We start from the raw sequence: 144,179 nt of genomic DNA on the forward strand, positions 1-144,179 counted from the left end.
CTTGGTCCTAAAGTGCCTTATATTACCAAATTCCTTTTCCCTGTTTTGGTCCAGAGACCTCTTGTCCATTCAGAAGCCTGAAGAATTACTAATTACTAATATGGACCCAGTTAGATTTTCTATCGATTTGGAGGTATCTGATATTGTGTGGCCTTGGGTCTCACAAAGAGAAGAATTTGATAGCTGGTCCTTTCTCTCCAATAACGATAATGATATTTTTTTGTATTTCAGTTTGAAAATTGCAAAACATTTTACAAACATCATTTCAAATTAATCTCATAGGAATTCTGAGTAGGTACTCAACCACAGGTTTTACTATCTACATTTTTAAAAAATAGATCAAAAGGAAGAAAAAACATGAGAAAGAATAAAATAAGTGAAAAAATATGTTTCTGTCTGCATTGAGTCCAATAATCCTTTATTTAGATATGGTCAGCATTTTCATTCTTAAGTCCTTCATACTTATTTTGGATCATTGTGTTGCTGAGAAGAGCTGAGTAATCCATAGTTGATCATCACACAATGCTACTCATGCTGTGTACAATATTTTTCTGGTTCTGCTCATTTCACTTTGTATCAGTTCATACAAGTCTTTCCAGGTTTTTCTGAAATCCGCCTGTCCATCATTTCTTATAATGCAATAGTATTTCATTACATTCATAAACCACAGCTTGTTCAGCCATTCCTTAACTGATGGACAACTTCTCAATTTTCAATATTTTGCCACCATGAAAAGGGCTACTATAAATATTTTTGCACATGTAGGTTCTTTTCTTTTTATAGTCTCTTTGAGATACAGACCTAGTAGTGTTATTGCTAGATCAAAGGGTATGCACAATTTTATAGCTTTTGGGGCATACTTCCAATTTCCTCTCCAGAAAGGCTTGATCAGTTCACAACTCCACCAACAGTGCATTAGTATCCCAATTTTCCCATATTCTCTCCAAGATTTATCATTTATCTTTTTTTGTCATATTAGGCAATTTAATAGATATGAGGTGGTATCTCAAAGTTGTTTTAATTTGCATTTCTCTAATCAAAAATAATTTAGAGCACTTCTTCATATACCTATAGATAACTTTAATTTCTTCATCTGAAAATTGACTATTCATATCCTTTGACTGTTTATCAATTGGAGAATGGCTTGTATTCTTATAAATTTGACTCAGTTCTCTCTATATTTGAGAAATGAGGTCTTTATTGGAGACACTTGCTATAAAGATTTTTTCTCAGCTTTTTGCTTTCATTCTAATCTTGGTTGCATTGCTTTTATTTATACAAAAGCTTTCTAATTTGATGTAATTAAAATTATCCATTTTACATTTTTAATGCTCTTTATCTCTTGTTTGATCATGAATTCTTCCCCTCCCCATTGATCTGACAAGCAGACTATTCCTTGTTCCTCTAGACTATTCCTTGTTTTTCTAATTTGTTCATGGTGTCATTTTTCATGTCTCAGTCATGCACCCATTTTGACCTTATCTTGGTACACAGTGTGAGATGTTGATCTATGCTTAATTTATGTCCTGTTTTTTTTTCAAGTTTTCCCAGCAGTTTTTGTCAAATAGTGAGTTCTTACTCAAAAAGGTGGGGTCTTTGGGTTTATCAAACACTAGGTTACTGTGGTCATTGACTATTGTGTCTTGTGTACCTAATCTATTCCACTGATCCACCACATTATTTCTTAGCCAGTGCCATTTAGTTTTGATTATTACTGCTTTATGATATAGTTTGAGATCTGGTATTGCTAGGCCACATTTCTTTGTATTTTTTTCCCCATTAATTCTCCTGATATTCTTGACCTCTTGTTCTTCCAGATGAATTTTCTTGTTGTTATTTTTATTCTACCTCCATGAAATTGTTTTTGGTAGTTTGATTTGTATGTCACTAAATAATCAAATTATTTTAGACGTTTTTGTTATATTGGCTTGGCCTACCCATGAAAGACTGATACTTTTCCTATTGTTTAGATCTGACATCATTTGTGTGAAAAGTGTTTTTGTAATTGTGTTCATATAGTTCCTAAGTTTGTGTTTGCAGGTAAACTTGTAAGTATTTTATATTGTTTACAGTTATTTTAAATGAAATTTCTCTTTCTATCTCTTGCTATTGGGTTCTATTTGTCATATAAAAAACTGAGGATGATTTATGTGAATTTATCTTATATCCTGCAACTTTGCTAAAGTTGATTATTTCAAGAAATATTTTAGTTGATGCTCTAGAGTTCTCTAAGTATACCATCATATCAATTGCAAGGAGTGATACTTTTGTTTCCTCCCTGCCTATTTTCATTGCTTCAATTTCTTTTGCTTCTCTTATTCCTATAGCTAACATTTACAGTACTACATTGAATAATATTGGCGTTTGATATTGGGCATCCCTGCTTCATATTTGATCTTATTGGGAAGGCTTCTAGCTTATCCCCATTACAGATAATTCTTGCTAATGGTTTTAGATAGATAATGCTTATCATTTTAAGAACCGTTTCTTTTATTCTCATGCTCTCTAACATTTTTAAATAGGCATGAGTGCTGAAATTTGACAAAAAGTTTTTCAGCATTTATTGAGAGAGTAATATGCTTTCTGTTGGTTTTGTTATTAATATCAATTATGTTGATAGTTTTTCTAATATTGAAATAAACCTGAATCCTTTGTATAAATCCTACCTGTTCATAGTGTATAATCTGTGATATGTTGCTGTAATCACCTTGCTGGTATTTAGCTTAAAATTTTTGCATCAGATTTCCATGATTTTGGTCAATTTGATTAAAAAAAAAGAAAGAAGAAAACCAAATTACCAATATCAAAAATAAAAAGGGTGAACTCATCTCCAATGAGGAGGAAATTAAACCAATAATTAGAAATTACTTTGCCCAACTGTATGCCCATAAATTTGACAATCTAAATGAGATGGATAAATATTTTTTAAAAATATAAATTGCCCAGATTAACGGAAGAGGAAGCTGAATACTTAAATAACCCCATCTCAGAAAAAGAAATTGAACAAGCCATCAATGAACTCCCTAGGAAAAAATCTCCAGGGTCAGATGTATTTACAAGTGAATTCTATCAAACATTTAAAGAACAGTTAATTACAAGACTGTATAGACTACATGAGAAAACTGGTGAAGGAGTCCTACCAAATTCTTTTTATGATACAAATATGGTTCTAAACCATGGAAGAAAGAAAACAAAGAAAGAAAATTATAGACCAATTTCTCTAATGAATATAGGTGCAAAAATTTTAAATAACATATTAGCAAAAAGAATAGAGCAACTTATCAAAAGAGCAATACATTATAATCAGGTAGGATTTATACCAGGAATGCAGGGCTAGTTCAATATTAGGAAAATTATCAGCATTATTAATCATCTCAAAAACAAAACTAACAGAATTCACATGATGCAGAAAAAGCTTTTGATAAAATACAACACCCATTCCTATTGAAAATAAAGGAATAAATGGAACTTTCCATAAAATAATAAGTAGTATCTACCTAAAACCATCAACAAGCATTATATGCAATGGGCATAAACTTCATGCATTTCCAAAAAGCTTAGGGATGAAACAAGGATGTCCATTATCACCCCTATTACTCAATATGGTACAAGAAATGTTAGCTTTAGCAGTAAGAGAAGAAAAAGAAATTGAAGAAATTAGAATAGGCAAAGAAGAAACTAATTTATCACTCTTTGCAGATGATATACTTAAAGAATCCCAGAGAATCAAGTAAAAAAACTACTTGAAATAATAAAGAATTTTGGCAAAGTTGCAGGTTACAAAATGACCCCAGATAAATCATCTGCATTTCTATACATTACTAAAGAAGCCCAACAGCAAGAGATAGAAAGAGAAATTCCATTTAAAGCTATGGTAGACACTAGAAAATTTCTGGGAGTCTACCTGCCAGAACAAACCCATGGACTATATGAACACAATTACAAAGCACTTTTCACATAAGTCAGATCTAAGTAAGTGGAAAAACAACAGTTCCTCGTGGGTAGGCCAAGCCAATAGAATAAAAATAACAATTCTACCTAAATTAATTTACTTATTCAGTGCCATACCAATCAAACTATCAGGTGATTATTTTCTAGAGCAAGAAAAAATAATATCAAAATTCAAATGGAAAAACTAAAGATCCAGAATATCAAGGAAATTAATGAAAAGAAATTCTAGGGAAGGTGGTATAGCCCTACCAGATCTCAAATTGTGTTATAAAGCAGCAATCATCAAAACCACTTGGTACTGGCTAAGAAATATAGGAGTAGACCAGTGGAATAGATTAGGTACTCAAGACACAGTAGTCAATGAATATAGCAATCTACTATCTGATAAATCCAAGGACCTCAGCTTCTGGGATAAGAACCCACTGTTTGACAAAAATTGCTGGGGATACTGGAAAACAGTGTGGCAGAAATTGGGTATAGAACAATGCCTGACATTGTACACAAGAATAAAATCCAAATGTGTGCATGATCTAGGTATGAAGACTGATACTATAAACAAATAGTGGAGCAAGGAATAGCATATATATCAGATTTATGGAGAATGGAAGAATTTTTGACTAAACAAGAGATAGAAAACATTATGAGGTGCAAAATGGATAATTTTGATTACATTAAATTGAAAAGTTTTTGTACAAACAAACCCAATGCAACCAAAATTAGGAGGGAAATAGAAAACTGGGAAAGAATTTTTGCAATTAGTGTCTGTGATAAAGGCCTCACTTCTAAAATATATAGAGAACTGAGTCTAATGTACAAGAATACAAGTCATTCCTCAATTGATAAGTGGTCAAAGGATATGAATAAGGAGTTTTTAGAGGAAGAAATTAAAGCTATCTATGTCATATAAAAAAATGCTCTAAATCACTATTGATAAGAGAGATGCAAATCAGAATAACTCTGAGGTACCACATCACACCTATCAGAATGGCTAACCTGACAAAACAGGAAGATGATAAATGTTGGAGAAGATGTGGGAGAGTTGGAACACTAACTCATTGTTGGTGAAGTTATGAACTGATCCAACCATTCTGGAGAGCAGTTTGGAACTATGCCCAAAATGTGCATACCCTTTGACCCAACAATATCCCTTATAGAACTGTATCCCAAAGAGATCACAAAAATGGGAAAGGGTCCCACATGTACAAAAATATTTGTAGCAGCTCTCTTTGTGGTGGACAAGAACTGGAAATCAAGGGGATGCCCATCAATTGGGGAATGACTGAACAAGTTGTGTTGTATAAATATAATGGAATACTGTTGTACTATAAGAAATGATGAACAGGAAAACTTCAGAGAGACCTGGAAAGACTTATTTGAACTTATGCTGAGTGAAAGGAGCAAAACCAGGAGAACTTTGTACACAGCAACAACCATGGTGTGCAAGGAATTTTTCTTGTAGACTTAGTCTTTCACAGCAATGCAGGGATCTAAAAAATTCCCAATGGACTCATGAAGCAAAATGCCTTCCACACCCAGGAGCTACGGAATTGCATTGCAGAATGAAGCAGACCACATTCTCTTGTGTTATGTTTTGTTTTGTTTTATGGTTTCGCCCATTCATTTTAATTCTTCTATGCAAAATGACTAAAGTGAAAATGTATTTAATAAGAATGTATGTGTAGAACCTATATAAGATTGCACTCCATCTCAGGGAGAGAGTGGGGAAGGAGGAGGGAAAGAGGGAAAAGGAGGGGAAAAATCTAAGATATATGGAAGTGATTGTATAAAACTGAAACAAATAAAATAATTTTAAAAAAGAAATGATGGACAGGAGGACTTCAGAAAAGCCTGGAAAGACTTACATGAACTGATGCTGAGTGAAATAAGCAGAACCAGGAGAACATTATACACAGTAATAGCCACAGTGTGAGAGGACTCTTTCTGATACACTTAGCCTTTCATAGCAAAGCAAGGACCTAAAACATCTCCAAAGGACTCTTGAGGCAAACTGCCATACACACAGAGAGAAAGAACTATGGAATTGGAATGCAGAATGAAGCAGACTATTTTCTCTTGTGTTTTGTTTTGGTTTGCTTTGTTTTTTCTCATGGTTTCTTCCATTTGTTTTAATTCTTCTATTCATCATGACTAATGTGAAAATGTGTTTAATAAGAATGTATGTGTAGAACCCACATAATATTGTATGCCATTTCAGGGAGGGAAGGAGTAAAGAGGGGAAGAAAACTTAAGACTTATAAAAATGATTGTTGAAAAGTGAAAACAAATAAATTAATTTTTAAATAAAAGAAAAGTATTCACTGTCAGATGAGTAACTTTTTACTTTCTCATGAAGTGGGAAGTACAAATGTCTGTAATGAAAAAACAAATCAACAAAAGTTGTAAAACTTTTTTAATAAAAAAGCAGAGGTAGCAATCCTGATCTCATACAAAGGAAAAGCAAAAATAGATTTAATTAAAAGAGATAAGGAAGGAAACTACATCCTACTAAATGGTACCATAGACAGTGAAGTAATATCAATACTAAACATATATGTACCAAGTGGTATACCATCCAAATTCTTAGAGGAGAAGTTAATGGAGTTACAGGAAGAAATAGACAGCAAAACTATACTAGTGGGGGACCTCATTCTCCCCCTCTCTGAACTAGATAAATCTAACCACAAAATAAACAAGAAAGAAGTTAAGGAAGTGAATAGAATTTTAGAAAAGTAAGATATGGTAGACTTCTATAGAAAACTGAATGGGAATAGAAAGGAATATACCTTCTCTTAGCAGTACATGGCACCATATACTAGGGATTAAAAAAACTCACAATCCAATGCAGAAAGTAGAAATATTAAGTTCATTCTTTTCAGATTATGATGCAATAAAAATTACATGTAATAAATGGCCACGAAAAGATAGACCAAAAATTAATTGGAAACTAAATAGTCTAATCCTAAAAGAATGAGAGGGCCAAACATCAAATCATGCAAACAATCAATAATTTCAACCAAAGAAATGACAATAATAAGACAACATAACAAAACTTATGTGATGCAGCCAAAGCAGCATTTAGGGGAAAATTTATATCTCTAAATGCTTACATAAATAAAAGAGAGAAAGAGCAGGTCAATTAATTACATGCAACTAAAGAAGCTAGAAAAAGAACAAATTAAAAATCTCCAATTAAATACCAAATTAGAAATTCTGAAATTCAAAGGACAGATTGGTAAAATTAAAATTAAGAAAACTAATAAATAAACTAAGAACTGGTTTTATGAAAAGAACAATAAAATTGATAAACCTTTGGTTAATATGATTTTAAAAAAAGAAAACCAAACTACCTGTAACAAAAATGAAAAGGGAGAATTCACCACCAGTAAAGAGGAAAGTGAAACAATAATGATGAATTATTTTGACCAATTGTATGCCCACACATTTGACAATCCTAGTGAAATGGATGAATATTTACAAAAAATATAAATTACCCAGATTAACAAAAGGGGAAATAAAATACTCAAATAGCCCCATTTCAGAAAAAGAGATTGAAAAAGTCATCAAAGAACCCCCTAGGAACAGGGCCAGATGAATTTACAAGAGAATTCTATCAAATACTTAAAGAAAAATTAGTTCAAATACCATATAAACTATTTGGGGAAATAAGTGAAGTAATCCCAGCAAATTCTTTTTATGATACAAATATAGTGTTGATACCTAAACCAGGAAGAACCAAAAGAGAGAAAGAAAATTCTAAACCAATTTCCCAAATGAATACTGATGAAAAAATTTTAAATAAAATATTAGCAACAGACTATAGCAACATATCATGAGAATAACACACTGTGATCAGGTAGGATTTATACCAGGAATGCAGGACTGGTTCAATATCAGGAAAACTGTCAGCATAATTAACCATATCAACAACAAAAGTAACAGAAATCATATGATTATCTCAATAGATTCAGACAAAGTTTATGACAAAATACCCATTCCTATTAAAAAACACTAAAGGACATAGGAATAAATGCAATCTTCCTTAAAGTGATAAGCAGCTTCTATCTAAAACCATCAGCAAGCATATATAATGGAGATAAGCTAGAAGCATTTCCAGTGAGATCTAAGGTGAAACAAGATGTCCATTATCACCAATGTTATTTGATATTGTACTAGAAATGTTAGCTTTAACAATAAGAGAAGAAAAAGAAGTCAAAATAGGCAATGAAGAAACAAAGCTATCCCTCTACAGATGATATGATGATACATTTAGAGAATCCTAGAATGTCAACTGAAAAACTACTTGAAATAATAAACAACTTTACCAAAATTGTAGGATATAAAATAAACCTACATAAATCAGCATTTCTATATCTTACTAACAAAACCTAGCAGGAATAGATAGAAAAATAAATCCCATTTAAATTAACTGTAGACAATATAAATATTTGGGAGTCTATCTGCCAAGACAAAATCAAGAACTATATGAACACAATTACAAAACATTTTTCACATAAATAAAGTCAGATCTAAGCAAGTGGAAAAACATCAGTTGTTTCTGGGTAGGCTAAGTTAATATAATTAAAATGACTATTCTACCCAAATTAATTAATTTATTTAGTACCATACTAATCAAACTACAGAACTACCAAAACTACCATTTAAAAAGCTAGAAAAAATAATTTGAAAAATTCATCTGGAAAGAAAAAAGGTCCAGAATATCAAGGGAATTAATGAAAAGAAATGCAAAGGAAGGTGGCCTAGCTGTTCCAGATCTTAAACTGCATTGTAAAGCAACAATCATCAAAACTATTTGGTATTATTTAAGAAATAGAGTGTTGGAGCAGTGGAATAAGTTAGGTGCACAAGAGATAGTAGACAATGACTACAGTAATCTATTTAATAAACACAAAGGTTCCAGATACCAGCATAAGAATTCACTACTTGATAAAAACTGCTGGGAAAACTGAAAAACAGTGTGGCAGAAACTAGGCACAGACCAATATCTTACACCCTATACCAAGACAAAGTAAAAATGATAACACAGTTTAGACATAAAAGTTGAAACTATAAGCAATTTAGGAGATCAAGGAATAGTTTACCTGTTAGATCTATAGAGAAGGGAGGCATTTATGACTAAATAAGATAGAGAACATTATGAAATACAAAATGGTCATTTTGAATACATTAAATTAAAAAGGTTTTACACAAATAAAGCCAATGCAACCAAGATTAAAAAGGAAGCAGAAAACTTCGAAACAATCTTTATAGTAAGTGTCTTTGATAAAGGCCTCATTTCTCAAATATATAAAGAACTGAGTCAAATCTATAAGAATATAAGTTATTTCCCAATTGATAAATTGTCAAAGGATATAAACAGAGAGTTTTCAGCTGAAGAAATTAAAGTTATCTATAGGCATATGAAAAAATGCTCTAAATTTCTATTGATTAGAGAAATATAGATTAAAATAACTCTGAGGTAGGACATCACACCTATGAGATTGGCTAACATGACGAAACAGGAAAATGATAAATGTTGGATAAGATATGGGACAATTAGAGCACTAATGTATTGTTGGTGAAGTTGTGAACTGATGTAATCATGCTAGAGAACAATTTGGAATCATGACCAAGGGGCCATAATGCTGTGCATACCCATTTATCCAGCTATACCACTACTACATCTATGTCCCCAAGAGATCATAAAAAAGGGGAAATGACCTATCTATACAAAAATATTTATAGCAGTTCTTTTCATGGCATCAAAGAATTATAAACTGAAGTGATACCTATCAATTGGGGAACAGCTAAACAAGTTGTGATATATGAATGTAATGGAATACTATTGTTCTATAAGTAATGATGAGCAGGCACACTTCAAAAAAACCTGGAAAGACTTTCATGAACTGATGCTGAGTAAAGTGAGCAGAATCTGGAGAAAACTGTACAGCAACATTGTGCAATGGCCAACTTTGTTAGACTTAGCTCTTCTGAGCAATGCACTGATCTAAGACAATTCCAAAAGACTCATGATAAAAAATGCTGTCCACATTCCGAAAAAGAACTATGAAGTCTGAATGCAGATTGAAGCATAATGTTTTCTCTTTCTTTTGCTATTTTTTTTCTTTTTTTCTTTCTCATGGTTTTTCCCTTTTGTTCTAATTCTTCTTTCACAACATGACTAATGTGGAAATAAATTTAATAGAATCATATATGTATAGCCTATATGCTATCTTGGAAAATGCAGGAGTGGAGGGAGGGAGAAAATTTTAGAACTTGAAATCTTATAAAAGTGAATGGGAACACTAAAAATAATAATTTTTTTAAAGAATAATGCCCTTTCTTTAGTAAAGGACATATCAATTGACTGCTCTATCAATAAATTCACCATCTTTGTCTCTCCTGACAAAAACTTCCCTCCTAAGTCATTACTCTATTAATAGGTAATTCCCTTGGAATTAGGAATTGTCTCATTTTTTAAAAAGTCTGTCTCAAGCATTTAGCAAAGAGTTTGGCACATAGTTAGCACTTGATAAATTATTTTTCACTCTCTCATCCATTAGATCATATGACCTGTTTACCTGGGGTTCTTCCATTGTTTCAAAGGCCCTGAAATTTACTCTCTGGGATTCTTCTTCATCCAAATACTATAGCCATAAATAGCTTTCAGGGAATCATAAAAGCACTTCGGATTGTTACTATCAGCATAAAACTAATTTCATCTGCTTTCTTACTGGGTCAGGAATCCTGCATCTCTCCAAGCTTTGCTTATATTTTACTTTTGATGGAATTAAATGCTGCCTTCTTAGAGATGGATGAACTATCCTGCCAGTAAATCCTGTGGAATTCTCATTTTTCATTTAGCAGCTTCTGAATTTCCCCATCATTTTCATCAAATCATTCTTGATGTTTGCGAGTGTTGTGACCCAGATAAGCAAATGCAGTGCTGTACAACAAATCCCTGAAAGCTGCCCACTCCTTTTCTGTTCCTCTGTTGTCAACTCTGTGCTGGTTCAACTTTCCTTCCAATTTTGTAACTGTTCACGCTTAGAGAAGAGCTCTAATTTGTTGACATTAATTCTTCTGGTAGTCATTTTGCCTTGGGGGTGGCACTTCTGATGAATGCAAATATTTAGCTTGGAAAGGATAAGTCTATGATTGGTCCAGCACTCTGCATCATACATTGCTTTCATCACTCTCACATCTTATCTGTCTCTTCTCCTTACAATCATATAGCCTATTAGATGCCAATGTTTGCTGCAAGAGTGCATCCATGAAGCTTTATAGCATTGAGGTAAATGGAGAACAGTGTTGGTGATGAGGTCATGTGATGTACAAGTCCTCAGCAGCAAACGACCATTGCTGTTGCTGTTTCCAACTCCATTCCTCTCTAGGACTGTCTGCCAAGTCTGGTAGTCTGAGCCTACTCTAGCATTAAAGTCACCCAGAATGATAAGCTTGTCCTCTTTTGGCACTTTGATAATAAGGATCTCTAGGTCTTCATAAAATTTTTCTTTGACCTCATCAGGGTTCATCATGGTGGCAGCATAGGCACTGATAATGGTGGCATGATGTTTTCCTGCAAGTAGCAATCATATTGTCATGAGCCTGTCATTCATTCCTTTTGGCAGGCATACCAGCTTGCTGACTAGATTAGTTTGATTGCAGAACCTATACAGCTTCATGGCACTCCCATTCACTGTGCCCACTCCAGAAAAAGGTGTATCCAGCTCCAACTACAGTAAGCTGGCCTTCATTTGCCAACCTTGCTTCACTCAGGGCTGCTATTTAGATGTGATACCTGTTGAGTTCTCTTGCAACAAGAGCAGTTCTTCTTTCACATCTACTGGATTTTGTGGGGTCTATAAGTGTGTACACATTTCATGTGCCAATGTTGAGTGGAATCATCTTTGCAGATGTTTTTGCACAATTTTGTGTTTCAACCATGTAGTAGGATTCCCCACCTGCCATGATCACCAGGCCAGAGTTGAATAAGCAGACAATTTTTAGGGCACCTTTTCTAGCCCCCTTCCTCACAACAGGAGGTAAGCAGTGCGATCCTTAAAAGGCTACTCAGATACCCAGGAGGCTGCTGAATCCCACTGCTGCTTCCAGTGAGAAACAACCCTATGGCCTGGACCACCTGTGTGCAGGATTGTAACTACAGCTTCCAGTGTATCCATACCTGCTGCTTCATCACTTGCCTGTTGCCACAGGACTTTGAGGCATAATAGTAAAATGGTATGGGTGATGTCTTTTGATTCATGTGTAAATTGGATTTAATTGAGGCAGAGTTGCATGAAGTCATCAGTCTCACTCTCTCCTCCAGAGTCATTGTAGTCCAGTGGCAGGACAGAAATAAGACAACTGGTAATGGCTCAGGATGCAGTGGATGAACTTGGTGTCTTTGATATCTAACCAAGCTTTAAGTGCTCTATATCACCTACTTTAGCTGCCTTAGTGGCCATTGGAACAAATTGCTCTCATTCACCCATTCCACCAGGGAAAGTCTTCACATGCTTAGAGTAGACACCCACTAACTCACCAAGGGGTTTGAGATCCAACCTGGTTTGGCCTGTCTGCTGAACCAATTTACTGAGGTGTGGCCACTGCACATGGTGCAGCTTCTTGGAGTCACAGGTGAGAGTTGTATGGAACATGTGGACACCAAAGGTGGAAAGTAGCCCTGAAAATGGCTTGGCAGCCATGACACCAAAGGTACTAGCCCTCCCTGAACACACCCAACACCCCACCTCTGACACTAAGTGTGAGATCAAGGGCAAACTTCTCTTAGGTTCTTCTAATTATATCACCTATAAAAGAGTGATAGTAATATCTGCCCTATCTGCCTCATAGAGCTCTTCTGAGGAGATACTGCATGAAAAATGTTCCATAAACATTAAAATTCTAGAGAAACACCAGCTATTTTAGCACTTAGGAATTTTTTACAATCTTGCAACTTTTGGGGGACAGGGACTAAGTCATGATAGATCCTTATATCACCAAGTTCCAGCACAGTACATTACATTTAGGATTAATAAACGGAGGTAGCGTGGAGCAATGGAGAGGATTGACAGGCTCAAATCTCAGCTCTGCCACTTATTGGCAGTCTCTGGGCAGCTGTCTGGGCCTCTATTCCTCATCTCTAAAATCAAGGGTTGACTTGAAGATCACTTTCAGCTCCAAATCTATGATCCTGTTCATAAACCTAGCCAGTTTGATTCTAAACTGAGGATGCTCCAAACTGCCATTAAAAACTTTCCCAAAAGACTAACCCCTCCCCCCATCCTCTGACTCAGTAGCACAACAGATCAGGTACTAATCAGGTATTTTAAATTCCACTCCTTGTTGAATTTTATGTGTTTAAAGACTCAGTGGATGGGATACGAAGACCAGCTTTACAATCACTAACTTACTAAGTAACCTCCTCAAGTTCCCATAATTCTTGCCTCAAGTAAAGACCAGGTCATGGGTTAAGATATTTAGGATTTAGAAGGGTCTGTAGAGCTCATTAAGCCCATCCCTAATTTTATAGGTGAGAAACTGAATGCAAAGTTAAGCAAATTTCCCAAAATCGCAAAGGTAGGAAGAAAAAAGGTTTGGGATGTGAACATTGGTTCTCTTACTCCAAATCTAGTGCTTGTTCCATTTGATCACATTGCCTACAACTTAAACTCCTAGAAGAAATGCTGCTAAGAATTTGTAAGGGGAATGTTTCTGAGCATTTAGAAAACAGAACCAGTGATCACTATTAACTAGAATGAGTTCATTCTAATCAAATTTTAGTAGACCAACCTTATTTCCTTTTTTTAAAAAACAGGATTACTAATCTGACAGATTAAGAGAATCCAGTGGGCATGATACACTTGTATTTCACCAAGACATTTAAAAAATATTATCATGATATCCTTGTGAATAAGGCAGAAAGTGTGAATTTGCTCAATGATAATACAATTGTGTAGATTTGGAACTGGTAAGGTGTCAGAATCAGATTCTTAAAATATCTGAGACAAGAATGATGGGCCAAATCTTATAAAATGAAATTTAATAGGGATAAATGTAAAGTCTGATACTTGGGTTCAAGGGGCAGTTTGATGGCACACTACATACAATGTCAGCTCATCTTCCTGAGTTCAAATGTGGCCTCAGATATTTACTAGCTCTGTGACTCTGGAAAAGTCACTTAAACCTATTTACCTCATTTTCCTCATCTGTAAAATGGTCTAGAGAAGGAAACTGCAAACTACTCCAGTGTTTTTGCTAAGAAACTGCCAAATAGGGTCCTGAAGAGTAAGACACAACTGAAAAGACATACTTGGGTCCAAGAAATCAACTTTAGAACCAAGACAACTATAAGAAAAGAATTCAGGGGGTTTTTTTTTGGTGGAATGAAAGCTCAATATGAGTCAATGACACCAGACAAATGCCAAAAAAGTTAATGTTGTCCTAGATTATACTTATGTAAGCATAGAGCCCACAATGAGGGATGAAACAACCTTGTTGTCCTCTGTTGCCATTTCTCATCTGTGTTACTACATTCAGCCCCAGGTGTCAACTTTTGGAAAGGACGCTGATAGATATTCATAAAAGTATGAGTATGATAGTGAGGGAATTTGAGAAGTAATATAAAGACGAGTTCAAAAAGTTCAGGCAGCAGGGTAAGAAAGAGGGAAAGGATAGTGGTCTTTAATTATTTGAAGATCTGTCATGTGTAAGAAGGATTAGATTTTTCCATTTTATTTAAGAAAACAAAACTAAAATCAAAAGTAGGAAGCAGCAAATATTTAGGATTGATATAAGTACAGTTTCCTAGCAAATAGGATGGTCCAAAAGCAGAATGTGTGTACCTCAAAAAATCATTAGTTTCCTACTACAGGAGAGCTCTTGTTATTTGTTCAACCAGATGTCTTTTAAGGTCTCTGCCAATTCTGAGAGTCTATGATCTGGTTTAACCACTAGACAAACCATGAATTTCATCTTCATCACAAGATTTCTCTCCAATATTACTCCTCTGATGTCAAATACAGCTGAAGAGCTGGATAAAGCCTCAAAACATTATATTCATGTATTTCCTCTCTATTTGTAAGTTCTTTCATATTTAATAAGAAGTGGTCTGAGGAAGAGCTATCCCATATTTATTTCATTTATAAGGTTTCTCCAGTTATATTTTCTCTGCCATTCAATAATAAGTGCTGTAGAAGAGCCAAAACAGAGAAACAAAATTATAGACCAATTTCTCTAACGAATATAGATGCAAATATTTTAAATAAGATTTTAGTAAAAAGAATACAGTAACTTATCATGAGAATAATACATTATGATCAGGTAGGATTTATACCAGGAATGCATGGCTGGTTTAATATTAAGAAAAATATTAGCATTATTGATCATATCAACAACAAAACTAACAGAAACCACAAAATTATCTCAATAGATGCAGAAAAAACTTTTGACAAAATACAACACCCACTTCTTTTGAAAACACTGGAGAGCATAGGAATAAATGGAACTTTCCATAAAATAATAAGCAGTATCTACCTAAAACCTTCAGCAAGCATTATATGCAGTGGGAGTAAGCTAGATGTATTTCCAATAAGATCAGGGGTGAAAGTACAATGTCCATTATCACCACTATTATTCAATATGGTACTAGAAATGTTAACTGTAGCAATAAAAGAAAAAGAAATTGAAGGAATTAGAATAGGCAAAGAAGAAACTAAGTTATCACTCTTTGCAGATGATATGATGATACATTTAGAGAATCCCAGAGAATCAAGTAAAAAACTGCTTGAAATAATAAACAACTTCGACAAAGTTGCAGGTTACAAAATAACAAAATCCAACAGCAAGAGATAAAAAAAGAAATCCCATTTAAAGCTAGGGTAGAAACTACAAAATATTTGGGAGTCTACCTTCCAAAACAAAACCATGGACTATATGAATACAATTACAAAACACTTTTCACACAAATAAAGTCACATCTAAGCAAATGGAAAAACATCAGTTCCTCATGAGTAGGCCAAACCAATAGAACAAAAATGACAATTCTACAAATGAATTTACTTATTCAGTGCCATATCAATCAAACTATCAGAGCTAAAAAAAAATATCAAAATCCATCTGGAAGAACAAAAGGTCCAAAATAACAAGGGAACAAATGAAAAGAAATGTTAGGGAAGGTGGCCTAGCTCTACCAGATCTCAAATTGTACTATAAAGTAGCAATTATCAAAACTACTTGGTACTAGCTAAAAAAACAGCATAATAGGTTAGGTACTCTAGACACAGTAGTCAAGGGATATAGCAATCAACTGTTTGATCAACCCAAGGACCCCAGCTTCTGGGATAAGAACCCACTGCTTGACAAAAATGACTGTGAAAACTGGACAACAATGTGATGGGAACTGGGCATAGACCAAAGCCTGACACCATATACAAGAATAAAGTCCAAATGCGTATATGATCTAGGCATAAAGACTGATACTATAAATAAATTAGTGGAGCAAGGAGTAGCATATTTATCAGATTTATGGAGAATGGAAGAATTTTGGACTAAACAAGAGATAGAAAGCATTATGAGGTACAAAATGGATAATTTTGATTACATTAAATTGAAAAGTTTTTGCAAAACAAACCCAATGCAACCAACATTAGGAAGTAGAAAATTGGGAAAGAATTTCTGCAACAAGAGTCTGTCTGTGATAAAGGCCTCATTTCTAAAATATATAGAGAACTGGGTCTAATGTACAAGAATACAAGTCATTCCTCAATTGATAAATGATCAAAGGATATGAACAGGCCCTTTTCAGAGGAAGAAATTAAAGCTATCTATAGTCATATAAAAAAATGCTCTAAATCACTATTGATTAGAGAGATGCAGATCAAAACAACTCTGAGATACCACATCATACCTATCAGATTGGCTAACCTGACAAAACAGGAAGATGATAAATGTTGGAGAAGATGTGGGATACTTGGAACACTAACTCTTTGCTGATGGAGCTCTGAGCTGATCCAACCATTCTGGAGAGCAATTTGGAACTATGCCCAAAAGGCTACAAAAATGTGCATACCCTTTGACCCAGTAATATCCCTTCTAGGACTGTATCCCCAAGAGATCATAAAAATGGGAAAGGGTCCCAAATGTACAAAAATATTTATAGCAGCTCTCTTTGTGGTGACCAAAAACTGGAAATCAAGGGGATACCCATCAATTGGGGAATGACTGAATAAGTTGTGGTATATGAATGTAATGGAATACTATTGTGCTATAAGAAATGATGAGCAGGCAGACTTCAGAGAGGCCTGGGAAGACTTATATGAACTGACGCTGAGTGAAAGGAGCATAACCAGGGGAACTTCATACACAGCAACAACCACAAAGTGTGAGGAATTTTTCTGGTAGACTTAGCAATTCATTGCAATGCAAGGACTTAAAAAATTCCCAATGGTCTCTTAAGGCAAAATGCCTTCCACATCCAGAGAAAGAAATATGGAATTTGATGGCATAATGAAGCAGACCATTTTCTTTTATATTATGTTTTGTTTTGCTTTATGATTTCTCCCATTCATTTTAATTCTTCTATGCAACATGACTAAGGTGAAAATGTATTTAATAGGAATGTATATGTAGAACCTATATAAAATTGTATGCCATCTCAGGGAGGGAGTAGAGAGATAGGGGGGAAGGAGAGGGAGGGGGGGAAAAAAAATCTAAGATATATGGAAGTGATTGTAGAACACTGAAAACAAAATAATTTTAAAAATAATAATAATAAATGCTGTGAGAATAAAGACTATGCCACATTCGTTAGGACTTCTCACCTGTATAAATGCTAATAGGAAATTAAATTTATACACTGGCTGAAGGTTTTTTCATATTCTTTATACTAGCTGGGTTTATCTTTAATATGAGTCTTATAACACTGAAGTTTGTGTGAGGACACAAAGAAGGCTTTTCCACAGTCAGTATAGTCATAGTATATTTCTCTACTAATTGCACTGTTTCAGAATGGTATAAAATTTCCTCAGTGAAATCTGCATCAATGAAATAATAAATTTATTTAATCATCTAAACCCCCAAAACAAAGTAGATTAAAAACACATATTGAACAGATTATGATATGCAGTGGGAGGGGCAAAGCATCAGATTAGTACAAATTCTCTCTCTCTCTCTCTCTCTCTCTCTCTCTCTCTCTCTCTCTCTCTCTCTCTCTCTCTCCCTTTCTCTCCACACAGGTAAAAATATATACATAATATATTTATGTGTGTGCATTTATCTTTAAGTAGCAGGAGGGCAATCTCACTGGATTTCAACACATTTGAGAAACTGCACATTGCTTTCAATGAACCCCAATTGCTTCCCATTGCAAAAATCCATCTCTTCCAAAACCAATATTCCAGATATTATGTGACTTCGAATTATGGAACACCATAATATAATTAGATTCCAAATCATAAGTGACTCACAAAGTAATGAACTCAGTAGCAGCATGTTGCCAACCATGATTTACAACAGAGAAGTAGTATAACCAATATTAATGAGTACATGTATGCCTGGAAATAGAGACAAATTGACCAAGTAGTGAGAAAGAGACACAAAGGAGAGGCACACTGAGTGGCATATTTGGTATGCTGAAAATAATAAAAGAAACAAAGGAAAACCCCCAGTACAATGCCTACTCTTTGGAGGATTTATATGTGTGTATATGTGCATGTATGCGTATATATTTATATGGAAGAACATAGATGAGAAGGTATGGAGGAATGTCAGTCTGCATGGGTGGAAGTAACCACAAATCTATGAATATGTATTGTCTAATGTTCAAGGACAGTTTGAACTTGAAAGCCTCCCAAAATTCACAACATTCATGATAATATTTCTCTCCAGTAGGAATTCTATGAATGTTGAACAAGAGAAGGTTTCTGACTGGAGATTTTAAAGCCTCTCACATTCACTACCCCCAAATGGTTCTCTCCATTCTGAATTGTTAAATGTGAGGAGATATGCAGATTTACTTAAGGATTTCCTACCATACAGGCATATATTGGGTTTCTCTCATACCCACAATGGATTTCTGTCCTATGAGAATTATTTTATGCCCAATAAGGTTGAAATTATATTGAAAGTTTTCCCATATTCCTTGATCAAAGGAATACACACCAGTGTGAATTCTATGATGTTGAATAAACAAATGTTTTTAAGTGTATACTATATTAATTTTCATAAGGTTTTTTATGTAAATTCTCTGATGGATGAGCAAAGGCTTTGCAATTCATGGGACTTCTCTCCAATATGAAGTTATTGGATATCAATAAGATCAGGCTTCAAGACTGGAAGCTTTTCAATATTAATTAACTCTTGTTTCTTATCAGTGTGGATTTTCTGGTGACTAATAAGGGTAGACTTCTTTTTATAGCCTTTCCTACATTCCCTACACTCTTAGGTTTCTCTGCTGTGTGAATTTTTTCACACTAAATAAAGAAAGCTCTTTTGATAAAGCATTTGCCATATTCACTATACACTCATAGGGTTCCCCCCACTGTGACATCTCTGATGATCAATAAGTGTAGACCTCTGACTTTCTTTTCCACATTCATTATGTTCTTGAGATTTTTCTTCAGTGTGAATTCTTTTATGTTGAGTAAGGGCAGATCTATAACTGAATGGTTTTCCACAATCAGCACACTGATAGAGTTTCTCTCTTGTGTGAATTCTCAGATGCTGAATGAAATTTAGGCTTTGGGTGAAGATTTTACCACATTTATTATATTCATAGGATCTCTCTCCAGTACAAAGTCTCTGGTGATCCACAAGAGCAGACTTCTTTCAACAGGCTTTTCTACATTTTTTCCACTTACAGGGCTTAATCTCCTGTATGTATTATCTGGTGTTCAATAAGCAAAGCCTTTCTGATATAGGGCTTACCACATTCACCTCATTCATAGGATTTTTCACCCGTGTGAAGTCTTTGATGATCAAGACAGGCAGACTTTTGACTGCAGGTTTTCCCACATTCAGTACATTCATATCGTTTCTCTCTTGTATGAATTTGCTGATATAAAATAAGTAGAGACTTTCTGATTAAACATTTATGACATTCACTATACTCATAGGGTTTTCTCCTGTCATTAAGAAAAGGCTTCTAGTTGTAGGTATTTTCACATTCACTACATTCATATGTTTTTGCTCCTACAAGAATTCCCTGATGTTGTATAACCAAAGACCTTTTGACAAAGTGTTTTCCATACTCATTGCACTCATAAGTTTCCTCTCTAGTGTAAATTTTTGGTGCCCAATAAGATTTGAGCTCTATCTAAATTGTTTCCAATATATAAAATTGTCACAGGGTTTCTCTTGTGCATAGTTTTTTTATATTTAATTAAATTGGTTTATTTCATTCCATTGCTGTAGTCTCTCTCCTGAAAGATCTCTGTGAAGTTGAGTAGGGTTAGAAGTTAGCCTGAAGTTTCTTCCAAATTTCTTACATTCTTGGCCTCTCACCCCTGATGGAGATAGCTGGTGGATCACTGGAACTGTCTTGAAACCTTCCTCATAAGAAAGGAGCTTCCTTACTATAGAGGATTGCCAGTTTTCCTTTGGTTTTCCATTATGTTCACAGACTTCTCCCCATTTGGATCTTTCAGAAACATTCTCTGGGAGTCTTTCTAATATTGCCTATTGTGGTTCCATCTCTTCAGAAATTTCCTGCTTTGGTGACAGCTCATTTATCCCAGTCCTCAATTCATAATCTAAAACAATAAAGACAAAAAAGTTATATTAAAGATCAACAAGGAAGAGACAAGGACTTGGGGTCTGTGGGACAGATAACCCAGAGAGTGATGAGAAAGTATGAATTTTATATGTTTATTTCATATGTTCTGCTCATAAAAGGTTTTACTGTCTTTTCAGATATGCTAAAAATGATTTATATGTGCTAATTAGATATCAATTGATCAACAAATATTAGTTGAATTGAAGTGTAGATAAATATTTCTCTTCATCTTTCCTCTTCCATTTTGATAGGAGAGAAAACAAAAATATCCCACTGTAGTTTGCTGGGCAACAGGTGGGACAAGTCACTGGGAAAGACTGGAGAAAAGAAAAAGAACTGATTATGAAGCAACCATAGCAAACAGGGAAGGGAAGTCATTAGAGAACACTCACTTTGCCTGAGAAACTGACAGCCTGGGTTACTCTGGAGCATACAGGATGATGCCACACAAAAAAATGAAAAAGCTCCTAGGCATTCTAACTGGAATTAAAAGGGAGTTTCTCTCCTTATTTAATTCACCACATGGTTTTTCAGACTTAGCAATTTTGGAAACCCTTCTATTGCACTAATGTCCTTTCTCATGTGACTACTAAGGCCACAGAGCTAGCAATGCATGAGTCAGTCAGTTCTCTGAGATATTTACTTGGCTTGCATATAGTATAAAGTCCTGCTCACTCCTGCCCCCAGATCCCATGTGTGAACAGAGAATGCACAGAGGCAATTAGTGCATCATCCCAGGACTCAGGAGAGTGGGAAGATGCTTTCTAATGGTTAGCAAATTCTTTCCTACTATTCAACTCATCACTGTGATTCAAACTAAATCAGCTAGAGCAAAAGTTACTTGCCCTGTTACTATTCTGTAGACTTTCATCCTCATCCAGCATAGTCCTAACTTCTTTCTACCATTCTCTATCCTCTCTTTCATCATGATCCCTAGAACCCTGACTCTATCACTAAACTCCCTTTCATCTTAAAACTCACAGTCTTCCCATAGAAACCTAGTTTTCTCTACAAACCAACCCCCCTCAGTAGTGCTATCTAGTTACTTTCTCATGTCCCCTGGTACACAGGAAGAAAAGCTGGCCTATTCCTCTTTCATCACTGCCACTTCCAGAATTTTTTGCAACCTTGACTCTGCAATTTCTCCTTCGAACTTCACTCTAGTTGTCTATATCACCCTATTCAGGATCCTTATTACTACCTTCCATTAGCCTCCAGGTCATCCTCCTTACCTAGAAGAAGTATAGTATTTAGCTCATTGTCTCCATGACAACTGCTCCCCTCATACAATATCTTATCCTCTCAGTTCTTTAATTTCCTGAACTTCCACAACCTGCATCTTTATTCCACCTTTGCCACCCAAAGGTGTCGTCAAACTTTAAACTCAATATCAACTCAGACCATGTCACTTCCATGACACTGAAATTCTCTTCTCTGACTACTCCTTCTTGTCTTTACATTTCTGCCTCACTCCTCCTAAACCTATTCTTCATCCACCCTGCAACCTCCAATCCCTCCCTCTCCATCTCTTGATCTGTTCACATTTTCCTTGCTTCAAAATCTTGATTCAATAGACAACCAGTTCAACCATATACATTATTTTACCTCAAATCCCATACCTCCTTGTCCTACTACCATTCATTTCCTGCTAATTCTCCATGCTGGTTCACCTTCATCATTTTTTTCTTTTATCCTACTTCCATGCTGCTGACTGTTACTAAAGGAAGTCATATAACCATGTAGTCATGCTAATTGGGTCCATTACAAATTTATTTTAACATAATCTCGGGGGCCCCTGAGGGCTGCACCACCATCCTTTTACTCTTCCATGATAAACTATCATTCCATGATTGCCTATTGTGATCCTTGAAGCACCTAATCCAAAGAAGAGAAAGTCTTTGCCTCTCTCCCCAAGCACCATATGCCACCTCCACCCTTCTTTCTTTATTAGCAGATGACTCCCTTAGTCAGAAAATTGAAACCATCTGATGTATGTCCTCATTTTCCCTAATCAGCACTTCAAAAGTTCTCCACAGCTTCATTCAATCCCTTCTTTTTGCTCCAACTTTGGTGAAAGGTGGTTCTCTTTACCCTTGATCACATTCCCTCTGATTTCCTCTCAGAGTTTCCAACATTTCTCCTTTCTTTCTCTCTTTTCACTTCTTCCCAACTACTAATTTCTTTTCCCATTGCCTACAAACATGGCCAGGTCTTCTCCATCCTGGAAAGACTTTCATTTGACCCTACCAGTCAGGCTACCATCTTAGATTTCTCCTTTCTTTTGTTGCCAAGCCCCTAGAAAGAATTATCCACTACTTGCTACCTGCACTTACTCACCTCCCCCACACTCCTCAACCCTTTACAGTCTAATCTGGGTTATAATTATACCCGATCACTTTATTGAAATGGCTCTTCCAAAGTTACTAATGATCTCTTACCTGCTAAATTTCAATGGCTTTCCTCAGTCATCAGCCCTCTTGATAGTTCTAGTTTTTGACACTGTTGACCAACACTTCCTCTTTGAATATTCTTTCCTTCTTTCATTTCTGGGATACTACTGTCTCTGTTTCTCTTATTACCTGTCACATGGTTCATTTTGAAGCTCCTTTGCTTGATCATCATCTACTTTCTACCCTCTAAGTACTGAGGTACCTCCAGGATGCATCATAGAACCTCTTTGCTATCCTCTCTTCCTAAATAACTTTACAAAAGGAGATAATATCCGTAAAGTACTTAGTGAAGTGCCTGCCACATATTAGGCACAATATACATACTAATTCCTGTCCCTCCTTATCTACTTTCATGGGTTCAAGTATAGTCTTTATATAAATGACTCCCCAAATATATAATCTAGTCCAAATCTTTCTAATTAACTTCATTCTTATATCATACTACCAGGTGAATGCTTCCACTTAGATACCTTCATTCCACTGGCATATCAAACCTACATCCAAACCAGAACTCATCTTTTCCCTCTAAACTAGTTCCCCTTCCAAATTTCCTCATTTCTGCTGACATCACCAGAAGCCTTTCATTCTCCTGGGTTAATAACCTCGGAGTCATCTTTCACTCTTCCCTATTCCCCATGTATCCAATCATTTGCCAAATCTTATCAACATCATCAATACCACTATACCCATCACATCTCTTTTGTTCCCTCCACTCATTTGGCCACTACTATAATTCAGGCCCTCATCACTTCTGTGCTGTTGTTGCTCATTCATTTTGCAGTCATGTCTGACTCCTTGTGATCCCATTTGGAGTTATTTTGGCAAAGATATTGGAATGGTTTGCCATTTCCTTCTCCAGCTCATTTGATAGATGAGAAAACTGAGGCAAACAGTGTTAAGTGACTTGCCCTGGATCATAAAGCAACTAAGTGTCTGAAGCCAAATTTAAACTCAGGAAGATATCTTCATCTGGGTCTCCAGGACCAGCACTGTATCCTCTGTGCCCTCTAGCTGTCACCTCTCAGCTAGACCATTGCACAACTGTAATAATACTAATTGGTATCTTTGATTCTATTCTCTTCCCTTTCCAGTCACTCACTCCCTTAGAAACCTGGAACAGGGATCCCCTCTATGACACAGAGGACAAATGGTCATTGAACTTATGCTTGAAGATCTCTGATAAGGGGTAGCTAGGCAGTGCAGAGGTTAGAATGCCAGATCTGGAGCAGGGAAGATCTGAGTTTAAATCTAGTCTCAGAAACTTACTAGCTATATAACCCTGTGCAAGACATTTGATCCTTATTTGCCTCAATTTCTTATCTGTAAAATGGGGACACAGTAGAGAAAGAAATTGCAAACTATTCCAGTATTTTTGCCTAGAAAACCCCATGGAATAATCAGACATGACTGAACAACCTTTCTGTTTATTGGCAGCTTCAACTGCTAGCAAGTTTTTCCTTGCATGAAACCTAAATTTGTTTCTTTGTAACTTCTTTTTTAAAAAAATGTTTATTTTTAGCATTCATTTAAAAAAATGTGAGTTCTAAATTCTCTCCCTCCAGTCCTTCTCCCACCCATTGAGAAGGCAAGCAATATGATACCTATTATAAATGTGAAATCATGCACAGCATTTCTATGTTAACCATGTGCAACTTATCTTTACCTCTAGTTCTACTCCTTGGGACCAAGCAGAACAAGTCTGCACCCTTTTAAAATATTGATAGACAAAGGGGAAAAGGGTGGACATATGCAAAAATTATTTATAGCAGCTCTTTTTGTGGTGGCCAAGAACTGGAAATTGAGGCAATGTCCATCAAATGGGGAATGGCTGAACAAGTTGTGGTATATGAATGTAATGGAATACTATTGTGCTATAAGAAATGATGAGCAGGAGGACTTCAGAAAAACCTAGAAAGACTTACATGAACTAATGCTGAGTGAAATGAGCAGAACCAGGAGGACATTATACACAGTAACAGCCACATTGTGTGATGACTAACTTTGATAAACTTATCTCTTGTTAGCAATGCAAGGATCTAAGGCAATTCCAAAGGACTCATGATGGAAAACACTGTCTACATCCAGAAAAAGAACTTTGGAGTCTAAATGCAAATTGGAAGCATATTATTTGTTTTCTTTCTGGTTTTTTTTGTCGTTCCTTCTTTCTTGTGGTGTCTCCCATTAGTTCTAATTCTTCTTTACAATATGACTAATGTGGAAATAGATTTAATATGAATGTATATGTACAGCCTAGATCAAATTGCATGTTATCTTGGGGTAGGGGAGGGAAGAGAGGGGGAGAAAATTTGAAACTCATAATCTGATGGAAGTGAGTGCTGAGAACTAAAAATAAATAAATAAAAATAAAATATTGACAGCTTATTGAATACTTAAAGACATCTATCATGTTCATCTGCAAGCATTTCAAAAGTGCAGTGGGGATAGAGACAGGGACTGGACCTACGATTTCATTAACAGAGAGAAGTGCTCAGTGAAGAAACTTTCTCTATCAATGCAGGTTGACATTGTTGCAAAAATCATCTAGACTAGAGCCCTGAGATTTAAATTGTTTTTTATTTTAATTTTTTTGTTACACTTCAGGTTCCAAATTGTCTCATTCCTTCTCAACCTCACATTAGATAAAGCCAACATTTGATGTAAATTCATATATATGTAGAACCATACAATGCATACTTCCATACATCAATTTTTTCTCTGGAGGTAGATAGCATTTTCCTTCACAAGTCCTTCACAGTTGACTTCAGTGATTCCAGCTATGTGTGAATTTGACTTCACATAAAGAATTCTAAAAGAAATCAGCATTCCAAAAAAAAAAAAAAAAACACTTGTTAGCTTTATTGTACATTCTCTCTCTCTCTCTCTCTCTCTCTCTCTCTCTCTCTCTCTCTCTCTCTTTCTCTCTGTCTCTCTCTCTCTTCCTCTCTGTCTCTCTCTCTCTCTCTCTCTCTCTCTCTCTCTCTGTCTCTCTCTCTCTCTCTCTGTCTGTCTCTCTCTCTCTCTCTCTCTCTCTCTCTCTCTCTCTCTCTCTCTCTCTCTGTCTCTCTCTCTCCTTCTTTCCCTCTCCCCCTCTGTCCCTCAGCTCAGCCCTCCCCCACTCCCCCCACAAACCACTCCCTGTCACTTTCAAGTGAAAGCAGAAGAATGGACTCCTGGAGAGACCGATATTGTGCAGGGAATGGGGCTTTGCTTGAAACCCCCAGTGCTGAGAGAGAAGGCCTTTTTATTGCTTTTCACCTCACCCATGTCCAGCCCCTTCTTGTCTGTCTTCCATCCATCCATGCTCAGACACCCTGTTTCTATCTCCATCCCCAGAGTGTTGTCTGTCTTCTCCTCTCTGTGTCAGTGTCTGTCCCTAAGTGTTCTTCCCTTTGGTTCTGGTCAACCCCCCATGTGGCTGGCCCTGTCCCCATGTTCTTCCTTCTGCTTTCATGTTACATAAAAATCACTTTACATAGAGGTCTGCTGAATGATATAATTACGTAAAGTGTGGCCTATCTGTATTACACTTCTATTATGTACTAAGTGGCACAGTAGATAAGAGTGTGGAACCTGGAGTTAGGAAGACTCATCTCCTTGAATTCAAATCTGGCCTCAGACATTTACTACCTATGTGACCCTGGGCAAGTCACTTAACCCTGTTTGCCTTAGTTTCCTCATCTGTTAAATGAACTGGACAATGAAATGGCAAACCACTCCTGTGTCTTTGCCAAGAAAATTCCAAATGGAGTCACAAAGTGTCAGACAGGACTGAAATTCTGTGTTTGTCCTTTGTTCTCAAAGAGGATCGTGACATCAAGAAGATGACATGACTTGCAGTTGACTTTGATTTAAGTGAGGGAGGGCTGTGCAATGTCACCAACCTCACCTTCTTCTCCTGAGCCATCTAGGTCCAATGGCATGATATTCATCAGGATGACTGGAGATGGCCCAGGATGCAATGTGAGACCCCAGCCCTCAAAGGCTTAGGTCTTATCCAGATCTTACTTTGAGTGAGATACACCCATTCAATTTACATTACTCAAGGGATGGCCCCTTTAATAAAAAAAAAATCAGACTGGGAGGGGAAGACCCTAAGGAGGGGAGGGGAGGGGAAGGGAGAGAAGGGGAGGAAAAGAATAGAAAACAAAACAAAACAAAGCAAAAGAAAACAGAAGAAAAGAAAAGAAAATGATTGGACAGGAGCATAAAATCTGAAAGAATCAAGAAAGGCCACTTGAAGGAGGTGTCTCTCAAATTGAGTATTAAAAAGAGCTAGTAGTTCCAAGAGGTGATGAGGAGGAGGGAGAGCATTCCAAAAATGGAAACTCTTCAGTGTAAAATCACAGGGGGAAAAGGAGAGGGGAAAAATGGAATATTATGTATGGGGAACAGTAAGTCAGTAGGTTGGTTGGAGCATAAAGTATATGAGGGGAAGTAACGTATAATCAACATGGAAAGTTAGGTTGGAACCACATTGTGGTGGGCTTAATTGCTTTTAAAAAAAAAAGGAGTTTGTAGTTAATCCTAATGAGATAAAATAGCATCTCTTTAATTGGGAATGCTGATCTATGTGGTCTATGTAATCTATGGGAGAAGCAATATGAGTCAATGAATGAAGCATTGAACTTGGAGTCAGGAAGATCTGTGTTTGAATTGTGCCCTAGATACTTACTAGCTCTGTGACCAAGGTTCTGCTGACAAATGTTTAACAACCAGCTCTCTGAAAACACAAGATAAGCTTTTTAGTTTACTCTATATTATTAACATTTTCTCCATGATTTCCTTAAGTCTAGATAAATAAAGTCCTGATTTGTAGCATTTGCCAATTCCTAAAGTATAAATGCTCACATTGAAAATTTAACAATCTACTCTCTTTACAAGCTGGCTCCAGCACACCTCCATGTGGAACTCTGAGCAACTCATTTAACCCTTTTTGAACCTAATTTCCTCATTTTTAAAATGAACCAGAAGACCCCTATGGTCCCTTCCAATTCTAAATCTATGATCTTCTCATCCTGTGGTCTTTGAACGAGTGCACTGAACCATGCAAACCCTGGAAAGGAGGGCTACTGACACCTATGACTTTAGGGTGAATGGTCAGAAGCAGGATTCAAATCCAGGTTTTCTTGATTCCAAGTCTGATGCTCTTTCCATCATATGTCAATTCTAGCAGGGGGCATTAAATCTGGGAATACAAATAAGAAAAAGAGAGTCCCTACCCTCAAGGAGCTTACAGTCTAATAAGTGAAGCACCAAACAAAAGAAAACTGGAAAAATTGGGATGAGGGTGACCAGGGAGGAGCTGACATCATGTTCCTTGGGTTTAAACCAAGCAGACATGCATATGTAAAGTGGAAGTTTAGCTTGAGAGTTCAGATCCAGCCCCCTGTAAAAGTTTTGGGAGGAGTTTAATACTCCAGTCCTCCAATCAGAGAGGAAAGGAGGCTGAGAAAATTAGGAAGGTATCCTGATTCTCCTCCCTATCCCCCCACACTCTCCTCTCTACTACTCTTTTGGTCTCTGCAGAGGATGGGTTCAGACTTCATAATGTTTCAAAGTACTATCAGTCCTAAGTTCTCATCTAATTGTAGCATCACTTACAGACAAGATCCTGCTTCTGCTGGGTTCCTGGTACTAAGGGTACTGGGTTCCAAAGGCTGTTTCTCACTTCTTGGAACATTAGTATTGAACTGGCTATAAAACTGGGTTTGGGCTGTACTCTTAGACCTCCATTCCTGATTTCTTTCACTTAAAATGAAAGAATAAATAGTAAGACAAAGAACTGTGGCCTATACTCATGGGTCATATGCTGGTCTCAGATTGGAAAAGCCAGAAGCCTCTACTCTTACACTATCACTTCTCTTCTCTCCTTGGAAGGCCACTGGGTAGGAAGAAGTCAAACGGAGAGAAGGGACAGGTTATGGTTAAACAGTACCTTTAAATGTACCCCATTTAGCTATTCAGGCAATCAAAGAGGCTCCTTTTCACCACGTGGTTATATACTCTACCCCATTAAGGGGCTGCTATTATATCTATATATGCTACAGATCAGAAAATTGTCCAATATTCAGAAGCACCCCTCCACCACCACCAAGGTTCCCTTTAGTTCAGTGTAGGGGTTAAAATATAAAATTATATAGAACATTATATTATGTATACATATATATATATATGCACACGTGAGTGTGTGTGTGTGTGTGTGTGTGTGTGTGTGTGTGTGTGTGTGTGAATTTAGAAAGTCCAAGGTCACCAACGGCATCCTGGCCATCACCAGTCATCTTGACCTTTGTCTTGGACTTTGATGACCCAGGAGGAGAGAGTGATGCTGACACCTTTGCTCAGCTCTGTCCCAATCATATCCAATTCATGCACAAGTCAAGACATCATCCTTGTGATGTCATTCATTGGTCCTCTGAAAACAGAAGACAAAAAAACAATTTATTCAAAATATTTTATAATTCTATCACATATTGTCCTATATTTGGGACTCCTACCCTGAACTCAAGAAAAATCTCCAAATATGGTTTGTGCTTCATTTCCCATTAAGGTTTTTATTCCTCGCAACATCACCCTGTGACAAATAGAAAACATGCTCACATTACAGTTCAGAATGTGTTTACTGCAAGAAATAATATTACATATCCAGCAAAGTTAAGCATAATCCTGAATTTAAAAAAAAGATTTTTAATGAATTGTTAGACTTTCTGAATTTTGTTTAAAAAATGAAATTAGTAGAAGGTTTGACATATAAAATCCAAGAGAAACATAAGACGCATATCAAAGTTAATTATAAGGGACTCAATAAGGACAGAACACTTACCTTTTATAAGAGGAAATGCAAAACATATGTCTAAGATTGTTATTAGTAACTGGGTAGTTTGTAAAAAAAAAAAGATTGGGGTAGATCTGAGTATGATAAGATTTAAAAAGTAAAATCATTTAGGAACAGATAAAAAGGGTATTTTAGACAAATGAGGCACAAGAGGAAAAACCAACACAGAGAAATTAGATAGGGGAGGAGGACTGGTAGTTCTAGAACCTCACTTTCATCAGAACTAGATATAAATCTAGAAGGTTATAAAATTTTGCAAATTCATAAAAAATAGGTTAAGGGATAGGGAGGGGGGAGAGGATAAGGGGGGGATTTTTAGAGAGGAAGGTGAGGAAATAGAATAAAGAGGGGTACAGAAAGATGTTTAAATTAATAGGAAAGGGAGGATAAGGGAGGGATACTTAGAGGTGGGGTAGGTTAAGTAATAGGAGTGCAACTCCAATGGGTGGGCCACATTGTTCAAATGTAAAATACACGCTTGCCAAAATGACTATTTTATGGAGAACTCACATGGGGCAGGCGATCACATGGTGATCAGAAGAAGCAATACAATAAGGTGTCTCTCAAGAATTTTGGATTTGACTGTGAAACATGGGAGACACTGGCACAGGACCACTCAGCATGGCATGCCCACATCAGAAAAGATGCTGTGCTCTGTGAGCAAAGCAGAATTGAGACAGCACAAAGTAAAGGTAGGCTGCGCAAATTTGAAGTATCCACCCCAAATACTCACATGGACTATCTGTACCCAACCTGCGACGCAGCATTCTGAACTTGTATTTGTCTGATCAGCCACAGCTGGACACACCAAAACTTAACTTTATCGTGGTGATGTCATTTTGGTCCTCTTCGAAAATGAAGGACAACAACCAAAATAGTAACTGTGTGGTGGTGGTGGTGGTGGTGGTGGTGGTGGTGGTGGTGGTGGTGGTGTGTGTGTGTGTGTGTGTGTGTGTGTGTGTGTGTGTGTGTATTTGTATGTATATGTGTGTGTGTGTGTGTGTGTGAGCGCATGCTGGGTCACTAGAAGCTGGGCAAAATGATGCTTCTTCTGCACTCCTCCCTTGCTATTTTCTTCTTCCTTAGTTTTCCCTTTTTTCTGTCTTTCCCTCTCAATCTTCCAACTTCCTTTCTTTTTCCCCTTGGCACTGGAAGTTAACACAAGAAGAAAGAAATGGGAAGAGATTCTCTCCTCCACATACGTAGGAGGTATCAGGTAAAGAAGAAGAAAGAATAAGACAAACCAGCATCTTACCTAGAACACACCCATCATGGAGTGATGTCTTGACTCACACATGAAATGGATTTAAATGAGGCAGAATCCTTTAGATCCTGGGTCACTTGAGAAGATCCTCTAGGTAATGCTGCTGAAATCTTCTAGTGACAAGACTTTGCATAATCTAGTAAATCATGACAATCAGATCAGATTGGCTTTCCAGTCATTAGTTCATGTGAGGAAAATCCATTCAGATCTTATGGAATTAGTCCTAATAACAACAGAGCTATAACATAACCAAATTAGGAACCCATAATTCACCTGAAAGTTCAGAGAATTTGTTTTTACATAGCACTTGCATCAATTTGGAACTATGTCCAAAGGGCTACAAAGATGTGCATACCCTTTGATCCAGCAATACTGGAGGACTGTATCCCCAAGAGATCATAAAAATGGGAAAAGGTCCCAAATGTACAAAAATATTTATAGCAGCTCTCTTCGTGGTGACCAAAAACTGGAAATCAAGGGGATGCCCATCAATTGGGGAATGGCTGAATAAATTGTGGTATATGAATGTAATGGAGTACTATTGTGCCATAAGAAATGATGAACAGGAAGACTTCAGAGAGGCCTGGAAAGACTTATATGATCTGATGCTCAGTGAAAGGAGCAGAACCAGGAGAACTTTGTACACAGCAATAACCATAGTGTGTGAGGATTTTTTCTGGTAGACTTAGAACTTCATTGCAATGCAAGGACTTTAAAAATTTCCAATGATCTTTTAAGGCAAAATGCCTTCCACATCTAGAGAAAAACTGTGGAAATCATTCGCAGAATGTAGCAGATCATTCTCTTGTGTATTACATTTTGGTTTGTTATATGATTGCTCCCATTCATTTTAATTCTTCTATACAACATGACTATGGTGAAAAATGTATTTAATAAGAATGTATATGTAGAACCTATATAAAACTGTATGCCATCTCAGGGAAGGAGAGGGAAGGGGTAGGAAGGAGGGGGAGGGGAAAAAAAATATAAGTTATATGGTAGTGATTGTAGAACACTAAAAATAAATAATAAATAAAGATATGTTCTCTCAAAAGTACTTAGGACTAATTTCTTGACTTCAGACCAGAACTACAACCTCCTTTTCCACACAGATTTAACCCCTTGTATTTGGTTACTCTTGGAAATGCGGTGCAACAAGCTGTTTACATTCTCAAAGTGGAAAAACACCTTTTTTTCTCCTCTGATTGGATAGACAGGCCTAATCAGGAGTGATCACATGAAACTAGGAGACAGAATTCAAAGTGTTGTCTCACCGGAAATCAGAATTCTCATACAATGTATAAAAAGTTGCAGAGACACAATTTCTGGATAATTAATCATTTTATTATGTCTAGCAAATAACAAATCAACGGTTATTTGTCCATCTCTCACAAGCCAAAGATGGATCATAGCAGTTTACTGATGTGGTGGTTTTGGAAGATCCTGTTTTCTCCACAGATAGCAATCAACTCTGATCAGAAAACAATTAAAGAGAAGAATGAATATTATAAGGAAAAGTGGACCTATTCTAATGAGGGACTAGATGAATGTGACTTTAATTCTATCACTCTTACTCTCAGGCTAACCCCAGCCCCCAGTGATCTAGACAAAAGATCTACCCTCCTCCATCCATGCCTGAGTAGAACATAATGGGCTGACCCAGTTGGGAGGGGTCTGAACAAGATTGAGGAGAAAGTTAAATCCAATCTCATTATCAGCCCTATATTTCAGGGGCTGATTTGACCTACTAGAAAATGAGGAAGTAGGAAGGAAAAAAATCCTGGATCTCTCCAATAGTAATTGATTATTACTATAAGAGAACAATAATCATTTCTCTTGCTTGGTTCATACATTGGCAGAATCACAAACAGCCTTGTAGAATTGTACTTTTTATTACATTAGTTCAACCTACCCAGGAGCAACTGATGTTTTTCCAATTATTTAGATCTCACTTCATTGGTGCAAAAAGTGTTTTATAATTGTGTTCATATAGTCCCTGTGTTTTGGCAGATAGACTCTCAAACATTTTATAATGTCTACAGTAACTTTAAAAGGGATTTCTCTTTCTATCTCTTGCTGTTTGGCTTTGTTAGTAATATATGGAAATGCAGGTGATTTATGTGGGTTTATTTTATATCCTGAAACTTTGCTAAAGTTGTTTACTATTTCAAGCAATTTTTTACTTGATTCTCTAGGATTCTCTAAATATATCATCATGTCATCTGCAAAGAGTGATAACTTAGTTTCTTCTTTGCCTATTCTAATTCCTTGAATTTCTTTTTCTTCTCATTGCTAAAGCTAAGTTTTCTAGTACCATATTGATAATGGACATCCTTTTTTCACTCCACCCTCCCATCTTATTGGAAATGGATCTAGTTTATCCCCATTACATATAATTCTTGCTGATGATTTTAGATAGATGCTACTTATAATTTTAAGGAAGGTTCCATTTGTTCCTATGCTCTAGAGTGTTTTCAATAGGAATAGGTGTTGTATTTTATCAGAAGCTTTTTCTGCTTCTTTTGAGATAATCATATGGTTTCTGTTGATTTTATTGTTGATATGAGCAATCATGCTGATAGTTTACTAAGCCAGCCCTGCATTTCTGGTACAAATCCTACCTGATGAAAGTGTTTTATTCTCATGATAAATTGCTATAACGTCTTTGCTAATATTTACATTTTTTACACGTATACTTCTTAGGGAAATTGGTCTAAAATTTCCTTTGTCTGCTTTGGCTTTTCCTGGTTTAGGTATCAGCACCATACTTGTATCACAGAAAGAATTTGGTAGGACTCTTTCTTCACCAGTTTTCCCAAATAGTCTATATAGTATTGTAATTAAATGCTCTTGAAATATTTGATAGAATTCATTTGTTAATCCATCTTGCCCTGGAGATTTCTTCCTAGGGAGTTCATCGATGGCTTTTTCAATTTCTTTTTCTAAGATGGGATTATTTAAGCATTTTGCTTCCTCTTCTGTTAACCTGGGCAATTTATAGTTTTGTAAATATTCATCCATTTCACTAAGATTGTCAAATTTATGAGCAAACAATTGGACAAAGTAATTTCTAATTATTGTTTTAATTTCCTCTTCAATGGAAGTGAATTCATCCTTTTCATTTTTGATACTGGTAATTTGGTTTTCTTCTTTCTTTTTTTAAATCATATTGACCAAAGGTTTATCAATTTTACTGGGTTTTTCTTAAAACCAACTTTTAATTTTATTTATTAGTTCAATAATTTTCTTAATTTCAATTTTACTAATCTCTCCTTTGGTTTTCAGTATTTCTAATTTGGTATTTAATTGGGAATTTTCAATTCATTCTTTTTCTAGCTTTTTCAGTTCCATGCCCAATTCACTGATCTCCTCTTCCTCTATTTTATTTATGTAAGCATTCAGAGATATAAAACTTCCCCTAAGAGCTGCTTCACTGCATCCCATAAGTTTTGGTATGTTATCTCATTATTGTCATTCTCTTGAATGAAGTTACTGATTGTTTATATGATTTGTTGTTTGACCTACTCAATTCTTTAGGATTAGATTATTTAGTTTCCAATTAATTTTTGGTCTATCTTTCCATGGCCCTTTATTACATATAATTTTTATTGTATCATGATCTAAAAACAATGCATTGACTACTTCTGCTTTTCTGCAATAAATTGTGAGGTTTTTAATGCCCTGGTACATAGTCAATTTTTGTGTATGTGAAATGTGCCTCTAAGATAAAGGTATATTCCATTCAATTTTCTCCAGAGGCCTATCATATCTATCTTTTCCAGAATTCTATTCACCCTCTTAACTTCTTTCTTGTTTATTATGAGGTTAGATTTATCAAGTTCAGGCAGGAAGAGGTTGAGGTCCCCCATTAGCATAGTTTTGTTGTCTATTTCTTCCTGTAACTCCCTGAACTTTTCCTCTAAGAATTTGCATGCTATACTACTTGGTGCATATATGTTTAGTAATGATATTACTTCATTGTCTATGGTACTTTTAGCAGGATATAGTTTCCCTCCTTATCTCTTTTGATTAGATCTATTTTTGCTTTTACTTTGTCTGAGATTAGCATTGCTACCTCTGCCTTTTTTTTTTTACTTCACCTGAAGCATAATATGTTCTACTCCAGTCTTTTACATTTATTCTGTGTGTATCCCCCTGTTTTATATGTGTTTGTAGTAAACAACATATTGTAGGATTATGGTTTTTCATACCTTTTATGTAAACCTTCTAGATCATAAGGACTCCAGACACTGTCTTCTCCAATTGTCTGAAGTCTTAAAAGTAGCAAAAAAAAAAAACCTGGCTCCATAAGGATTAGTGAAGACATGGAGAGAGAAAGAAGAGACAAAGAAAGGGAACCAAGAGAAGTTACGGGGAAAATTGTTAAGTAATAAGAAATTGAACAGCATGAAAGATCATAATCTTAATCATGAAAAGAACAGCTTTCTCTCTCAGCTTTCAGTGATTCTTCTACTCCATTCTTAATTAGACCCTGGTTGGGGGGAGGGGAGATAAAAAAGTAATGATACATCTGATCCCTCTCTGAGTAGGAGGACAGGGTTGGAAATCTCATGGGGGAAGTAGTTTAAAACTTCTCTGAGAATTCTGGGTTTTGGAATTTTGCTCATTTTCCTGCCCAGGGAAATATTGGGAACTAACAGAGGAAAATGATACAACCCCACAGATGGACTGAATGAGTATTGAGTCTTTGAGGAGTTTCAGGAAGGAAATAGAGAGGGATACACTGATTCTGGCAGATGGTATGGAGATAGTGTTCAGCAAGACACCAGGACAGCCAAGGTCTTCATCTACCCCAGGGAGATGGGGTGGCAGCACCAAAGTAGAAGATAAGCCTGATCATTACTGAATGCCCTCCATAATCCCAGACATGAATCCAGGTGAACAAAGAGGTGTCTTTTTTCTCCTCCTATTGTCTCTTCCTCTTTTCCCTTCCATTCTTTTGGGCAAAGACTTAAATCCAAAATTTCCTGTTCCATTTAAACTGTTCTTTAATGTTTAAACGTAGTTTTGTTAAGCTTGGTTTCTCTAGATCAAGCCTACACAACATATAGCCCTCTAGCCACTTGTGGCTGGCCAAAGTATTTGGATGACTTGCCAATGCCCCTCTGTTCTGTTTGTCACATGACCTGCAGCAGCCAACCATCATCAGTCTGTCTCTAGTTACCTTCACTTGGAAAGTGAGCCACTAAAAATCTATCTGTGGCCCTGAAGAAGTTTACCCTATATTAATTTTGGTCCATGCCCACTGTCAAGTTGTGTGGGTCTGCTTTAGATAAAAAAAAATCAATCTCTATTGTGCCCTTGGGTTTTGTACAACTTGAAGCTACCCAGTGGGGCAAGGGTATAAAGATGCCCTGGTCCTCAGATTGACAATTTGGAATTGGAAATGTGGGACTAGAGCTTTAGCCCAAGACTATTTCTTCTGGTGACAGGACTAGGGAAGAAAAAGCTGGGACCATGACCAGTGCTCCTCTGAATCTGAGGTACATGGAGATCAAGACTAGAATAGCTGGGCCTAAGAACTAATGAAAATCCCGTTAGCTACAGAAATGAAAGGGTAAAAGATAACTCTCTGCCACTGTGCTTTCCTAAGGTCCTAGACATGTCACTCTGGTTTTAAATCCTATTCACTACCTGTATGATTGGGGAGTAGAGGGCTCCATGTAGAAACATTTAATGCTTTTCTGTTCATTTTTGTTACGTGTAGTTAACTATATGATGATAGTAAGCTGAGTAAATGTGTCCTTTGAAAGTGAAAAGCAGATTTAATTGATAGAAGAGAGTTTAAGTGCAGGGCAGGGGTTCTAGAGATATCATGCCCAATTTGGGGTATTTTTACAAAGAGATCATAGCTGTGTGCCTACTGGTGGCCATTCCACAGATCTCCAGCCTGGTTTCCTACCTTTGGGAAGGGGAATAACTTCATTCTTACAGCTTCCAGTACCCTTTTCCTAATCTCTTTTAGAGTACTCCACCTGAAGGGACTCCAAACTCCTGTGTGAACAGAGGTACCTAAGTGGTGCAGTGGATAGTGTGCTGGACCTGAAGTCTTCCAAGAAAAAGGCCTTCCTGAGTTCCAGTCGCTTATTAGACTTAAGACACTTTATGAACCTGGGCAAGTCACTTAGCCTTTGTCTCAGTTCCCTCAACTGTAAAATGGACATGATAGCATTTATTCCTTGGGATGTTTCGAGGACCAAATGAGATATCTACAAAGTGCTCCACAGAATGTCTAACACAAAGTAGGTACTTAATAAATGCTAATTTCCTTCATTCCTATGGAAAATGAAAAATCTACCTAAACTCATTCCTCAATAATTAATAAATTCATCTCTAATCATAGCCCTCCTCCATACCAATGATTCTAAACCCTTGGTCATCATTCAAACCACATTCACTATCCCCCACTGCTTGATCCCTTATTTCCTGCCTTCATACTAGTGGATTTATATATTGATAGCTCCTCAGACACCCTAAACACCTAGTTTCTTAACTTATTCATTCCCCATGACCAGTTAGTCCTCCACCTCATTTAAGTCATCTACAAAAAAATGATCATATCCTTTATCTTGCCACTTCCACAGATGTACCACTTCTGTACTTGACCTTTGAAACTCCTTTATCTGATCATAATCTATTACTTCATCTTTACTCCCTCTCATACACACTATGATCCAACTACACTGGCCTAGTTAGGGTTCCTCACACATATTTTACCTCTTCAGACTCTGTGCCTTTGCACTGGCTGTCTCACATGCCTGGAATACTTTCCCTCCTTATCTCCACATCTCAGATTCCCTGAAGACTCAGCTCAAGTTCCACCTGTAGGAAACCTTTCCTGCTTTCCTCTGGTACTAGATTCTTTTGTCTGAGATTACCTTCCATTTACACTGTTCATATCTTGTATGTATATGGTTATAAGGCAGCTAGGTGGTGCAGTGGATAGCTCTGAACTTTACGGGGAGGGTTTCAGGAAATTCTGAGTTCAAATCCCACCTAGGACACAGCTATCTATGTGACTGACCAAGTCATTTAACCTCTCTGTGAGTGTTTCTTCATCTGTAATGTGGGAATAATAAATAGCACCTCCCTCCTAGAGTCGTGAGAAAATGAGATGTTTGTAAAGCACTTTGTGGACCTTCAAGGACCATACAAATACTATAACTTTTTGTATGTTGTTTCCTCTTTAGTATTTGAGCTCCTTTAAGGCAAGTGCTATGTGTTTGCTTTTATTTATAGCACTTAGCACAGTGCCTGGTACATAGAGAGCAATTAATAAATGCTTGTTGACTAAGAGTATTCAACTATATGATCTCTATGGTCCCTTCTAAATCTTATAAACCTATGATCTTATTAGAAAAAATGCCATGTGGAGATGATGAAAGGTAAATCATTTCCTAGGAAATAAATAGAGCTCCACAGGTGATAAATACTGACCTCCACCTAACAAACAAAACTTGCCATAAGGACTATTCAGTGAAAACAAATGAGATAGACCCATCAGGACAATCATCAGGAAAATCTTAGGGAGATGCCTAAAATTTGAACAAAATAATTACTAAGATTCCTTCTTAGTGGGTAACTATGTGACACAGTGAATAGAGTACCAGACCTGAAGTGGGAAAGACTCATCTTCCTTAGTTCAAATCTGGTCTCATAACCTTACAAGCTATGTGACCTTGGGCAAGTTACTTAACCCTGGTTTCCTTAGTTCTTCATCTGTAAAACGATCTGGAGAAGGAATGGTAAACCACTCCAGCACCTTTGCTAAGAAAACTCCAAATGGCATCATGAAGAATCAGACATGACTGAAAAATGACTGGTCAAGATTCTTTCTAGCTCTAAAAACCTATGAGTCATGGCAAGTGACTACTACATAGGACCAGAAAACTGGTAATCTGAGATAGACTAAGATAGGTCTCAAAAGGAAGCTGAGGCTTCTTCTACAAAATATCTGGCAATAATAACAGGGATGCAATTTTTTTTAAAAAATTCAATAAACATTTACTGAGTGCCTACTATGTTCCAGGCCCTGTGCTAAGGAACAATGTCATGCACAAAGGCATGAGGGCTGGAAAGTCCGTGACGATGCAATGAGGATTAGGTCAATGTTATTGGAATGAAGGGTTTAGGTGGGACGTAAACCTGTGAAGATAGGTACCACCAATTTGCTGAGGGCCCTGAATGCCAGTCTTAAGAATTTGTTTCTGAAATGTACTAGGACGTCATTGTAGGTTTCACATCTGAGAATACAAGAGCCATTTCAAGAATACTTTAACTACAAACCCAGGAAGCCTTGGGCAAGAGACTACAAGGCAGGAACTACTTTGGGCTCCCACAGTGACCTAAGGGGAAGGTCCCAGTCAGGCATCACTGCCTCGGCTGACCTCGGCTTAAATAAGATTCCTGAGGCCCTACCGCCTCAGCCCATCGACCAAAGGCTTTCGATACAGATAGCCCGGACGAACACACGGAAGTTGAATTCTGGATAGACGAGTAAATAGCTGAGTCGGGCCCCAAGAGTGGTCCTCCGCTGCCGAGGCCTGGAGGCAGCAACTCTGTGGCGGGGGAAAGACACAGAGACTGCCCTAATGCCCGTATCAGTCGAGGCGGTGAGACGCTTAGCGATCATAAGGCCCACTCGCACCCTCCCTACGTCAAAGACGGGAAATCGAGGAGGAAGGGAGAGAGTTCTCTGTTCCCCACCCTTCCTCCTCCTCCTCCTCCTCCTCTTCCTCCGCCCTGCCGGCGTGGCACCGCCCCTGGGAGGCAGGTCGATTATCCAATAGGAAGTTCCGCCCTTGGAGCCAGCTCCCTCCTGGAGTCACTCTAGACTGCCTGGATGACTGCTGTCTCGATGGTTCGGTCCAGGGTGGCCTCCTTTGTTGAAGGACCGGGAAGCAACTCGGAGGAATGGACCTGTGCTTCAGTCCTCTTCCTCCTCTACTCTCACTAGCTGTGTGACCCTGAATGAGGTGCTTTTTCCAGGACTGAGCTTTCTCTTCTGTAAAATGGGGACAGCAACAGTGGTGCAGAAAGATGAGGGCTCATTTTCTTCCTCTGCCTTGCTGCCCACGGTGCTTAGGGTTGTCTGTGCTCCCACGCCGCTAACCCCCACCCCCACCCGAGCCTGCCCTCCCTGTCCCAGCACGTGTCCACGGAGGCATTTGTTTGATCAACGATGCCTGGTTATTACAAGCGTTTTTTTCTTTTCTGTTAGGGAAGACAGGCGTAAGGGGTAGAGCTTAAAAAAAAATGAGAACAGAAGGAAGGCCAAAAGGAGTCGCAAACAAGTAGGACCACTTGTCCAATGTGTTACATAGTTAAAAAGAAAAAAGCAAGTTCTACATAATATCCAGTTTTATATACAATCCCCTCCTTCTGTTCTACTATGATGTATTAGAAACATTTCTTTGACATTTTATAAGTTCAGAATTTTTTAAAAATTAAATATAAGAACTTTCCTTTTTAAAATAGAAAAAGATACTACTCATTTTGTGCCGTTAGCATGATGTATATTTGAAACACTTTGAAGCTTTTTATTAACGTCTATGGAGAAAGTGTATTGTCAACACAAAGAAAGTGAGAAAAAATTGTCTTTGCATCCTAGGCAAATAGAGGAAAAGGTAAATGAACTTTTGATCTTTAAATCATCATGCCTCAAAGAAAGAGGACCATTTAAAGAGTCTGCTGATTAACCAGGTGCAAAAGTCAAGGTTAATGGAGCAGGGACAGTCTTCAGGAGGAAAGCATGCTCTCGGACCAAATAATCCAAGTAACCCAAAAGAAATTAGTGTGTGTCCTTAGTTGCCCAGGAAGACTATGCCATCAGAGAAATGATGACATGACTTGCACTTGACTTTGTTTTGAGTGGGGGAGGCCTGTGCAGGTCACCAGCTCACTTCTCCTCCAGAGCCATCTGAATCCAGTGACCAGATATTCATCAAGATGACTGGTGATGACCCAGGATAAGGCAATTGAGGTTAAGTGACTTGCCCAAAGTCACACAGCTAGTGAGTGTCAAGTGTCTGAGGTGAGATGTGAACTCAAGTCCTTCTGATTCCTGAACTGGTGCTCTGTCCACTGCACCACCTAGCTACCCCCAAAAGAAATTAGTATTATAAAACAGGAAGAGAAAAGAGGGTATTCACAAATGAGAATTAGAGTAGATGATAAAAGAACCTCAAGCTTTCCTTGTTACTTCTCAATCTCCACCCTACTACAATATTTCCAGAACTTCTAGGGGAAGTCAGAGGCTGGACAAGCATTCAAAGAATTTGGATGGCTGCAAGAGAAAATTGTCAGCCTATGAATTCTCAGAACAATATTTAGTAAGGGTGTGGTGTATTAGGGGTGATTAAGAGTATTTATCAGCTAGAAAACTATCTACCAGGATATTTTGCAGAAGATTCTCTCTTGTAAAATAATTTTAATCAGTTGGAGGCTCCAATTACATATGTCCCTTTTCAGACATATGAAAGTGGGAGTTCTCTTTATGGGACCCATAAAGATTCCAGTTCCCTGATAGAGGACAACTAGGAAGGAGGTAACAATTTTAAAGAGAAGAAATTGGTGGATTGGATTTAAGCCTATCTCCTATAAACCTTTACCACCAAACCACTACCCACACCTAAGCAGATCAGTTGTGCAATTTGAAATTTGAGGAGATTGGGGATACCTCCAGCAAATAGGGCTTTCCACACAAATAATCATCTAGGGATGGTGAAAGGAGTCATAGTTCCGGTCACCATGTTACCTGGGAAGAAGGTGATCACACTTTGTTCTGTAAGAAGCTCTGGTTTAAGTGGTTTTTTTTTTTATTCTAGAGCTAATTTCATAATGTATAAATCCTTATCTCCCATCCAAGGGCAGAAATCTATACTTTATCTAAAGTGTAGTTAATCCCATTAATTTGGAGCTATCTATAAAGGCAACTATACTATATAAGCACATTTAGTGATGTCTGGATATAAAATTTAAAAGGCTTTATCATTTTAGCTCCAATACCCAGGCAACACTACAAGTATAACATTGTAGACGAGTTATGATAGTTTGTATAGTAGTTTGGAACACTTTCAATGTCCCTTCAAAGCTACTTTTGTTTGTTTGTTTGTTTGTTTTAATGCAGGGCTACAGAGTAGATCTGCCATACTTTACATATATTCAGTTACCTATACAAATGTAGCTTTTCCTTTGATTTGTAGCACTCTGTGTTAGAACTATTGGTTCACATGCTTTCTTTTTAAAATGCATTTTTAGCTATGGGTTTGTACCCCTAACAGCCATTTTCGTACTACTGCTCATAACATTGTCCAGATACGATTGAATTTTTTTTAAAAAGAAGTTTTGGGTATACCTTTTAAAACATGATATGGATAAAAAGATAATCAATGGCTAGCCTATGGGAGTGTAATTGAATTTTATTGGGATATGTGAGACCAGGGTAGTAAGGGTCCTTCTGTCCCATCAAAGTTTACGGCATTCCTGAAAGCCCCTATTCCATTTGGTTGCTTCTCCACCCCCTATGGTATTTTCAAATCTTTGTACCCAGATTTGAGGAACTGTTAGAATTGTCTCCTTTAGACAGGTTCTTCTAGAGTGTGACAAAGAGGGAAATTATGGCATTTGGGGACCTGGAAATGCCTAGAATCTAGGCCCTACATCTTCCACAAACATCCCAGTAAAACTAAAAATGCACCTGTGGAATGATAAAAATCAAAGAGAAATGGCAATAAGCTCATCCATGTAATCCAAAAGCATATTGCCAGAAACCTGAGGAAGCCCTGAGCAGAGACAAGCCAGGAAGCAAAACAAGAAGACCCAGGGCACAAAAAGTACAGTCTCAGCACAGCAGACAGACAGCACCATGCCAGCACGTAGGCAGCACTGAGTCAGGCCAGTCTGAGTCACAAGCAAAGTAGTGCTCAGGAAGAGCTATGCCCAGGCCCAGGCAGACCCAAGCAGTGACACAACCAGGTTCAGCTAGCCTAGAAACCAGACAAACCAGCCCAAAGCACAACCTCCCCACTCCCCACCCCACCCCCAAAGTCCAACCCAAGGCACCATAGGAGACAGGATCTGGTAAGGACAGGGTTAGGGAACCTATAGCCTTGAGGCTACAGCTCACCCTCTAGATCCTTAAGTGTGACCTTTTGACTGAATCCAAATTTTACAGAACAAATTCTTTTATAAAGGATTTAGATGACTTATGGCCTCAAGGCCACAGGTTCCCCCACCCCTGTGTTACTGCCTCATTGTGGTACTCAGAGCCAATCAGAGCAGTAAGAAGACAGCACTGCAACCAGGCAACTCACTCCCAGGCCACAACAGGAGAAAGAGCCAGGACAGTATCTTGGAAACAAATCAATTATTTAAATATATAAGAAAAAAACTGAACAAGTCCTTAATGAACTCCCAAAGGAAAAAAAAATCCCACAACCAGATGGATCTTCAAATTAATTCATTAAAAGATTCAAAGAACAATTAATTCTTATATACACTACAAAAGTAGAAAAGGGATCCTTCAAACTTTCTATGATACAAAAATGGTCTTGACACCTAAACCAGAGAGAGACAAAGGCAACTGTAAACCAACTGTCTCTAATGAATACTGTTGCAAATTGTTAAATAAAATGATAGGAAAGTTGATACAATATTAAACATAAAAAAGATTATACATTATACCCAGGTTGGATATATATTAGGATTTCAGGGTTGCTGCAATAGAAGGCAAACAAACATAGCCCATATTAGTAACAAAAACTACAAAAACCACATGATTATGTCAATGGATGCTGAAAAAAATCTATAAAAAATTCAACACACCTACCTATTAAAAAAAACACTAAGAAGTATGGGAATTAACTTTTCCTTAAGATGGTAAATACAATCTCCCTAAATCCAAGAGCCAGCATTGTATGTAATGGGAACACACTAGAGGCCTTTCCAATAAGATCATCAGAGCAAAGAAGTCCATTATTATCATATTACTAAATTTACTTAGGAATGATAACTATAGCAACAAAATAAGAAAAAGAAACTAAAGGAATAAACATAGGCAAAGTGGAAATGATTGCTTTGTGTAGATCATATGATGAACCCTAAGGAGTAAACTAAAAATTAATTAAAACAATAACTTCAGCAAGTCTAAAGGACATAAAATAAATCCATACAAATCATCAGAATGTCTGAATAATAACTCCCCTCACCCCACCCCATTCCCCTGCAGGCAGGAAATGACAAAGAGACATTTCATTCAAAATAACTATAGAATATATGAAACAGAAATAGGCCATAATCAAGGTAAAGGAATAAGGTGGGATCCCTTTGTGTCTTCGGGATGGCCTGAAGACTAGAGAGTAAAGGGCCCTTCATCTGGGAACCAACTTAGCAAGAAGAGATTGCAGTGCTGTATCTGATCTCTGAGGCACATCCATACATAGGAGTGAATGACACTTCCCCCAGTTGGATTCATCATCTGAGAAGAGCAAGCAAGGAGGAATGGTTCATCTCGATGGCCATACCAATATGGAGGAGGTGAATATGGCCAGGGCTGAAGAAGAAAGGGACTTCTTTTCTGCTCTGGATGGATGACATGCAGGGAGTGGACCAGACTGCTGAGTGGGAAGCTTTTTTTCCCATTTCCCAACCCTTTCTTCTAAAAGGGATTATGTGACCTCTGAGCCACTTTCAACCCATAGGAGAGTTCCTAACATCTAGCAGGGGCTATCCACATATCCAGAACCACAGTGATTACCTGGTGGGCCCAAGAAACCAGGCAGGCTCTATCAGTAAGCTCCTGCAGAAAAAGAACACCTTCGTATCCATTGGGGGATTCAAGGAGAGATGTCAATAGGATGTAAGCTATGGAACTTCAAAAGGGGTCCCAAATTTCTCTCTCCAGGGGAAAAGGGGATCAAAGTCTACTAGAGATGGGGAAATAACACTTCTAGACCTCAAACTATAAGACAGTAGACATCAAAACTATTTGGCATTAGTTACAAAATTAAGAAATAGATAATGGAATAGAATTATAAGTCTCCTAAACTAAATTCTAATTCTCCTAAATATAGGAAAATTAGATGCAATGGAATTCAATAACCCATTGTTCAATAAACCAGAAAGCATTACAAAGGTGTTTCCAATTTGAACGGAAAAAAATCTGCCAGGAAAACTGGAAAGCAGTCTGGCAAAAATTAGGTTTAGACCAGCACCTTATGCCATTCCAAACAGACACAAGATTTTAATAATAAGACCATGGCATTAAAAAAAGTTGGAAGAGAAACAAATTAAACATCTCTGACAACTATGGGAAGGGGAGGCATTCTTAACTAAACAAAGGACAGGGCAATTACAAAAGACAAAAAAGATAACTGATTACATGAAATTGAAAAGCTTCTGCAAAAATAACATTAATGCAACCAGGATAAGAAGGGAAGTGGTGAATCAAACAGAAAAAAAATATTTGCATCAAATCTCTCTGATTAGTATTTGATGTCCAAGATATATAAACAAATAATAGGTAGACAGATAGACAGATGGATAAATAGATGAATGGATGGGTGGATAGATAAAGTGGTTAAAAGTTATGAAAACAATTCTCAAAAAAATTGCTAACTGTAAATAACTATATGAAAGAATGCTGCAAATCACTAACAGCAAGAGAAAAAGAAAAAAGGTGGGAATGATCACTAATGGAGAGACTGTGGGAAGACAGGAACATTGATGCATTGATGGTGAAGCTGTGAATTTGTAGAACAATTAGAAAGTAATTTGGAATGGTACAAATACAATGACTAAAATGTTTATACCCTTTAACATAAAGATTCCAAAACTAGGCTTGTATACCTAGGAGGCACTGATAAAGAGAAAGTATCCATATTCACCAAAATATTTGTTATAATACTGTAAGTGATAGCAAAGAATTAAAAACAAAGGAGATTCCCACTGATCAGGGATCAATTGTGGTACATGAATGTAACAAAATCTTATTGTGAAGTAAGAAAACATAAATGTAATATATACAGAGTATCATGGACAGATGAGCATGAACTGATGCAGGGTGAAGAGAGCAGAGAAAAGAAAACAATTTATATGATGGTTGCAACAGTGTAAACAGAATAAGCATAACCCCCCCTCATCAAAACTGAATGTTGAAAAAAAAGCATGACCACAAAAGAAGAAATATGAGAAGACACTCTTCCCAACCCAAGTCCCCAGGTGTTACACAGAGCATGTTTTTTTGTTTTCAGATTTTTTAAATGTACTGATCAGTTGTGATTTTTTTTCCTCTTTTTTTTCTGTCTTTAAAAATATATTATTTGTTAAGTGTGATGGCTCTCTGTAAGGGGTAACAGGGAATGATTCTATGGAAAACTATGGATGATGCAAAAAAACAAGAGACAACAATAAAAACTTGTTTTAAAGACATAAACAGAAACTATACAAATACAAAACACTCTTTACAGAAATAAAGACATACCTATATAATTGAAGAAATAATAATTCTCTTATGTGCCAACATAATAAAAATGAAAATAGTACCCAAATTAATTTATTCAGTGTTATACTTATCAAACTACCAAAAGATTACCTCAGAGAGCTAGAAAAAATAATGAAATTCATTTGGCTGATCAGTGAGAAAAATTAGGTATACAACATATAAAACCAAATAAATACAGTAGCATAATATATAATAAACCCAATCACCCCACAGGTAAATAATTCATTATTTAACAAAAATTGATGGGGAAACCAAAAGCAGTCTAGCAAAACCTAGATATAGAGACATATCTCATGTCATACACCAAGATAATACCTAAATGACTTCATGACTTTGATATAAAAGGCACTATCATAAACATTTAGAAGAGTAAGGAAATTACCTTCCACTACCATGGATAGGGGAAGTTGAAGACCAACAAGATACAGAGAAGATAAAAAAAATAGACAATTTTGATTATATAAAATTTAAAAAGTTTTAAACAAGTAAAACTAAAATTGTAAGTAAACAGATAACTGGGGGTGGGAAATCTTTGCAGGAAACTTCTTTAACAAAAAGTCTCATATCCAAAATATATAAAGATTGGTTCAAACATATAAAAACAAGAGCCATACCTCCACAGAAAAATGGTCAAAGTAAACGAAAGGGAAGTTCTTAAGGGAAGATTCTAAGCTATCAAGAAAAATGGAAAAAAGTGCTACAAATCATTAATAATTAAAGAAGTGCAAATTAAAGCAATTCTGAAGTTTTACTTCACTCCAACCATGGTAACAATGACAATAATGGAAAACGACAATTGCTGGAAGGGCTATAAGAAAACCAGCACACTAATGCATTGTTGGTGGGGTTGTGAAATGGTCTTGCCATTGGAGAATACAACTTAGAATTATACCTCAACAGTCACTAAAATGTGCAAACTCTTTGAACCATCAACACCACTACTAGGCTTATTCTCTAAAGACATCAAAAAAATTAGAAAAGGACACATATAGGCAAAAATTTCTGTAACAGATCTTTTTGTTATAGCAAAGAACTAGAAAGTGAAGGTATGCCTATCAACTGAGGAATGTCTGTTTCAGAGAAACCTGAGAATATTAGTACAAACTAATGCAGAATGAACAAAACCAGAGCAATTTATATACACTAAGAATGTGAAGAAAAATAACTTTGAAACACTTAAGAATTGTTATCAATGAAATAACCAACTAAAATTCCAGAAGACTGAACTGATGATGAAGTATGCCCACCTCCTGAAAGTGATGTAGAACTAGATACACATTTGTGGACATAGTAAAAATGAAGGGATTTGCTTATTGACTATGCATATTTGTTACATATTTTGTGGTGGAGGTAGAGTACCTGGGATAGCAAAAAAAAAGAAAGGAAGGAAAGGAGGGAGGGAGAAATAAAGAAAACAGAAAGGGAAAGAAAGAAGCAAGGAAAAAGAGGATTACCACAACTTTTTTCATAATTTTTTTCTGAAAAGATGAAATGTCAGAATCACAGACAAGAAGGAAAACTGTGGATCACATTTTTTTTTTTAAAAAAAGCTCTACATAATAAAGATTCAAAATTTCATGTACAAGCTTTTTTCTGTTCTACTATGAATCTAGTGATGTCCATTTTATTTGGTGCCATTACAATTTTAAAAATAAAGTGCTATAGAATTTCAACTACCATTTCTATGCAGATGACTTCCAAACATCCTGCCCTGAACACTCATTAGTCTGATGTGCTAGCATAGTTTTACTGAGTAAATGAAAATGAAAAACATATTCAATATGGAATCAGAAGATCAATTTGAATCCTAGCTCTATTCTGTATTACTTGTGTGACCTTTAACCTTTATGGGCTTGTTTCATTATCAGTAAAATTGGAGGGTTGAACTGGATCAGGGGTTCTTAACCTTTTTTGTATTATAGACCCCTTTGTCAGTTTGGTGGAGCCTATGGACTCCTTAGAGTAATGTTTTTACATGCATAAAGTAAAACACGTAAGATTACAAAACAAATAAATTATACTAAAATACAATTATAAAAATATTAAAAGAAAGCAAGTTCACAGACCCCTGAACTAGGTGATTTCTGAAGTGTGTTCCAGCTCTAGCTGCTATATTCGCCAATTGCTTCTGCTTGACCCTTCCAACCTCACCTCAGGTTCCATTAAACTTGCTTATCTTTCTAACTTTCTTATTTATATATGTGGCATCTCTATCATTTACCTATTCTCTCATGTTTGAAACCTTATTGCTAGCTTTTCTCACTCATATCTCATATTTAATCTGGTCAAAGTTCATGTCCATTCCATATCTGCAACCTCTTTTGCATCAATCCTAGTAAAGATGGACCTGATGCTATTATTTTAGGTGAAATACTGGAAAGAGATACTCTTAAGTCACTGAACAATTAACCAATGGGATTTACTTAGATATAGCACAGAAACAATATCAGCAAGGATACTGAGACACTTAGTTTCAGCTCTGGTGGTCATAGCTTCTGAATCTGATCACCATAGCAGGCAACCAGGAAGCCACATCAATACAGCCAGAAGGTACCAAGACGCTACGCAAAGGAGGCAGGGGTCAGTGAGGTCCCAGGGACAGTTTTGTCACCTTTTGGGGAAAAACTAATCCATATTAGGGGTTCAGGAGAGGCAGGGGCCTGACTCATGTATGGAAGGCACAGTAGGGGAAGAGGAAGCCTGGTAGATATTAGTCCTATCATATAGTACCTCTTCTCCATTTGCACAGGAATCCTCATTACCAAGTCCCAGGCCCACTTTATTGATCTAATAGTCTTTTAACTTCTAATACTTCCTGCTTCATACTGATGCCAGAATAATCTTCCTGAGGCACAGGAAAGCCATGACACCTTCTCAAGTCACCCCTTTACTCAAAACCCTTCCAAGGCTTCTGACTTGCACATACCAACTTTAAATTTCTTTGCCTGGCATTTAAAACCCTGCGTATTCCTGTATTACTCAAACTTTCCAGCCTTATCCCATTAATCTCATCCATATACTCTACTCTCCATATTAGACTACTTTCCTTCTTCCTTAACAGAATCCATGCTCTCCTGCCTGAGTTTTTCCTCATGGCACTCTTCATTTGTAGAATCTTCTCCTCCCCCATCCCTCCCACTAGCTGAATTCAACTATCTACCTTTCCCACCCCCAGACTTCACAAACTAATAATATATACTAATTATGCATTTATATATAATTATATGTACCACATTAGACTGAGGGATCCTTTGGGACAAGGACCTAATTACAGCTAAATTTTCTGTCTTCCTCAGCTTAGCCCAGTATTCTATGAATAAATGCAAAAGGGATTTCATAAATGCTTTTTGAATTGAAAACAACTCCCTTGGGCTTTTGAAAGTCACCAGACTGAATTCCCACTAAGTTGAGAATGAAATAGTAGTTACAAACAGTATTTGTGTCTTACAAGAAGAGCTATTTAACATAAATTAGTCTACAATTATCTAAGGGCATTTAAGTTCAAAAAGGTTAAATGACATGCTTATGGTCAGTCACATTGCTGGTCAGATCAGGGATTGAAGCCTAGGTCTTTTGATCCCAGACCCAATGCTTTCCTCACTGCTCCCCCTGTTTAGAAGTAGCCATGGTGTAGAGGACAGAAAGCTGGCTGGGAGTCAGGACACCTTGGTTCAAGTCCTGCCTCTGACGTATATCATCTGTGTCACTACAAGTTACCTCACATCTCAGTGTTCTAAACAAGACAGGACTGACCCACATTCCTGCCAGAAGCTCCCAATACTAACCAATGAAATCATAGGTCTAGTCTCTATCTTTCCCAAATGCAGAACTTGGTTTTGGGCCCTGGGGGAATATAACAGATAATTAAGATAAAGTTCCAAGCTCTGAATAACATAAAGCAACTCAAAGTTGCCAAAGAGATCAGTAAATACAAAGAGCTACTGAGTGAGAAACCCTTAATCCCCAAAAAGATGGAGGATTCATGAATTTTAATAAGTCTTCAGGAGGGAAGGACTATTAAACTGCACTAAGGTGACCCCAGATGGCAACCTCAGGCCTCAACTCCAAGTGTGCAGCAAATTACATGGAGCAGGAAAGCCTTCCAAAGGCACCTGGGCCAAAACAATAAAACTGAGAAGCAGTTTATGTCATTTTCAAATGATGAGAGCTTCTGTGGGGTCTCTGGACATCAAAGCTGCTTCTTCTGAAAACTACCATTAAAGTTCCTGAGCTTCAATCAATATGTTGTCATGTACACAAATCAGACTCTGCCTACATAAAGGTATAGAAATGTATGATTCAGTCTATCAGGGGTTTGCACAGTGATCCATCCTCTAATTTCAGAGAAGGTACGTATTCCAGGGGCTGAGTCATGTGACTAATGCAGCCCACCCCACATACTGAAAGAGGACATAAATTGGACAAGTTACTTCTTAATGGGAAAGTCATGAAGTGACAACTTTTTCACAGGGTCTCTCCCCAATGTGAATTCTCTGATGTTGAATGAGGGATATTCTGTGACAAAAAGATTTCCTACATTCTTTACACTCAAAAGGCTTCTCTCCGGTGTGAATTCTCTGATGTGTAAGAAGATGAGAGCTCTGACGGAAGGCCTTCCCACATTCATTGCATTTATAAGGTTTCTCACCTGTATGAATTCTCTGGTGTCGGATAAAACAAGAGTGTACGCTGAAAGATTTTTCACACTGATTACACACATATGGTTTTTCTCCAGTATGTACCCTCTGATGTCGAATAAATTCTGAGCGCCTACGGAAGGCTTTCTCACATTCACTGCACTCATAGGGTTTCTCTCCAGTATGAATTCTCTGGTGCTGAACAAGGGATGCACGAGCACTGAAGTCTTTTTCACATACATTACACTGAAAGGGTTTCTCACCATTGTGAGTTCTCTGATGAAATAGAAGTTGAGAGTCCTGACGGAAAGATTTTCCACATTCATTACACAAATAGGGTTTCTCTCCATTATGTGTTCTCTCATGTTTAATAAGGGTTGATAACTGGCTAAAAGTTTGTCCACATTCATTACATTTAAATGGTTTCTCTCCGGTATGAATTCTGTGATGGAGAATAAGAGATGAGCTCTGACTGAAGGCTTTGCCACATTCATTACACTCATAGGGTTTCTCTCCAGTATGGATTCTATAATGCAGAATAAGGGATGAACAGGTAGTAAAGGCTTTCCCACATTCATTACACTCATAGGGTTTCTCACCAGTGTGAATTCTCTGATGCCGAATAAAAACTGAATGCTGACGGAAAGCTTTTCCACATTCATTACACTCATATGGTTTCTCTCCAGTGTGAATTCTCTGGTGTGTGCTAAGGTTAGAAAGCTGGCTAAAGGTTTGCCCACACTCATTACACTCATAGGGTTTCTCACCTGTATGAATTCTGTGATGAAGATTAAGGGCTGAGCTTTGACGGAAGGTTTTTCCACATTCATTACACTCATAGGGTTTCTCTCCATAGTTCCGTTGATGATGTCCAGATTGGGCTGAGCTTTGCCTGAAATTTTTCCGATATGCATTAGGTTTACAAAATGTAAATTCCACTTGGCCCTTCATTTGGTCTGAATCCTGTTTGAAGTCTTGGCTCATTTTATCACATGGCTGACTTTTCCTTCTAGGAGGAATTCTTTGATTTCCAACAGGCTTTGACTCCTTTCTGAAGCTTTCCTGAAATTCATTACATTCTTGATGTCTCTCCCTTGTGGAGGATTTCTGGTGGATCATTGTCACTGGCTTGAAACCCTTTTTCTGTGAAAAAAGTTTTCTCAGTCCTTCTGTTGGATATTCCTGATTTCTCTTTGACTTATCTTTATCTTCACATTTCGATTTCTGGGAAAGATGCCCTGTACATCTCTCCAAAGCAGTCACTTGCAATTCCATCTCCTTAGACATTTTCTGCTTTTGAGAAAACCTTTCATCCTCAGGCCTTGTCTCAAAATCTGTAACAATGAATTTAAAGCATATATATTACCTGCTCTTCATCCTAGCAGAAAAGAAATTACAGGGATAGGAATGAGACAAATCTAATCTCCTAGGACACTTGGTGCTGAAAGATTTCAACACTAGCATTATAGTCTCAGTAGAGGATGGAAAAAAGAAATAAAATGAAGAAAATGATAACAGACACCAAGTTTGGGTGAAGCCAGAGAATAAGAGCTGGAGGAAGTGTGAGGTGCAGAACAGAAGGGCTGAAAGATAATAAACAATGAATAGTAATATCAGAGAGGTGAACTGAGAATAAGGGAAAAGGAGCTTTTGGAAACCGTGGGCAGAATGACTAAGAAGGTAATTAGCTAAGGAAGAGTATTTAGAGAGTTGCATTACTAGCACATTGTGGGTGGTGCTATAAATCAGGACAACCATTTTGGAAAGCAATTTGGAATCATGCAAATAAAGTGACTAAAACGCCTATAACTTTAGACCCAGAGTTTCCTTTGCCAAAATATTTATAGAAGCACATTTTTGGGACAGCAAAGTATTACAAACAAAGTAGATGTCCACTGATTAGGGAATAAGATAAACAAAATGATATGTAAATGTAATGAAATATTACTGTGATGTAAGAAATAATGAATGTGATGAATATGTAGAAGCATGGAAAGATCTACATGAACTGATGCAGAGTAAAGTGAGTAGAGCCAAGAAAGCAATATACACAATGACTACAACAATGCAAATGGAAACAACCATCATATACCAAAAAAATCAAAAGTGAATATTGTAAAAATATAAAGAACAAGCAGGGCTTGAAAGAAGAGATATAAGAAGGAACTCCCACAAATGCTGTCCATATTTTCAGATTTGTTTTTGACGTACTGATCAGATACCCTGATTTTTTTCCCCTTCTTTTTTTTGTCTTAAAAAATACTATTTGTTATATGGAATGGCTCTCTGGAATGGATAATTTTGCACTTATCTGGCATGGATGCAACCGTAGTCTAGACAGATTATGAAGGACAAGCCAAGAAACCAATAGAATTAGTGGAAAACTAATGGAATTAATGGAAAACTAATTAACGGGAAGGACACCAAAGAAAACCATGGTGATATAAAAAAGATATCAATTAAACTTATTTTTAAAGTAGATTTATTTTTATTAAAATTATAAGGAGTTTGTATAGCTTAAAAGAGATATGAGAAGATACCCCCATTCTTCTCCTTTGCAGAAGTGGAAGATGCCCAAATGTTATACACTGCATATATTTTCAGACTTTTTCAACATATTAATTACTTATATTGATTTTTTGCTCTTTTTTATCTTAAAATATAACTACATATGTAAAATTGTATATATGAAACTACATGTTGTATGGAGATGCTGAGAATTATGATCATAAACCAAAGACATCAATAAAAACTTATTTAAAACAAGAATGTCACATATGTCCTTCCTTAAAACCTTGTCTATTCAGTGTTATGCTTATATGTTCTTCAGAAGGACAAGCATAGGGAGAGGTGTTAGACCTGAATAGAGGGACTTCCTGAATAAGACAACTTCTTCTGACAACAAACGTCAATAGCTTCTCTGAAATACAGTGTTAGAAAGTTGTTTAGAAGCAATGAAAGGTTAAGTGACTTTTATAGGGTCACAATGGCCAGTATGTGTCAGAGACAAGAGTTAAACTTGTGTTCATGACCCTAAGGCTAGCTTTCTATATACTACACTCTGTTGATTCAAGTCTTTTGTTTGATAAACACCTGTAAAACTTAAGTATTGGGAAGACAATAGGGAAGAATTAATGTGGAGGAGGCAAAATTTCTCAGGATTAATACAAGATACATAGGTCAGCAAGGAAAATAATGGAAACCATATATTTTGTTTAACTAATGGGAACTGACTGGGGAAGTAAGTAGCAGAACTAAATTCATATAAATACTCTATTAAAGTGCTAAAATATAAAATGGGTGAAATGGAATATTAAAAGTTAGTACAGATCACGTACAGTAGGTCTCTCAGAGACTCAGTAGAAGAAAACTCAGGCCACAAAGCCTATGCATAGAATGTAAAAGGATGAGTTCTCTAATATGACAGGGTGTAGAGAGCAATAGTTCTTGGGATCTCCAAGACTCTTTCAGGGGGTCTTCAAGGTCAAAACATTTTCATACTTATATTAAGACATTTTAATTTCTAATAGAGTAAATATAGGTAGATATGTAACCTATAAAAACAAAAGCTCTTTTGGGAATAGGGTCTTCAATAATTTGTCAGATTCTAAAGATGTTCTGAGACCAAAAAAGTTTGAGTACCAGTTGGCTAGAGTACCAGAGTAAAAAACATCACTAGAAGTTTCTAGGAATTGTGAGAGGTAGAAATTCGATACTTAAACCAAACCAACAGCAAACCACCCCCAGAGCTGTCTATCACACTGTCTCAGTAAGTCAGGAAGGATGAGATAAACATGTAAAGAAGATTGGGTCAGCTGCCAAATTCAGACACCTGGGCATAAGAAGGGCCTTTGGTTACCTAAGAATTCTTTTTTCCCAGACCTGCAACTTCATCATGGTTACAAATGATTGTTACCAAATGTTACCAAATCCCATGGTGTAGAACCTTCTTTCACAGATGCAGATCAGCTACTCTTCTGTAATGTCTTAGTGATTTACCCTTACTCACACCCAGGATCTGTCACAGCCTGTACTTGAACCCAGATTTTCCTGACTTTAAGTATCTATTTACCTACCACATTTCTTCCTCAGCCTAAGAGTAATAACTCACATGTCTCTAGCACTTTAAGACCTTCAAAGCATTTTCTTTCCAACAATCCTGAGAGGTAGGCAGTGAAAGTATTTTTAGACCCATTTTGCAAATGAAGAAATTGAAGCGCTGAGAGGTTGAATAATTTGTCCATGGTTACACAGACAATAAGCGTGGAAGACAAGACTCAAATGCAGATCTCCTCACTTGATCAAAACCTTTATGGGAACAAGATATACCGGAAACCCCTGGCCTCTGGTACTTGTTCAACAACTCCAAAGGTCTGTAGGCAACCATGATGAGAGCCCTGAATGACAGCTGAGTCAGACAAGACCAGGGCTTAAGTCTCTGCTCTGCCCCTCAGTAGCTGTGTGGCAAAGCCAGCGAACGAATGAATGAACAAACAATGGCTTAGGAAGTACCAGCTCCTGCGGATACCAACAGGAAACCCTCTGAGAGTCAGTTTCTTCACCAGTGAAATGAAGAGGCTGCACTAGATGGTTGCTATGATCCCTCCTTTTGCTAAAACTCTGATTCTAAGTCATCCTGAGGGTAACATAAGGTCATAGTAATTAAAAAATTTTCCTATCATTTTTGACTCAAGCACCAAGTTCTAAAATCAGTGATTAAAGTAATAATCACCTACAGTGAAAGGTGGCCTACCTTAAGAACCTTCAATTGCTCTTAACACACAGTAGGTATGGAAGCAGATAGATTGGATCTGTAACTCCAGTTTAAGGATTGTTTCTAAGGCCAGGTAGGTTACAGTGGGACATGAAGCCAAGGCTGAATGAGATGCCACTGTCTCCTGCTTGGTAGCCTGTCCTTTATTTTCTCCTCTGGTGCTGGCTCTGCACCATGTCCCCTCTCTCTGCCCCTCAGGAGAGCAGATTCACATCTCAGGCTCACACTGGGGCATAAAATTATTGAGGGTTATCATTTTTCTTTTTGTGCCAAGTATGTCTAGTTTAATTTGAGTAAAATAAATGAGTGTGGTGTACTCCCTTGTGCTCAGTCTTTAGGGAGAAACACAAAGTCAAAAGCCAAAGGTGAGGAATGAGAGGATATCCCCAGGATCCTAGGCCCTAAAGCTGAAAGGGATGTGAAGGCTAAATAACTTGTCCTACAGACTCACACAGGTACTAGTTTTGGTTTGGTTTTTTTTTTGGTGACAAGAACTCAGACTAAGAAAGCAGTGGGGCAAGACAGACCAGTGCTGTAGGTATTTTTGGACATCTAAGAATTTTAGCACAAAACATCTCAACAGAGAAATCTTCACACAAAGTTTTCTGTGAATATTCTCAGATAAAGCTCTGAAAAGGTCACTGGGGTTGAATGAGGGCAGTGTTGGTTATCTAGGTGGTCATTATTAAAAAGCCACTTGCCACTGGGAGGCCAAGATATGACCTGACACCACCACTTTATGAACATCTAGTGATCCTAACAGCTCATACACACTGAGCACTTTAAGATCTGCATAGCCCTTTTCCCACAACCTTATGGCATAGGTTGTATTATTACTAATTTATTCACATTATTTGTTATTTATTTACTATCCCCATTATGGAGACACAAGGGTCAGAGGGGCTAAGTGACTTCAGGTCATGTAGTTGGCAAGTCTCAGAGTTAAACACAGCAGTTAGTACCTCCAAGACCAAGGCATGCCAAGGATCAGATGCCAGAGCTAAAACAGAGCCACAATATAGCTATCTAACAAAGAAGGTAGGTCTGTTAAAAGTGGGAAGCCCAAAGAGGATGGCATGGAGGGTGCAAACAACATAATTCAAGTCAACCTTTATCAAGCACCTGCCTTTCAGCACATTAGGCAAGACTGTAAGTTACACAGAATGTGTCTGCCTGCATTGCTGAAGGCAATTGCTCATTCAGAGGTTCTCTGTACCAATAAAAGCACAAGTCCAGGCTTTATTCCTATTCCTAGGCATTGGGATATAAAAATACAAATTAAACCATGTCTGGCCTTAATGAGTTTATATTATCCTGGGGGACATAACATGTACACAAGTGCCACTGAACCTCTCACCTAACCTCAATTCCTATAGAATGAAGGAGTTAGCCAAGATGGCCTTTAAGGTTGCTGCCAACTCTAAATCCTTTAATCCTATGACTTTCTGAATTAGGAGCTTGCCCTGCATATGCTTCCTTTGCTCTGACTACTCTAAGGCTTCACCTCCTCAGCCCCTGTGGACATAAGCAAGGTTGGTATGGCTCTGTACACTGCTTTCACTTATTCTCTGAAGAGTTCATTTTTCCTATTCTACTTCCCCAGAGACTGTCACTTCTAATTACAGTAAACCTGTCTAACAATCGCCTAATACCCTACAAAGTACATAAGAGATGCTCAATAAAGAAAAGCCTGTTCAGTAACTGAATGAAGGAAAGGTTCTCATACACTCACCTGAACAATCTCCTTTCAAGGTCACTTTCTCCTGTGTGTATACAACCCATGGCTCTTCCCCTCGCTCCAGCTGAGAGATCACATCAGGTTTAGATACTGGAAATCCTGCTCATAAGGAAGGAAATGGTGTCTGGTAGTTTGTCCTGAATACAAAGAGATGCCCCCAGCTTAGTCCCAGACTTTGAATCTCTAAAAGAATAGGAGGGGAGAGGCTATAAACATCAGGCTAGGGAAATTCTGCTAAGGTTTAAGAACATGCTGCATGCCCTCTAAGGACTACACTTCCATGTGGGAAGCTTCAGGGAACAAAAGAAGGAAGGAAAGGGAAGTCAGAGCACAGAAAACAAATAGTTCATGTGTTCTCTTCCAACTAAGAGGATGGGAAATCCTCACCTCTAGGCACATTTAATTCAACTAGCATTTATTAAGGTCCTTCTATTTGTAAAGAACTATGCTAGGTGCTGAAGATACAAAGACAAAAATAAGAAGCCCTTGTCTTCAAGGAGCTTATGATCTATGGAATGGGGAACATATACACAGAAAGGTAAACATAACATACATACAAGACAGATATGAAGTCATGAGGATGGGCAGAGGGAGACCTTAACAAGTACGGAGGATCAGGATTAGCATCCTGCAAGAAGCAGTCTAAGCTGAGCCCTGGACCTAGGGACAGATTCTATCAGATTGAGGCTAAAAGGGAATGGATGAATTCTAGTCATGGGGAATAGACTATGCAAAGGTACCAAGATGGAATGTCAGGTACAGGAAACTGACCAACAGACTACTTTGCCTGGAAAGCCAAGTAATCAGCAATAAATCTAGAAGGCCAGGCTGAAACCAGACTGTGAAAGGCTTTAAATGCCAAAGAGAGGCATTCATGTTTTATCCTGGAGTACTAGGGAGCCACTAGAGCAGAGGAGTGACAGGATCACAAAATTGTTTTAGGAAGAACAATTGGGAAGCTGTGTGGAGGATGGATTAGAGAGGAGAAAGGCTGAAGGGAATTAGGAATTAGGAATCAGTTAGGAAGCCAAGTGATAGAGACCTGTACTAGGTGGCTTTAGTGTGAAAGGAGAAAAGAAGAAAAACGCAAAAGATCAAGTGAAGATTGAATCTTCAAACTCATCAGTATTTCTAAGCACCTACTATGTATCAGGTACTGTACGAAATCTAAGGAAACAAGGACCAAAACATAAGCTCCTTAAGGAGCTTATATTCTACTGTTAGGGTTCTTGGTGGCTTCTAGACATCGTTCTCATTTGTCCCATGATGGCATCTAAGAGAGGCAGGCCTCAGGAAGACTGGGAAGAGGGTAAGGGAGAAGAGGAGCAATAATAGTATCTGATGTTTATACAACACTATCTGATGGACTTTAAAGTCTGCAAAGCATGACACATCCGTTATCTCACTTGATCATTCTGTAAGGTAAGTACTACAGGCCTTATCCCCATTTCACAGATGATGAAACCAAGGCTCAGAGGAACTAAGTGACCTTACCATGCTCACACAGATATTGAAAAGGAGAGGCAGGATTTAAACCTAGGTCTTCTAACTACATTATGTCCCACTGGCTCCCAGAGCCTCAAAAGAACTAGGTGAGGGGTACACAAGCCACCTTCAGAGCAGGAAATTGGAAGAGGGGTCACAGGGCTGAAGGGCAGATGGGCAAAGGGCCTCCCAGAGACTCAGGGCAGCAAGACTTGATTGCATATACAGCATAATACTGATTGGATATGAGGGATAAGGAAAAGGAAAGAGTCAAGGATGAAACCATGGTTATAAACCTAAGTGATTGGACAGATGGTGGTGCCTTCAACATTTCCAATGGACAACAAGAAGAATTCTTGAACTGAGGTAGAAAAGCTGGGTTTCCTCTAAGGAACTTGAAGAACAGAAAATTATAATTCCAGGGATCATTACAGAAATTGCTCATTTTCAGCTCTCAGCAGACTAGGCTTGTGGAATGGGAAAACAGAACAAAAATATCCTATGTTGAGTCTCAAGAAGACTAGTGATTTCTGATTTCTGAACATTTCAAACAAATACAAATAGCCCATCAGACCCCAATGCTATTTACCAAACAGGAAGCAAAGAATCTTAGAACTGAGACAGAGGAAAGAACTTACCCAATGAGATCATGTTCTCATAATTCTCCAGCATCACATCCCTGTAAAGGCTCTTCTGAGCAGGCTCCAGACAGTTCCACTCACCTCTGGTGAGGTAAACAGCCACATCCTCGAATATCATTAATGCCTGAAATGATACGCTCCTGTTGCTGCCTCGGTACAGTCCCACTTCTCTGACCAAAGGTGAGAAGAAGGGAAGGGGGCAAAACTGAGTGTGTGAACCCATCTAGCTATATCTAAGAATGTGGATGGTGTCCAGTTTATACATGTTTGTGTTGAGCTGGAAGGAAAAGAATATGTAAATCCCTTTCTCAGCGGAGGGCTGGGGTTGATGGGGTGAGGATAGTCACATTTTGGGAGGGACAGGACTTTCAAAAATATTTTCCAAATCCTAAAAGAAGCAAAATCCCTCATTCTAGCTACAATGATTTAAAAAAAAAGAGGGTCTGGGGCAGTGACTTCAAACTCTGTAGTTGTATGGGCAAAAGGGACATACGCGTGTGTGTATATATACTGGGGGCAGTCTAGAAACTTGGGGTATAGTCCATAGTGTTTATCATCCCCAGATTTGGTATAAGCTTCAAGGAAAGGGTATTTGGAATCAGGTCCCTGAAGAGGAAAGAAACCAACAGAGAAACTACTGGCCAAGGAAAGAAATCAAGGCCACGTTGAGTCTGAAACAATCAGGTAAAAGACTGCTCACCTGGGGCCTGGATGACAGGCATTCAGCCTCCATTATCAATTTTCTTGGCCTTCCTGTGGTGTAATAGGCAGGAACCTAGGAAGATTTGGAGGGGAAGGAACTTTGAAGAGACCAGGACAGATTCCAAATTTCCAGACTCTATCATCCCTCAAAATATGAAAAGTCCTCTCCTCACTGCCTACATCACTTTATCAGGTCTTTCTAAGGCAATTTTTAAAACTTCTTGTCTCCAAAAGATTTCCTCAACCATCCATGAACCAGAAAATCTTCAAACGCCTCAAAAAATGCTCAAAGTCCCACAAAGAAAGCCATGGAACCCAGGCAGGCCGGCTGTTTTTAAAGTAGAAAGGGGAATATTAGAGAGTTGGGAAACCCCATCTCTATCTTCTAAGATCCTAAACTTCCTTCAAAGTGCCATGTCCTATAGAAAATCTATTCTGATCCCTAGTTGATAGTGTTCTCTTGCAAATTGTTTTACATATATTTTGTATTTAATTTTCTGCATACATACATTGTTCTCCCCCAATAAAATGCAAACTCATCAAAAGCAAAACTGTTTCATTTTTGTTTCTGCACTCCCTGTGCCTAGAATGGTGACTGGCAGAGAGTAGATGCTTAATGAATACTTCTTGTATTGAATCCATATTAGCAGACTCAGGTCTCCCTATAGCAAGCCTGTGAAGGCCTGCTCCTAATGTACTGGTCTTTCAAAGCTTACTACAGGAGCTACATCAAGATCATTGATGCCAACAGCAAAGGTCCTTCCCCAGAAGAGGGTAACCAATAACAATTTGCTGTGAGCCAGCGGTTGGGAAACAATGTACTACAAAGTCTCTAAATTCCTTCTCACCTCAATAATCTTACAAGTCCATGATTCCAAGGACAGACATATGATTCTGTGGATCGGGACATCTAGGTTCTAGTGCCAGTTCAAAAATTAACTCACTGTGTGACCATAAGAAAGCCCTTCTTCGGGCTTCAGTTTCCCATCTGTAAAGCAACCAAATAATCAATCAGTAATCAAAAAAATAATTTGTAAAGTCCCATACAACTCTGATACTCTATGACTATCTACAGTCTCTAGGACTGTATTTGTTAGAAGGTTCGTGTAACAATAACCATAGAATCACAGAAGAAAACATGGCACGGTGAATCTAATTCAACTCATACTGGAATAAAAGCTTCCTCTATAATATAGGAGGTACTGTGGTATATATGGGGTCATAGCCTAGGATATAGAGTACTTGGGTTTGAATCTCACTTCTGCTACTCAATACCTGTATGACCTTGGGCAAAGCACTTAACCTCTCTGGGGGTCAATTTCCTCACATGTAGATGACCTCCATGGCTTCTAACATACCTTCCAGATCTAAATCTGTAATTCTCAAATTGTCATCAGCCTCTATCTGATCTCATTATTGTGTGAACTTGGTCAAATCATCCCGCCTCCAACTTCATCTGTAACATGAGAGGTTCTAGCTCAAGGTCTGTGATCCTATGACTTCCACTAACAAACCACATCCTTCTAAGGGCAGTTTTCTCCATTTGGGAAGAGTTGTAATTGTTAGAAAGTTCTTCTTTCCTTTAAACTGAAATCTGCCTCTGAAAGTCTGATTCTTTCTGTTTCAGGACCCTGAGATTAAGCAGAATAAGTCTAATTCCCCTATATTACAGTCATTAAAACAATAAGTGACAAACTCACACTTCTACAGCTCTGTACATAGACAAGAATCACATGGGATGAGAAAGTATGGGTGAGTTGTGACATGTGCCAGTAGATAGTAAATCTATTATAGATGAGAGACATTAAAATATCACAGTATATAGCATTTTAAGATTTAGAATAGACTGGGCAAGAGAGCATGAGGTCCTGTTTCAGGGGATAGAGAAGGGAATAGATACTAAATGTTGTAGATGTGGAAGTGGTTGACAGAATTTGACAATTAAATGAATGTGAGGGAGAAGTACAAAAGATAACCTTGATGTTTTGAAGATAGGAGATTGGGTAAATAAATGGTAATATCAAAGACAGAAATAGTAAGTCAGAAGAACAAGTGTAAAGATAAAAAATAGGTTGAGTTTGACAGAGCATGAGAAAGGGTGTCTGTGGCAAGACAGTGACCATAGGAGAGCCAGCAAAATAGGCTAATATCCTGAGAAGAGGTAGAACCGAAAAGATGCGGATCTGTGTCACCACACAATTCACTGGAGACGCTACAAAGACCTCAGTATCAGAGGTTCTCCCCTCCATATAAATACCATGTCCACATGTTACTTACATGTCTCTACACTGATAGTGTATTTGAAAGAATTTTCCTCAGATTTATGAGGGAAGTATTTCAGCAATACTCTTCCAATTATGTTGTTTCAATAAATGCCTTTGCCTTGAACTAATTATGTCCTCTAGATGATTAGTAAATATACTCACATCAATATGGGCTCATAAGCTATTGTTTTGGAGCAGACATGAACCCAGAGAGCCAGAAACTGAGGACAGTCAGCTTTGTTCAAAGGGATCTCTTTAGGAGTTGGGGGTGCCTCTAGCATTGAGTCATCTTTTCTCTATACTTTGGGCTTAGTAACTCACAACCCATTCTAAGTCATTTATCATGAAAAGTTTTGTATTGCAATTATCTGTGTCTTTTATCGCCCTACTAAGGGAGCCTGGAAAGAGTGCTCTAAGCTTTGTATCTCCTCTGACACTTTGCTGCTGTCCTTTACAGTCGGTATTCCCTCTCCACTTCGCCATCTCGGAACTCCCAAACTCCTTTCAAAGTTCAGTTCAAGAGCCATGGCTAATAAGCCTCTCTTGGTTTCCCCAGTTGTTGAAGTCAAACACTTGCACTTGACTTTGTTTTGAGTGAGGGAAGGCTGTGCAGGTCACCAGCCTCACTTCTCCTGCAGAGTCTTCTGAATCCAGTGACCAGATATTCATCAGGATGACTGGAGGTGACCCAGGATGAGGCAATTGGGGTTAAGTGACTTGCCCAAGGTCACACAGCTAGTGAGCGTCAAGTGGCTGAGGTGAGATCTGAACTGACTCCTGCCCTGGTGCTCTATCCACGGCACCACCTAGGCACATTTTATATATACATTTTAATACATGTTAAGTGCCTGTCTATAAGCACACACATGTATGTTATTACTAAACACTAGCTTGCCCCCTTGGTCGAGGGTCTGATGTCTGGCGGGGACTCTGGCTCCAGCCGGGGGTCACACGGGCACTCTGCTAGGGCCGGGGCTCAGCGGGAGTTTGGGGTGGCGGTGGGGGGCGGCTGCGGATCAGCAGGGGTGGAGGCTCGCAGCAGAGCAGGCTGGGGCTCGGCGGGAAATCCCTGGGCACGCCCTCGCAGCTGGCGCCGGAGTCCAAGCCGAGCATCACGGTGAGAGGCGGGGCGCGCGTGTCCGTGTGTCCGCGCGCCTGCGGAGGGCAGGCCCAGCCCGGCCCCCAAGACCCAGAGCTGCAGCGGCTCCCCGGTGGGGCCGCCCCGGCGCCCAAAGCCCCACCTCGGGGCCCGCCCCCTGCCGGGACGCCGGGCCCAGCCTGGCCGCCGGGGACGGAGCCGCCCCTCCTTCCCCGGGGGCAGGGCAGGGGAAGTCCAGGCGCGCGCGCGGAAGGGTCCCCGGGGCGCTCACCCTCCATCCCCTCCCCCGGCCTAAGCCATCCCCGACTCACCCTGCACTGCAGAGACGACCCCCGCGAGCCCGAAATCTCTGACCGGAAGCGAGGGTCTCTGCGCCTTCTCAGGCCCGCAGGGGCCGCGCGGCCGCTCTAGGCGGCGGGGAGGATTGGACATCTCGGTGGCCGGCCCCTGCCCCACCTACAGTTTCAATATCCAGTGGGAGGATTCCCTAAGCTTCTTGTTTTCGTCTCTCTGCTTGCCTGATTAAGAAATTGAGGTTGCTTGATTCGTTTTAGGTAGCTCCCCCGTCTCTTGCTCATCAAAACCGCTTCTGTATACGTATGTCTTCTCCAAGGAGCTTGTCCCCCCCGGGATTTTCTCTGCCTCTCTTTCTCCTCTCCGTATGCATCGGCTCCTTTCCTAGTGCCTCAAACATGCCCAGCTCCCTCCCATTATTTAAAAAAAACCCTACATTTGTTCCCGCCATCCCCTCAAGCTCTCCACGCAGCCACCCCCACTTTCATAGCTCAACTTAAAGGGCTGCCTTCTGACAGCCACTGGAGTCACCGAATCCACTGCCTTCATCACCTTACAATCTGATTTCAGACCCCGTTATCTGGTTTAAACGGGTCCCTCCGAAGCTATCAATGATCTTTTCGATGCTAAATCATAGGATTATAGATTTAGAGCTGGAGGAGGCTTCAGAGATCATCTATTCTAACCTCTTTATTTTACAGATAAGGAAGTTCCACCTGAGAAAAGTCCTGAAACCAGCCAGGTCTTTCTAATCCCAAATCTTGCACAGGACTATGCTACACTGCCTTTTTATCCTGGAGTGCTTCTCTCCACCCCTCCCCTCGCACTCCAGTTCTCATCTTTCCTGACCTCTCTACAGCTTTTTATATGGTCAGTCAGACCTCCTCCAGGATATTCTCTCCTTCCTCATTTGCTCTTTGCTTGTTCCCCTCCTACCTGTTAACTGCTTCTTCTTAGGCTTTGTTGTCTGTCATAGATAATATCCCCTGCCCACCAACTGTGGGTGTTTTTCTAGGGTTGTGATGGTGGGGTCTCTCTCCTTTTCTCTGTCTTTCCTTCTTGGTGACCTCATCAGTTCATTTACCTCTCTATGCAGATGACTGTTCAATTTATATATCCAGCAGTGATACAGTTTGAGAGGTTCAGGGGCTCCCCCCACCCCCAAAGACCAGAGTACTGGACAAGATCATCTGGAATGAATTCGGGGACTCAAGCATTCATTCTTAAAGCAAGGTAGCAAGGGTTTATTGTAACACCAATATAGCAGGCAGAACTCCTTAAAGAACTTGCATTCCTTAAGGAACTTGCAACTTAATAGGAATGTTGCTAAGGCTTGTATAGGAAGAGTAGTGGATTATCTGGAAAATATGCTAATTAGGTGATAATCTACATCCTTGGTCACAGGCATCATTTACTACTGGAAACTCGGGAAGGGATTTCTCAGGGATGTATTTTTGGTCTGTTACATCTATAGCAAGATAGCCTTAAGACTTGACGTGTATGAGTCAACCTCTGAATTGACTATGATAATTTTGGGAATCAATGCATGATAATTCTGTGGTTACAAAATAGTACTGTTTTTCCAAGAGAATTTCTTCAGAGATCAGCTTGTTCTTTTGCTGGGGAAAGATAGTTTTTTTAACTGGGGGCCTGCTTATGAGTTATTGCTAGGCAGAGTATCCTTGGGCTGAGGGGGAAACTGTCAGAGATAGAGTTTTGAAGCTAGGGACAAATGTGATCTTGGAACTGGGGTCCAAGCACAAGCACCCCATAAAACCCACCCTTCTTCCAAGCATCTCCATTTATGTCAAAAATCTTACCATCCTTCTAGAGAGGGACTAGCACTTTTTAACTCTAAAGAAGATTAAGGTTTCTGATTGAGACCCTCTTGTCTTTAATGACCAGGAAGTTGATATTTAAAATGAGATGGGAAAAAACAAACTTAGAACCTGTCAAAATAATTTTAAATGTACCAGACTGGTCTCTAACCTGTGGGTGGCCAGAGCTGACCAAAACAGGCCAGAGACAGGAGAGTCAAGAATCAAATAGCAGTTTAATTACTTTCAGAGTGTAGAAAATGGGTTTGCAAACCAAAGTTACCCCCCTCCCAAGTAGGAGGGCTTGACTTGCTGGGGTAGGGTTAGGGCTTATAAGCCTGAAAACCACAAAAAGGCAGAACACAACACCATCATCCTTAGGTCTTGGCACATGAGTGCAGGCATTTGGGGGACAATACATGTGCTCTTAAGTCCCACGGGAACAGTTCTTAAATCATTAGAATTGTTGCATAAGGGTCGTGGAGCCTTATGATTATTCAGTGTGGTACAGAACCAGAATTAGCATGGCAGGAATAGGAGTGAAGCCTCTGGTTCAGTTCACTTAGTAGTTACACAGGTGTCAAAAGTGTAACATCACTTTCTGCTGCAGTATGTAGGCTGCTTCTGCATCTTAGGTCCCTGGAAAAAAGGGAGAACATCTGGTGCTGGTCAAAGGAATATATTTTTCCAGAGGATGAGATCATCTAGGGGGTAAATGCAATGGATTATTGCTATGCCGAGCTAAGGACACAGCCTATTTGCTGGACCTAGCTCTGGAAAAATTATCTCTCTATATCCTGACAAATCTTATTGCACCAGTAATCTAGGTCTGTTCTGAGTATGGAAGAATTAGCTAATTGGAGTGAAGACTCCATTGAAAGAAGGTAGAGCCATTATAACCAAGACTGAGAACAGAGGAACATTTGCTGTGGAAGAGAAACAACCACAGAGGGGTTTTTCTCCTAGTGTAAGGTCCCCTGCCTTTCTAAGAGAGCTAGAATAAAAAACCCCTGGACTTTAAACTGGAATTGAGAATAGTGGAGTTTACTCTTCATTTTTTAGCAATGAGTTAGTGCCTCCAACAAGGAGTCCATCTGAAAATTGAATTAAGGCAAAGTTGTCCATTATTTTGTGACCAGTATAGATGCAGCTGTTAGTGACCAGCAGGAACAGGGAGCAGCAACTGAGTGCGAATGGCATCAAGCAAGGCTCACAAGAAATCACCTGCCTATCTGTCTGCAGGAACTACAAAACTGGCAGAGACTGCATGGACAGAGACTGTCCCTCAAGACAGTCAGGGAGTAGGATCCACTGGAGCAGACAGCATTGGTCACCCTGCAGTGGAGATGTAAACCACCCCTGCACATATGTGTTAATAGCTCTATGCATATATATGATGTGGACAGAAAGGTGCCTTAAAGGTTGAGCTGCCCTTTCACTGATTCATCCTCTAAAGGCCACCTAAAGTCTAGATACAAAGGCACTCTAAGAGTTGAGTTGCTCTTTCCCTGGTGCTTCAAAGTCTCCCCTTATCTTGGAATACCATAAAACTTCCCCCTTATCCTGGACCATGAAATTCCTTGTCCCCACCCCATCCTGGGGAATGAGATTTCCTTATCTCCTTTATCTTGTGTCCATCATCCTCATCCTGTGTCTTTATCTTGCCAGACTTACCCTAGATCTCCAACTCCTATAAGGAAACCCTAAAATCATCCTATATAAGTTTGACTCTTTTCTTATATCACTGCCTTTGTTTAGCTCCTTGTTAAATCTCAGGCCTGCTGTTTTTGCATCAATAAAGCTCCCAATGGCTACAGAGAAGGTCTAAGTGAATTCTTTCACATTTGAACTAGCTCCCCCAACTCTCTTGCCTTTCAACATATGTACATATATACACACATTGCATGTTATATATTGTAGTTTTATATGTGTGCTCATATATATACACACACACATAAAATTGTATGTGTACATACATACACACACATATGTGCAGTCCTGGTTTCTAGGGGAAGTGCTTTATTAATAGTTCTCTATGTTATTTTATTATATGTTTGAATGAATTATGTCATGTCGCTGAGTTCTTTTTTATCAGATGTGTACCCATGGAATACCCTCAACTTAGGATAGTCTCTTCTGTAGGATTATTCTTATTGGTGGCTGCTTCAGGGTAACACATCAATATTCCATCTTCCCCGTTCTTGTATTTACATGTTAAATGCTGCATCAGTGAAATAGGACTTTGCAGCTCACAAATACACATGATAAAGATTGGAATGTGGGCTATGTGGATGTCAAATACTAACCTTGTGTCCTTAGCTAACCTTTTATTCTTACTCAAATTCATTTCCATGCTCTCTGAGAGGATCTTGGAAGTAACTGATAATGATCTGTAATTCAGAACTTTGATTAATCAATATATACTTTTAATGCCCAGTGACTTCAATACAAAGGCAGAAACATGGGAGAACATCAAAAATACATCAGAAAATGTGGCTCAAAATTATGAAATGAAAGAGGTTTGCAGAGCACACAGAAATTTCACATCTATATTTCATGAATACTTTCTTTGAGAAATGTCTGAGAGGTGCTGGGCCTGGCAAGCACCAAATGTCACAAAAGAAATTAACCATATCTTAAGCATAGATATTACTACCAAAAAAAAAGACAAATAAATATCAGCAAGTGTTGATCCATTTGCCTCCTTTCTCGCCTTACAATCTTTGTGAGAATAATTCACAGACATATCAAAGGCATATTTATTTGATGAAAGGTAAGAAGGCAATAGACAGGCAAATGGTAGTCTAAAGCAGACCACTCCTTTGTGGTCATACAACCATAAAGTGTAGAGAATACAAAATGCCACTGTTTATTTTGTGTTGACCATACACAATTTTATTTCATAGGGCAAAATGCCATCTCAAAAGGTCCCCTTCTACAAGGTGCCTCCCATGCATATGTCAATAAGTCAAGTCACCCAAGCTCACAACCCTGGTGTCACTCTTAGCTCTTCACTCATTCTACATATCCAATCCATTGCCAGTCTCATCATTTCAACTTTCACATCTCTCATATACAGATATCCCTTCTACATAGCAACTTTCCCCATCATGATTTCAGCCTAAGAAATTAAATAGGAATTTTTTTGAGAGTTTTGCAGAAGCTGCAGACCATCTACAAAGGCCAACAGGAGACACAGAGCCTATGGTCAAATACTTAACCCAAATTATACAATAAAGTACGGTAAATACCCCATAAAAGAAAATAATTTGGACTTCTTTTCTAGTATGAAGGGAGGGCCAAAAAATGTTATACAGATTTTCCAAATTGTGGAGCCAGTGTACCCTTAACCTCTGATCTGTGAAAGGGATAATTGTATGTACCTTTCTCTCTTCTGACATCACCACCTGGGGACAGGTTCTCATCACCTCACTTTTGAACAACTGAAAGAGCCTTATGGCTGGTCTCCCTGGCCCAAGTCTCTTTCCACTCAAGGTTGTCTTCCACCCAGCTGCCAAAGTGATCTTCCTAAAGAATAGGTTTGACCATGCCACTGCCCTATGAAATGAACTCCAGCTGCTCTCTAGAACCTTCAGGGTCAAATATAAAATCCTATTCAGCTTTTAAAGTCCTTTACAATCAAACGTGATCCAGTTAACATTGGCCTTCCTCATACAGACCACTGCCACTCTATCTCCCAACTTTGTGCCTTTTCACAGCTTATCTCCCATGCCTGGAATGTTCTACCTCCTCATCTCCATCTCCTGGCTCTTTCAAGTCTCAGCTCAAATTCTAACCTTACAAGAAGCCTTTCCCAGTCCCCCTCAATGCTAGTGGCTTTTCTCTGAGATTGTCTCCAGTATACCCTGAAGATAGTTTGTATGTTGTATCCCCCATCAGAATATGAGCAGGGACTATTTCTGCCTTTCTTTGTATCCCAGGCACTTAGCACAGTGCCTGCCACAAAACAAATGCCTGTTGACTTGACTCAGAAAAGGGTTTGTCAATAGAATATAATATTCTCTAGAGGCTCCTCCTTGCAGATGACACCATGTGCATCATTTAAAAACCTAGAATACTGAAGAGCCTCCATAATGAGGTCCATGATAATTCAAGAGTTTGACTAAACTATTCACAGAAGAAAAACCAAGTGTGACGGGGGTCGGTCCTAGGCGCCTGGGCGGATAGGGGCCTCCCCGGGAGTGGCAGCCCACCAATCCGAGGGAGACACGGCTCCCATAGAGGAGTTGTGAGCCCACGGGATTGGTCGGGTGGGCTGGATCCAATCGGGTGGTAGGCCTCGCCCTCGGGGCGGGTTAGGATGGCAGCCCGGAAGAACCTCCCTATATAAGACAACGCCCTGAACTGCTCGGGGGACTCCTCCATGCAATAAAGCTATGAACCTCCTGCGCATTGCCTGATTATTGCCTGCCGCCGTGTCCCCCGGGGTAGGTCCGGAGACGTCCGAAGCGGTGCCCACCGAAGGGAGATTCTCACTCGAAGGTCCCGGGGACAGACCCGGGACACAAGTGGGAGAAGAATCTAGACTATGATATGCAGCTAGATAGCTAATGTATAGAGATGTTCCATTAGTACATATATCTTGGATAGAAAGTGCTCATGGACAATGAACTGAACCAAGAACTTAACCGGGGGGAAGAGAGCAGACTAAACTGCATTTGGTAAACTGAGCAATGGTGTTTAACAACCACAAACTTCTTGAAACAAAGGTCCATCTTTTTAACACCAATATTCTTCTAGTGACCCTAGATTGCTGTGAAACAGGAATATCAGTCTCCAAAAAACTAAAAGTTGCAGGTCACCCAAAAGGCAATGGAGAAACATATGGTGAACATGAATAGTATAAGAAATAATAAGAAGAAATGCATGCCATTGTTGGTGTAAAAGACATCATTAAAACAATATGGTCCTGCACAATTGATATAGGAAACATCCCTTCCTCCTTTTGATAGAGGCGGGGGTTATAGATATGGTATGCAGTATAAGTGAATTGGCTTTCCTTGAATTTTTTAATTAGCAGGATTAATGGGAATGGTCTGGAGAGGGAATGGAGTTGAAATCAAAATGAATGCTTTGAAAACAAAAGCAACATTAAAAAGAAGTAAGGTTAGTGACATGAAGAGCAAGAGAAGACAGAATATCCATATCTATGTTTCACTGGCACCTATACATGGTCAAGAGATCTAGAGGAAGGCTTCCAGAAAACTGGAGGGACAACGTAGAGTGTTTATGGTAGATTTATAGGAAGGTACAGACCAGAGAAGCATAGCATGAGAAGGTATAGACTCAATCTATATTACTGGACTTCCCACATTGATGAAATTATAGACCTGATAAGTATCAACGAACAAGAAAGCATTTTTTATCTGGGAGAGTTTCATCTGTGCCTTTCACCATTCTACATCACTACCAGTTTTTGTTTTTTTCCTGAGAGGATTATCTTCCCTCTCCCCTTTTCATTAGCCAAATACAATTTGTCAGATGTTAACTCATTTTCCCCAGGTCATCTATCATAGGATTTAGAGCTGAAAAGGATCTTAGAAATTATCTAATCCAGCAGCTTTCTAAGTGTGGCCCAAGGATACCCAGGGGGTCCCCAAAACTCATTTAGTTGGTCCACAAGGTCAAAACCTCCAATGCTTAACACAGTGCCTACCACACAGGAGGCAATTAATGTTTATTGACTGAATAAAAATAGTAATATCAATAGATATAACCCACATAAACAGAAGTGCTGTAGGAGTCCTCAATAACTATTGAGTGCAAAGGGAACCAACCTTATGTCAAAAAGTTATCAAACGGTCAAATCCAACCTCCTGAGGTCTAACAGAAGATGACAAAAAGTTTAGAAAGGATACATGATTTGCTCAATGTCACCTAAAGTAGTAATTAACACAGTTGAGAATTGAATCCATCCTCTAATTACAAATGAGGTGTTCTTTCCACTTCACTATGATGCCCTATTTGATATAACACAGAAAATTGAGTTTTGTTTTTGTTTTCATAAGACAATGACTGTTATTTACAAAAAATAAAAACCTGCAATACTTGGAAAGCATTTCTGATAAAGCACTGTTCATCTTGTCCCTATTTTAGCAATGTACATGATTCTATCTCCTGTGGTTTCAGTAACTTAAGTTCCAATTTTTCCATCATGATGATTCTTCTAACAACTAGTTGACACGCAAAAAAAAAAAAAATTGCGTGGTGATTTGATCTTGGTGACATTTTGAATCTAAGAATGATTCCACCCCTAAATTTTATAGATGAGACCTAACAGCAGGTGTAGGCAACAGCTGCTTGTCAATTCCTGGTCTGAATGCTGCAACTCCAGTCACGTGACCATCCTTACCCCAGTGGCAACTCTAGCAAATAGCTCTAGGAGCCAGTAACAGTGGTAATGAGGCAACACCCAAACCCTTGGAGAATTTTCAGGAAATAAACTGTTTAGGAAGCAAAGGGGAAAAAGAGCATTAGCAGAATTCAGATTTTGAAACACATTAAGTATGGGGTTGACTGATAAAAAAGAATTATATGTTGTGGGGAGTGCATTTAGGCCAGGGCTGAGGAACCTGTGGCCTTTAGGTCCTCAAGTACAGTCCTTTGACTGAATCTAAACTTTAGGCTACATGTGACCTCAAGGCAGCAGGTTCCCCTCCCCGCTTTAGGTTGTTGTCTCCTATTATCAGTGAACCAACAAAGGTTTCTGGTGACTCCCACTGCCTCTCTTCACCCTTTGCCTGGCTTTGTGACTTTTTTCCCCATCAGAGGAAAGAAGGCTACAGGGTTACAAAGCTGCCCCTGATTTCCTGAGTTGATTTAAGGGCGTTAAGAAAATTATTAGAGGCTAATAATGAGCTGTGATCTTATAACCACTTATCAAAATCACTTCACGGCTGTTTGGGGAAAAGCCAGGCTCACAAGAGAATTTAGAGCATCGGGCAAGAGCATGACCAGGAATGAGTAGATCCACATTACAAGGGAGAAAGCTTCTGCCTACTGCCCTGGAGGAAGTGAGGCTGGTGATGCAGAACACTGGGGTGGGGGCAGGGCAATGCCAAACACTTAGCACTAAACTCTTGGAGTAACAAGATGACCCAACCCAGGTCACTAGAATGTTTTAGTACACATGCTGCAGAAGCCAGGGATCATATCCCCACGTATTTTCCAGAGAAAATAGGAGATGCTGTTATTTCAGAAACAGTATCATTAATCATCTAAAGGCCCAACATTTTTGCAACTGAAAATCTTTGACACTGTTGCATTTTTTTAGTGGACAGCCAGTACTGTCACCACCCAGCATCAAACAAGGGTGAGGCTGCACTCAGAACAAGTTTAAGCATTTGAGGACAGTCTGCAGTTGGGGAAAGGGGAGTCTTGATGTACACTGGGAAGCAGGGACTGGGTGATATACTTCAAAATCACTCTGTCCCTGATAACTAGACGGTCCGATGGACATTTCACTGGACAAGGTTACAACATTAGAGAACAAGGCAAGAATGTGACCCAAAAGACTTGGGCAGAGGAGAAACTAATGGATCCAAGGACCAGCAACTGAAATCTTGAGCCCATATAATTGGAAGCCACCTGAAACTGGGAATCATCTTAGTGTTGGCAGTATGGGCAAGTCATGGTGTATACTTTCAGTACATCCTGAAGGCCCATATAGGAAAAAAGAGTTTGTGTAGATGCATTACTGGACGTAACTACTACAGACAGTAGTGGTGGATGATAACCACTACTGACTTGATCAGTATCCAAGGAACACAGAATGTGCTATATTGGGCCCAACTTGGAGCTCATGTTTTCCACCTGGGAGCCCAGACACTCAGCTTCTGGGAGCAAGCAGGCCTTCCTTGATGGGAGGGCTAAGCAATTACCCTTCATCAGCCTGGACTCAGAGGCAAAAATCCACTGGCAGCTGCAGTCCAGCACTATCAGTGGAGAGAAGCTTTGAGTGCTCAGCATACTGTAATGAGCATGGAAAGAATGCCATCCTTTCCCCCTCAAAAGGAGTAAGGGGGGAGGGCAGAGAAGGCTTTATATTCAGGCTTAAAGGACCATGGACAAATCTTTTGACTTCAAATCACTTTGGAGAATAAACCTCACAAAGTGCAGTCTTGTAGGCTACAGAAAAGATTGGCTTCTATTTAGCAATACTTAAGTTCTCAGAAAAACAATATCAATCAACAAGTATATTATTAAGCACTTCTTATGTGCTAGGTACACAGCAGATGATTAATACATGTTAGCTGACTGGCTGGGAATATAAAGACAAAATAAAAAAAAAAAAACAACTTTCCCTGCTCTCCAGGGGCTCCCATTCTGTCAGTATGAGCAACAAAAGGGAGAAGCTAAACAGTCCTAGGCCAGTAAATGCTTCAGGAGGTTTTCCACACCCTTCCCTATACAACACTGCAGTCTGGTGACAGTTCTTTTGGCTAAGTCAGAAAGAGAATTGTGCAGAAAAAAGAACAGCTGTGTTACCAAGGCTGTGGGGAATATAGCTGCCTCCATTTCTGCAGTCTTATTTAAGGGGATCAGGAAGGAGACTCGAAGATGTGGTTGGCCATTTTGGAGCTAGAAAACTAGACTGGGTGTGGTGAAGGACTATTTGCACAGAAAACTAGCCTGCTGCTGAACAAGTTTAATGTGAGAATGTATTGAGTGCCTGGGAGATTTGGTAGAGCTAGAGGATCCAAGAGTGATGTTATCTGAAAAGGGAAATTAAATTAGGAGGGGGAGGTGGTTTGGAGGAAAGGATGCTGTGAATGGCATAGTTCAAGTACAGAATAGAGGAATGCCTGGGTATGTCAGGTCTGACCAGAGAGGACCAGAGTCCTACTGGCTCAAGCTGGAAAGCATCTAGGAGATTCAGCTCTACTAACAAACATTAATCATTGTATATTACCAAAAAAATAATTTCAAGAGAAAAACTGGCAGGATGAGAAGTCTTATGCAAAAAATGGCACCTGAGCTGTGCTCTAAAGGGAATTGGGTGATTCTAAGGACATGCATGCCACCCATCTTATGTAGAAAATACTTAAAGCAACGGTCAGAGGTGGGAGATGGAATGGTGTTTACAGGGAACAGGTAGTAGGTCGGCTTACCCTGAATAAAATACATGAAAAGAACAACATGAAACAACACTGGATGTCAGGGTCAGATGTTTATATCCTTTCTTGGCAGTAATGGGGGCCCCTTAGAATTTCTTAAGCAGGGGAGTGAGAAGGCTGCATTTGTGTCCTAGTATTATCAACTGGACAGCTGTGAGGATGGAGTGGAATGAGAGAAATTGGAGATTCCAACTGGGAAGCTATTTTAATAATCTAGTAGAGGAGTAAGGAGGGTCTGAAATAGGGTAGAGGCTGTCTAAGTGAAGAGAGGGATTGGACTGAAAAAGAGGCAAAACTGATTAAGTTTTAACAACTGGTTGAGTCTGAGATGAGAGAAGGAAGAGAAATGGAGGATCCTATAGTTGTGAAATTTGGAAGTGTTTGGGGGAAAAATACAAGTTCTGTTTTGGACATGGCTGAGTTTGAAATGGCTACAGGACATTGGAAGGAGATATATAGCAAGTAAAGATAATTTAAGACAGATTAAGGCTGAATAATTTTGGTGTCTACACAAAGCCATTTGCTAAAACCATGGAAGCTGATGTCACCAAACACGTGTAAAGACAAGGGTGCACTGAGGACAAAGCTTTAGGGGTTACTGACATTTAGTGGGTGAGAGGATGATGACCCAGCAAAACAAATAAAAGCGTGATCAGGAAGGTAGGAGAACCAAAAGAGAATAACATCACAGGAATCAAGGAAAGATGGTGTCCAGGGAAGAGTACTCCAAAGTGTCAAATGCTGCAGGGGGGCCAAATAGAAAGAGAACTGAGAAAAAGTCAGTGGGCTTAGTGTAAGGACACTGTTAGTAACCTTGGAGATGGCAATTTTAGTTAGGTGGTGGGATAGGAAGCCAGAAAGCAAGGGGTTGACACGTGGATAGAAGGCGAGAAAATGAAGACACCAAGTACAGATATCCCCTTCAGAGGAGTGTGGTTATATAAGGGAGAATATAGACTAAGAACATGAGGGGATAGTAAGAAGTGATTTCTTTTTTCTTTTGTCAACATTATTTTAATGCAATAAAGTTACTGAACTGATATTATTTAAATCACTTCTCACCCCACAAATATCAATTCCCCTTCCTACAATATCAGTCAAAAAATTCAAATATTTCCAAAGTAAAATTATGTTAAATGTTTGTAACAGTAAGTTATCTCATCCAATGAAGACATGAATATGCCCACATCTTCATTGTCAATAACAATGTCTCTAATGAGTTATATAGGTTAATTGTATAAAATTTACCCTCAGCAAAGAACAAAACCCCAACATTGTTATTTGGCATTATAACAATTTAACATTCCCATAAGGCATTGGCATGTGCACAGAAAGCTTCTGTCTAGGCAAAAAATGGAGAAAAGATTTCTTACAGAAATCAAACATCCCTCTGATGAATGCAATCATATTAGACAGATTTTTCAGGAAAAGCCTGGGCTATATGCTCTCTTAAGTTGAATATCTCCACATAGCAAATGAAGGGTTTTTAAGGATGGGGAAAACTCAGGCATGATATTAGGCAGTGGCAAAGAGAAAGTGAATCAGGAGATTGAAGAGAAAGAGTACAAGTGAGAGAATAAGCTCCTAGAAGAAATGGGCCTGGATAGAGAGCAAAAATTAAAGGGATCCAATCTAACACCTCATTTCACAGAGGAAGATATTGAAGCCCAGAAAAGGTGAAGGGACTTAACCTCAGACAAGTAAATCAAGATCACGGCCTAGACTAGTTTGAAATAGGTCTTCTTACTTGAAAAAGGAGTTGGGGGAGAGGAATCAAGAAACAAGGCTAGAAAACTCACCTAGATTCAATTTTGCTTGCTTTCTCTAATGGTCTCATATAAGGTCATGAATTAGTTATCAATGTATCTATCACCTACTGAACTGAGCTCCATAGTCGTATCATCCCCCTCCCTAGTGGGTTGCAAGAGGATTCAATGAAGGTTCCTGTAGATATATGCAAAGTGTAAAGAGAATTTTTGTGCCTGAGATCCCTATCAATTCTGAGATTGTGGGCAGTGGAACAAACATTTTAAAAGCAGTTATATACACAGCACTGACAATACAGACAATGCTGCCCTCAACATTAAGTATTTAGGTAAGTCAAAACAAGGCAATTTGAGGGGATACCACTAATCACTGACAGGATTGGAGAAGTTGGAATCTGAACTGAGCCTTAAATAAATCCTAGGTAGGGTCTAGAAATCTATACAAATGGACAGAGATAGGAGATTGCATGACAAATTTAAGAAATAGCTGGTATACCAGTTTAGCTGAAACTAGGGTGTGAAGAAGAGTAATATGACATAGCTATCCATTAATGACTATTTATTAACTATCTATATGTAGAAATTATGGAGGGTCTTTAAAGATCAGGCTGAGAAATCCATTTTTCCTGAAAGTGATAGAGAATTACTTAAAATGTCCAAATAGGGGACATGGTCAGACTCACTTTAGTAACAATTTTGGTATCTGTATACATGACATATTGGAAACAGGAAAAACAATTAAGGAGGCTATTAGAACAGTCCAAGTTATAGGATGATAAAAAGTCATGAACTAGGGTGATGGCAATTTGAGGGGAGTGAAGTAAAGGGGATTACTGTGAGGGGCATTCCAGAGGAGAAACAGATTTGATTAACTGGGGAGTGAAGAGGTCATCCATCTGAGTGATTAAGGTGCATAGGTCTCTGAGGAAAAGTGAATTCTGCTGTCAATTTGAGTTTAGGGTGACTACAGACATCTAGGTGGCAAAACCTAACAGGCAGCTTGTAAGTTTCAGTGTTTCCCCATTGCCTCTAGAATAAAATACTTCTGCTTGGCATTTAATGCCCTTTATAACCCAGCCCCAACCTATCTTTATGGACCAATTTCACATTATTCCTCCTCACACTCAGTGTTTGAGTCCGAATTATCATACTAATCCTCAGCATGATACTCCCATCTCCATCTCTTTGTAGAGAGGCTGTCCCCCCTTGCCTAGAATCCACTGTCCCTCATTTCTGCCTCACAAGGGCTACCTCCTGCAGCAAGCCTTTCTTGATCTCCAGAGTTGTCAATGTTCTTCCTCCCTTTCCAAAATCACTTTGTATTTATTCTACGGATGCTTATCTGAATATGTGTTGCTTCCCCCAAGTAGACTATAAGCTCCTTCAGGGCAGAGACCATCTTGTTTGTCCTTACATCTTCAGTACCTTTTGATGACTGGCCCAGTAGGCCCTCAACAAATGCTTGCTGAATCAGATTGAATGTAGGACTGGAGTTCAGGACAGTGATTACGACTGGATGTATACATTTGAGAGGCAATGACACTTGAACTTTTTTGTGTGGTCACAAAGACAGGAGAGACAAGTGAACCAAAGCAACCTTCTTGCTGTTTCCTATACTCCTACAGCGCTGCCTTTGCTCTGGCTATCCTCCAAGCTTGAAATATAGTTCTGCTCATCCCTGCCTTTCAGAATCCCTAGTTTCTTTCAAGCTAGCACCTTCCCTCAAATCATTTATATCTATTTCATAAAGGTCTATATATGTTTTTAGACTAGCCCAACTGAATAGGATGATTCTCAAGAGCAGGGAACGTTTTATTTTTCTTTGTGTCCCTAACACTTAACAGAGTACCTGGCACAAAGCAGGTGCTTAACAAATGCCTGTGGACTGACTAAAGGACTAAGGCAAGGCTTTTAAGGGACATCCACACTTGTGGCAGCAGATGGATGATGATTAGGCAAAGGAGACTAGGAAATGAGAGACAAGAACCTTGAGAGAACTGAGTCAAGAACATATGCAGAAGGAGGGGATAGTTGTGCTGCAAAGAGGAAAAGAATGAGGAATGAGAAAAGGCCATCACATTTAGCAATTAAGGAGATTATTAACCTTATAAAGAGTGGTCTGAGTTTTCTAGTGAGATCCAGTTACCTTTGCATGGAATTAGGAAGTGGGAGTGAAGCGACTGATGCAGTTGGCTGCTCATTCCATCCCTCCTCCCCAACTGTGATCCAAATACTCATTGTTAATAAGAATTTCTCACACAGGGACCCTTCCTTCCCCCCCTCCCCACCCAACCCCTTCAGTTCTTTCAGGGGTGGGCCAATTCTGACCAGGGCATGCTGGCCCATTCTCACATCTTCCTCTGCAGTTTGGAAAAATAAATCCTTTGCCTGTCTTCCACCAGCTTATAACAGCGTTCAGGACATACACACATACATTTTCACATTCAAATCTCCTTGTTTTACAGATGAGTAAACTGGCATCCAAAGAAGATATGAGAATTGCATGAGATCACACAGATAGTAAGCAATAGAGCCAAAATTTTAACCCAGATAGTCTTGATATTACAAGTATTCTTGATATTACATACACAAATTGTCTTACACAGAGTCTACATTCAGTCTACTGTGTATCCCTATAAACAGCATTCTGGAGGTTGGAAAAGTAAGAGACAGCCTGGCGGACAGAAGATAATAGGATCAAGAACTATAGCTGGAAAGGACTTTATAGATGATCTTCCCATATCTACAGCTGAAGAGGGGGACAGAGATGAGGAGGCCCTAGGACTTCCCACAGATTCAAGATCATTCATGAGAAAGCCAGGGCCATACCTGGGCAACCTGAATCCTGAAGAAGCATTCAAGTGACAAGCACAGGATAGAGCAGGATTGAGGAGGGATAGTACACTGCCCCCCAAAACCGCTTCTGATTTTTTTTCTGGATACCCCCCCCAGCAAGGTTTGGGGCCTTCTGCTGGGGTAAACCTCGGAGGCACTTCTTATTTTAGATTGGCTTCCCAGTACCCCTTTCTTCTTTCCTTCCAGCTTCCTTCCTAGGTACCACTACTGTATCTAGGCCCCTCCAAAAACACAAGACTCAAATTTCCCAGTATCTCCCCACGCCCTGTCCCTGAGGCAGGAATATGTAGGTACCCAGGGGGTTTCTAAAGGTTTTTGCTGCTCTAACTACAGAAAGATGGATTGGGAGCTTGACAGAAGGTCAATGAAAAGAACAAATGAGGGGAAAGTTACAAGCATCATAAAAACAAGTTTTCTCTGCTGGAATGTCATAGGAATTTGGTCTCTCAAATCTCTTGACTCAGCTACCATAGTATCTTTTTTTCTAGAGGCACACGTGAGCCTTCTTTCCTTTTTGTACTCAGGACTGGTGCTTTTACATCCCCCCTCCATTGAGTAAGGAAGTCTCCTTCCAGGGTACCCTTGATCCCCAACTTCTCCTTTGCACTAGGTCTTGTAAGGTAAGACACTGGTACACAGAAAGACTAACATAGGTCTTTGTTGGGCAAAAAGGATGCCACTGAGATTAATGTGTGTTTTGGAGTTATCCCAGATGAAGAGTCTGATCCATTGCTGCCTGCTTCCACAAGGGCTACTCTGGGTGGTTGCTCACTGCCTAGAATGACTCCTCTGGTGTTCAACAAGCCCAGCGCTCCGAAGAAAGGCTTTCCCACATTCCTCACATTCAAAGGGTTTCTCTCCAGTGTGAATTCTCTGATGCTGAATGAGGGTTGAGATCAGCCTGAAACCTTTCCCACATTCACTACATTCATAGGGTTTCTCCCCAGTATGAATTCTCTGATGCTTCCTAAGGCCAGAACTCTGGCTGAAATTTTTCCCACACTCACTACATTCATAGGGTTTCTCTCCAGTGTGAATTTTCTGGTGTCTGATAAGGACTGAGTTCCGACTAAAGGCTTTCCAACATTCAGTACATACATAGGGTTTCTCTCCTGTGTGAATCTTCTGATGTCTAACAAGGTGTGAACTTTGATTGAAGGCTTTCCCACATTCATTACATTCATAGGGTTTTTCTCCAGTGTGAATTCTCTGGTGCTGAATAAGGTGTGAGCTTCGACCAAAGGCCTTTCCACAATCATCACATTTATAAGGTTTCTCTCCAATGTGAGTTTTCTCATGTTCAATAAGCTCTGAGGTTTCTTGAAAGATTTCACCACAGGTATCACAATGAGCATCCTCTACGATAGGAAATCTCTGATCTGTAACATGATTTGAGCTCAAACGGAAGGTTCTCTCAAATTCATCAAATTCTTGGCTTTGCTCCCCTATGGAGGCTGTCTGGTGGATTGCTGTCACCGGTCTGAAACCCCTTTCCAAGGAAAGGGATCTGTTCAGGCTTTCCTCCCCAGATTTTCCTGGCTGCCTCTCTAACCTGACCTCCTGTTCAAAGGCTTCTCCAAACACAGGTCCCTGCGAAACTTCTTCTGCGGGTCTTTCTGAAACCATCCACTGGGATTCCACCTCTTCCGAAACTTCCTGCTTTAGAATTAATTCCTCATTCGCAGTTCTGGTTTCATGATCTAAAATAAAGAAAAAATGTAGATGTCACTCAATACTTAATTTGAGACAAAAAACTTGAAGGCAGAAACAGTACAATCTCAATGAAACTAAGGTCTTTTTTCCCCTTCAACTTCAGTTTATCCTTTCTACGAATTTATTTTCCTTGTAGCCCAGGGCAATAAAAAATCCCAACAAAAAGTTGGTCTCATTATGGAGAAACAGTGAGAAAGAAACGTGACTTGAGAGATGATGAAGAAGGGTGGTGGCTAGGGCAACAGAAAAATCAAGGAGATAGAGCTTAATAGGAATAGCAAAGATAAGTAGGGAATGATTCTTTCACACTCCTCAATCTTTCTCCAGAAGCCTCTAATTACACTTCTTCCTTTTTCACATTCAATTGGTGACCTTTACTGTCTTGAGCAGACTAAGGCCATTTTGAGAGGAGCTCTCCTTGTATTCTACTCTCTTCATCTCAAAATACTTTCTCACTCATAATAGCCCTCCTCCTTGATAAGGATAATCCAACCCTTGGATCTTTAATTCTATTCAATTTCAACAAATGTATTTTTCAACATTAATTAATTCAATTAATAGATGTCTTAATAAACATTTATTAAGCACCTACTAAGTGTAAGGTAATGGGAGAAAAAGGTAACAAATGAGAGCTGAAGGAGCTCAGATTCCATAGTGGGGTGAGATAACAAGGCAGGTCTGAAGAGAGCAAAAGAGAGACCCCAACAAGATGGTCAAGCAAAATTTAAGGAGGCAGAGAGCATTTTTCATTGTAGGAACTGGGAAAAGCTTCAAAGAGAAGATGGCAACTGAGTTCAGTCTTAGTTGCAAAGAGAAGATGGCAACTGAGTTCAGCCTTAGTTGAGGAAAGAATATACTGTAGAGATGGAAGCCAGACTTCTCAGACACATAGTTGGAGAATAAAAACCAGTTGTATTAGAACAAAGAGTACATGAAAGTTATTGTAGATTCCTCACTATCTCTCAACCTTCACATCCAATCTGTTGCCATCTTTGATTGCAACATCTCTGGAATAGATATCCTTCTCTCCTCTGCCACTGCTATCACTCCAATCCTTCCTCCATTCAGTCACTAACGTGATTTTCCAGAAGCACAGGTCTGATCACCCTAATAAACAAACTTCCTATTGCCTCCAGAAGCAAACATAAAACACTCTGTTTGGTAGTCAAAGCCCTCCATAACTTGGTCCCCTCCTACCTTTACAATCTTCTTACACCTTACTTTTTACTTTAGTGACACTGGCTTCTAGGCTCTCCCCAAGAACAAAATACTTCATCTCTTGGCTCCCAGCATTCTCTATGCCTGTTTTCCATGCCTGGAATGTTCTCCCTCCTCCACTTAAAATACTGATCTCCCTAACTTCCTTTAAGTCCCAACTAAAATTCCACCTTCTACAGGAAATGTTTTCAAACTTAAAATTAAATCTTAATTCCAATGCCTTCCTTCTGTTAATTACTTCCTATTTATCTTGTATATAGCTTGCTTTGTATATATTTGTTTGCATGTGTTCTCCCCTATTAGATTGTAGACTCCTCGAGGGCAGGGACAATCTTTTGCCCCTGTTTGTATCCTCAGTGCTTAGCCCAGTGCCTGGCATGTAATTCATGTTTACTGACTGATGAAAGGGAATTAAGTAAAACCATGCTACAAAGGCAGGTTAAAACAAGACCTAAAGGAGGGTCTTAACCATCCCATTGATCTTTCATCCAATCTCTCTACTGCTTCCTAGTCATTAACTCATAATATATTCTGGTTTACCCAATCCTACAAAAAACTTTCCATTGATCATGTCACTATTCAAATTATCATCCTAACCTCTATATCTCTACTGCCAAACTTTCTGAGTCTACTTCTTCACAATCCACTTAATCCTTAGCCTTCTTCAGTCTGATTTCTGCCCTACTTCCCTTCTGAAACGGTGATTGTCAAGGTCAACTTATTAATAAATGCAATGACTTCTTTTCTATCCTCATCATCTTGAGTCTCTCTAAGGCATATAACATTGTGGACCACCTCCTGCTTGCTGATATTTCTCTTCTCCTTTGGCTTTCAAGACACATTACTGTGATTCTTCTCCCACTGTCTACTTCTTCTGTCTTTTCATAGCTTCTCTTCTATTCACTTCTTAAATATGGATGGTTCTCCAGATTTTCATATACTATCAGAGTTTCAATTATTGCCTCTGGGCAGATGATACCACATGCAACATCTCCTCAAAACCCCAGTACTGTACTTCCAATTGTATGCTGAACACCTGTTAGTATATTCTGCCAGCATCTCACCATCTCAAATTTAAGATGCTCCAAACCAAAATCATTTAGCCTCCAAGCCTGACCCTCTCCCCAACCCCTTTATTTCTTCTAATGGTACCACTATTACTCCACTATTACCAAATCTCACTTTAAAAATCTGGGTTAGGCTACCTCCATACAAATCCTCTTCCCTGTACTCATAGCAATCACCCTAATTTAGGACCTCATCACTTCTCATCAAATCCTATCATTTCCACCTTAATTTAGCTCCTTCCATTCCCCCCCAATCCTAACAGTTCAAGATTTTGCTTCTTATCAGAAAGACACGGGTATCACTACTTCCAGGCACACCTTCTGAACACTACCGCCACAAAGATGTCCCAGTAATCTTAAATACAAGACTAAGAGCAAGTCATTTCTCTACTAAAAAACCTCCAGGGACTCTGAATAGTCTCACAAAGGAGAAACTCCAAACTCTGACATTCTAAGCCCATCACAAAGTGATTACACTCAACCAGTCCAATCTTATCTTCCACTAATCCCTTTCAAGTATTTTGCATTCCAGATAAACTAGGCTAATTTCAGGTGTAACTTGTTTTCTCTTTTATCTCCTTGACTCTGCTCTCACTAATATCTAACCTTGGAAAAGAAATTCCCCAACTCTCATTTTGTTGAAGTTATTCTATTCTATCCTTCAATATCCAACTCAAAAGTCATCTACTCCAAGAAGTCTTCCACGACTGCACCTCTCTCCCACCTGCAAGACCCACCATAGGCAAAAATGATCTATTTCCTTTTATTTCTAATAACGCAGTTTTATACCACTCCTTTTAACTTATTCCTCTCTTCTTTGTATCCCAGTTATTGTACATGTATACTTGTCTATGGAGGGTCCTTGTCAATAGGATTTGTGCCTTATCTTATTCTTTTCATCCCTAGAACCTGGCAAGGTTTGTCGAAAAAAGAGGAAGATGAGCTGGGGAATATAAATGAATGAATAGGTGGGAAGGAATACAGAGAGCATAGCCATGAAGAAGGACGAGGCTAGTTCTATTTCTCCTCTGGACTACTTACAGTTTAAACCATATATCTTGGCACTGCCTCTCAAATGGAATGGTATAATGGAAAAATCAATGGACCAAGAGAAAAAGACTTCAGTTTGATATGACCTTGGGCTGGGCACTTCTATGTCTCTAAGTCTTAGTTTAATTCTCAATTAAATGGAGATATTATTACCTGCACCATCTGTCTCACCAGGTTGTGGTTAGCTCAGGCTAAGTAATATCTATGGAAGCTCTTTGGAAATGAAGGGCTTTATAAATATATGCAATATCACTGTGACATACTGTACCTAACCTCCATCAAAGTTCTACTGTTATTATGGCATAGAGGTGATTCAATTTTCAAAGTTAAGCTGGGAAAGCTTCATTCATGGGCCCAGTGATGGAATGTCTATCTTTTGTCAGAGAACTTACACAGCCAACTGGAGCAAAACTCATTACTGGGTAAGCTGAAAAACAATTATTTAGCTACAGCAACTCATGGAATATAGAGAGGCTGTGATCTGTGTTTGGTAGATGGAATGAATGAACGAATGAAATCAGATTTTTTGATGACTTTAAGCCCCATTAATGGGAAGGAGAGAATACCTTGTTGGGAATCCTGGAGGGAGACCAGGGTTCCATGGTGAAGAGCTTCAGACTTTGTTCTTGAAGAATCACTTATGGGAGGCAAAGCAGATGACTCTGGCACTGCTCCCAAGATTGTCATCTCTGTCGCCTTCTCCTCTGACAGCACTTCTGGTTGCTGAGCAAAGCCTGGTACCTGGGGGACCATTAGGAACATGGCAGGTGAGAACAGGTTTGTGAGGAAAGGGCAAGTCTACCCTTAGCATAGTGACAGGAACCATACCATGGGCTCTAGGGAAATTTCTAATTTCCTGGGAACATGGAACCAGAGGTATACCTAGAGCTTTTGCCTCCAGATATGCTCCCTAGGGAAAGAGCAGGAGAGCATCAAAGACAACAAACACTAGTGAGACAAGAGCCATCTAAGAAGGCCCAGTAAGGCTCATGAAGATAAACAGCACTCAAATATGTAGGACTACAGACAATGAAATGAGAGAAACCTTGATTGCCATTTCCTTCTCCAGCTCATTTTACAGATGAGGAAACTGAGGCAAGAAAGGTTAAGTGATATGCCCAGGGTCACCCAGCTAGTAAGTGTCTGAGGCCAGATTTGAACTTAGAGGAATTTTCTTGACTCCAGGCCTAGCACTCCATCCACTGGGCCACCTAGCTGCCCCTATCTTATCATCAATTCTACTGGCATTTGAAATTTCTTCTGTTATCACAGCCAAGATGTCCAGGATATAATTATGCAATTACTCCAATGTCTGTGTGTACATTCACACATAAGATACATATATGTATACAAAGGTAACATGCATATATGTAAATATGCTTCAAGCCCTGTCCTTGGGCCAAGATGTTCTTGCATGTGCACTCTCATTCAACACATCCTATATAATAATAGGCAAGTGCTATATTTACTTTGAAAAACCCAGTCCAGAACTGAATGAATTGCTTTACAATCTCTTCTCTATACAGTTTTCACCAGTCTTTTTCTCATTTTTTTGGCACAGATTACAAAGAACTCTGGTTCCTGGGATTTGGCAGACCTTGTGATGACATTAAAAAATCTTCTTGTCTTGTTGGTGTTATGGACCTTGTTTGACATCTGTGTACCGATGACCTCCAAAAATTTTTAAAGTGTCTGAGTATCTCTAGCAGAGAATTTAAAGGGAAAACACTAACTTTGATGTATCTAAGTATAGATTTGTATGAATAATTATGACAGCTTCAAGGGGAGAAAATTTTAGACTTGAATATTTTCATTTGGCCCTGAGAATCCTGGTGAAATGGGCCCTTTAAAATTTTCAAATACCTGCTTCAATTCCTATGGTAAGAAACTGGAAAAGTGTAAAGCATCTAACTAAACTATGTAATTATAACAGCTAAAGCTCTGAAATGCAAGCTTTCAAGAATTACTGCTACCATCTGTCCAGTATAAGCTCTGGATGGATTACTCTTGGTCCATATAATGATGGTCCTTTCCAAATCCCCTAGTAATTTGTACTTCTACTTCAGCAGCAAACAAACTCAGGTCACAGAGTTTAGATGGAACATCTTAAATCCTCTGGTCCTGTCATGTTTGATGGCAGTGTCAAAAATTTCTAGTATCTTCTCTGTTGTCAAATAACTATCTCAAAAGAATGTACATGGTATTTTCAAAGGTAAAAGTTTTTCCAATTCTCAAGTTCCTCAAAAAGATAACTGCATTGCTTTTTGGAATTTTTTTTGCTTAAGAATTCAATTAATTTGCAGATCCTAGGTCCTGAAGTACTAAATAAAGTAATTCCAGACAAAATCCACAACAGACTTTTAAGCTGTGTACATCATGTGCAAAATATGCAAATGTGAAAGCATCAAAGAGATCATCAGATTAGGAAGAAAAACTTTAGAAGGTAGCTGGCTCCTCTCACTGTAGGTCTTCTAGTAGGGCAGGATAAATACTTGTTGGAGATGTTGCAGAAGCGATTTCTGGACTAAGTGACTTCCAAGATCCTTTCCTACTATGAGATTCTGTGGAAAGCTGAGTCTGGAGAGGACTAAGGGGGAAATTTAAGGAAGAAGGCTGCAAAACCACTTGTTGGAGATGACATAGAAAAGATTCTTGAGTTAGATGAGACAGCCTAAAGTCCAGACCTTCTCAAATTCTTGGAAATTCCACAACTGAGTCTAGAATCTCTTGAGGGAGACAGTTCTGGAAACATGTCACTATTTTCAAAGGGATAATGTGAAAATTAATGTAAAGAAAACATTCACAGAAGACCTGAATACAGACTGACCAGCACACTGGAATGGAACGCTCAAAAACAAATTTGCCTTGGCAACAACCTTAGTTTTTGGAGTGCAGCCTTCTTCAAGGGAATGGGACAACTGTCCTTCTGTAACAATTCCATGAAAAGCAGTTCTAACAATGTGAAACCATGCTTCTAGTTATAGCCAAAAAGCTCAGGAAGAGCTATACACAGTTGGAACAGCAAACTAGAAAGCCAAAACCAAATAGGAAAATCAAAGTTTGTCATCCAGTTATATTGCACAGTGTGTTAAGTATGATAAAAAGAAAATAGGAATATGTGCTGCAGGAGAAATAGAGATCTAGTTTGCTTGGGGGGAAAAAAGAGATAAACAGCTAGTTCTGGGGATTGCTTCAGTTGGAGAAATACAGAAGAGTAATAAGCAGTGCATCCTGAAGGCAGCAATTTGAAGACTACATCTAAGGGAAAAAGGGCAGTCAGCTTACCCACCCCCACCCAGGAAAACCCCAGCTCACACTGAAGGCTTATATATGCCTGTCTACAGCACAAAGTGATCTGTCCCAGGAAAGGGAATACACTTGAACTAAATGCAGGGCTCCAATTTCTATGGGAATTTGTTCTGATTGAGGAAGCACCTGTTCTCATATGAAGATAAACAAGTATCTCCATATGGTGAGGACCTACTGCTGAAACAAACACACACTCAGAGACTCACATACGGTGCCCTTCAAAACCCTTTGGCATTTAAAGACCTCTATACCAGGCTTATACCAGGAATGAAGAACTTTCAGCCTTAAGGCCTTCTAGGTCTTTAAGGTAGGCCTTTTGACTGAATAATAATGAATACATAAATAATAAAATCCTCTTAATAAAAGGATTTGTCCTGTTAAATTTGGATTCAGTCAAAAGGTCAAACTTAAGGACTTCAAAGAACACATGTGGCCAGGTTCCCCACCCCTGACCTATACCAACCTTTCTTAGCCTCAGAGTTAGTCACAGTCATAGATCGTTAAAGCTAGGAGACTTAAGAGATCACCTAGTTGAAGTGATTCATGCAAAGTCACCCTAGTAAAAGAGCCAGCATTCAAAAACCAGAAACCTTGACAGGCTCTTTCCATCATCACCCACCGTTCTATGAAACCTCCATTCCTGCCAAAAAAGAATACTCTCGAGTCTCCAAAACATATCTGTTCTTCTCTTGCCAAGGCCAACCCCTCACCTTGTCTCCTTCCAATTCTTACACAGAAAATAGAAAAGTATTGCCCCCTTCCCTCCCCTCTAGTCTTCAAACTCTTTTTACCTCCTGGCTCACTCCCTGATCCCTATAAACATGATCAGGACTCCATCAACCTTCTATCTCTTGTCCCTTTCAGTCAAACTCCTGGGTAGGGACTATATAAGTTTTGTTTCTGTATTCCCAGCACAACTCCTGGCACATGGTAGGGCTTCAATAAATGCTTTATGATTGATTCTCCTCTCCCTACTTTTTCTCAGGCAGGCCAACCCTGCCTAGAATGCTCCCTCCCCTCCAAATCCAACTCAACCTTCAAGTTTCTCAGAGAAGCCTTCCGGGATCCTCCCCAGTCAGGAATGAGCTTTCCCACAGACCTCATAAAGTACTTGGTTTATACTTATCTAAAGTACTTACAATATTGCATTCCTAAAAGGCCCCGTGATTACTTGAAAGTGGGGACCACCACCAATGCTGACTGATACTTCTGCAATTTGTTTCTCTTAGTGCCGCATGAGGCACCAAGGTTAACTGACTTTCCCAAAGCCACATACAGCCTGTATAGGACAGAGGCTACACCTGACTCAAGGCTCCTTCTCTATCCTTTGACACTGAGAGTTACATAGGGTAACAGCTAGGTGGCCAGCAGTAGTGAGGAAGACCAGAGCTCAGACACTTACCAGCTGGCAAGTCCCTTCACCTCTGCCTGCCTCAACTTCCTCACCTGTAAAATGCACGTGTACAGGGCACTGGACATATTTTATCTCCTTTTAACCTCACAATAATTCTAAGAGGCAGGTGTTATTACTATTCCCTTTTTCCTTTTTTTTTAAAGGTGAAGAAAATGAAGCAGGGAGGGGTTAAGTGACTTGCCCAGGGTCACACACCAGTCTTAGGCTGGATTTGAAGAGGTCCAGAGCTCTATTACCCCCAAAACGCAATATATAATGATATAACGTAAAACAAAACGTAGGCTATGTCCTATTACGATATATACATTACATGTATCAGGATAGAATGTGAGGATACACGAGTATAATATCGTAACATAACCTAATACAAGCGAGGGCTGGCTCTGGTAATCACTGAAGGGGGCCTGCCAAGGCTCCCGCGGGCACCGGAGGGGGCCGGAGCCGGGGCCGTGACAGCAAGGGGGCCGCCTGCAGTCCATCCTCCCATCCCCTCCCGGGCCCGGCCCGTCGGCGCGCTGACCTGCGGCTCGGCCCCCTGCTCCTGCTGCAGCCTCAGCCGCAGCAGCAGCTCCACGCCGGCGGCCGCCTCGTCCCCGGAGCGCGGGCTGCGGCCTCGCACCCAGGCCTGCACGTCGGCCGGCAGGATGGTCAGGAACTGCTCGAGCACCAGCAGCTCCAGGATCTGCTCCTTGCTGTGGCGCTCGGGCCGCAGCCACTGGCGGCACAGCTCGCGGAGCCTCCGCAGCGCCTGCCTCGGCCCGGCCGCCTCCTGGTAGCGGTACCAGCGGAAGCGCGGGCCCGACGCCGCCCACGGCTGCGGCTGCAGAGGCGGCTGCGGAGGCGGCGGCGGCTCCACCCGGGCCCCGAAGGCCGCCATGGCCCCGCGCGCTCGATGCCGAGGTCGCTGCTTCGCTCGCTGGGCCCGGGACGTTCCTGACGCACGGAGCCCAAAGGTCGGGCTCGGGGACCGGACGCGCACACCGCCAGGGGCCCGCGGGCCGACGTGAGACTAGAGCCCGAGCCTTGCCCGGACTCAGTATTCCCAATGTGTAAAATGGGCGGGTCGGACTCCCGGACGTCGGGCCACGCCCGTTCGGCCACCCAAGGACTCCACCTCTCGGCTCTGGGGGGCGGGGCCTGGGGCCCGCCCCGAAGACATCGGAAGTTCCGTTCCCGAACTCTGGGGCCGCTCTAGGCTGCCAGGAGGACTCGATATCTCGGTAGTCCATCCAACAGCCCTGCCCCTCCCTGTGTAAAGAGTCGGGTTAGACCAAGCTGCCCTCGACCTTCACTCCTATTCCCAATGCCTCCCCGGTCTGGACGGGACGTGCATCCCTCTCCCTTGTGCCAGATACTCCTCTTGATACTCCCGTCTAGGAATGTCTTGGATTTTTTAAAATGCTTAACAATTGTCTCTCTGGAATTTTTTTTTTACAAATTCATAAGAAACACATGTACTATAAACATTTTCGCTTCTCTTAAGTCTAGACAACGAACAAAACGATAAATCGAGCTCTGATTTGTAGTGTTTGCTGAATTCTGAGGTTTAATGCTCCCACTGAAAATTTAACAATTTAACAATCAGCTCTTGTGAATCAGGATGAGCTGGCTCTAGCACAGCCCTGCTCCTGTTCCTAAGCTTAGGTGTCCCCAAGGGTTCTGCTATGGATCCTCTTCTATCCACAACCTGTCCCCTAAGTGACTGAAGCCACTCCTTTGCTTTCAGCTAGCTGGTATAGCTGGTATAACTGAGACCTGTTAAAGACGTTAGCTTAAAAAGGCCGAGGTCTCCCACTGTATCTGGTCCATCTCTAGTCATCCTGATCTATATCTGGATCTAGATGGCTCCTGAGGAAAAAGTGAGACTGGTAACTTTGTACAGCCCTCCTTCACATAAATCCAGTTCATTTCCACATGATGACATCACCTTCCTAACGTCATGGTCTTATTCAAGAAGGAAGGACATACAACATCAATGACTCTCAAAGCCATTCTGCAAGCTCCAGCACCACATCTCCAGCCACCTACAGGAAGGGTAAGTGGCCTTTAGGACACTTGGATGTCCCAATGAGTAATTCATGTGGGTCATAGGTAGACAGGTAGTGCAGTGGAAAGAGTCTTGGACTTGGAATCGGGAAGACCACAAATCAAATCTAGCCTCAGACATTTCATCATCTTGGCTTAACCTCCCTCAGTCTCAGTTTCCTCATCTGTAAAATGAGGATAATAGTAGCACCTACTGATGGGGTATAAGCTCTGGGAACCCCTTGAACTCCCTGAACTTTCCCACTTCATCTGGTGTTCCCCTGAAGTCATAAACCTTCATTGTCACTTTGTTCAATTGCCTCTGACTGCTTCCCATTCTTGATCCTATCCAAATGGTTGTTGTCCTTCATTCTTGATATCACCATGATAAAGTGAAGTTTCAGTGTGTCCAACTGTGGTTGATCAGACCAATATGAGCTCAGAGTGCTCTACCACAAGTTGGGCACAGATAATTAGTGTGAATATTTGGGGTGGTTGCTTGAAATTTGTGCATCCTATGTTTACTTTGTGCTGTCTCAATTGTGCTTTGCTCATAGAACACAGCACCCTCTCTGATGTGGGCACGCCATACTAAGCTGTCCTGTGCCAGTGTCTCACATGTCACACAGTCAAATCCAAAGTTCTTGAGAGACCTTAAGAGTGTCCTTGTATCACTTCTTCTGACCACCATGTGATCACCTGCTCCATGTGAGTTCTCCATAAAATAGTCTTTTTGGCAAGCATACACTTTGCATTCAAACAACATGGCCAGCCCATTGAAGTTGCACTCTCTGAAGCATAGTTTGAATGCTTGGCAGTTTAGCTTGAGCAAAGACTTCAGGTCTGATACCTTACCCTGCCAGGTGATCCTCAGAATCTTCCTAAGACAGTTCAAATGGAAGCGATTCAGTTTTTGACATGGCACTGGTAGACTGTCCATGTTTCACAGGCATACAGCAATGAGGTCACCACAACAGCTCTGTAGACCTGCAATTTGGTAATCAGTCTAATACCTCTTCTATCCCAAACTTTTCTTCAAAGCCTCCCAAACACTGAGCTAGCTCTGGCAATACATGCATCAATCTCAGCCATCCTGAGCCATTGCCAGAGGTCTTGATTCTGTCCTGCCACTGGACTATGATGACTCTGGAGGAGAGAGTGAGGCTGATAACTTTGTGCAACTCTGCCTCACTTAAAACCAATTTACTCTTGAATCAAAAGACATCACCCATACCATTTGGGGTATAGGGTGTGTGCAGGGTAGACCAATACTTTTGGTGTGATGGCTGCCAAGCCCTTTTCGGGACTTTTTCCACCTGTTCCACCCAACTCTCACCTGTGGCTCCAAGAAACTGTAGCATGTGTAGTGGCCACACCCTGATAAACCATTTCCACAGGTGGGCCAAATCAGGTTGAGGGTAACCAAGGGGTCTCAAACCCAGTGGTGAGTTAAGATGGTGTCTATCCCAGGCATATGAAGACTTCCTTTGGTGGAATGGGCAGATGGAAACAAATTGCTCCAACAGCCATGAAGGCAGGAAGTCTGAAGGCTGAAGGAGGTGATATGGAGTGCTTACAGGGAAGACCAAGGTCATCCACTGCATCTTATACAAATACTCTTAACCTAGCCTAGCCCTCCATTGTCTGTTACCTCTGAATTGCCTCTGGCTGTTTTCCATCCTTGATCCCATCAAAATTCCATTCTCTTGGTTCCAGACCTCTAGTCACCCCAGTCCCATCAAGATCCTCCTTAGACTCCTCCTCACGACCCTTTCTAAACCCCTCCTCCTATCACCCCAGACTACTTGGCCACCCCTAAATTCCCCAACAGTCTTTCTGTATATAAATTCTATTTTGCATTAGATTCAATCTAGCTCAAATTCAATCTAGTTCAGATTCTATCTGGCCCACTTGCAATACAACCATCACAAATGCATAGGCTCCTTAAGAGTCTACTCAGTATAGCAAATCTCTAATAAATTTTGTTTTTCTTGGCTGAAAGAAGGCTTGGGTCGAATTCATTCGGGCAGGACCTGGCATGTTGGTATTTTGGTGTCCTGAGCACCCCTAAACCTCAACATTACCTCCAATGGTTATGTTGAAGATAAAGTAAGGCATTGTATAAAAGTGCTAAGTGTATAAATGGTAGCTATTATTATTACTCAAACTAAGTCACAAAGCATGCATTTAAAATGGGACTGAAGCTTAGAGATCATCTAATACAACACCTTCATATTATTTTTTAATTTTACTTTGAAATATTTTAATGTTGACATTTTAAAGCCTCTGTCTTTTTTCACTAAAGGCCCAAGTTTTCTACTGCAGGTCTAACAAAGTCTTTAGGTTCCCTCTAATTGAAGGCTTTATTATGAAACTGTTTCATTGTTAAAGTTCCACATTACTTGGAAATATATGAGGCAGCAGCTTATTAAAATAAATTCTTTTGATTTCTGAAACATTTCATTATGAATTGGTTGGCTTCCCTTTTGGGTATAGTTATTATTTTTCCCACAAATGTGGGAGTTGAGGGAGATCATTTGAGGCACTTAAAGTCACTGATAGAGATAGCATTGGAAAATTAGAAGTTGGGCTGCCATTCTTCTGTCCAACCCCCTTGTTTTACAGATAAGGAAACTGAGGCCTAGAGAAGTAACGTATATAGTAAGTGACAGAGCTTGAGTTTGAACGCTGGTCCTCTGACTCCTAATTGGGTCCACTTTCCTTTGTACTATGTTGTCTCACTCAATAAGTTTAAAATCAAACATCTTTTCCCTTTAACCTTCCTATTTCCCCCCAAATTCCCTATCTGTGTTGAAGAAATCACCATCTTTCAAGCCACCCATGTTGAGGACCTGAATATCATTCTGACTTTTCCCTATTCTTCACCAAATCCCTCCCATCAGTATTCAATCAGTTGTTACATGCTATTTTATTCTTTGTATTTTATTAAATATTTTGTATCATAATATCTTCTCTCCACTCACACTGCCAGTAACCCAGCTCTTATCACCTCTTGACTTGATTTTGTTTTAATCTCATTTAAGCCTCACAACAACAACTTTGATGGTGCTATTAATATGTCCATTTAAAAGATGAAGAGACTGAGGTCCAGAAAGGTGAAACTATCTGGCTAGGATCACACAGGTAGGAAATGTCAGAGCTGACATTCAAACACAGGTCCTGATGCTAGGGCCAGCAGCGTAGCCACTTTGCAGTAGCTGTTTGGGCAGGCAGCAAGCTGCAGGGGAAAGAGGACATGGGATCTGGGTTTTAACTTCTGTGATTGATGATCCAAATCCTGGTGATTTTGGGAAAGTCACTTTCCATCTCTGGGCCTCAGTTTCTTTCTTTGTAAAATGAAGGGGTTTTAGACAAATCTCTCTGCTCTCTAAATAGAGAGGAAATATCTTACTAAGGTACAGATCTGACCTTAACCCTATCTTACTCAAAATCTTAGGGGCTTCCTATTGCTTTTTGTATAAGGGACAAAAATTCTAATCCTGTCATTTAAAGACCTTTATTTTCACCTTCAGTATTGTTTCACCCTATTTTGCCAGATTTGTGACATTTGTGCCTTTCCAAAACTGTAGGTTTTAGTCAAACTGGATTAAGGGCTTTTCATCATATTTGACATTCCATTTTCTAGTTCAGTGTCTTTGTATCAGCTATTCACCATTGGTGCCCTGCCTTCCTTCTTGGCCCAGCTCAAGTACCATTTCCTTCATGGCACTTCTCACATTGTCTTGTATTTACTTATATGTGTACATGTTGGGGAGGGTGGAGTATGGGAAGACTAATGGTCTCTAATGTGAGGGCTACTGAGCCTTTTTCAGCACTGCTCTCTATCTTTGCTGTCCACCTGCCACCCAACTCTCATCTGTGACTCCAAGAAGCTGTATCATGTGCAGTGGCCACACCTTAGTAAAACTGTTTCAGCAGATAGTTTTCAGCAGACAAATTCAGCAAGAATTCATCTTGCCACTGGACTCCCATGACTCTGGAGGAGAAGGAGGCTGATGACTTCATGCAACTTTGCCTCACTTAAATGCAATTTACGTGTGAGTGAAAAGACATCACTTACCATTTTACAGTTTTTACCTATCTCGAAGTACTGTGGTGATGGGCAAGTGAAAAACCAGCAGGTGTGGACACAATGGGAGCTGTAGGTACAATCCTGCACATAGGCAGCCCAGGCCAGAGAGTACTCTTGTCCCTGACCAGAGCAGCAGTGGGATTTGGCAGTCCCCTGTGTGTCTGAGCAGCCTTGTTAAAGGACTTCACTCCATGATGATGGGATTATAAAAGGTTCCCTAAAAATTGTCCTTCTTCGCCTAACCCAATCCTAGCTTGCTTGCCCTGGCAGATGGAGATCCTATCCTGTAATCAAAACACAAATGCCAAAATTTTCCAAAACTTTTGCAAAGATGATTACACTAACCATTGATAGAGGGAATGTACATATGCTTATGGACAACGTGAAATCCAATAGACCTAAAAGATGAATAGCTCCTTTAGCAAGCAAACTCAACACATATTGCATTCAAATGGCAGCCCTGAGTGAAACAAGGCTGGCAAATGAAGTCCAACTTACCAAAGTCAGAGCTGGATACATGTTTTGCTGGAGTGACTGAAGTAATGGGGAGGACTGTAAAACTAACTTTGGTTTCACAATCAAAACTAATCTAGCCAGCAAGCTTGTATTCCTCCCAAAAGGAGTGGACAATGGGCTCATGACAATGCGATTGCCCGTTGTAAGAGAGTGTCATGTCACCATCATTAGTGAGTATGCTCCCACCATGATGAACCTTGACAAGGTCAAAGAAAATTCTCATGAGGACCTGGAGATCTTCATCATCAATGTGCCATCAAAGGAACCATCTTATAGCTCTGGATGACTCTAATGCCAGAGTAGTCATAGACATGGCAGGGACTCCTTGGGAGGAATGGAGTCAGAAAAAGCTATGACAATAGTCATTTACTACTGAACACTTGTGTATCTTATGACCTTGTCATCACTAACACTGTCTTCAATTTATCTAAATAAAATAAAATTTCATAGATACACTGTCGCAGCTAATATTGGTTTTTAATAGACTATGTCATTGTAAGAAGAGACAGACAGGATGTAAGAGTAACAAAGGCAATGTGTGGTACAGAGTGCTGGATTGATCATAGACTTATCCTCTCCAAGCCATACATTCACATTTAACAAAAGTGGTGACCCCAAGGCAAGATGATCATGAGAAGACAACATCAACAGAATAGAACGCTTCTCCATGTGTGAATAGTTTGTTGCTAACTTGGAGAGAAAGCTGAGCCAACCCACAGTAGCTGGCAACAGTGGAACAGAAAAGGAGCAGGCAGCTTTCAGAGATTTGGTGTACAGCCTCAATTTACACATCTAGGTCCAGAACACTCACAAATATCAGGATTGGTTTAATGAAAATGATGGGGGAATAGAACTTACTACATGAAAAATGAGAATTCCACAGGATTTAACAGGATTTAAGAAGGCAGTGTTTGACTCTTTTAAGAGTAAAGTACAAATAAAGCTTAGAGGGATGCAGAATTCTTAGCTCAGTAATAAGCCAAAGTATTTTTATGATGCCCTGATGGCTATTTATAGGCCAAAGATCTGTGGTACATCTCAACTACTCAGCACTGATAGAGCCACATTGATTAATGTTAAGGACATGAAGGTGGACAGATGGGCTGTGAACACTTCTATACTATTCTCAACAGATCATTATCAACCAATGCTGAGGCCATTGACTACATACCTTAAGTTGATGGTAATCCCTCTCTAACTGAACTTTCAACTGAAGAAGAGGTTTTGAATTCTATTAAGACTCCACTTATGTGGAAAAGTACTGATGCTAATTCTGTTCCAGCTGAGATTTGCAAGACAGGAGGTCCACTGCTCATACAAAACCTAACTGAAATCTTCCAGGTTATATGGGAAGAGGAAATTATTCCTCAGGAGTTCAAGGATGCCTCCATTGTCCATCTCTATAAAGAAAAAGGATATAGGTTGTCCTGTGACAATCACAGGGAGTCTTTCTCTTAATCATTACTGACAAGATTCTTGCCAGAGTTCTTTATTATAGGCTGATCTTTCACCTGGAAGATGGTCATCTATCTGAGGGCTTCAGAGAGAACTGAGGAACCACCAATATGATGTTTGATGTCCTACAACTCCAGGAGAACTGCCTGGAGCAGAACAGAGGTCTGAAACACTTGCTGATTTTTGATATTGTCAGTTGTAAGTGCTTGTGGAAGATTATGGCAAAATTTAGTTGCCTACAGAAGTTCATCAGTATTGTACACCAATTCCATGATGGCATGCTTACATAGGTTCTGGCAAATGGATGATGCACTTATTTTCCCAGTCACTGAGTGAATCAGGGCTATATGATTGCTCCCGTGCTTTTTAGCATGATGTTTTCATGCTAATGAAATGTTATCAGTAATGTTATCAGATGCCTTCAACAAGGATGAAAGGTCAACTACCACACTGAAAGGTCATCAAGGTCAACTTTCCTGATGGTAAGTTATTTAACTTGAAAAAGCTACAAGCCAAGACTAAAGTGGAGGTAGAGTTGGTGTACAACTTTTTGTTCTCAGATGATTATATACTCAGCGCAGATTCTGAAACTGAGAAGCAAAAAGTATGGATCAATTCTCTGCTGATTGTGCTGATTTTGGCCTGACAATTAACATCAAGAAAAAAGAGGTTTTCCACCATCCAGCACCACACTATCCATATGTAGAACTATTGGTTACAGTAAATGAAAGCTGTTGATAAGTTCACTAATCTTGGTAGCATACTTTCCATATAGATGATGACATTGATGAATTCACTGCCAAAGCTAGCTCAGTATTTGAGAAGCTCTGAAGGGCAGTGTGGGAGAGAAAAGGTATTAGACTGTCAATTAGACCAAACTGAAGGTCTACAAAGCCATTGTGCTGACATTGCTGTATATCTGTGAAATCTGGACAGTTTATTAGCATCATGCCAGGAAACTGAATCACTTCCATTTGAATGGTCTGAGGAAGATTCTGAAGATCACCTAGCAGGATAAGATACCAGACAGTCAGGTTCTTTCTTGAGCTAAACTGCCAAGCATTTAAACTGTATTTCAGAAAGTGCAATTCTGATGGGCTGACCATGTTCTTCAAATGCCAAATGTATGTTTGCCTAAAAGACTGTTTTACAGCGAATTCACACAAGCCAAGTTGCTCACTTGGAGACTGCAAGAAGTGATACAAGGACATTCCCAAGGTCTCTCTGAAGAACTTGGGAATCAATTGTGAGACATGGGAGACATTAACACAGAACTGCCCAGCATGATGTGCTTGCATCAAAGAAGGAAGGCACGCTAATTCAATAGAAACATGAGATGCCCAAATTTAGAGACATCTCCATTTCAAATATTCATAAGGACTATTTGTGCCTGACCTTGGTAGAGCCTTATGAGCTCATATTGGTCTAATCAGCCACAGCTGAACACATTGTATGTTGATCCCAACACAGTGATGTCATTTTGGTCCTTCTCAAATACGAAGGACGACTATCACCTTAGATGCTGCCAAAAAGTCCTTTAAATTCTCTCATTCTGGATTTGCTTCATTATTAAGGGTAAAGCCTGAACAAAGATTTTCTTTTTAACAATTTTTACCAAGACAGCCAGGAGAAATTACTTTGCACAGGGGGCACTCACTGGAGAATTTTATTTCAACTCCTTGCCAGCACCAGGGTTTTTTACCCCATCATGGGCAGGAGTATACTTCCCCAGAGGTCAACCAGATGTGATAAGGTGGTTAGAGAATTAAACTCTCCAAGTTCAAGAAGGTAAAGAAGAAATAGTTCCCCAAATCCAAATTTTGTTTTTTTTTCCCTTTTCATTTGTGAATGAAGAACAGGAGTGAACATGGAAAATGCAGGCTAAATAAGGAGCTTGCAGGGTGGGCAAGAGAGTGTCCCTTATCTGCAAGGCAAGATCCATATTCAAATTCATGTAGGGATTGAGAGGGGTCAGCCTCCTCCTGACTCCCAAGATAGACAAGCAGAAAAAAATAGCTTGGAAAAAGAAAAAGGTACCCTGCTGTACTTTGTGTACTGAACTTCATCACTTGGTAGAGACTGAGAAAGTTGTGAGGGAAAAAATAAGTAAAAAAAATTTTGGCCAGATAAAATATTGGAAATATAGTCAGTCAAATTCACATTCTAAGAAAGATTTAAAGATCAGTAGTCTAGGCAAAATGGGATTTTGGTGGGAATGAGAGGGTTTTTTTGGAAATGGAAACTATTATCATTGTCACTACAACTAACACCAGATTATGTTTGAGTATAGAGTATGAGGAAAAGGGATTAAGATAAAAAAATGGGAGACAGCCTAGGAGGGGAGCTTAGAAGGTGAAGTTTCAAAAGAGCTCTTTCAGCTATCAGGGACATGTACTCACAGACTTTTTGATTAAACAGTGTGAGAGATAAGAAAAACTTCATCAGCAAGTGCTTCTATGTATCTATCTTGTCTTATTGTCTATGTTTTGTGTCTTGGTAAATTAAACTAACCTTTTCCTGTGGCCTAATCAGCCTAAGGAAAAAAACAGGGTGAAAATTTTTCTACAAAATTTTCAAAGCTTTCAAAAAGGAGAGTTATCTCTCCTCCCTCTCCCTCTTTCCATCTCCCTCTCTCTCTCCCTTCCTCTCTTCCATCTCCCTTCCTCCTTTCTTCCCTCCTTTCTTCTCTTCCTCCATGCCCTCTCCTTTTCTAAGTTGGACTAGCAGACTAGAGAACACAGATAAGAAGAAATAAAATCTTTTCCTCCAGTCTATAGGAATTTATGGCATTGTAAACTAATTAGAGACTTAATTTGTGACTGAAATATAATTTCTCTACTAGGAATTGCCAGATTGTACTTTGAATCTTTTATAAATGCTGAAATGTTTTAGTGGCTTTTGGGGTACCACTCCGTAGAATTTGTTTTAAGGAGAAATAAGAATAAAAGCCTATGAAAGTTGTATGGAAATAGCACTTAGACCAGTCTTTCCCTGGAGAGTGAGATGTGCTGTTTTAGTGCAAGGGAGAAAGGAGATTTCACTGATTAAAGAAAAAAAAAAAGAGAAACTGAAACCAGTTTGAAAGTAGTATCAGTAAAGTTCTAAAATGAAGAAAAAAGTGGGTTTTCAATTTGCAATTTAAATTTATCTGGTACTTAAGAACTATTACTAATTCTTTTCTTGACCATGAAAAGAAAGAAGTTTGTCTAAATCAGGAAGCAACTTTAAAAAAAGTCAAGTTTAATTTGGAAGAATGTTTTGTGTTATCACTGTCTTTTCTTCTGTGAATGATAGAACTTAATTGTGTAGGTAAACTATAAGCAAAGACACCAAAGGGTATTAAATATTTAATTGGATATATTTAGTTAGATATATTTACTTTTTAAAATGGATAATACTGATAACTTACTCTTGGGGAAAAAAAGTACCAGGGACCTCTTTAAATTATCCTCATCTGTGAGGTTCCTTGGGACTTTCTACTTGGAAAAGGTCATAAATTTTTATCAGTCTTGCTGGTAGTGTGTTGTAAAATTCTGAAGTATTAAAGTATGAAAAACTAGGATCACTCTCAGCCAAAGTGGAGAAACAAGTTGGCTTGTAATAAAGAATACACTTTATTTAAAATTGTTTAGCTGTCACTTGTGAACATTATGAAATTCTATCTGTTAATAAATAATATGTACTGAAGTTACATCTTTGAACCAACTTAGTAACAACAGGCCTTAAATTAAGATTTCATTTTGCTTTAGGGGTTAATAGGCAATACAGATATGTTGGTCTGGAGACTTACAGTGGTCAGAATTTTTCTGGAGTGTTTTGAATCAATTATCATGATTCATTGTACATGTGAAACTCCAGAATGTGATTATTCTTAATTTATAAATGAAGGAAAATGAAAAATCCTTATACTTACTTATTGTTAACTGTTGCAACATGAGAAAAATAATAACAACCTAGCCCTAAGCTATGATTAGTGAAACTTTCACTATTTGAGGTAAAGTCTCTGGGATAGTAATTTGATATTGTTCTAAGTTTTGTTTCAGGTATGATTGTCTAAATTGTCATGAAGACAATACCCTTCCTTCAAGGGGAATGCCATGTGCTGCCCAATGAGAGTGTAGTCTGAGAACTGCTAGAGATGGTTGTCTGTCCCTGGGGAAAGTTAAGAAGATGATCTTCTGCAAGCAAAAGTGGGATCTTCTTCACTCAGTTTCCCATTGTACTATTTCCTTTCTGAACAGGAAAATTTCCCAACTGATTATTACTGAGCCTGGCTATGATGCCCAGTGAATGATGTGGAATTTGGTTGCACAGTTGGCTGTTAAACACTACTCATGCCTGGCACCAAAGAGAACTAAGGGAGTTTTCCCTCTATTATGGCTTGTCAGAAAGGTCTGTGCCCTTGAAGGAACAGTTTTAATATTTTAATAACCATGTCCCTCCTTTTTCCTTCCATGGCAAATTTCTATAACCAGTCAGATGAACAGTAGAAGTTTGTCACTGCAATACTAAATCTGTTAATAAATAGATTCACATTAAAACATCTGAGTTTAATAGGATACAAGTATGAAAAAATATTACTTTTGTTAATCTATTTATGGTCAACTATATATCCTATATAACTATATAAATGAGTTCTTGGGCTTGCTGTGCCTTTCCTCATAGTTATATATGCATGTGTAAGATTAGGTCCTTACAGTGCCTCATTCCTTCAAGATGCTCTGAAGATTTTATGTATGTATATGTATGACTCAAAAAGGGAGGATAAGACATAGATATGAAAGTTTTTTTAACTTAATGGAGTAGTAAATATTGGGAAAGCAATAAGATTAGACTTTTCTCTAAGAACTAAGGTATATATATGTGTAGATATAGATATACATATATATCTATAGCATATAATGGATATACATATATATCTATAGCAACTATGTGGCACAGTGGACAGAGTGCTGGGCCTGAGTCAAGAAGATCATCTTCATGAGTTCAGATCTGGTCTCAAACACTTACTGGCTGTGTGTCTTTGAGCAAGTCACTTAATTCTGTTTCCTTTACTTTCTTCATCTGTAAAATTAACTGGAAAAGAAAATGGCAAACCACTCCAATATCTTTGCCAGGAACCTTGTGCCCCCTGCCACCACCACCATGAAGTCACAAAGAGTCAAATACAACTGAAAAACAACTGTACAACATCAAGAAATATGTGTATGTATATATATATATCACATACAGAGTATTTTTTGGTAATAATGTTTCAAAATTAGATTACTATTTTTACATATAAATTTTTATATAAGAATATTATACAATATACATTATATCAAAATTATATAAATTAATATTATTTATAATATAATATAATTATATATAATATTTAAAAATTCTAAAGAATTTTAAATCATATTTTTTCCCACCCTATTTTGAAGTATCTCTGTAAGAATATTGAAGGATGGGAGAGATTATTTTCCAAGTCAGTCCCTCATGGACCCTTTTAAGATTCTTCCTTTAGCCTGTGGATGGCATTGTCCATATCAGACATGAAGCTTGGGTAAATGTAGATGATACAAGTGCTATGTATTTTTTTCATTATTTTATTTCTTTTCAGTGTTCTACAATCATTTCCATATATCTTAGATTTTTCCCCTCCCTCCCCCCCTTCCCCCTACCTCCTAACTCCCTCCCTGAGACAAACAGTTGTATATAGTTTCTACACATATATTCCTATTAAATACATTTTCACCTTAGTCATGTTGCATAGAAGAATTAAAATGAATGGGAGAAATCATAAAGCAAACCAAAACATAATACAAAAGAAAATGATCTGCTTCGTTCTGCGATTGAATTCCATAGTTCTTTCCCTGGATGTGGAAGGCATTTTGCCTTAAGAGGCCATTGGGAATTATTTAAGTCCTTGCATTGCAATGAAGTACTAAGTCTACCAGAAAAATTCCTAGCACACTAGTTGTTGCTGTGTATGAAGTTCTCCTGGTTCTGCTCCTTTCACTCAACAACAGTTCATGTAAGTCTTTCCATGCTTCTCTCAAATCTTCCTGTTCATCATTTCTTGTGTTTGTCCTTTGTTACCAAAGAAGACCAAGCCATCAGAGAAATGATGACATGACTTGCACTTGACTTTATTTTGAGTGAGGGAGAGCTGTGCAGGTCACCAGCCTGACTTCTCCTCCACAGCCATCTGAATCCAGTGACCAGATGTTCATCAAGATGATTGGAGATGACCCAGGATGCACTGGGAGACCTTGTGCCCTTTAGGCCAAGGTCTTTTCAGGCACTCACTTAGGGTGGGACAATGCCTATTCATTGAATAGGCCTGTTTAAGAAGTAGCCAGGGCATGGCCCCTTTAATGAGGTCAAGAAAAAGAAAGACATCAGGCTGGGTGGGAAACAGTCACAGTTACTACTGATAATCACTCTCAAGGTAGGAGGGTCCAGAGGAGCCCTCAGGCAAGGCCCCAATGGAATCCCAGTTTCAGAGTATAGTAGGTGTAAGGTTTTGGGAGAGGACAGGACAGGAGGGGAGGAGAGGGAAGGGGAGGACAGGGAAATAGGAGAGGAACCAGTAAAACCCATCTTTTGGCCATTCAAGTTTGCTTATAGCACAATAGTATTCCATTATGTTCATATACCACAATTTATTTAGCCATTCCCCAATTGATGGGCATCCCCTTGATTTCCAGTTTTCGGCCACCACAATGGGTGCTGCTATAAATATTTTTGTACTTGTGGGACTCTACCATTTTTATGATCTTTTGGGGATACAGTCCTAGAAGCCGTATTGCTGGGTCAAAGGGTATGCACATTTTTATAGCCCTTTCAGCATAGTTCCAAATTGCTGCAAGTGCTATGTAAAAACAAACTCTCTGAACCATGAGTTCCTAATTTGGTTATCTTATAGTTCTTTTGTTATTAGGACTAATTCCATAAGATCTGAATGGATTTTCCCCACATGAACTAATTACTGGAAAGCCAATCTGATTTGATTGTCATGATTTACTAAATTATGCAAAGTCTTATCACTAGAAGGTTTCAGCAGCATTACCTAGAAGATCTTCTCAAGTGACCTAGGATCTAAAGGACTCTGCCTCATTTAAATCCAATTAGTGTGTGAGTCAAGACATGACCCCATGATGTCATTGGTCTTCTTCAAAAACTAAGGACAAACAACCACTAGGGGACCTGAATATGGTTGAAGAATTGCCTCCACTGGCCTACCCTGATCCATGCACAGCTATCTGAGAGATGCACAGTTTCCCAGACACCTGAAGATTATTGACTCTGCCAAAGGGTTTCACATCCCTAAATTTATTGCTATGTTGAGTTGTTTTATTCACCTATTGTAACTTTGCTTGTTACGTTAGTCCTGTCATGTTATGGACCTGTTATCCATTCTATAAGCTGTTTATAATTTCTGCTTGGACCAATACCAGCATAGGAACCTAGGCCCCTGTACTATGTATTTGCCTGTCATTGGCCTACAGTATTTATGCAGAGGTGCATTGCGTGGTCTCTAGCCGCTTTTCTTGTCAAATATCTAGCTTCTTGTGGAGAAAACTATGATAAAAGTGGAGTAGAAATGGGCACCATACCACTTGAATACCCCCAAGACTAACTATATTGAAATACCAAAATCCACGGGCTACAGAAATATTTTGGGGTACAGAACTTTTCACTCACTAAAATATCTATTTGTGGGTTTTCTCTTGTGTTTTCTAATAAGGATTGCATGCTGTTTATGTTTACAGCACCTTCCTTGGCACAAAGAACTGACGATCCTCAAGTTAACTTCCACATTTACAGGCAACAGAGTTTGGGATGTTGTGGTTGAGGATAGAGAAGTGACATAGATCTAATTGTATATGTGGGGAGGGGATTATTGAAATTGATGCTAGCTCAGTCCTGTTGACCCCATTGTTTCCAATCTGGTTTGTCTTCTGGGTAGCGTTAATCAGTCTTTTGGGAGAGGCTCGGTATTTTGACTCCATCCCCAACCTGTTAGTCAACACATAGCCACATGCCCTTTTACCCTATCCCCCTTATCTCCTAATTCAAGGATGGGGACCTGTGGCCTTGAGGCCATATGTGGCTGAATTCAGTCAAAGGGTTACACTTGAGGACCTACAGTGCCACATGTGACCTCAAGGCTAAGGTTCCCCACCCCTGCTCTAACCTGATTTCCCTATGATTCAGCAATGGGGGGAGAGCTGAGATGCAATGGCCCCATTGCCTTTTGGAAATACGTATCTATGACGATTTATTACAAAAAGTTATCTAGAAAAGAACCTGGGGTTTGAATTTAAATGCCTGGCTACATTCAACACATTTTTGCTTGGATGTTACAATAAACTTCTTTAAATTTTCTTATCCTGGATTTGCTTCATTATTCAGGGCAAGGCTTGAACAAGGTCTAAGAATTGGCCTTTCTACTTCCTCTCTCCAGTGATCCTCCATATTGCTACCAAAAAAGTCTTCTTAAAGTACATTTCTCTTCTCCAAAGACTTCAGTAACTTTCTATTTTTCCCTGCCCCAATATGGGCCTGTGATTTCAATAGTATAGGGAGATTTTGGCATGGAAACTCCTACCACTGTTGCAAATTAGTGATGACTCAGTAATAAGACTCTGTCTTAGCTGCCTAGAGCCTTGAGAGGTTAAATGATTTGTTAGTTGTCACATAGCTAGTATATGCCAAACGCAGAATTCTAGGTCTCCTAACATCAAGGCGGTCCTCTCTCTCTACTATGCCAAGCTGCCCCTCAAAGGTGGCACTTGATAAATATTTGTGGAATAGATTCGTCCTCCTTCTTGCCCCAGTTACACATCCACATTTACTTATGTTATTCTTTCTGCTTGAAACCATGCTCTGTTCCTTTCCTATTTCCATTTAATGAAATCCTAACCATCTCTCAAGTCTGAGCCACAATGCCACCTCCTCCAGGAGGAGGCCCTTATCCAGAAGTGTTTCCTCCCTTTCAAAATTTCTGTGCTCTGTATTCTCAAGTGGTTTCTGCAATGTAACCACCTGTATACCTCAATAACCTGGGAGCTCCCAGAGAGAGGAGCATTTACTGAGCCACTACAGTATGCGAAAACCCCATCTGGGTGCTGATGCAAACCTGTGTCCCATCTGCTGAAGATCAGTCCAGTGAATATAAAATTCTCATTGTGAACCAATCTAACATAATTGGGAAAGAGAGGAAGGATCAACCTGATATAATGGGATGAACGATCCAGATACATGGGTTCTAATCCCAGCCATGCAACTTATTAGCCATGTGACTTTTGACAACTTTCCTTCTCTTGGTCAATTCCATCTGTAAAATGAGGAGGTGAGCTTTGCCTCTAAGGTTCCTTTCAACTCTGAAGTATCACAGGTCTCTGAAGGGAATGGGAGAAACAGGAATAAATTTTGAACATGTCAGTGTCCTCTCTGGGGTTACTGCTTCCAGCCTCAGAATTCCCCTCTGTTATCTGGTGACTCATTTCAAAGGTATGCCTTTGAATACATCTAAGATGGTTTATGGGACTTGAACTGGCCTCTGGAGATGGTGCTTTCTCTGGATTGGGTTTGATTTGGTAACTATGCAAAGTCTCATAGGTTTTAGAGATGAAAAGAAGTTTAGATCATTTATTCTAACTACCTAATTTTATAGATGGGGAAATTGAGATGTAAGGTCATAGAGATAGCAAGGAGGCAGAATGAAGATTGAAACCTAGGATATCTGACCTTCAAAGCTAACACTTTTCCCACTATTCAACATTAGTTGTTCTTTCTTGGCATTTTCTCCTCCTTTCTCAAGGAAATATTTTCTTATCTCTTTTGTTCTTGAACATTTTACCCTGAAATTAGAAGATTTTTGTGACAACCTAGTATCCAGTTCTTGCCAGAGTATCCTCTACATTCAAAATATGACCTAATAATCATTTATGATTGCAAAAATGATAAATTTCTAAAGTAGGAATATATATATATATATCCCAATCAGAATATTACCTAATGATAGTTTATAATTGCAGGAATGATAAATTTCTAATGCAGGAATATACATATCCCAACCAAGAGGGTGTGTGTTTGACATTAATCTTTGGCATTAACCTATTGATGCCTTACTCTCTTAATCTTATTAGAGGCAGTTAAGCAGCATAGTGGGTAGAGTCCTGGACTTTGAGTCAGGTAGGTCTAAGTTCAAATCCAGTGAATTCCTACTAAACCTATAAAACTACACAAATCTCTTACACTCAGTTTCCTCATTTGTACATGGGGATAATAATGATACCTGTCTCTCCGGGTGAGTATAAGGTTCAAATGAGTTGACACATGTAAAGAGCTAGCTGAGTGATTTATTTTCCAATGGACATGGGAAAAATGTACCTAGCAAGGTGCATTCTGATGAAACTGGTGCTCACCATTTCATGAGGGTCCCTTGCCATGTTCACTTAACTCCTGGATCAACTTATTACTCTGTGGACTTCCCCATCTCCTTCCTAATGGCCTTTCCCTTTTGAGGGCACCCTCTTCTCCCCCTCCACTTCCAGTTCTCCTTTATGTATTGTCTTCCTTTATTAGACTGTAAGCTCCTTGAGAATCCAGGCTGCTTTGTTTGTTTGTATTTGTATTATTAAACTTAGCACTGGGGCCAGGATAATGTAAGTGCAGAATAAATGCTTTTTCTCTTCTTCATATGTGGAGGGGAAGGAGGAAAAGGGCTTGAGACTTGTGGATGTACCACAGATTTGCTACTTTAATATTTTAATTAATATTCCATTTAATTCCCAGAGATTCATTTTGCACCCAGCTAAGGCTGTTGCTGAATCGTTGGGCTTGGCAATGACAGAAAGCCAAGGAATCTGTAAGCTAAAATTTTTTGGTAGTCAGTGGCAATCATTCAGCCACAGAGACGCTCTAGCAAGAACACTGGGCTGGTCGTGGTTCCGTCAGTTCATAATCATTTAAGAAGTGCCTACTATAGTCCAGGCACTTTACTGAACACTGGAGATATAAAGAAACGCAAAAACTCGAAACAAAACAAAACACCCTTCCCCAACCAAACCAAGCCAAATCAGAAAACCAGTTCCTACTTTCCAGAAGCTTCCTGTTGGATGGGTTAGACAACATGCAAACAGTTATGTACAAACACTGTGTATATATGTACATATATAAATATATGTATGTATGTATATACACATACATACACACATGCACACATATACATTATATATATTTGAGAGATAATCTCAGAGGGAAGGCACTAGGAATAAGGAGGATTGTAAAAGGCTTCTTCAAGAAGGCACAACTTTAACTGAGACTTGAGAATGCCAGGGAAACCAAGGAGAAATGAAGAAGGACAGCATTCCAGGAAGAGGGGACAACCAGTGAAAGTGCCTAGAGTTGGGAAATACAGTATCTTATGTGTGGAACTGCAAAAAGCCTAGTGTCAATGGATTGAAGAGTACAGGTTGGGGAGATGGGGTTCAGATATAAAGTATGAGAAGACTGGAAAGGGAAGAAGAGGCCAGATTATGGAGGGCTTTAAAAAGTCAAACAGAGAATTTTAAATTTGATCCTGGAGATAATAGGGAGCCGGTGGAATTTAATGAATGGGGGTGGGGGTGAGATGGTCAGACTTGTGCTTTAAGGACATCAGTTTGATAGTTGGGTGGTGGATAGACTGGAGCAGGGAGAGATCTGAGGCAGGGGGGCCAAGAGAAGGCTATTGTCATAGTCCAGGGTGAGGTAGTCCAGGACCCAAACTAGGGTAGTGGCAATGTCAGAGGAGAAAAGGAAGCAAATATTAAAGATGTTACAACGGTTGAAAAACAACAACAGAATTTAACAACAAATTGGAGATATGGGGGTGGGGGTAGGGGTGACAGGGAGAGAATGTGGTGAGAGAGATTGTGGAATTCAGAATGACAGCTAGATTAGGAGCCTAAGGAGGATTGTGGTAACTTTGACAGTAATAGGGAAATTAGGAAAAAGGGAGAGTTGGGGACAGGGGAATAAAATTAGTTAACTTTTGGACATGTTGAGTTTCAAGTATCTAACAGGGATGGGGAACCTGCAGCCTCGAGGTCACATGTGGCCCTCTAAGTCCTCAAGGACAGTCCTTTGACTGAATGCAAACTTCATAGAACAAATCCCCTTAATAAAAGGATCTGTTCTATAAAACTTGAACTCAGTCAAAAGGCTGCACCTGAGGACCTAGAAGGCCACATGTATCCTTGAGGCCACAGGTTCCCCAGCTCTGGAGAACTCATCCAGATGGAGATGACAGGCTGTTGGAAATGCAAAACTGGAGGTCAGAAGAGAGGTTAGACCACCACCTGGTGGGATTCTCAGATACTGCACTCCCTTGCTAGAGAACAAATACAATGAGATGCTTTCTTTCTATAGGCGTACGGAAGGTAGCACTTGAGGTACATAACCAAAGGTGAAAGAGAAAGTATCACCTAGAGTACAGGTGTCACAGACACATGAAGGTAGAATGTGTATATCTCCTAGCCTAGCAAAGAAGGAGTCTTTGTTTCCTGAGGATTCTAGGTTAGAGATACCTGATGAAACCTGGTTAAAAAAATAAAAAACACCTACGTGTGTATGTATGCGTGTATGTGTGTGTAGATATGTATGTATATATTGTCTATATAAATATATATGTATGTGTGTGTGATATAGCTATATATAGAAGAGCAACCTTGGTATAGCCACAAGAATGAAAGGCAAAGGCTATCAGCTCTGTTTCTCCCACTCCAGTGTTCCTAAATACTTCTTTGAAGCTTGTCAAAGCACCAAGTCAATTTGTATGTCTCTGTAGCTAGTTTACAAGGATTGGATTGGAGCTGAAATGAATTCTTTCATCCAAATCTAAATATTGAGAGCCTGATAGAATTCTAGATGAGGGGACAAAGAAATTGAGGAAAAAAGAGACTTTTAGGGAAGGACAACAGGTTTTTTTCTGTGCCCATTTTGTATGGTTATGAACCTACTGAAAGGTCTTAAAAGTGTGTAGATTAGCTCTAGGCAGGAGGCAATCTCAAAAAAGAGCAGAAAGGCTAAAAAAAAGCCCCAGTAACTGAAGACACCTCCAGCAACTCATTGGCAAAGTCCTCAATAGCAGATGCCAATAGCTGCTTAGTGAGAAAGCCCAGGAGCAAATAAGAGCAGTGGTTCTTTAGAAGTGTAGCTTCCGTATGGTTTTATAGCACTTTAGGCACAGTTCCAAATTGCTTTCCAGAATGATTGAATCAGTGTACAGGTGCACCAATTAAAACAGTACTGTTTTAATTTTCCCATATCCCCTCCAACATTTGTCACTTTCCTTTTCTATCATATTAGCAAATCTGACAGATGTGAGGTAATAGCTCAGTTGGTTTAATTTACATTTGTCTCATCAATAGAGATTTAGAGCATATTCTTCACATTAGATTATTAGATATTACTCATATTAGATCTGATTACTTTGTCTGAAAACCCTGTTCCTAGCCTTTTACCATTTATCAATTGAGAAATGGCTCTTATTTCTATAAATTTGACTTCAGTTTCTATATTTTAAAAACTAAATCTTTATCAGAGAAAGTCAGTAATGATTACCAGCTATATATTTCTCTCTGTTGTATTTTCCCCTGTTTATCCTACTCTCTCTCTCCTTTTACCCTGTCCATTCTAAAAAATGTTTTGCTTCTGACTTTTACCTCTCCCAAACTACCCTCCCTTCTATCAGCTCCCCCCTCCTTTTATGTCCTTTCCTTACTACTTTCCTTTATGGCAATATAGATTTCTATGCCCAACTAAATGTGTATATTATTCTCTCTTTGAGTCAACTCCAATGAGAGTTGGGTTCATGTGTTCTCTTTCTCACTTTCCCCATTCCCTCCCCCCCATCGTAAAATATCTTCCAGGCCTCTTTTATGTCAGATAATTTATCTCATTCTTTCTTTTCCTATCTCTTAGTGTATTCTTCTTTCTCATCCCTTAATTTTATTTTTTTAGATAATCATACCATCACATTCAACTCACATGTCCCACATCTCTGCTTTCTGTCTATGTACGCTCATAACTGCTCTAATAATGAGAAAGTTTTTAGGAATTATAAATATTATTTTCCCATGTAGGAATATAAACAATTTAACCTTACCAAATTTCTTGTGATTTCTCTTTCCTTTTTACCTTTTTATGCTTCTTTTAAGTCTTGTATTTGAAAGTCAAATTTTCTATTCAGATCTGATCTTTTTATCAGGAATGATTGAAAGTCCTCTATTTCTTTATACTCAGTTTTGCTGGATAGGTGATTTTTTTGTTGTAATACTGGCTCTTTTGCCCTCTGGAATACCATATTTCAAGTCCTCTGATCCTTTAATGTAGAAACTGCTAAATCTTGTGTTATCCTGATTGTGGCTCCATGATGTTTGAATTGTTTCTTTCTTTCTTTTTTTTGTAGAAGCCCTTTTTTAGAAGAATTGCATCTTCAGAAAATTGTGAAGCCATTCACCTGGACCAGATTTAGTTCCTAATAAAGGTTGGACTTTCCCAAATAGACAAATAACCAACAACTTTGAAGTTGCCAACATTTAATTACCACCTCCCAACAAGGAACAAAGGTGCCTTATTGTATGAAATAAGCAGGGGGTCAACAGGTTACTTCTCTGACTGTGAGTTTGATAATGAGCACAGTCAGCTGAGTATAATCTGGCTGAGACAGCTCCTGATTAGCAGCACTGGAGTCTTACACTGAAGGCTTGCAAATCTTAGATCCCCACAACAACCCTGTGAGGTAGGTACTCTCTTATAACTCCTTAAAACACAAAATAAAACAGAGAGGTTATTGTGATGGCTTTTTCAAGGCAGGGCTTGAGCTTGGTTCTTCTTGACAAGATTAACTTATTTCATTATGATCTCTGCTTCTTAAGCATAACCTCAAACATACAAATGCTACACAGAGATACAGATAACAGTAACTGAAACCATATCACAACACACAGTACCCAAGTGCATGGATGCAATTCATGAAAACATTTAGGGACAAGACAAATTTAAGAGTTTGTTGGGGTTATTTTGTTTTTTGGGTTTTTTTGGATGTCTACGTCTTGGCAGACTGCTTCCAAAATGGGATGGTAGTATTGGTATTTATTTCTTATGGGGGCAATGATGTGACTGAGTGATTGATGGATGAATGGGTGGATGATGGATAGATTGATGGGCGGAACCATAGTTAGGGAGGGAGGTGGTCTTGGTGTAGAATATCTTTCATTATGCTGGCCATTCTTTACAATCCAAGCTTGATCCTTCTCCAGAGTCTCCTTTTTGAGTTGTACCTGATCTTATTACCAGTTTTCATTCAAATCCATGGAGGGATGGGACAAATCTGCTTCTGTTTCTTGTCCAGGAATCTCATGATTCTAAATATTTTATGAGAGGATATGATGAGGAGATGATAGCCGAGCTTCCATGATGATGGCTGGATGGCCAAAAAAGTGAATTAGTTCTTTCTGGCTGCTTGAAGTATTTTCTCCTTGATCTGGGAGATCTGGAATTTGACTATAATATTCCTGGGAGATTTTGTTTAGGGATCTCTTTCAGGATGTGAACAGTGGATTTTTTTTTTCCTTTTCTATTTCCCTCTCTGGTTCTAAAATATCAGGGCAGTTTTCCTTGAAAATTTCTTGAAACATGATATCTAGGCTCCATTTTTGATCATGACTTTCAAATAGTCTAGTCCAATAATTCTTAAATTATCTCTCTTGCGACTATTTTCCAGGTCAGTTGTTTTTCCAATGAGATATTTCAGATTCGCATCTGTTTTGTTTTTCTTTTGATTTTGCTTGATTGTGTCTTGATGTCTCATAAAGTTATTAGCTTCTACTCACCCAACTCTAACTTTTAAGAAATTATTTTCTTCAGTGAGCTTTTTGAACCTCTTTTTCCATTTGGCCAATTCTACTTTTTAAGGAGTTCTTTGATACAGTGACTTTTTGTATATCTTTTTCCATTTGTCCAGTTCTGCTTTTCAAGGCATTCTTCTCTTCATTGGATTTTTGTGCCTCTTTTATCATTTGACCTATTCTGTTTTTAAGGTATTATTTTCCTCAGTATTTTTTCTCTTTTACCAAGTTGTTCACTCGTTTTTCATGATTTTTTTGCATCACTCTCATGTCTGTTCTCAATTTCTCCCCTACCTCTTGGACTTTATTTTAAAAATCCTTTCTGAGATCTTCTATGGTCTGAGATGAATTCACATTTTTCTTGGAGCCTTTGGATGCGGGAATTTTGACTTTGTGGTATTATTCTCTGTATGTGTTTTGATCTTTCTTGTCACCATGGTAACTTTCTATAGTCAGTTTTTTTCTGTTGTTTGTTCATTCTCCAGCCTATTTCTTGACTTTTAACTCTATCCTAAAGTGGTGTTCTGCTTCCCAAGTTGAGTCGGCGCTATGCCAACATTCATGGTTTTTGTGCAGCTGTTTTCAAAGGTAATTCTGAGTACCCATAAGCTTTTGACTCTTCCATGGTGGTATGATCTAAGGAGAGGTGTGTTTACTACTTTTCTGTACTGTACACTGTTTTGTGAGCAACCACAAGCATTCTTTTCAACCCTGGAACTGTGACCAGGGTCCCTGTTCCCCTGTAGCCATAAGCTCTGTTAGGCTAGTGTTCCTCCTTGCACTGGGACTAAGACCCAGGACTGTGACTCAGATCCAAGTATAGGCAATGAAACAGAGTCCTGACTGTGGTGCCAGCAAAGGGATCTCTGTAAATCTCCTTCTGATCCACTGTCCACTACCCTTACTGTCTGTGGGCTGAGAGGTCTGGAAATCACCACTGTTGCCACTGATTCAGTTGCCTCAAGGCCTGCTCGTGGTGTGCTAGGGCCTGTTTTGCACTGGCATGGACTGTGATAGATTATGCTCCTTTCTCACCTTGGTTCAACAGACCCTTCCTGCTTCTAAGTTGTCTTAGGCTGGAAAATTGCTTCATCTCATCTTTTTTGTGGGTGCTGTCACTCTAAAATTTGCTTAGAGTCATTATTTAAAGGTATTTGGAGGAATTTGGGGGAGAGCTCAGGTGAGTCCTTGCCTTTACACAGCAATCTTGTCATGACCTCCTACCTGTGTTGCTTTCTCTGGAGCTGTTGCAAAGGAGAGTTATTATGAACAGGGGCAGAAAAGACTGAAGGAGGGCACTTTTCTATGACCACAACCACAAGCACTAGCTCTAAATCACTGGATAGTAATGGGGAGCAAGCATCATGCTGACTTTTCCACCAAGACAGAACTCAGGCTCCTTTGTGAAACTCATGTCATTCTTCTATATCAAATAAGTTGATTGTGATCTATCTTTTGAGTTCCTAAGGTTCACCAAATCTGGAGTTTGGCAAACTGGGAGTGTGGTAGGAATTGCAACTACTCCACATGGATCAGGCTAGCTTTCCTCTAAAGGCAATGAAACTATGCTCCAGTTTTCATTGGTTCAGGGGACTAAGAATTGGCATGTCTTCTTGGTTGTCAAAGTACGAAAAAGACCAGCCAAAAGGTGTTGAAGAGTTTTTTGGCCTTGATACATGCTGCTAATTGGGGCACATGACATGGAAAATATATAGTTAGGGGAGAGGCATTCAATTGATTCAATGCTGTATCCTTGCTAAATATCTTTTCCATGAAATTATTAAGTAAAATGTAATTTGTTAAATGTTAGATGGCCTAAAGTGTTTCATTTTGTTACAATGCTGAGTCTGAACCATGAGACCAGCCTGAGTCAGGCCTGTCCCAGAATAGTAAGAAAAGGTGAGTTAAAACAGAAAGATAATTCCCTCATTTTCACCCTTTTTCATCAGTCAAAATAAATATTCACATTTATTAATAGTTAATCTCTACAAGTCATTGGTCTATTTACAAAAAATTAAGATTTGGGCTTGATCTAGAAGAAACTTTCTGTCATGGCAGTCTCAGGCATTTAAATGAATAGTAAACCTCATTCTGGCTTCCCCGTATTATAAGACTTCTCACCATTTTTCCCTGGGATTTCATTTCTTCCGAAATTCCCTGCTTCAGAGTCACCTCCTCAGTGGTGGTCTCACATAATCTGAAATAATGAATAAAAGTGTTCTTTCATATGAAAGAAACCACTGGGGTAAGAATAGAACAAACGAAAATAAAATGCATTCTAGTATTTCTGAGTGTTAGGCAGATTCTCCCTCTCTCTTAAGAAAAGGCACCTTCCCTCACTTTCCCTTTCTGAGTCTCTTCTAAGAGTTGAGAGAGCATGGAAGATTAAAAGGAATAAAGATATATTTTCAGGGAAAGGGGGAGTAGTTATAAATTTGTCCTTATGTTCCATAGTCCTCAGTATCTCAGTATCAGTTAACAAGGTCATAAAAAGTTCCATGGTGTGTCCAGCACATGCTAAGACAAGCATGCTCAGGTCCTACTTTCTCTTTCAAACCTTTAAATACAATAGCCCCATTTATCAGAGTCAGAGGACTTTAATCTCTTCACTGGAAGACTGAATAAGGTGGAGGGGGGGGGAGGGGGAGCTTACCTTAAGGTGAGATGAACAATGAAAAGAACACTGGATTTGGAGTTAGAAAACCACGTTTCTAATCCCTACTCCACTATTTCCTAATTGAGTGACCATGAACAAGTAATTTAATTTTTCTGAGTCTCACATTCCTCATTTCTAAGGGAGATAATATATGCCACCTAAGAGTTCTGTGAAAAAAAAGTATTTTGCAAATTTTGAAGTTTATTACTCAACATAAAAAGATAATTTTCTTTTTCTTCCTTAGGGTGATTAAAACTGGAATGGGGATGAGGAGGCTTGAAGGTAGTGAGATGGGAGGGAGAAGAGATCTTGAAGGTGCTGAAATGAAAAGGGAGTTGTGAGGGTAGGAAAAAAGGTCCTGATGGGAGGTAGATGGCAGTGGGAAGAACACACAGTGGGGCACACACACAGTGCAGCTATTTTTCTACAGCATGCAGGTAGCTAGTTATACAATAAAAGTATCTCTCAATCTAATAAATATTCTCTAAGACCTGTATGCCCAAGCTGTCACTCGGCCCCATAAGAAATTGAAGAGGAGACAGACAAGCCCCCACCCCTACAGCTGGGGGTGGGAAGTGTTGAGGTGGGGGGAGGGAAACAAAATTCAATTGATGAGACAATTAAATGCTATCCTGTGAGCTTCTGACTAATTGTAAGCTGCAGACATTCAGAGAAGGGAGAGATTGATTGAGAACTGGAAAAACAGCTGTTTCCTGGAACTTTTCTCACTATATGCTTTCTCCCTTTAGTGATCCTATTTACTTTTAAAGTTTCAAATATTTTCTGTTGATGACTCAGAAATCTGCCTCTAGCTCTAACTTTTATCCCAAGCATCAGATCAATTTCTCCAGCTGCTTGTAGAAAATATTCTGATGGACACTTCAAACTTAACATGTGTGCAATGTAATTCATTTTCCACCAAAATCTACTGCCCCCTCTAATAACTTTCTTATTTCTCTTGATGAAACCATAATTCTCCCCAGTCACCCAAACTTAAATTCTTAGTCACTTCTGATTGTCTCCCTCCCTCACCAATATCTCTTGAATCTATGCCTTCCACACTATGTGTTTCCACTTCCTCTCCTCTCACTTTCTTCTAAACTTGTTGCATTCCTTCTGATCCTGGCTGCATTTGTTTTATTTATGTAAAATTTTTTTTAAGTTAATGTAATCAAAATTATCCATTTCACACTGCTCTTTATCTCTTGTTTATTCACAAATTGTTCACCTATCCACAAGTCTGATAGATAATACATTTCATGTTCTTCAAGTTTTCTTGTGCTAACTCTGTATCTAGGTCATGTATTCACTTTGATCTTATCTTGGTAAATGGTATGAGATATTGGTCTGATCAGGCTTCAGATCCCATCATTCAACTGAAACTGCTCTCTCCAGAGTAATCAATGATCTCTTACTTGCCAAATCAAATGGCCTTTTCTCAGTCTTTATCTTCCCTAACTGCTCTGCAGCATTTAACACTCTTGATCACTTTTTCCTGGATATTCTATCTTCTGTAAATTTTCTTGGCATTGCTCTCTGCAGGTTCTCCTCATATGTGTCTGATGACTTCTGAGTTCTACTTTGCTAGAACTTCATCCATGTCAAGCCTATCTTCCTTTCTCTTTTATTTCTATATTCTTTTATGTGGTAATCTCATCAGCTTCCATGAGTTCAACCATTATCTCTATGCAGATGATTCTCAGATCTATGTATCTAGTCCTGAGTTTTCATCCTGAATCACCATTTGGACACCTCAAATTTGATATTTTACAAACATCTCAAATTCATCACGTTCAAAATAAGGCTCATTATCTATTTCCCTAAACCTTCTTCTCTTTGGAAATTCCCTATTAGTGCTGAGTGGGTCCTTTTAGTCACTGAGACTTACAACATTGGTATCATTTTCTATTCCTCATTCTCATTCCACTTATGGAATCTATCACAAAATCTTGGTTCTACCTTCATAAGATTTCTTGTTAGGTCTTCTAATTGTTCTCCCTGACTCAAGTCTGTTCTTACTCCAATTCACCCTGCACTCAGCTTTTGAAGTGATTTTCCTAGAGCATAGATGTCCCCATGTCACCCCTGCCCCCAATACATACCAATAGCTCCCCAATATGGCCAGGATCAGATATAATGTTCTCTGTTTGACTTTTACAGTCCTTTACTACTTAAGCTCTTACCTTTCCTATCTTCTTACACTTTGATCCCTTCCATGTACTCCAGATATACTGATCCATTTGGCCATTTCTCACCCAGCATGCTGTATGTCTTGTCCCCATTTCTGGAATGCTTTCCTACATCACCTCAACCTCTTAGTCTCCTTGGATTCCTTCAGGGCTCAATTTCAATCCTGTCTTTTATAGGAGGCCTCTCCTATTCAGTCAGGCTGTTAGACCTTCTTCTTAGATTGCTTCCAATCTATTTCATATATATCTTGTATGTACCTAATCATTTAGGGGCAGCTAGGTGGGGCAGTGTGTAGAGTGCTGGACCTGGAATCAGAAAAACATCTTTCTCAGTTCAAATCTAGCCTCAAACACTTACTAGCTGTGTGACCCTGGGCAACTCACTTATCCCACTTTGCCTTAGTTTCCTTATCTGTAAAATGATCTGGAGAAGGAAATGGTAAACCACTCCAAGATCTTTACTAAGAAAACTCCAAATAGGGTCACAAAGAGTTGGACATGACTGAAAAAATGACTGAACAACAACATCTAGTTATTTACATGTTGTATCTTCCTCACCCATCTTAGAATATAAGGCCAAGACAGGTAAACTCTTCCATTTATTTCTCCAGTGTTTAGAGGAGTCTGGCACTTAGTAAACAATTAATAAACATGTTGACTGATTGCCTTACTCAAAGAGTTATCATGAGGATCAAATGAAATAACACATGTAAAATACTCTCAAACCTTAAAGGATGCTACAAATGGTAATTACCCATAATTATCTTCATCATCGTTATTCTTATTGCTCCCAATGCTGCCATTCTAGTTCAGGCCTTCATTAGCTCTCACTCAGATCATTGCAACAGCCCAATAGGTTTCCCTGCCTCTGGTTTATCCCTCTTCAGTTCATCCTATTTAGACTACCACCTTGACTTGTAATTTCAATTCATTACACTTTTCATATCTCCTACATACAGAGCCTGGGGGAGCATGCCAGAGCAGATACAAAGCTGGCCTCAGAGTCAGGAAGACCTACGTCCAAGTCTCACCTTTGCCACATGCTGGTTTATCACCATGGGCAAGATACTTATCCTGTCAGTATCCCATGCAACTCTCTTAATACTCTACCTTGAATAACAGTTGCTGATTCTCATTGGTATTCCCTTGCTGGGTATAGCAGTTATACAATTGAAATCGCAAGTCTGGGCTAAAATATACACATAAAAACATTTTTTAATATATAGGTTTGATTTCTTAATTCTCTACTTACAACTTTTCAGTAGCTTCCCATGGCTTATTGAATAAAATCTAATTTTATTAGCTTAATATTCAAAGTCCTCTACAGTGTGACTCTAAACTACCTATTCAAGTTTATTTCATAGTACTTTCTTTCACATACCCTAGATTCTAGTTGTAATTTCCCACACACTGCCTTTGCTAATAACATTCATAATGTTTTCTTCCCATCTAACTGTACTTCATTCTATCTACCTTTCAACACTTAGCTCAAATGTCACCTCTTCCATGAAGTATTCATAAAAACAAAATGTGTCAGCTAAAAAGACACTAAAAAGACAGCTCTCTATGTGTTTGTATCTGTGTGTATTTCTCTCTTCTTGTCTCTGTATCTCTCCTCATAGAACCTTTTCTTGACCTCCTTTGTGTCATTTATCACATCCTACTCTATTTTATTTATAACTTATAAAATGTCTCAGAAAAAGAAACTTAAACAAATGTAGGCACTATATCTTCTACACTTTTGTATTTCCCTTACTTCAGATAAGAATAGTCCATAAACACAGCAGGCTCTTAGCAAATCTGAACTATTGTCTTCAATTCTGGGTGACATATTTTAGGAATGACAATGATAAAGTGGAGAGTATCCAGAGGAGACCAAATAAATTGGTAGAAGGCCTTGCAATCATTCTATGGGAAGGAGTTGATGATATTTAGCCTAGAAAAGACAGGGTTTGGTGAGGAGAGGAGGAAATGGTGTATATGATATGTCTAAGTATCTGAAAGGTTATCACATGGAATAATTGTATTTGTTTCACTTTTTTCCAAAATTTAAAACTAAGGTCAATGGATAGAAGTTAAAGAGTACCAGTCAGACTGACTGTAAGGGAAAATTTGCCAATGTGGAGTTAGGGGCGGGGAATTGGTTCTTAGCCAATTGACTTTCCCCATGTCAGGACGTAATCACTGATATTGAGGTCCTAAGCTAAGTGTAAAATGATTATATTTACAAGGGTGAGTAATCATGTATTAATGTGTCAGCAAGGTATGAATGCTTTATGAAGTATAAAATTCTCCTTGATGAAAATTGAAGGGCATCTATTTATCTATCTATCTATCTATCTATCTATCTATCTATCTATCTATCTATCTATCTATCTATTGGAGGCTAGCAATATACCTCAGGGCCATTAAAACACTAACTTGCTAAGCTCTATAGTCATTAGAAGTCAAGAGCAGCTTTGTGGTGTGTAACTTCTATGCCTATACTAGAAGGTATGGGAAGAAGGAATTTTCTCTTCTCATTTATTCTCAGGGCATCTTTCAGCAGATCTACTTGACCCAAAAAAGACACTGTATACAACAGGGAGCAGACACACACTTTCTAGACAAGAATTGAGAGAAAGTCAAGCCAGATAGCTCAAGAAGCATGATCCTTGGCAGCAGAGAAGAGAACAAAGTATATATTCAAGAGAGAATTTACCATGCCAATCAAGGTGTAGAGAGGAGGAGGCCTAGGGAGATCAGGTGAGGGACCTAAGTGGGGAGTAATATAAAAACACTTGGAGGAAGAGAAAGGACAAGAGATAGTACAGTATCAGAAACATGAGTAAGCTTGGCCACTTATGTTTTCTTTGCATATGCATCTATATCAACATACAACAAATTTGTATCTATTCCCTCAACTGATGAGATTGTGATTGGTGTGATTGGTGAGATTGTGTCCCAGGTTTATGGAGGAATGTTTTATTGCTACTCTTCTTATAATGTAAGCTAATTGTATATATTGGATAGCTATGAAACACAAGTTGACCAGTGGGGGGTTTTTGTTGCAGTGTTGGAAGCCTGGACACACAGGGTGCTCCTTTGAATCCAAGATATCAAGTATGCCTTTGGGGGGCTTACCTTTGGGGTGCAAGTTGGGGAGTCAGCTGCCCAGAGCAGGTGCTACACTGACAAATGGAGATATAGCAAAGTAGAACAAACTGCCTAAGGAGGCTCTCTTGTGAGTTCTTCAAGTGAAGATCCAAGGAAAAAGCAGTATGAGTACAGTAGTGACACAGGTAGTATGGTGCTGAAAATCATGGAGAGAACGAATAGATTACTGAGGATCATGGAAATTACAATACCTGACTGGCGAGGGAGCAGGGACTCATGGTGAAGAGATCCAGTGCATGACCCTAGGGAAGAGTCACTGACACAGAGCAGAGCAGGAGATGAATTGACAGAGGCTCCTAGGGCTCCCATCTTTGCCTCTAAAGTACTTTCTTTTGTTCCAAAGTGCCTCTATTTGGGGGAAGATCAGGGACATGATACATGAGGGTGAGATGCTGAGAAAATGAAAAGCCCAATTTTAGAAGAGAAACCATGGGAACCATAATGACACGAAACATTGGACAGCATTTCATAGCATTTTAGTATTAGAAGGGAATCTGACATCATTCAATCTAACCTATACCTGAAAAAGAATCTACAAATATGAGAAACTGGATCATCCGGTATCTTCTTCATACCCTTCAGGGATGGTGAACCCTTGCCATTTCCAGCATGCCACAAAGATCCAGGTAGGACTGGGTTTAGAGATTTGGACAGCCATGCAATGCTGTCCAGAACCAGGTTCCTGTTCCTATTCCTACTCCTGTTCCTCTAGGAAGGAGAAATATGGTCTAGCCACTGATCCAGGTCAGCAAACATTTGAGAAGTTCCAGCATATCCTGGGGAGATGACATGACATAGAAAAGACCTGAGAGCTTTAAAGTGTTAAAAACATAATATGAAAAAGAATGAGAGGTAACACGGTACCCAGGAAGAGGGAATAGTTTTAACTGAACTCTGTTCTGAAACACTGTATTCAGTTATGGGTAACATATTTTAGTAATGATGGTAACAGACAAGGTGGCTTCCAGAGGACAAAGATCACAAGAAAAAAATATATCAGGAATAATTAAAGAAACTGAAGATATTGAGTCTGGAGAAAAGAATTGGGTTGAAGGAAAATGATTCTGAAATATTTGAAAGACCCGCATGCAAACAAATTAGAAGACTTGCCTTGCTGGGTCATTGAAGACATTACCACAAGAAATGTGTTGTCGTGCAGAGGCCTGCATCTCTTATTTACATTTCTTTTACTTATTTCTATTTTAATACATTATTATCTGCAAATGATATTTATAATTTGTCTTTCTGCATTTATTTATGAATTCTTTATAGCCTAGAGTATGATTTTTAAAAAATGTATTGAGTATCCCTCTAAACTATTTTCTCTAAGATTTCCATTCAGCTTTCTTCATAAACTTATCAAAAAGAAGTATTTTCAATATTCTGTTCAATTCTGATTTTTTTCTTTATCTGCTATATTTGTCATATCCCAAAATATTGTCAATGAACACCATATACATATGTGTCTTTATATCATGTATGTGTATACATATTTTGCATTACATATATATTATATATACATATATATGTATGCATTTCAATCAGCCTTTCCTTTAAGTGATTAGCTGCTATGCAATTTGGTGAATACATATTTAATATTGATACTATTCCATTGTTTAAGGTAGATTTAGGCACAATGTAGCTTCCTATTTGTCTCTCTCAAAGCTTTTTTTTCTGCATTGTCTGAAATTATAATTGATGACAACATTGATACAGTGGTACAGTGGATTTGGAATTAGTAGAATTAAATTTAAACGCTGGCTATTTCTTTCTGCTTGCATGACCTTGGGAAAAATCACTTATTTGCAAAATGGAGAGTTTGGACTTATTAACCTCTGCGCTCTTTTTCACCTTTAAATCTATAATTTTATGAATTGGATATTTTGCCTTCAATTGAAATAGAATAAATTTTAGTCTAGCCTCTCACTTTAAATATTTATACATCCCTATGCTTTAGTTATGTTTCCTCCAGGCAGCTTATTGGGCTGTTTTCTAACACAATCTGCAAGACTTCACACACTTCTCAGACTTACTCTGGAACTCATAGCAATCAGGCTTTTGACCCCACCACTCAACCAACTGCTTTCTCCAAAGATGCCATTGAGTTCTTAACTGCTAAATCCGAAGGCTGTTTCTCAGTGATCATCTTTTTTGGCATCTTACCAACATTTAACCCTATTGACCACCCTCTTCTCCTGGATATTCTCTCCACTATTGGCTTTCATGAAAATGCTTTCTACTCTTCTCCCCACCACCCCCCACCTGTCTGTACCCTTTCAGTCCCTTTTTTTTTTGAACTTATTAATTCCCAAGGATTCAGTTGTCATTTCTATGCAGATGACTCCTAAACCTTTATGTTCAGCCCTAATTCTCCTGAGCTCCATTCCTTCTTCAACAAATGCCCAATGGACTTTTCCACCTGAATGTCTTCTAGGCATCTTAAATTCAAACTCCTTATATTCCTCCTTTAACTTGTCTTACTCCAAATTTTCCTACTTCTTTCCTACCATCCTTCTAGTTGCCCAGATTCACAGTCTTAGAGTTATATTTGATTCTTCCTTCTTTCTCACCCTTCATATCCAATCAGTAACCCAAGTTTTGTTAATTCTACCACTACAATATCTCTCCTGTCTCTCCAGTTGCAGGTTATCACCCTAGTTCTGGCCTTCTTCAGACTCCAACCAACCTTTTCAAGCATATTTCACTTTATTCCCCTTCTCTATGCTCCATCCCCACTAGCCTTCTTGTGGCTCCCCAAACAAAACAATCCATCTCCCACCTGCCTGTCTTTATATTCCTTTCCTTACTGAGAGTTTTTATCTTCTTTCAAGGATTCATCCAGGAGCCACTTCCTTCATCCTCTTCATTTTATTGCTTGCTTCCTCTTCAAATTCTTTATTTTTCATTTTTTGTGCCAATATACACAGAGTTGAAGAGTTAGAAAGTAACCTTAGCAACCAACTACGTGTAACCTAACCCATGCTCCCCAAAAGAACATGCTTGAGAAGTGGTTATCCAGCCTTTTTTTAGAGAACTCCAATGCAGGGCACCCTATCACCTATCAAAGCAGCTCATTTCATAAACAAAAACACACTCACACACATTTATTGTTGTTCAGTTGTCTCCATCATGTTTGACTCTTTGTCACCCCATCTGGGGTTTTCTTGGCAGAGATACTGGAATGATATGTAATTTTCTTCTCTAGTTCATTTTGCAGAAGAGGAAACTGAGGCAAAAAGGGTTAAATGACTTGCTTAGGGTCTGAGACTTGATTTGAACTCAAGAAGATGAGTCTTCTTGACTCTAAGCCATACCATCTACTGTACCATCTAGTTGTATGTATGTGTGTGTTTAACAAAATAATAATAACATTATATGTACATGCACACACCACACCCCCCACCACACACACATACATATGTATATGTGCATACGTGAAATTACTAGGAAGTTTTGTTGATAGCAAGCCCAAGTTTACCTTTCTGAAACTTCCATCTACTGATCCTGGTTCTACCCTTTGGAGTCAAAGAGAACAAGTTTAATCCCTCTTCCACATGACAGCCCTTCAAATGCTTGAAAATAACTATCATTTCCTCCCTAAATCTTCTCTTCTCTAGGCTAAACATCCCCAGGTCCCTTAACTGATCTCCATGTCACATGAAGTCAAGGCCTTTCACCATCCTGGTCACTCTCCTGTGGATACTTTCTAGTTTATCAATGTTATATATTCTCCCAGCAGAATGTAAGTTCCTTGAGACTGGAACTTTTTTGTTTTGTCATTATATCCTCAGTATTTACTCTCACTCAGTGGAAATAAATACCAATTGAATTAAAACTATGAGATCATGAACCTGGGGATGTTAGGAAGAGAGGTGAGTCTGGGATAGAAGAATCATAATTATTTTGGACATGTTGAATCTGATATGCCTATAGGACATCCAGCTGGAAACAAAGTTCAGAAGAGAGACTGGAGTAGAAATGTGAATTTCAGTCATTTATTTAAAGATGTTGAGGGCCAGCTAAGTGGCACAGTGGATAGAAAGCTGGGCCTGGAGTCAGGAACATTCATCTTCCTGAGCTCAAATCTGACCTCAGACACTTACCAGCTATGTGACTCTGGGTAAGTCATTTAACCCTGTTTGCCTCAGTTTCCTCATCTGTAAAATGAGCTGAAGAAAGAAATGTCCTATGCAGATATCAGTTTCAAGAAGGATCCCCTCCCAACGATGCCTTCCAGATGTTCCTGTTTGTGGGTAATCTTGCATTTATTGCATCACTCTCCAGAATAATAGAGGCCTGCCTCCTAAGGAAGTCCATGGATATCAAAAGGGGTTAGCCTAACTATCCACACAAGAAAAAGCAAATAAATGAAAAAAATCCATACTACCCAGAAAATGACATGTACCTGGAAAGCCAGTCTACTGGTCAGGAACAGGTGCTGCAGATGGAGAATAAGTTGAATACAGAATTAATCTACATTTCAGAAATTCAACAATGCTTTTAACTACCCCAAGATGAATCTGACATGAAAATCTATCTTTGAAGTAAGTTCTGATAATACTATATGGTTTTGAATTTGGAACTCTACAGTCTTCAAAGAATCAAAGTTGTTGGTTTTTACCAGCAAAAATACTAGTGTATTGGCCTATCAGTAAGGTGCATGGTTGGAATAAACAGGAGCATATTTCCAATGAGAATTTATACAGAAGAAGTAAAATAAAACATATTGTTCAGTATATAAATGAACAGAAAAGAAGTAGGTGGTCATGTGGCAAAAGAGAGAACAGAAAGATAGTCAGATTGCTACCTTAGTATTCACAAAATGTAAAAAGTCCTGGAGAAAGGTCCAAAGTACATTGAATAGATTCTCTGTGGAGGCCCTACAGGAGAATTGCATAAGATCAAAAGGCATAGAGGGGTTGCAATCTACAGTAAATGGGAGGAATACATTGATGATAGAACCCCTGAAGTATTAGAGGACCAGGGTTCAGGATATAGACTCAAGGTCTCCCTTCTGTTCCTCCTCCATGAGTCAAAAATCCTGACACTTGGAATGTGAGGACAGTATCATAAGAACATTACGGGAGCAACAGAGAACTTTCCTCCTATGCTGCAATCCCCAGAAAGAAGCTCCCATTGTTGGCCATGATCACTCTTTATTTCTGTGGCAGCCAAGTGGCATTGAAGCTAGAGCACAAGACTTGGAGTCACGAAGACCTTACTTTGAATGCTAGTTTAGATATTTACTGTAGTTGTTCAATCCTGACAAGTCTGTTGACTTAGTCTGTTTCCTCTGCAAAACTGGGATAATAATAGCACCTACTTTACAGGGATGTTGTAAGAATCAAGTGAGCTAACATAAAGTGCTTTACAAACCATAAAAAATTATATAAGTGCTACCTAGATCTTATTCTACCCCTAACTTTAAATCCAAGAATCACATAAGAGACCCAGGATGACTTCTAGAATTCTTAGGCCTGGGTAGCAAACCCTACAAAAACATATGTTCGGTGATTAGAGATGAGAGTGATGCTACATGAAACCCAGGAAGGTAACCAATCAGCAAGCATTTATTAAGTACCTACTATGTGCAAGGTACTGTGCTAGGCTGTGGGGGCATGAAGATAAGTTCCCTATCAATGAATACCAAAGGAATCCTTATTCCATACCGATGCAGGCCAGGGGTATACTGGGCAGAGAAGACCTTGAAAGGAGGAGTAGGAGAAGCAAATCTAAAGAGAAGAGAAAAGACTAGGGATGAGGAGAGGTCCCAAGAAAGGAAGGGAAGAGTTAAGGGGAAGGGCAGGTTTCAGGTGAGGGAGAAGAGGGAAACAGAAAGAAGATGGACCTGGTAAAAGAAAGGAAAAGGAAGAAGGGCTAGGTCTTGAGATGGGAAAAAAAGGAATTGGTAAGAACATGCTGAGGAGGTCAGGGAGGAAAAAAAAAAACAGGTGCAGAAAGAGGAAGGGAGGATGAAGGAACAGAGATGGAGCCAGAGCAGCAAGGAGGAGGGTATGGAGGATGGAGAGGGAAGAGAAGTATTGAGAGGTCTGAAAAGGTAGAGGTAGGAATGTTGGAGCAGAAAGTAGAGCAGGGAAGGGATGAATTGGAAATGGAGGAACAGAGAGGGGAGAGGATGAAAAGGATGATGGATGGGCAGAGAACAGAGGAGAATGAATGATGAGAGAGATCCAGAAGGGAAGGGGGAGGGAGTGAATTGGATGGACAGAAGGTACGGTGCATAAGGGAAAGGGACTGAGAGAGTAGGAGGAATGGAGATGAAACAACAGAGGAGAAAAAGAAAGAAAAGAGGGGAAGGGCAGGGAAGTGAGGAAGATAAAGGGGAAGGGAATGTAGAAATGGAGAAGGGGGTGGGGAGATGGAAGGACACAAGGGAGTGGGGATAAGGAGGTACAAAGCGCAGGTGTAGAATTAGGAAAGGATAAAGGGTCAAAACCCTAAGGAGAATGAAAGGGGAGAAATAGAAGGAAGAGGTAAAGAGGTAGAGGGGGTAAAGGGGAAGGGAATAATGGGGTAGAAGGGGCAGGGATGGAGGGGTAGAGAGTTAGAGGATGAAGGGGCAAGGGCTCATAAGGATGTGGAGAGGAGCTGAGGAAGGGAAGGGTGGATGGATGGATTGTTGAGATGGATGAAGAATGGAGGGGGGGAGGAGACTAAAGTGGAAGGGATGGAGGGACAAATTGAGGAAAGGAAGAAGGGGAGGACGGATGGATAGCGGGCTGAGGAGGAGGAAGAAGAGAAGAATGGGAGATGGAGGGTAGAGGAAGGGGCCGGAGTAGGGGCCAGTAGAAGAGGAGGGTCCTTCACTTGGCGGATCTGGGCAGCCTTGGGGACAGAGGCTCACCTGGGGCAGACACCGCAATGGGCTTCAACTCGAGGCTCGGGTGGCACCAAGCCGCTTCTGTAGCAGGAGTCAGACCAGAAGAGCGCCGCAGACCCTGTCCCGAAGTCTACTCAATCCGTTGGCACTCGGAGTCTGCGAAGGCCTCGTGGTCTCAGTGGTCCTCCAACTGTAGGCACCGCCTACTGCAGCACTCGCCCTGTCCTGGACAATGCGCTGGGCAGCCTCACCTCCAGAAGGGGCGGGGAGGCTGAGCTGGGTTCCCTTGCAGAGGACCCAGAGGGCTGGAGAGGGCGGGGCTAAGAGGACGAAGTAAAAGCAGAGTCCGTGCGGGCAGGGCTACAACGACGTAGAGAAGAAGAGCGCGGTTAATTGGGGGGGCTGGGTCAAGAACCCGCCCAAGGTCTAGGACAGTTCAGTAGTTTCCTTTGCCCCCAGTCCCCACTGTCACTTTCGATTTCCGAGTCCCTGCAGCGAGTTGCCTTTGAGTCCGCGCTGCCACCAGAGCCCCTTCCTCCTACAGACCGATCCCCAAGCAGGAGTCTCCGCCTGGATATGACCGTCTTTCACGGGTAGCGAGGGTGCAGCTTCGACCCGTCGGTCCCTTCCTTAGACTCTTTCCGTCGAGAGACCCAGAGACCCAGGTCCTGCTGAAATTACCCCAGGTGAGTGTTAAATTCTGTTTCCTGCTTTACCCCTCCAGCACACACCGCCTCCCACCTTAGAGTTCTTACTGGTTTGTATCCCCAGTCAGTCACCTCATACTGCCTCCCCAGAACTCAAATATTTCCCTCCTCTCAGAGATCACTTGGGTATGTTCCTCCACAGAGGACATTTGGGTCAGTTTTCCTCTGCCTCACCTTTCCTTATCTTTCTTGGGTACATGTAGCAACCTGCCACTCCCCAGCTCACATGAATGACTCTTCAGGGTCCCATGGATCAGTGCAACAGTTGGAATAGCTCCTGTAGGTATACTGTTGAGAGGTAGGCAATCAGGCATGTAAAAAGTCTTCTCTCGTTGGAGGAGGAATGACCCCTGGGTCATTCTAGTGAACCTCAATCTGTTGCCTCTAGTCCCACTAGTCCCCCTCTCTTCTTAAATGCTCTGCAACCTGGTTTCCAATATCATTCAGCTGAAATTTCATGCAGGAGGCAGAATTTCTATATAATTCAACGAAAACATATTTAGTGTTAAAATTTTTGTGTCCCAGACGCTTAGCTAACTACTGAACACATCATCATTTGAACCTTGCAGTCACTCTGGGAGGTAGAAGCAGGTACTTAATAAATACTTACTGACTTTTTAAGTGAAGTGCCACCTTTTTTTGGTAAGATGGATTAGGGAGAAAAAAAAAATGAAAAATAGCCCAGTTTTTGCCTTTAAGAAGCCTTCAATCTACCAGAAGGATATATAGATCATATATTTAAGCTATTAAAGCTTAAATGTGCTCTAAAACTTTTGGGACACACTGCACATAGGTATTCTCTAAGACTGAGAAAGACAGGGACAAGGGAGAAAGCTAGGCAAAGTATTCTAGGAAAATTTGAAGAGGGACAGAATATTTTCAGCTGGAGACTCAAGGAGATGGCTCCTGAAATGGTACTTGGAGGAAGAAAAGGGTTACAGCAGATGATGGAAGAATATTCTGGGTCTAGGGGGTCCTAATGCACAGAGATGAGAGATGGAATGAAGATTGGGAAAAAGAGCACAGTTAGGTTGCATGAGTGTGTGCAGGAGTATCACGTGAAATAAGACAGGAATGAGAGAGTGGAGGACCTTGAATGCCAGGCAAAGAAGTTTGTATTCTGGAGAGTAGGTAACTTGAAGTTTTTGAGGAGAAATGTCATCTGTTTAGATCTGCGTCATTGGTCAACAATCATTAATTTAGTGCTTGTTAAGTGCTTTTACTAAGCACCAAGGAGAAAGAGAAAGGCAAAAACAATCCCTACCCCAAAGAGCTCACTTGCTAATGTGAGGGGGAGAAAGCAGGTAAATAACTAGGGACGTACAAAAGGTATAGAGAGAGTGGTTGGAGGCCATTGTTAGAGAGGGATGGTGCTCCAGCAGAAGGTGGAGTTTGAGCTATTTCTGGAAGGAAGCTGAGGAAACTAATAATGAAACATGCTACCTATGTGATAGAAAGGTGAAGAATGCAGAGTGCAAACACACACACACACACACACACACGCACACACACTTTTTAGATATTCCAATAGGGAAATTTGTTTTTCTTGAAATACATGTTTTAAAGGCTTTTGTTTTTCTTTCATTCTCAATTAGGGGAGGGAAAAGGAGAAATCAGGAACTTTGCTGATTGAAAATACATTTTTTAAGGGTTAACAATCACTTTAATCAATATGTATCATTCCTTTAACCAAGTACATATATCATTCACCTAATCTATCATTCGGTTAGTTCAGGAAGTCAGCACCCTGAATTTCAAAGAAATTACAAAGAAATCAAAGGATAACAGACATGGCTTCCTCTGCTTGGATTCAGAAAATACATTTTTTCAAGAGAAGAAAAGTTTTGGAATAACCACTATGGTAAATGTAATAGGCAATCGTATTTTGGGGGGGGAAGATCTAGTTGAGGTTAAGTGGCACAAATTTTTACTGAGGCCACTTATATTATCATGTGACTTTCTCAAGCAGTGTTTACTGTTCTTATTCATTCATGTCCATCTCTTTGTGACCTTGTGGACATTGTCCATGGAGTTTTCTTGGCAAAGATGCTGAAATAGTTTGTCATTTCCTTCTTTGGTGGATCCAGTGGATCCTACCGTTATGCAAACAGATGGTAAGTGACTTGCCTAGAGTCACATAGCTAGGAAGTGTTTGAGGTTGTATTTCAACTCAGGTCTTCCTGACTTCAGGCCCTGTGCTTTCTCCACTGGGCTGCCAGCTCCACAAGTAGCTCATGAACAGAAATGAAAAAGGCAGGTGGTAGTTGTAAAGAATAGAAGCTGATGATTAGAAAGATGAATGTTAGAAGGACAAGGATGTGTATGTTTGGGGAAAGTCAGGCATGGTTCCAAATGGTTTTGAGCTGATTAACCTTAGAGCTAAGAGTGTGAATGAAGATAAGTAAGACCAAAACAAGGGTCACAGATGAGAAGAATTTGGAAAGGTTGATGCATCATAGGTTATGTTGAGGATGAAGAGTAAGCAGCAAGAAAAGTAGGACAGGGTATTATCATCAGATGGGAGAATTTCAGAGTTTGTGAAGTTGGAGGTGAGCAATTTCAGGTAACGTTGGGACCATCACTACCCCTGTGGATAAATGGGGTAGAGAGGAGACAAATTCTGAGGATGTTGAGCTTGATGAACTGAGGACCAAGGGAAATAACAGTGTTCTTAACTTAAACATTAAAGTCACCAAGGAGGGGTGTGATGGAAAAGATGACAAGTCAGGTGGTAATATAATTAGGACAGAGACGTCTAAGATATTTATATATATTGCTCATCAGCATTGTATGTTCAGGGAAATGGATAAAAATACCCCTATATCAAAGGTAAACTTTCATTTACAAGACATTTCATAAAGTCTTTCTGTTAAAGTGTCTATCCTTAGAGAACTGTGAAGGAAGTCCCAATTAGTCTCCCAAGGAGTCTTGGCTCTCTTCCTGACTAATTTCTTTCTTCTTATCTTCAGAACCAGTCCTGCCCAACCTCTTTCTTTTTCTCATAATCGTTGGTCGCCTGATCATGCCCATCCCTTAGCACAGCGTCTTAGTAAATGCTTGATAAATAAGTTTTAATAAGTGCTTTCCTTCCTTCCTTTTTCCCTCCTTCCTTCCTTCTTTTGCTTTTTCCTTCCATCCTTCTTTCCTTCCTTTCCTTTTCCTTTTTCCTTTCTTCTTTCTCTCCTACTTTCCTTCCTTTCATTTTGCTCCAACTTTTCCTTAACCTTTCTTTTCTTGTACCTAGCCATTCAGCACATTCAAATGAGTACTATGAGATCAGACAACATGAGAAAATTTCCCACATGTTCTGTCATAGTGTGGAGCAGTGGAACATTTTTAGTTGTATAACAAATTAAATAACTGAACGGGACAAAAGTAGATTAATTTGATTATATAAAAGCAAAGAATGTTTCTTTAACAAAAGGAAATGCTTCCAGAATAAAAAAGTAAAGAAACAGATTAAGACTAAAATCTTGTCGATAAACACTTTTGACAAAAGTTTGATAGTAAAATCAATGAGGAATTGATACCAGTTAATAAGAGTAAGAGGTATTTCCCCCACCGGATTGATGGTCAAAGGATATGAATGGTCACTTTTCAAAGAAGAAAGACAATCATGTAGAAATTATAGAGGGACATATTTAGGTTTCATGTGTGGAAAAAACTTCCTAACAGTCAGAGCTATTCAAAAATAGTGTGAGCTGCCTTGTGAGGCAGTGGGTTTCTTGTCTCTGGATAGATATTTAAGTGAAAGCTGACCCATTTGCCAGGTGAGTTGGCAAAGGGCATTCTTGTTCAAAGATTCTGTGATTCTGAGGGAGAGTGGTGGTCAGCAGAACACAGCAACATGGTTCTGGACAGGATGACATAAGCAGGTGCTATGGTCCTCAGTGAAGGAGAGGGTTGTTGCTAAGTGACTGTATTCCAGGGATGGGTCCAATGTGTGAGGTTGGGAAGAGAGGGAGGAGGAGGGGGTGTGTTTTTTTCCATTTTATGTTTCAGTTGGGTGTAGCTTCTACTTATAGATTCCAGAAGAATTCATTTACATCTCAAGAGGAACACCAGGTTAGTTGTCTCATTTCAGTTCCTTTCTGTTTTACCCCAGAAGCAAAAGTCATTCCCTGACATCACTTTCTTCACCTTCCCAGGAATCACACCAGATCAGTGCTCTTACCAGAATCCTGACACCAGACTTGAAACTAGGAATTCTTGTGCATGGAGCAAATTCAGTTGGGAAGGGCAGGTGGTTACAGAGGACAGTCTACCTCAGATTGTTGTTGTTGTTGTTGTTTGTTTTTGAAGAGGACCAATGACATCAGGAAGATGGTGTCTTATTTTGCAAGTGAGGCAGAGCTGTGCAAAGTCACCAGCCTCACTATTTTCTGGAGCCATCCAGGTCCAGTGGCAAGATATGGATGCAGAATGAAGGACACACAACAGTCTATGAGTAGTAGTAGCTGCTCCACTGGGGACTCAACTGGCCAGTTCCAATGGGGCAATGTTTCTCCTTCCTTCCTCTCTACCTCAGATATAGTCCTAGTAGAGGAGAGAGCAACCAATCCACAGAACAGGGGTTCTTAACCTTTTTTTTTAAGGTCATGAACTTCTTTGGCATCTTGGTGATACCAATGGACCCCTTCACAGAATAATATCCTTACATTAATAAAATAAAATGCATAGGATTACAAAGAAACCAATTATATTGAAATAAAAGTATAATTTTCCCTTCCAAATTCATGAACTCCCTAAAATATATTCTGGAGGCCCCTTAATGGATCCACAAATCCTAGACTAAATAATTCATGCCCTAGGGAGTCCTAATTGCTATTAGTCCTTAATTTTTCCCCTCTTTCCCAATCTACATGAGTTAAATACAAGGTCAGCCCTTCTTATTACTAACCATCTTAGACATCCAAACTCCATGCAGCTGGGGTAAGTGGAAGGCAGTGGAGAGGGGCAGTTCAGTGACAGGATCTAAGAGAACCTGCCCTGGCAGAATTCTACAGGTGTTAAGCCTGAGATTGGCCAGAAGACTACAAGGAAAAAATGTCTGCTCCCACCCCAATTGTCCATTATGTTGACAACCTGACAAAAATCTCTGTTCACTCTGTTTGCATTAATTCTTACTCTGCATGACATTCTGTGTGTCCCCCACCCCACTCCACCCTTACCATTCAATTGACTCCCCCTTTCAGTCATTCAACAAGCATTTATTAAGCACCTACCTAGTGCCAATCACTGCTAGAACCTAGGGATAGAAGGACAAATGGAACTGTCTCTGCCCTCAAGAATCTTATAGTCAATCGGGAGGAGACAGATAAATAAGTACAAAATACTGTATAAATAAAATAATCTTGATGTTGTGGTAGTGTGGGGAGGAAATTAGCATACACAAGGATCAGGATAGGCTGCATGTATGAGAGGCTGATGTGGGCCTTCCAGGAATTCTAAGAGGTGGGAGGAAAGACAGAGTATATTCCAGACACAAGCAATAGTTTGCACAAAGGCATGAGGTTGGAAGAAAGAATGTCGTCTAGGCAAAACAGCAAATAGACCTATTTGACTGAGACACAGAGCATGTGTAATGTGTAACTAATCTGAAAACTTGGTTGGGAGCTAGACTATGAAGGGTTTTGCATGCCAAATAGAGGAGTGTATTTTATCCCAGAAGCAGTAGGGAGCTTCTAGAATCTATTAATCAGGGACTTGCTTTAGGATTACAAACCTCACAGCTCTCTGGAGGAAGCACTGGAGAGGTGAGAGACTTAAGGTTAGGAGACAAAGTAGGAGGCTATTATAGTAGTCCAGATGAGAGGTGAGGGAGGTAGCCATGTGGATAGAAAAAAGGAGGGGATGGCTGGGAGAGATATTACTGAGCCTCTTGTGTCCTTTTCTCTTAGGTGTGATGGAGACCATCAGTTGCTCAGGGATACTCTTCAAATTCCTTGTCTCCTTCCTCCTCCTTGACATACCCACTCAGGTCTCAGGTATGACACTTTGCTTTCTTCTAGCTCCCAGGGCCTTACCATAAGGTCCTAAACTAATCCCTGGTAGATTTTGGTCTCTTCTCTCCTTATAAACCAAGTCATTCCTCCTTTATTGAAGGAATTTATCTCCACCTCCACAACCAATCCCCTGTCTCCAACCTGATACTTTCTCACTGTTCCCATCATCTTGTCCCTTTCCTTCCCTGAGCTCTCTCATGCCTTGCCTCTGGCTCTATCCATGGGATTTTGGACTCTGTTCTCTTCCTCCATCTGTAGTCTGGAGTCCAAATCTTCCCACCTTTTCTGTGCTCCTCTCTGACCCCATGTCTCTTCTTTATGGCTTGTTGAATAGGAGAATTCTCAGTGGTTGGACCTACAGCACCTGTCCAGACTTCAGTGGGAGGAGAGGCAGTATTATCATGTCACCTGTCCCCCACTCAGAGTGCCCAGCACATGCAAGTGGTCTGGTTCAAATCCGAGGATGTAGTGTTTCGCTATCAAGAAGGAGAAGATCACTTGGAAGATCAGTCACCTGATTTCCAAAAGAGGACTGAGCTGGGGAAAGATGCCATCACTGCTGGAAATGTCACACTGAGGATATGGAATGTGAAACCTTCAGATGCAGGACAGTATAAGTGTTCTTTTAGTGATGTTTCTCATTTAGCAGAAGCAGTCATGGAGCTGAAGGTCATAGGTAAGGCCCTGAACTGAGGTTTGTTTTCCTGGGATTTCTTTTAATGCTTCTGGAAAAGCACAGCTTGCCTGCTCATTCTATTCAAGAATAGAGGGTTACAAGGGTCCTCCTTCCTGCAAGACCCTTATCTAGGTGCCGGGAATACAAAGGTGATAAATGAATAGCCCTTACCTTCAAGGAGCCTACTGCCTAATAAGGGGGTCCATCAGGTACATAAATATCTATGGCACAAGGCAGAATATGCTAAGCACAGAAATTTTTGAAGAAGTGATCAGTGTCAGCTGGCCAAATCAAGGAAGGCTTCAGGGAAGAGGGGAGGAAGGGAAACATTTCATGGAGGATGTGGTATGTCTATAACTTAGCAGGACTGGCTGATGGTGTCCATTTTCCAGTTCAGTGATTCTCACCTTTGATGGCAAGTTCTTTCATTACTCCAAGCTTTTCTTACAAACATATCATGTCTCTTTCCTCCATTAGCAGCCTTTGCTCATTCACTGTTCCATGCTCTATCTTCATCCCAATCTGGTGTCCTCACTTTGTTTCCTTTACAAGTAGGGTCCCATCTGTTATTGGCTTCTCCAATTAAAGGACATGTTTGGGGGCATTTGAGTGGCAGTGGTTTATTCTCTTTTTAAGCTGTTGGGGGTATGCAGCATTCAGCCCTAAGCCCTAGACCTCAATGAATTCCATCAGCTTCCTGGGGTACCAGCTCCTTGGGATTGATCTAGAGGGCCCTCACCTTGCCTTTGGCCTCTGGGCTCTTGCCTTTGACTGCTTTTCTATTGTGGCTCTAGCATGGAAAAATTCCTTTATCTTTAAGTCTAGCTGAGACAAGTTTGGGGAATTTTCCGGAGGAAATTTAACTCAGAAATGTATATCAGTTGCCTACCCTGTGTCTGATCACAGGTGAGCATGACTGACTCATGTCACATCATTCCCTTCTCTCGGGTCTATCTGTGGCAGATCCTGGATCAAGCTCTCTGGCTCCTAAACTTGAGAGGTGGTTTGAGAAAACCACTGGGTCAAGTAGATTCTCAGTCTTTCCCATGACTTCCAGACAGGTCAGCAATTCTGACCCCTGGCTACCCTGTCCTCCCTCACCCTTCTAAATTGATATCTGGACAACAGCATCAGTCCTCCTGGATCCTGTGCAGTTCCCAAATTCTCTGACCAGTGATATGCAGGTGATAAAAATAAATGCTTGTTGAATTGGATAAATCTTCAACTTGGACTAAGTCCAAGTCTTTCAAAGGCAGTTAAGGGGTACTGGACTTGGGATCAGGAAGGTCCCAGTTCAAATCCTGGCTTAGATACTTGCTAACTGTGTGACCCTGGGCAAGTCAATTAATCTTTTGTAGCCTATGTTTCCTCCTCTGGAAGATGGGGATGATAACAGCACCTCACCCCCAGGGTTTCTATGAAGATCAAAAGAGATAACACATGAAAAGTACTTTGCAAATAGAAATGCTAACTAGTATCATCACCCGTTAGGGCCTTCTCCTCTAAGATTATCCTCCATCTATTGTGTATGGATTTTGTGTAAACCTTGTTGTATTCATGTTTTCAGTTCTATTAGAATACAAGCTGTTTGAGGACAGGAATTGTTTTTTGCTTTTTCTATGTCTCTGTGGCACATTGTTATTATTCAGCCTTTTTTCGGTCATGTCCAACTCTTTGTGACTCCATTTTTTTTTTTTTTTGGTTTTGTTTTGGCAAAGATACTGGAGTGGTTTGCCAGTTTCTACTCCAGCTCATTTTACAGAGGAAGAAACTGAGGCAAACAGGATCAAGTGACTTGCCCAGGGTCACACAGCTAATAAGTATCTGAGGCCAGATTTGAACTCAGGAAGAGTAGTCTTCCTGACTCCAGGCCCAGAACTCTATCTACTGTCCCACCTAGCTGCCCCACTATGGCATATAGTAAGCATTTAATAAATGTTTGTTGATTAGTTGGTAAGACCTATCCACCAATTATCAGACTGAAGAGGCTGCCTTAGAAACTTGAACTGGGTTAAGTTTAGGAGAGAGAAAGGAAGGCTCACTTCATAAATGGTGTTATCAATAAATCCATACCAAAGATGAGTTTTCACTTTTTATAGGTATCATTCACCCATTGAAGACATTGTGGACTTACCTCTCAATTCACTTATGTGCCAGAGCTCCATTGCCTACATCTCTCACTCTAAGGACAGAACACTCTTCGAGGCCCCTAGGACTGGGCTCTAATTGGCCAGCCCCCTCTTATAGCTGCAATTCACACATTACCTACCGCCCCTCATTCTGCTTTCATTGATAATCATGATTTTTGCAATAGAAAGGGGACTATTCTCTTTGGGAAAGAGAAGAGAAACAAAAAGATGAATTCAGGGAAAGCCTGCTTGAGGGAGGTCCCAATTCCACATGAAGACTAAGGCTGAGTTTGTATTTCAGAGCCACCAACCCTCTTTGAGTCCTATCCTATCTGGTGGAGTGTGATTGGCATCCTGGCATTGGTACAGCTCGGCATCCTTTTTTACTACAGCTGGAAAACCTACCAGTTCAGAGGTAATTCCCTTTTGGGAAGGTAGGGGGTAGGGCAATCAGCCAGTCAAGTAGCATTTGAGTGCTTACTATATGGTAGCTAAGTAGTATTTATTACTATACATTTACTATTACTATATTATTATACTATACTGTTACTATTACTTACTATATGCTAGGTACTGTGCTAAGCCCTGGGAATACAACTGTAAGTAGAAAGAAAGGCAGTCCCAGGCCCCAAGGAGCTTACAAGTCTAATTGGGAGAAGACAGCTCATAACAGGAAGATGAAAAGGGGACTGGGACAGAGGTAACTTGTGCAGGGGCATGACCAGAGAGAATCCAGAATACAGCCTGGAGAAGAATAAGACCTGTTGGCCTCTAGGCACCCTTCTTAAATGGAGGGTCTGAGAAGAACAATACATTCAGAAGGAAAGGCCACACAGGTGGGGGCCAACTTCAAGGTATGAATTCCAGGGTTGAAGTAAGACTTCAGAATGAAGATCTGGGGTACAGTGAAGAAGTCTAGAGTTCAGCTTGGAGAAGAAAGAGAAGAGACTAGAGAGAGATATGAACCCTTTGTTCTTTACCTTAAGCATTCTGAAGTTTTGCTTCCAGGCAATAAATACTGTGACCTTCAGACTTGGTCAGAGACTCCAGGGATGCAGAAGAGGAGGCAGGGACTAGTTGGCCAATCAATTAGTTCTGTAAGCTAACTCAATGAGTCAGTGAGTATCCCAGGCCTAGGGAAGGAGGTATCCAGGACATCCTGAATTTAAGGCCCCCCCCCCCCCCCCCACCTGGAGTGAGATGGTGGGGTGGGATGGTAAGGAGTCCACTGAGGAGTATTGGGCCATTGTGTTTCAGGGAATTTCTTGGTCAATTGGACTCATAAGGCAGGAGTGGTGATCCTGGCAGTTTTTTGGTGTTTGCTGATGAGTTTCCTCATTTACTACATTGTGAATATGTCTGGCTGTAGAGGTAAGACCGTACTGGATGCCCCTATTGGATATTGGAGGGTATCTGTCCCTCTGTGGATCACCAGACTTGGGTTGGACAGAAGGGGCAAGGGCAGAGTTCAGACTCCTCACCCTGAATATCCTGGAGGAAGAGGGAGTGCTTATGCCCCTGAATGCTATTGCTAGGTCTGTGTATACGTTGAGAGTAACATTAGAATTATGACATTGGTGTAAGGCTCTGGGACAGAACTCTGCTCTAGTTGAGGAGGAGGGGACAAGGAACCTTTGCTGTGATTGAGAATATGGGTGGTTGATGGGGGTGGAAGCTCTGATAGGAGATAGAAGAAGCCTAAACATTTGGAGTTTCTATGATTTTTAGGCATGGAAGACCTGGATGAGTGGGTTCAGAAGGACCAGGTATATTTGGCACTGTTGACATTCCTTCCTCTACTACCAACAGCCCTATTTGTGGCTGTTGATTTCCATGGCAAGCGCAAGGCAAGAGGTGACTAGGACCAACCTGGGGATGGCTTGGGGTTCAGATTCCCAGAGGAAAGCCCACACAGAAATCTATCCAAGTCTCCTTCCCTCCAACTGCCCCTTAGGCATGGTACCAAAAACCCAATTAGCCTCAGAGTTCAGGTCCTGGTAAGGCTGGACCTCTGCAACTTCCCTCATTCTTCAGCAGGTTCAAGGATCTAAGAGCCCAATAAGGTCCTCTCTTCTGTCTCCTCCTTCCTTGCCCTACCCATAAAGCACAGTCATATGTTGGACTTTACAGTACAGACATCTGGGATTCAATGTGACATTCCCCTACTCCATACCAAAACTCCCCCATTGCCTTGGGCAGGCTGACCTAAGATGATCCCTAGCCTGAGGTCTCCCCATAGCTCTCCACCTCATCTTTTTCTCACCCATTCTCACTGCTTTCTTCCCATGCTTTGGCCCCTTCTAGGGAATCCTGAAAATCGACCTACACCACCTCCAGGTAAGTATTGCTAAGCCCCTATCTGCACCTTAGTCTTGGTCCCAGGAAGTCAGGGATAATTTTAAACAGCCAAGTTTTCAGAAAAAGGTTGGAGTCAAGCCAGATTTCCAGTCTCCCCAGAGCCCTGATCCTTCCTCCTATGTTCCCTCTACCACAATCTTTGCCCCACTTGAGGAGATTTTCCAAGGCCAGAAGTCTACTGAGGATGTCAGTCCCCTTCTAGAAGTACTTCAAGGGGAATTCTGCCTTTGGCCTGGGAATTCCTTTACCTGTTATCAACATCATGATGATTTTGATTCCTCCTTCAAGCTCAAGCTTCACACTGAATTCTTCACCTTTTAGTCCTCCAGATTGCTCCCTGAGCTTTTTGATCTTCCTGATTTGCTGTACCTGGTCCCTGAGAGGAAACATGAATTGATGGATAGAGTGCTAAACTTCAGGTCTGGAAGACCTGGGTTCAAATCTCATCTCTGACATTTGCTCTCTGAACTCCAATTTCTTCATCCCTAAAATGGTCATGGAATGCCTTCAATATTAGCATACTATTACAGGGATGTTATATGGCATAAATGAAATGATATTTTTATAATACTTTGCACATTTTTAAATGTTAGCTTTAATTATCTTAGCCACCTGCAATACATATTTTTTCTTCTTCTCCCCCTCTATCAAAATACCAGAAAGGTCACAGGATCATAGTATCATAGACTTAGAGCCAGAAGGGACTCAGAGACCATCTAGTCCAACCTCCTTCCTCCCCCCATTTTATAGCTGAGCTAGGGATGTTAAGTGACTTACCCAAGGTTACACAAGTGGTAAATATCAAAAGCAGTATTCAGACTCAGGCCTATTGTCTTCAGAGTCAACATGCTCTTTAGCCAGGCCACTTTGGGAGACTCTGCTCATTGAGATGCTCTCCACCACAGATGTATTCATGATAAAGTCCCTCACAGTTTTACCCTGCCCCAAAGACAGGATATAGATGTCAATAAGAAAGAAAAAGGCACTTGCTTCATGTAACCCTACTGACCCACTATGGGTTGGTATTTCTGTACTTTCTCTAAATGATTTTCAAATCTCTTTCTATTTCCCATCAGGGCTACATTTGAGTAATGAGCTCTAGGTGTTCACTGCTGCCATGACACAAGATTTCTGCTTAACAGTCCTTTAGCTCTTCCCTACTTTCCAGCTTACCATGTTCACATTCCCCAACCCCTTCACCTTCCTCTCTTAAGTCTAAACCTGGGGCTTCCCAGATTCACTGAAGAAGCCTGATCCCTTTAGTCTCCTCTGATGTTCACTATCTCCTGGCTCACATTACCTTCCTTTTCTGGCTATGAATGACCAGGGCTGACAACCAGACTGTAAGGGGCAGGGATCATCTCTGAGTCTGTCCCAAAATCTATTTTTATCGAGCCCAGCACCTGGGAGGAACAAGCATTTATTAATTTCCTATCCTACTGAGTGCTGGGGATACAAATTCAAACAAAAAGAAAGATGTTTCCTGCCTTCAAGGAACGTACATTCTAATGAGAAAAGGTGACTCACAAAAGGGAGCTGAAAAGTAGGGCAAGGGGGAAGATGGAAGGTACCTACGTGGGAGTATTATATATATTACAAAAAGAAAGTCAGAAACCAAAACAGGAGGTGAATGGCCTCTGCCAGTTCCTTATCTTCACCACACTGACTGCTCAGAGCCCAACACCCTGTGAAGATATCTTCTCCAAACATATTTCTTTGTTCTTGGCCCACTGAGCCACACCTGCCCTGTCTTATATTTTAAAGTTAGATTAGTGAGTATCTTTTTGGCTTTCTTCTCCATTCCAGGCATGTTATTCACCTAACAAAAGAATTCTTTGGAGAGGAAGGTCTGTATTGTGATTAGGATTGAACTTGTATAGAGGTTGAGTTTGTATAAAGCTTAGAGGTAGGATCAAGACTTGACCTATGACTTTACTCAAACCAGCTGAACTTTTTTTGTCTGTTGTTTTTACGCAGAAGGCTTACCCCTGCAAGCCCAAGGATCTTCATCTTGATCTAAGAAGCCGCCACAGCCACAGACTTTGTGACTCTGCCCTTCCATTATACTCATGGAGAGGATTTAGTTTTTCCATCATCCCATTCTAGATTCCCTTTACTACCATCTTTCCCTCACATCCATATCTCTTAGATTTTATTTTTTTAACATTTTATTTTCCCCCAGTTATATGTAAAAGCAATTTTTAATATTTGTTTTTAAAACTTTGAGTTGCACGCAGAATGAAACAGGCTATTTTCTCTTGTGTTATGTTTTGTTTTGTTTTTTTCTCATGGTTTCATTCATTTTATTTCTTCTTTGCAACATGATTAATGTGAAAATATGTTTAATAAGAACGTATTTGTAGAACCCACCTAAGATTGTATGCTGTTTCAGGGAGGGAAGTGGGAGAGAGGGGTAAAAAATTTAAGATTTATGGGAGTTATTGTTGAAAACTGAAAACAAATAAATGAGTAATAAAATAATATAACTTTTGAGTTCCAAATTCTCTGCCTCCCTCCCCAGCCCATTGTATTGATAAGGCAAGTAATTCGATATAGATTGTATATATGTAGTCATGCAAAACACATCCATAATAGTCATGTTTAAAAGGAAAACACAGACAAAAAAACTTTAGAAAAATAAAGGAAGTAAAGAAAAAGTATGTTTCAATCTGTATTCAGACACCATCAGTTCTTTCTCTGGGAATGAATAGCAATCCCTGTAGAGAGTGATGCAGATAATGAAGGAGCCCCTAGAATTAGCCTGGTGGAGATTCTTGAGGACCTTCAGGTCTTTGAAGATGTCACTGTGGGAGAAGGAGCGCTGATGATGACCTGATGAAATGTACTTTGTGACAGACTTGGCTTCCTCATCTGGAAAATGAAAGCTTGGATGAGATCTCTGAGATCCCTTACTGCTCAAGAATTCTTTGTCCTTATAAAATATTGGGCCATTTGAAAAAGGAAAAGATTTGGAACTTAAAAAAAAAAAAACTTAGTAGAATTGAGTGTTTACCTGCATGTCAGAAAGGAAATGAAACTAATGATGGATTTTTTAAAAAATCATATTAACCATTAAACTGCCCATGCTCTGACCTAGCAATACCACCATTAGGTCTGTTTTCAAAGATGATTTAGGGAAAAAGAAAACAACCCATAGGTTCTAAAATATTTATAGCAGCTCTCTTTGTGGGGATGAAGAACTGGAAATTGTGGAGATGTCCATCAACTGGAGAATGGCTAAACATGTTGTGATATATGATTGTGATGGAATATTACTATGCTATAAGAAACGATGAGTTTGATGATCCTAGAAAAACATGGATAAACTTGCACAAAATAATGGTGAGAAAAATGAGTAGAAGTAAGAGAACATTGTATACAGTAGCAACAATATTGTTTTAAGAACAACTTAGAGTGACTAAGTCATTTTGACATTATGCTCAAATTAACTACAAAGAATCTATGAAGGAAGTTGCTATCTGTATCCAGAGAAAGAATTGCTAAATAAAAGCGTGCACAGAATGATTTATACACATACACACACATATTTATGCCTAATAGTAGCCATCTCTTAAGGGGGAGAGAAGAAAAAAAAGAAAAGCACATGATAATTTTTTATTATATATTTAAAATGGACAGCAAGTTGTACATAATAGATTTGCAGTTTCATGTGCAATCATTTCTTTCTATTCTAATATGTTGTGCAAATGC

At 39.6% G+C, this 144,179-nt stretch overlaps 2 protein-coding genes, 2 long non-coding RNA genes and 1 pseudogene across 7 annotated transcripts; 1 reads left to right on the top strand and 4 right to left on the bottom strand.

Annotated features, from left to right (window-relative positions):
- Positions 1-25,727: 25,727 nt before the first annotated feature.
- Positions 25,728-28,900, bottom strand: LOC140500231 (uncharacterized). Its single transcript, XR_011965654.1, has 2 exons — positions 27,845-28,900; positions 25,728-25,978 (listed from the first exon to the last, which is right to left on the bottom strand). It is a non-coding gene; the product is annotated as an uncharacterized lncRNA (long non-coding RNA).
- Positions 28,901-51,105: 22,205 nt separating this feature from the next.
- On the bottom strand, positions 51,106-90,746 carry LOC140500228 (uncharacterized). Of its 3 annotated transcripts, XM_072602553.1 has the most exons (6): positions 64,443-64,529; positions 61,617-61,756; positions 60,767-60,841; positions 60,064-60,190; positions 57,935-58,039; positions 51,106-52,762 (listed from the first exon to the last, which is right to left on the bottom strand). In XM_072602553.1, exons 3-6 carry the CDS (start codon positions 60,797-60,799, stop codon positions 51,237-51,239), a joined length of 1,791 nt encoding a protein of 596 aa, XP_072458654.1. In that variant the 5' UTR covers positions 60,800-60,841; positions 61,617-61,756; positions 64,443-64,529; the 3' UTR covers positions 51,106-51,236. The 3 variants fall into 3 exon arrangements, with proteins under 3 accessions (XP_072458654.1, XP_072458655.1, XP_072458656.1); XM_072602554.1 differs by lacking the exon at positions 61,617-61,756 and having other exon boundaries at positions 64,443-64,538; XM_072602555.1 differs by lacking the exons at positions 57,935-58,039; positions 60,064-60,190; positions 60,767-60,841; positions 61,617-61,756; positions 64,443-64,529 and adding exons at positions 72,210-72,223; positions 80,787-81,701; positions 85,616-85,790; positions 90,293-90,746 and having other exon boundaries at positions 51,121-52,274.
- Positions 90,747-113,035: 22,289 nt separating this feature from the next.
- LOC140500230 (large ribosomal subunit protein eL39-like) lies at positions 113,036-113,348 on the bottom strand (annotated as a pseudogene).
- Positions 113,349-115,689: 2,341 nt separating this feature from the next.
- On the bottom strand, positions 115,690-128,824 carry LOC140500232 (uncharacterized). Its single transcript, XR_011965655.1, has 3 exons — positions 128,618-128,824; positions 121,720-121,888; positions 115,690-115,948 (listed from the first exon to the last, which is right to left on the bottom strand). It is a non-coding gene; the product is annotated as an uncharacterized lncRNA (long non-coding RNA).
- A 97-nt stretch (positions 128,825-128,921) lies between these two features.
- Positions 128,922-142,954, top strand: LOC140500229 (myelin-oligodendrocyte glycoprotein-like). 2 transcript variants are annotated; one of them, XM_072602557.1, is made up of 8 exons: positions 128,922-129,279; positions 135,201-135,287; positions 135,640-135,981; positions 138,412-138,525; positions 139,368-139,481; positions 139,839-139,964; positions 140,415-140,447; positions 142,446-142,954. In XM_072602557.1, the coding sequence occupies exons 2-8, from the start codon at positions 135,206-135,208 to the stop codon at positions 142,481-142,483; spliced, it is 849 nt and encodes a 282-aa protein (XP_072458658.1). In that variant the 5' UTR covers positions 128,922-129,279; positions 135,201-135,205; the 3' UTR covers positions 142,484-142,954. The 2 variants fall into 2 exon arrangements, with proteins under 2 accessions (XP_072458658.1, XP_072458657.1); XM_072602556.1 differs by having other exon boundaries at positions 139,839-139,876.
- The last annotated feature ends 1,225 nt before the right edge of the window (positions 142,955-144,179 follow it).

Source organism: Notamacropus eugenii, chromosome 4 (assembly GCF_028372415.1).
Source record: "Notamacropus eugenii isolate mMacEug1 chromosome 4, mMacEug1.pri_v2, whole genome shotgun sequence".
NCBI classification, from domain to species: Eukaryota; Metazoa; Chordata; class Mammalia; order Diprotodontia; family Macropodidae; genus Notamacropus; species Notamacropus eugenii.

Bases quoted from the DNA above. Each gene is read 5' to 3' on its own strand.
- LOC140500228 (XM_072602555.1), bottom strand. From the start codon at position 90,649: ATGGCGGCCTTCGGGGCCCGGGTGGAGCCGCCGCCGCCTCCGCAGCCG. The intron at 85,791-90,292 runs GTCAGCGCGCCG...ATGGTCCCCCAG, and splicing joins AGCAGGGGGCCGAGCCGCAG to GTACCAGGCTTTGCTCAGCA. The intron at 81,702-85,615 runs GTATTCTCTCCT...TCTTTATTTTAG, and splicing joins CCTCCAGGATTCCCAACAAG to ATCATGAAACCAGAACTGCG.
- LOC140500229 (XM_072602556.1), top strand. From the start codon at position 135,206: ATGGAGACCATCAGTTGCTCAGGGATACTCTTCAAATTCCTTGTCTCC. The intron at 135,982-138,411 runs GTAAGGCCCTGA...TTTGTATTTCAG, and splicing joins CATGGAGCTGAAGGTCATAG to AGCCACCAACCCTCTTTGAG. The intron at 139,877-140,414 runs GTATATTTGGCA...GGCCCCTTCTAG, and splicing joins AGTGGGTTCAGAAGGACCAG to GGAATCCTGAAAATCGACCT.